General features: G+C 42.5%; 4 protein-coding genes across 6 annotated transcripts; 3 read left to right on the plus strand and 1 right to left on the minus strand.

The window, feature by feature from the left end:
- The first annotated feature begins 33,902 nt into the window (after positions 1 to 33,902).
- On the plus strand, positions 33,903 to 64,837 carry LOC130877087 (EF-hand calcium-binding domain-containing protein 13-like). The gene is made up of 17 exons (XM_057773993.1): positions 33,903 to 33,924; positions 36,227 to 36,331; positions 36,784 to 36,837; positions 37,500 to 37,604; positions 41,496 to 41,549; positions 43,501 to 43,605; positions 44,701 to 44,754; positions 47,185 to 47,289; positions 49,134 to 49,187; positions 50,800 to 50,904; positions 51,167 to 51,220; positions 52,759 to 52,863; positions 55,245 to 55,298; positions 59,097 to 59,201; positions 60,508 to 60,561; positions 62,281 to 62,385; positions 64,713 to 64,837. Exons 1-17 carry the CDS (start codon positions 33,903 to 33,905, stop codon positions 64,835 to 64,837), a joined length of 1,365 nt encoding a protein of 454 aa, XP_057629976.1.
- An 80-nt stretch (positions 64,838 to 64,917) lies between these two features.
- Positions 64,918 to 65,925, minus strand: LOC130876763 (histone H3.3A). The gene has a single exon (XM_057773349.1). It carries the CDS (start codon positions 65,837 to 65,839, stop codon positions 65,429 to 65,431), a length of 411 nt encoding a protein of 136 aa, XP_057629332.1. The 5' UTR covers positions 65,840 to 65,925; the 3' UTR covers positions 64,918 to 65,428.
- Positions 65,926 to 71,517: 5,592 nt separating this feature from the next.
- On the plus strand, positions 71,518 to 113,707 carry Efcab3 (EF-hand calcium binding domain 3). The gene is made up of 16 exons (XM_057773339.1): positions 71,518 to 71,600; positions 72,349 to 72,402; positions 74,326 to 74,430; positions 76,164 to 76,217; positions 78,692 to 78,796; positions 81,534 to 81,587; positions 81,738 to 81,791; positions 90,425 to 90,509; positions 93,043 to 93,119; positions 96,206 to 96,349; positions 98,375 to 98,446; positions 99,613 to 99,733; positions 103,951 to 104,132; positions 104,451 to 104,635; positions 110,928 to 111,050; positions 113,381 to 113,707. The coding sequence occupies exons 2-16, from the start codon at positions 72,360 to 72,362 to the stop codon at positions 113,705 to 113,707; spliced, it is 1,731 nt and encodes a 576-aa protein (XP_057629322.1). The 5' UTR covers positions 71,518 to 71,600; positions 72,349 to 72,359.
- A 10,007-nt stretch (positions 113,708 to 123,714) lies between these two features.
- Mettl2a (methyltransferase 2A, tRNA N3-cytidine) lies at positions 123,715 to 142,335 on the plus strand. Of its 3 annotated transcripts, XM_057773340.1 has the most exons (9): positions 123,715 to 123,828; positions 123,995 to 124,086; positions 125,939 to 126,288; positions 127,465 to 127,514; positions 130,081 to 130,141; positions 130,831 to 130,970; positions 133,483 to 133,589; positions 137,372 to 137,437; positions 139,026 to 142,335. In XM_057773340.1, the coding sequence occupies exons 1-9, from the start codon at positions 123,719 to 123,721 to the stop codon at positions 139,205 to 139,207; spliced, it is 1,158 nt and encodes a 385-aa protein (XP_057629323.1). In that variant the 5' UTR covers positions 123,715 to 123,718; the 3' UTR covers positions 139,208 to 142,335. The 3 variants fall into 3 exon arrangements, with proteins under 3 accessions (XP_057629323.1, XP_057629324.1, XP_057629325.1); XM_057773341.1 differs by lacking the exon at positions 137,372 to 137,437; XM_057773342.1 differs by lacking the exons at positions 127,465 to 127,514; positions 130,081 to 130,141.
- Positions 142,336 to 144,179: the final 1,844 nt, after the last annotated feature.

Below are 144,179 nucleotides of genomic sequence, written 5' to 3' on the forward strand. Positions count from 1 at the left end.
CTCATTGTTATTTGAATTTCATCGTGTGCCACGAAGACACCGAGCATTTTGTTCATGTATTATCTGTATGTATTTAAAATGCTTCTTAGGTGCAGAGTTTTGAATTCCCTTTTCTCTGAGGTAGGAGTTGTGTACCATCTTTCCCCAAAACACCTTTTTTATTATTATTATTTTATAGATGCTGGAAGAGTTTTTCAGAAAAGGCTGGCAAAGGGTGTGGAGTCTCTTGAAGGTAAGACCATTCTTTGGATGTGAGAAGAGGCACCCTGCTTTCTTGTACCACTGTATCCTCACTTAATGCCAGTGTAGTCTGCACCTACCAAGTACTTTCCCGCACTAGAAGTCTTTGGCTTCCATGGATTTTCCCTCTTTGGGGCCCTAAGCGGGAATTGTTGTTTTAACTAGAAAACAAAAAGAAATGAAGGGCGTGGTCTCTCGCCTAAAGACTTGGGTCAAAACTAGAGAGCAATCATTTGCAGGCATGTGTAACAAAAATTATTCTTGTTCTACGTAATGTCAGTCAGCTTTACCTCTGACTTTTCATAGATTCTTTAAGGTGGTTTTGCTCTGTAGGCTCATGCCCAGCAGGAGAATTGGGAGAATTTTACCCTCCCACTTAATGAGCAACACTGAAAGTTTGGTGTTTAACTTGAAATCATAACAATAATATCAGAAATGAGTGGGTTTTTTTTAATTATAATAAAATGGGTGAGCATCGTTAAAGAGAAGATACACTAGAACAGCATAGCTGAATAGTCCAGTTAGAATTGTTCTCTTTTACTGCATTTGCTTCCTGTCCCCAACTCAGAAGGCAGTGTTGATGTCAACAACCTGGATACGTTTTTAGAAAACATGGGGATCGAGATCACAGAGGAAGAATTCAACGAGCTAACAAAACGACTACCAGAGAACAGTGAGTGCTACTGGCCTCTGGGGGAGGGGAGAGTATGCATTCCCTAGTCTAGAAAACAAGAATTTCTCCAGCCAGACTTTAACTTTATTGCCAGTAATCTAAAATCCAGTTTCCTCTGCATGGATACCAAACGCTGCAGAAGACAAATGGAGACTTTAAGGCAGAGAACGATCAGGGAGTAGAAACCAGAATAAAGGGTTTGCAAGAGCATCATTCCGGCTGCTTCTCCCAACATGTCCCAACAACCAACCACTTCTGCTCCCTAGCACACTGCAGTGTCCCCGTAGCCAAATCCAAATGCACGACTCTGGCACCTTTAATGCTTCTTCCTTTTATTGCCACCCTGTATTCCCAGGTGTGTAAACTCCCAGAATGGTCTCCCTTTCTGCCTTTGCCGAGGTTCAGCTGTTCCTTCCCCCAAACCAGTGGGTTAAGTGTTCTTAACGGAATTGTATAGAACGGAATAGAAAATTTCAGAGCTGTACCGCAGAGGGTTACATAAATTGGTATGTTCAGAGTTCTTAGTGTTGCTTATCATAAAGACAATTTCAACACTGTCATAAGTTACAGTAATGAACGGTTCTAAGCCTAGTCTACTTCTTTTCCAGAACCTTGTTTCTCCTGGATGAAGTCACTTACTTATTGCATTAGGCTTAAAATGTCACCTCTTTTACCTCAACCTGGCTTTCAGACTTATGGGTTTCAGTCTAGGAGAGTAAAGTTTTTATTACTGACTGAGACAAATAGTTGATCTGATAATCTCATAAAATTTTATTTCAGTGAAAATAAGTGGACCCAAGGTCACATTAATTTAATGCAGACATATTCTTTGGAGGGCTTCTTACATAGATATAATTAGTTATCTTTCCAAATTTCCCTTACTTTTAAGAACAATGTATTTTTTTTAACATTTGCCAGAAATTTGCAATCAGTATCTGCCTGGGTTTTCCTTCTCCCGTTTCCTTAGAATTATCCATCCCAAATTCAATACAACTTTTTAGCAATTTACCTTTAACCAAACTTTATAAACCTTCAATTTTTCCATAGGAAAGAAATCCCTTTTCCATTTTTCAGTTTGTCAGTTTATATAATGGTTAAAAATGTCAATTTAGTAACGTGTAGAACTACTGACCAGCGAGTCTAGAAATGAACTCAACAGTTCAATTTGTACGAATATGTATTAGTCAGGGTTCTCTAAAGAAACAGAACTGAGAGAATGAATATACGTGCGTGTAGACATATATATATATATATATATATATATATATATATATATATATATATATATATAAATGGTGCCCAGACTGTGGAGTTGGTCCAAGCTGTCTACCAATGAATCCAGTAGTTGTTCAGTGCATGAGGCTGGATGTCTCAGCTGGTCCTCGGTATATGCTAGAATCTTGAAGAAGTAGACTCTAAAGTTAGTGAAGGAAAGGATTGGTTAGAGAGAGCAAGCAAGCAAAGAAAGCAAGTTTCCTTCTTCCATGTTCTTTATATGGGTGTCAGCAGAAGGTGTGACCCAGATTAAAGATACATCTTCCCACCTCAAAGATCCAGATTAGAAGTGGGTCTTCCCACTTTAATTAAGGAAAAGCATTCCTCACAAGTGTGCCCAGTCATTTGGGTTCATTCCAGATGCAGTCGAGTTGACCGTCGAGGATGGCCATCACACACACAAAGGCACTAGTTTATTATAAGTGCAGCATTTATTCCTGAACTCACAGCGAGATGAAAACAGTCAACTCCAGTTTACTCCAAGGGGATGGGCTTGGAGCTAAGGATCTGTTGATAGTGGATGGAGTCTAGGGAAAGAGGAGTCAGTTGTAAGGGTGCGGCCCAACCATGCTGGGCCAACCATTCATGTATGGGCAGCACAGATTAGCCTCAGTGAGTTATTTTTTTTAGGGTATGAACTTGGAAGGGGTAGGGATGAATTCAGAGAAGTTGGAAGAACAAGTAAGGGGTTAATATGATCTTCATGTATTGTATCAATATGAAATCCTCAAAGAATTTATAAAAATATTGTATTAGAAAACTGTAGCTTACAAGCCATGAGAGTTCACCATGCAGTGAGCAACAATCTGACTGTAAGAATTAAAAATAAATGGGGATAAATAGATAGTTGAGTCATTACTTTCTTCCCATATAAGAATGAGGATCTAAATTCAATCTCCATAATACACATTTAAAAAAAACCCAAATAAGCACTGTGGTACACAAGCGGCAGAGAGACGGACAGGTAGGGTGTCTGGGACTCTCTGGTCAACCACCCTATCCTAATATGCAAGCCTTGTGTTCAGTGAAAGACCCTGTCCATAAAAGAGCAAGGTAAGCATCTTCTAAGGAACGCCACTGGAGGGTGACCTCTGACCTCTACTTATGCACACATGCATGTCACTTGCACATACACAAGCAACTATGTGAATTCACGCACACACACACACACACACACACGGAAGTGAAAATAAAGGTGAGATCATCAGGCTGATAAGAGACCTTCTGTATAAACAAATCCCGTTAATGCAGAGTTTTAATTAGCAACCTAAAGAGCAATGTGAAAAGTAAACTTATTCACCCCTAATTCTTGATTCTTTTTTCTACTTTCATGCCACCATAACCTCCCACAACCACCCAGTAATCAACATGTTTAGTTGTTCTTGCCCCTTCGTGTTGCCCACAAGAGCAAATTTCTGTCTTTATTATTCTACCCTTAATCCAGACCCTTGTCATTTGACTGAAACTATGAGCACAGCCTCCAGAATGGTCTAATAACTACACTATTGCCATAAATTCAGCCTGCATAAAATAACCAGGACAATTTAATTTAGACATAAATATGGCCTTTTCATTCCTCAGAACCTCCTCAAGGAACTGGAAAGGACCCAGGTTCTATTCCCACATCGACCTGTTGATTGACAGTTACTTGTAACTCCAGTTCCAGGCAATGCTGTGCCCTCTTCTGGCCTCTGCAGGCCCCAGGCATGCAGTGTGGTGCACAGACATGCATGCAGGCAAAACACCCATACTTGTAATTTTTTTAAAAAAAAAATTAAGCTCCTTTTAAATAAGAGAGTAATAGAGGGATAAATATGATCAAAGTATATTATATACATATAAAATGTCAAAATGAATCCTGTTGTTTTGTAAAGTTAATATATACTCATTTAAAGTTTAAAACCTTCAAAGACCCCCCTCATAACTTAGTTTAGCAGTATTCCAGGCACAGTGCAAAACATTTTTTATGAATTATTCAATTAATTTATTCATGTTATGCATGAATGCATATATTTATTGATACAGGTTTCTTTGTCTCAAGTGTCTATTGAATGCCAGAATGTATCCCAGTCTGAATTTCTGTCTTAGTGGTAAAGCCATGAAGAAAACAAATTAATGTAAGCTTCATGGACTCAGGATCCCCTCTAATTATAAAAAGTGACATCATGCTACTAGCAGTGGTTTTCAGTGTATCTCAGAATGTATGATCATCATTTCCAAAAGAAATGTGGAATTAGAAACCGAATGCATCCAAAAAAACTTGAGAGATCTCATCTACAAGAGAATACGGTCCCAACAATCTTAGTTCTTACTCCTGTGAGTGGAACTATCCAGTAAGTCCACAGTTGCACGTTATAAAGGGACAGCTCCATTAAAGACTTCATTGAGGCTCTACTTCATAATTTAAGGACTGGATGTTTTTACCTTTTTCTCAGTTTGGTTTTATCAATAGCTGAACTTTTCCTGTCTTATAGCTGAAGGGAAAGTGAAACTGAATAATTTAATGGAAGAGCTGAGAACTGTTTTAGGTAAGTGTGAACGTGCTTAATTTTTTACGCTGCTCCTACTGTGTATTCCTCTTCTTGCTAATTTTACCACCTTAGCCTTTTGTTAATTAAACGTTTTTCATCTACTTCCTTTGAGTCGCCTATGCTTTTACCACAGACATATGTCAACCCTTCAGATAGTTCAAAAATTAAACAGTGACTATTTACAGATGGAATTTTGGGGGTGGGTCATCAACAACATTAAAATTTTCCGAGAAATTGTATGAGCATTGGGTTATTCGAAGTATGTTCCTTAATAAGTACATAACCTTTGTTATAGATAAGATTATGTTTTAATTTTTATATTTCTAAATCTGTTGCTTATTCTACATGACAACACGTGTCCTCACATGCTGATTGAAGATGCTAGCCATGTTTAGTTTTTCATAATTCAGAATCATTTGATGGTGTTCTGCAGCAGTGTCAGCACGTTTTTGTAACAGTATGAGAACTTTTGAGTCCTAATTCTACCTTTTGGTTCCTCTCCAACCAAAATCACAGACGATGCTATCAGGATTGCCCTGATCACTAGTGCTGATCCTTGTGGAGGGCCGGGGATCCGAACTCAGGTCCTCATCTTGTACAGCAAGCACTTTTACACACTGAGCCGTATTTCCAGCCCCTTCCTACCAGAATTCTAAGGAAATTCCTCACATATTTGGGGACTCTGTCGTCTCACTCATGATCCCATCTAGTCTTGCATACTAAAATCTTCTTCTGTAGGTACCATTAACATCAGAATTTTCTGAATTATATTTCTGATATAGGAACTTTTGCAAGACACATTCAAACTATCACACGAATTCTAGATTGCTTTTCCTAATTTTGTGCATAGCTCATGTCTGTTTTAATATGAAAAGTCATTGAACTCACTGATTGTTCGGCACTTATTAAATGAGCATATCTTTCATTCTCATATGGCATAATTTATGTATTGCTTTTGTGTGTTGAACCATCATCACCTTATTATCGTGAAAATTTGTTTTTTAAGCTTAAATTTGGTGTGTTAATATTTAGTTAAAATTTGGTTTGTTAAATTCTGTATCTGTGTTTGTCAGAGGTAGTGACTTGTAGTTTTCTTTCTTGATGTGTGTTTTTCTAGCTTTACTATTAGGATAACAGAACCCAAGTCCACTTCTGAAACACTTTCTCACGAGCATTTACCAAATGCATTTTTGATACATTCTATTACTTAATAACTAACTAATTAATATAGGATTGTACTATGTGTGCCTTTCTATATGGAATTTATGTGCATCATAATTTATAGTTCCAAATATGATCATTTCAAACTCCTGGAGTAAATATTTAAATTTTACTTCATACAAGAATGCACTCAGTTATTACTCATTTTATGTTCATCTGTAGACATAGTTAAGATTCATGAATTTCATAACTTTACAGGGTCAAGAATCACCGCTTTTAGTTCTCAAATTCATTTCATGTCACCATTTCTGTCTTCTTTAGGAGAGCCAGTAGATATTAATGACCTCCAGGATACTGTGAAAGACATGAAGATTGAGTTCACAGACAAAGAGTATTTGCGTCTGATGAGAGATCTTCCACTTGATGGTGAGCATATGGATGTGTATTGATATGTATTGGTAAGGATTGACGTATATAAATTCTTCAGAAGGTTTTTGAGTACTTGATTGTGAAATTTTTCTAAGATGGTAGAAAATTGTTACCGTGATTTTTCTATTTCTTATTGTTTTATTTAATATTCATACATGCACATAATATGTGTTTATCAACTCCATCCCCATTCCCTTCCCTCCAACTCCTCTCTTAAATACCCTTCTACTTTTCCCTCCCATCTTCACATGACCAGGACTTTAAAATCATTTCTTAGAACTTCCAGAATATTTTTTGCCAAAAGAATATCTGAATCATTTACTTCTCAATATGGTAAACGAAAGCTCTTTCACTCATTTTCCTCTCAGCGTGGCCCATGTGTTGACCTTGTTTGTGCTAACATGCCAGAAAGTACAAAGAAAAGCACAAAAAGGAAAAAAAGTGAGGCTAATCAGAAATTTAAAACCAAATCAAATGGGTTATGTATTTCTGAGTTTACAGCCAATGGTCAGTGGTTTTCGTGCACCAGTAAATAGATTTTCTTCATGAAAGTCTTTCTCCAGAGACTGGAGAGATGGCTCAGGGGTTAAGAGAACTTGCCTCTTTTGTAGAGGACCCAAGTCCAATTTCCAACGCCTACATGATGGCTCACAACTACCTGTAACTCCAGTCCGAGGGGCTCCAATGCCTTCTTCTGACTTGCCCAGTCACAGGCATACAAATAGTATACATACGTGCCCCCAAAACACCCACATACATAAAATGCAAGGGTGTTTTCAAATTAAAAAGAAATAAAGTCTTTCTCCAAACAAACTCCATTACAATGAGAGAATATAAATAAATCTAGAAGGAAACCATTAGAAACTGATCTTTTTGAATCATGGAATTTTAAAAAGTATAGTTCATTGGTCGTTGATTTAAGCAAATCCTCCTTATTAATGTTTTCTGACCTTGTTTGTGCTTTCTTCTTACAGCTTCAGGAAAAGTATATAAGAAAAGGATATTGGATGGTATAAAGCATCTTAAAAGTGAGTGCAAAGCATCATGGGAGGATAAATATATATGATTCCAATACTGTCCATGTACACAAGTTCATCTCTATTAAACAGAAATATCGTGAATGTATTTTCTCAGGATTATATTTTGGATTATATTTCCCAACATAACATGTTGGGTTATTATGCTACAATTCCCTGGGAATTTATCTAGACCCATTTAGAATTGCATAGTATTCAATATAAACAAAAGATGCCGCCATCAGGGAAAGAGATACTACATCTAGTTTCAATGTTGTTTTACAACTGTGACTAAGTCTTCCTGAATCTTAGGTCCTCGTGTATAGTGATATTTTATTTATATTTTAATAAATAAAGCTTGCCTGAAGTTCAGAGGGTAAAACTAAGCTGATAGAGGCCAGGTAGGGATGTCACACACCTTTAATCCCAGAATCTGGGAGACAGAGGCTGATGGATCTCTGTGAGTTCAAGGTCACCCTTGGGCTACACAAGATCAATGCAGAAACAGATCCAGGTGGTGGTGGCTCACAACCTTTAATGCCAGTACTAGGGAGTCTCATGCCTTTAAGCCCAGAACTAAAAGGGAATGTAAAATTGGAGGAAACAAAGGCTCACGGCTCAGTCTGCAGCTGCCCAGCCTTGGTAGAGGTAAGACTTCTTTAGTAGCTTGAATGTTTTGCCTTTCTGATCTTCAGCTTGAACCCCAATATCTGTCTCTGGGTTTTTATTATTTCTACTACACTCATGAATAAAAATGATGACCATAGCCCACCTAAATTAATTAATAAGGGCTTTCCACATTTTGATATCTTTTTAATGCTTTGTCTCTCCTAAGGAGGAAAAGTTGATGTGAATAACTTGAGCCCATTTCTGGAAACCATGGGACTCGATCTCTCACAGAACGAATATGAAGACTTTGTAGAAAACCTGCCAGTTGATGGTAAGCTTATAGGCTAAAGCATGTCCCTTTGGGGACACCGTAGGTTTAACAGCATCTTTAGAGGGCATTGATTTGATGTCAAGAGGATGTTTTGAAAGGTTTGCAACAGAATCCAGATAAAAACATATACTGTCTTCATTAGCTCAAGTCTAATATCCAGTGGCCACACTGGATATTGTGTGATTGCAAAGGAACTTACCTACTAGGAATGTTTAAAGAAAATGCCTGCTGTGAATGCTTTACCTGACCAAAATCAGAAAAGCAATGGCTAGAGATGCACGGGGATTTTAAAATATATATAACTGTGGACACTGAGAATAATTATACCACTACAATGAGGTATTGTGTGTATTATAAGCTTTGGATTTTAAATACAATAATAAATGAGAATTTTTCCCATGGAAAATAATTTGTCAATATGGATTGAAGATATGAAAAATATAACTAGACAGATAATGGTAATTGGAAAAAATAGTCAATTCTCTACCACTAGTCATCATTCCAACAAGGAACAGAGGCTGAAACAGTTCTTCCATTTTGTTTTCATGTTTTGTGGTGCTAGAGATTGGACCTAGGGCCTGACACATGCTGGTTGGGTTCTCTTTACCACTGGTTTGTGTCACCAGTACCAGATAATTTTCAGAATAACTTCTTTAAAATCTTCCAGTAACTTTGTTCTAATGCTATCTAAATGGATCCAGAAAGCACTCTGGAAATGGTTGCAGTCTCTTGAAACCTCGACGCCTACCTCCAGTGACATATCTCCTCCAACAGGGCCACACCTCCAAATCCTTCCCAGACAGTTTCACCAACTGCGGACCAAGCATTCACACATATGAACCAATGGGAGCCAATCTCATTCAAACCACCACCATGTACAAAACTAAATAGAATAAAAGGGGTGGGGGGATGTTACATCAACTTGGTGCCAAATACCTAAAAATATAATGTAAGCATCTAGGATTAAATTTTAGATGATGCCAGTGTCCTAGTTGGGAAAGGTGGAAAGATCCTCACTGTTGCTCTGTGATTTTCTTGCAGATAATGGAAAGGTTAATCTGAAAAATATTGTGCCGAAATTGAAAGATTTCGAGGGTGAGTTTCTCTAATACTATAAATGTGTATCTTATATATTCCCCCTATATATTGTTGATATCAGCACAGTCACTTTACTCAATTATTTGTCAGAGCAAATTTATTCAATAATTTATGTATTCAAAATAAGTCACAAGACTTACTCTTTTTTATTGCTGTTTTTGTTTGTTTTGTGAGAAAGGGTCTCTCTGTGTCATTCTAGCTCTCCTGGAATTCACTGTGTAGACCAGGCTGGCCCGGAGCTTACAGAGATCTGCCTTTCTCTGCCTCCTGCATGCTGGGGCTAAAGGTGTGAGCCACCATGACTAGAGCAAGTCCTTTCTTGTTTATAAGTATTTCTTTGCTACATGTAAATAGCTAAATTTGAAATAAGCATGTTAATAAAATAGATAAAGTTTTGGAAAGCTCAAGATGTTTTTCTGTGTACTCAGTTTTATAAGTCAGTATTGCTGCTGGCAACTCAGTATCCCATTGGTAGCCTAGATTGCCTTCTGCATGCCACCCCCTAACACTGAGAATGCCTTTGTTATGTTTACTATTGCAAGGGAAGGTTTGCTTCGACTTCTGTTGTCACTTTGTCACTTTGTATTTGCGTGTCCCGTCTTGTCTCTTCTCCTTAACTCCAAGCTGAAATTACAACCATATGACTACTATTTTTAAAAGACATATCATAGGTCATATTGGTTAATAACATGTTCTTGGCTGGGCGGTGGTGGCGCACACCTTTAATCCCAGCATTCGGGAGACAGAGGCAGGCGGATCTCTGGGAGTTCGAGGCCAGCCTGGTCTACAAGAGCTAGTTCCAGGACAGGAACCAAAAAGCTATGGAGAAACCCTGTCTCAAAAATCAAAATAAATAAATAAATAAATAACATGTTCTTACGAATACCTTTTTTAAAATAAAATTATCAGACCAGCCCAGTGGGGACAGCTATGTGCCAAGCAAGCCTGGTGACCTTAGTTCAATCCCAAGGACCTAGTGTTGAAGGAAAGAACTGACATACAGAGCTATCTTCAGACCTCCATATGTATGAGTACACAGGCCCATGCATGCACACACACACGCACGCACACACACACAGAATAAATATTTTTAAATAAGTTAACCAGTTCCTTTATTTTCGCCTGTAAACATTCTGTCTTCTCAAAGGAGAGAAGATCAGTGTGGGTGGCCTGAAGAGCACTGTTGGAGAAATGGGGATTGAACTCAACGACAGAGAGTATGTGAACCTGCTGGAGACGCTGCCATTTGACGGTGAGTTAGTGTTGCTGTGACCTCCAGAAGCTAACTGGTCTGATGGTTCTGCTCTTTGGAGCTTAACGTTATTTTTTTCCTTTTTCCGTTTGCGTGTGTGTATGTCGGACATTGGTTTATCGGTGTGTGTAGGCACAGTGTGAGGGTGTGTGTGCATGTGTATATGTGTGTGTGTGTGGCAGGCATTGGTTTTTCAGTGTGTGTAAGCACAGTGTGTGTGTGTGCATGTGTAGAGGGCATTGACTTTTTTTCAGTGTGTGTAAGCATGGTGTGTGGGTGTGTGTGTGTGTGTGGCGGGCATTGGTTTTTTTCAGTGTGTATAGGCACGATGTGTGGTGTGTATTTGTGTGCATGTGGAGCCCTGGTTGATGCTGTGAGTCCCCCTCAATCCCATTCCTTGAGGTAGGCTCTCCAGCAAACCCAGGGCTCACAGGCCTAACTGGCTCACTGTAAGCTTGCTGGGAGACCTGTCTCTGCTTTCCAAGGCTGGAATTACAAGTGGGCTGCCACCCACACCTGCATTGTGTGAGCTCTGGGGACCCTAAATTCTGTTCTTGCTGCACAGGGCAAGCGCTTAACCACTGAGCCCTCTCCCCAGCCTCTGAAGTGTGTATTTTGAAATGATGTGTGTTGAAATGTCGCCTGTGCCCACCCTCCAGCCCTCCTCATAAACAGTCTCCATTGCTCCTGTGATGCTTTGGGTACAGACCTTAGTTCTCAAAAAACTCTTCCACTGTCGAGAAAAAAGAAAAACATCCCTGCTGACTTTTCTGTGCAGGGAGGGGAGGAGGCATCTTTGACCCCAGTGCACTAGAGGTCCTGGAGGAATCCCTGACCTCTCTGAGGCTCTTTCCTAAATCCTGCTACTAAAACTTGCCTCTTCCTCACCTTTTACCCCTCCCCCATGCTAAATCTTCAAAGTTCTTGTTTTTATTCTCACTGTTTGAGAGTACGCCAAATTTCTCTCCCTTTTCCATCAATATTGCCCTTGCAGAGAACCTGTGTTCCATTCTCAGCACCCACATGGTGGCTTATAGTCATCTGTAGCTCTAGTTCCAGGGGATCTAGTAACCTCTTGAGGCCTCTACAGAGGCTAGGCACACAGGCACATGCTTGATACATGGCATATGCAAGCAAATACTCATACACATAAAATTAAAAAACAAATGTCTTTTTTATTTACTTTTTTATTTTTCCATTCAGTTATTTACACTTTCTTCCCTCCTCCCAATCCCCTCCTGCTCCCACACACTCCCTCCTCCCTCTCCCACCCTGCTTGAGAGAGGGCAGGGAACCCTGCCCTGTGGGAAGTCCAAGGCCCTCCCCCGTACATCTAGGCCTAGGGAGCTGTGCATCCATATAGACTAGGGTCCCCAAAAGCCAGAACATGCCGTAAAAACAAGTCCCAGTGCCTTTATCAATGGCTTCTCAGTCAGCCCCCATTGTCAGCCACAATCAGAGAGTCTGGTTTGATCTCATGCTCATTCAGACCCGGTCCAGCTGGATTTGGTGAGCTCCCATTAGAACAGGTACACTGCCTCAGTTGGTGGACCAACCCCTCGTGGTCCTGAATCGTCTTCTCCCTCCTTTTCCATCAAGGAAGGAAGCAGGGATGGAAAGATTGTGTGAGCCAGAGGTTGGGGAGGCTGCAGTGAACACATCAGGACCATTGCACTCAGAGCCCACAGCAGCTGTGGTTACCTGCGTGAGAGCAAAGTTCCAGCATGGATAGGGAAGGAACACAGCAGTCCCCGTGCCCTCCCCCCCCTCCCCCGGCTGAGAAGCTATGGACACTTGGTGGCTGCTAAGGGAGATTCTGTTTTCTTTAGGAATGTGGTCCCTGGTAGATTGCTCCAGAGGGGACCCTGTGTCCATTCTTATAGGGGAAGCACTAATTGGAGTCAGTGGACAATTTTAAAGGGGGGGGGGGTGGGATTGGGAACTAGCTTGGCAGTTAAGAGTAATGGCTGTTCTGTCAGAAGACTTGAAATTGGTTCCCAGCATCTACATCAGACAACCCACAGCTCCTGTAACTCCAAGTCCAAAGGAATTTGCCCCATCTTCTGGCCTTTAGGGGCACCCACAGAGCATGTGCATGCACACATGTATGTATGTGTGTTCATGCAAATGTGTATTTGTGTGCTCGTGCACACATAAAAATTAAATATCTTTTAAGAAAACATGAAGTTGGGAAGAAAACATAGGGGAAACCTGGGAGATAATTATAATTGAAACACTATATATATATTAAATTCTCAAAGAATAAATAAATATATTTTAAAACTAATTTAAGGGGCTGGAGAGATGACTCTGTGGTTAAGAACACTTTCTGCTCTTGCAGAGGACCCAGGTATGGTTCTCAGCACCCACATCAGGGAGCTCACAGCCATCTGTCATTCTAACTCCAGGGAGTCTTGATACCCTTCCTGACCCCCCAGGACACCAACAAGCAAGTGGCCCACAGATATACATGCAGTCCAACACTCATACACATAAAAGGTAAAGTTAAATAAATCTTTTTAAGAATAATATTTGAAGATGGAAAAGAAAACAGGTAAGAACAATGAGTGTGTGAATCCCAGCTCTCATGTATTAGCCGGTATTTGTCTTGGAGGTGGATGTGTCGATAGACCAGTCAACAACACATGGAGTTTGCTTAGTCCTAATGGTGTTCAGGACCCATCCTCACCACACATAGCAATGGCACCTGACCCCGGTGTTACAGCAAAGGAAACAGAGGCCTAGATCTGCTTAAAGCCCCAAAGCCAGAGTGTAGCAAAGCCCGGGCATTTGCGCTCGCGCTCCCACCCCTACCCCAGACACTCGCTCTGTGCCAGCACCTCATCGTGACTTGACGGTGGAAGAAGATCCACTCCCTAAGGTCAGTCACAGAACAAAAAGTCTAGCCCTGTATTCACCGAGGCATTCTCGGTCCTGAACTGTAACTTCTTTTCTTTACTACAGAAAATAACAAAGTTTTCCGAAATCGACTCCTGTCCAGCCTGAGGGGTTTCAGGGGTGAGTAGCAAATGTGAGGAAGCAGTATAAAGGCCGGTTTGAGATTTCCTCCTAGATTATGGTCACGATTCTTCGAGAACCTGTTCTATGTATCAATCACTTTGGTCTTTGTTTCATAGATGGTGTGTTAGTTAGGTCAGCGGCAAGCTCAGAGGTACCTTGGACGGATCTCATGAGAGCTTGACCATCACCGTGCTGGGATACAGCCACCACAGTGCTCAGCATCTGAGCTGCCGTTTATTTAGATGACCAGTTTAGAAACTGCTACAACTCAGATTCCAGTTATCTGGTCATAACCACTCCATGTTTGCAAGCCATATCTAATTAAAATACCAACATTGCGTAGGTCACAATGATCCCATTGGAAGGTTGCATTAATGACACCAGAGTCCTGATCGTCTTATCTAATAGTCACTTTCTTCCAGTGCTGGAAGAAATGATTGTGTCTGTAGATGAAGGAACTGGCTTGCATCATAGTTACAATTTTAAAAAGATGTTTAATACTGAATTACATGGAATTAAGATATCCCCAGTGTGATGGGCATCCGAAATACCCATCCACCTGACCAAGGAATGAACGTGTCTGTTTGAGACTCACTGCTTCTTGCGCACTTGCTGTCTGTGGAATGGCAGTGATAATCCCAGGACCACTCTTGCTGCTCATGATATGACTATTTCACTAGGACAACAATCTTAACTTCTCTAAGGTAAATGATGTCACAACTTCACCCAATTCAAAAGCAGCTTTTCTTACTGTGATCATCTTTAATAATGATTACATGTAGCTAAATCTTTCTGGGGAACAAAAGTTTGCTCAATAGCACCCACTTAAGTAGATGTTTAAGCTCCGGAGATGCTGTGTGGTGTTTGGGTTTATCGATTATAATAAAAACTATGATGTACATTTACACTTCTCCCATTGACATGAGCCTTTTCTGTGAGAAGTGGGATTCATAGCCCAACAGTTATGAAAACTTCACAAGAGCATGATTGCTAAACCACTTTCAAATAACTTTCTGGTTCTTTTTTGTATGTTTATTTGCCTTTGTTTCTTGAGACAGAGTCTCACCATGAAGTGCTGGCTGGCCTGGAACATTCTATGAAGACCAGGCTGGCTTCAAACGCATAGAGCTCCACCTGCCTCTGCCTCCAAAATGCTGGGAGTAAAGACGCTTGTCATCATGACCAGACTAATTAACTCTTAACAGCAGCCAGGCCTGTTGAAGGTTACTCTAATTTAGCAAGTCTTTCTGTTTGGATGGGGTTTTTCTCACATTTCTGACATTTTTTTCAGGTGGAAGGGTTGATCCCAACAAGCTGAAGACACTCCTCCTAAACATAGGGCTCAAACTCAAAAGCAAGGAATTGAAAAGCGTGATGCAGAAGCAGACTGCTAATGGTAAGCATGTGGACCGTGCTGCCTTTGGCTGTCGGGGGCAGAATCTTGAGATTAGGTATAAGAACTTCTAAGATTAAACGGGCTTGCTGATGTGCACCTCAGCACTTGGGAGACAGAGGCAAGAGAATCACTGGAAGTCCAAGACCTCTCTGTGCAGTAAGCTCCAGGGCCCCCACACCCATACACACTCTCTCTGACTTCTACAATTAGATTGATCTGAGAATTTTAGATACTATTTATGGAGAAAATTTTGGTCTGAAAATAAGAAATACTGTCTTTGGTCATTTTTTTAGTAATCTGGAGTCATCATGCCGTTCCCCCAGTGCTAAGAGCACCCTGATAGGCCAGGGACTTGTAGGGAAAAAAGAAAATGGGAGCAGGGATAAAAGAGAATGAACTGCAAAGATAGCCAGAAATAATCAGGAGAGAAAAATCTACAATGGGAAGTAGTGGAACCCCATTAATATTTCCTAAGGTGTCCATGCATTAGATAAATACAGACATTGGAAACGTTAGGGGACAGCAGATCAGGAATAGATGGGGTATAGGAAGCATCTAGCTCAACATCTACATTAAATGTGAGGTATAAACACACATCCACACACATGGGAAGGGGGAGCACACCTCTTGAATGGTATCATTACCATTCTTAGAAGGCACTTAAAGTCCAAGAACTGAAGACATGCTACATAAGTACCATGAAGACGCGATACTGATCATAGCCAGACCCTGTGCTCAAGAGAATGGACACAGTCCCAAGGTCTTTCTTACTAATGAGGGCTCCAGCATTCAAAGCAGGAAATATAAATTTAAGGTAAACACAAATAGATTAGTAAAATTTATAGGCTTTTATCAAATCCTAATTTATAATCTTTCTAAGTTGTATGTCATCATCTTAATTGTTTATGTTCTGTATTACAGCTAATCGAAGTATCCCTCTGAAAAAAGTATTAGCGGATGTGAACTCGGTTGTAGGCAAGTTAACAGTTATGTGAAGTTTAAAACCCTACATCTTAATGCTATCTGCATATCTTTTCATTACTACATAAATAAACTCACAAACAGAACGCTGGAGACTTGTCGGTGTTCTGCTTCCTCATCCAGATGTCCCAAGGGTGCTGTTGACACACAAGCATGAGGACCTGAGTTCAATCCCCAGCACCTACATAAATAACAAATTGTGCTGGCATGCCCTTTTAATCCCAGCACTGGGGAGGTGAAGATGGGTGGATCCCTGGGGCTTGCTGCTCAGCCAGCCTCGCATAATGAATGAGCTCCAAACCACTGAGAGGCACTGTCTCAAAACACAAGGTGTCTGACCCCACAGCTGAGGCTGACCTCTGGCCTCCATGCCCACATGCACCTGCATATATGCATGTGCCCATGAACACACCCACACAGGCATGTACAACAGATAAATTATTTGTTTAAGTGTAATAAAAGGGCTTCCCTCCCCAGAATGAAAGGAACATGTTCTGATTGTCTCCGGTCATTTATTCTGAGTTCTCACAGTTACATGATGTGATAGAAGAACACGGACAGTTTCCTTCCCTCCTCTTCTGCTATTTTGATACCTGTCAATGCTGCAGACTATACTTACTGTTTCTGCTTTCTTAAGGAGAGAAGGTTGGTATCAAAGATGTGAAAAATTTTGTAGAAGCCACTGGAATAACACTGACACCCAGAGAACACTTAGAACTGATGTGCAGTCTGCCAATTGAAGGTGAGTTTTTCAAACCCTGTTAGAATATTAGGAAAAGTCAGATCGGGTATCGAGACACTTTAAAACAAACTTTTATCTGCTGGGATAATTGACTGCGTCCTGGTTGTTGTTGCTGTTGTTTGTAAGAGCTGTCAACAGTTTTTAATATGACCTTGTTCTTGCCCTAGAAAGAATAATTTTGTCCTTTCGTTGAGAGTCAGCAACTCTAATTTTCTCGATTTCCTAGGATTGGAGACAGAAGCCATTATTATGTTCCCTTCTCCCTTCCAATGAAAGTTAACTTTGTAGGTGTAAGGAGGAAGTGAGGCTGGCGGGAGCAGGGAAGTGGGCAAGAGGAAAGTAAGAGAAGCGGAGGAAAGATGTGTTTGTATTCCTGTACCATGTGGCAACAGGTTATTAGACAGTTGTTTCCACCCAGTGACATGTATGCTCTGAAATTTTTCTCGATTCCTTGTTTTTGAACTCTTGGAATGCAAAATATCAAACTATTTATAAGGCAAATCACTGGAAAGCACCCGGCTGAGACGGCAGCTTTGTACTGTCCCTCTGACGGCTGTGATGTGTGTGCCCCTGTTTTACAGATGATGAAACTATATATGAAAGCAGATTGATAGACTGTCTGAAATCCTTCCAAGGTAAGGGCCATGGTGAGAAGAAAGATGAATAAAGGCCCTTGACTCACACTTGTATCTGGCTGTGTCCTCTCGTGGGGCCCACCCTCTCCCATATTCACTCCCCTATCTTCATGTCTGAATTTTCCAAACATTTTTTTCATTTTGTTGCTAAGATTAGCTTTTGATTAAAAAAAATCAAATTGAAAACTGGTTGCACATAAAAATATGAAATAAAGAACCGCTATTATTTTGTGGGGAGTTTCACTAAGCCCTACCCTGTACATGGTAGGACAGTGAGTTTGTACTCTCTACCAGCAAGAACATTTTCAGTTCCCTTTCCGTTTGTCCCCTTCTGTGAAGATGAACGTCGGGGCTACTGACACTCTTGATGACAGCCGTGATTTAAGGGGGATAAATGAAAATTTTCTTTTTCAGAGGAAGTTATTAAATCTCTTCTGTATTCCTGATTTTTGTCCTTAGGTGGGACAGTTGATGTCAATAACTTAGAAAATGTTTTGGAAAACTTGAAAATCAAGCTCTCAGATGAGAAACTAAAAGATCTGTCAGAAAACCTTCCAGTTGACGGTAAGCGTGCGGCTGGAATCAGACCTTCCAGGGACTCTTGCTCCAGGTGCTCAGGCCTGAGGCCTCTGCGAGCAGCATCTGTTTTGAGACTGATATATTTTTTATCTCTGTTTGTTTGTTTGTTTGTTTGTTTGGTTGGTTGGTTGGTTGGTTTTTGGAGAGAGGATTTCTCTGTGTAACCCTGGCTGTCCTGGAACACTCACTCTGTAGACCAGGCTGGTCTTGAACTCACAGAGATTCGCCTGCCTCTGCCTCCCAAGTGCTGGGATTAAAGGTATGATCCACCACCACCTGGCTGATATTTTTTAGTCTTAAAGAAGAATTCCGTCCATGTGAGAGCACATTTTGCTTTAGTATATTTTCATTAATTTTGATGTATACGATATATATGCTAGAGTGAGCTATGAATGTTTGTCTTTACTTGAGGGACACTGAAGGAAGATAGCTTATTACAGTGAAGGGTCGCTCTTCATATCAGTCTCACCATCCCAGTGTCCTCCAAAGGATGTGTCATCAAACTGTCCTGGACCTTGTAACATATGCTTCCTTGTCTGCTCTTCCTCTATTTTGACACTGCCCACAGGATTCCTTCCTAACCTCAACTCTTTGATAGAGCAGCAGTTTTAAGCTACAATATTTTATCTTCTCTTTGAAAGGAACAGACAGGAGAGAAAGACTCCCACAAGTTGTCCTCTGACATCTGCATAGGTATTGTTGTATGGAGAGGAGGTGCCCGGCTAGCTTAGCCCCAAAATAATTACACAGAAGCTGTATTCATTTAAACACCGCCTGGCCCATTAGTTCTAGCCTCTTATTGGCTAACTCTCACATCTTGATTAACCCATTTCTAATAATCTGCATGTCACCATGAGGCCGTGGCTTACCAGGAAAGATTCAGCATGTCTGACCTGGCAGCTTCATGGCGGACAACTCTCTGCCTGCCTTCTTCTGTTCTGTCTACTCCACCCACTTAAGGGCTGCTCTATCAAAAGGCCAAGGCAGCTTCTTTATTCAACCAATGAAATCAACACAAATGCAGAAGGACCTTCTACACCAAGGTATTGTGACCTGTGTGTACCTGTACACATACACACTGTGGTAGTCTGAATGAAAAAGGCCCCCCAAGGGTGCTTATGTTTGAATGTTTGGTTCTCAGTTAGTGGAACTGTCTGGGAAGGTTTGGGAGGTGTGGCCTTCTTGGAAGAGGTGTGGCCTTCTTGGAAGGGGTATGCCTTGTTGTAGTGGGTTTGGCCTTGTTGGAAGAGGTGTGTCACTGGGCCTCGGCTTTGAGGTTTTGAGAGCCCATGACAGGCCCAGTCCCATTTGCTCTGCCTGCAGCTTATGGTTAGATTTGATCTCTCAGGTACAGCTACAGCACTGTGTCAGTTGCCACACTCCCTGCCATGAAGGTCATAACTCACCCTCTGAAACTGTAAGCAAACTCCCAGTTAAATGCGTCCTTCTATAAACTGCCTTGGTCGTGGGATTTTAGCATAGCAATAGAATAGTAGCTAAGACACACAAACACAAACAAATAAAACATAATAAAATAGAATTCTAGTCCTCTTACTCTCACTACCAAGTCATGTAGCTCTCTTACTCGTTACAGTTGCCGGCCCTGGGTGTCTCTTTGCTTTGTATACATGACCATCTCCTGATTTCTCTCACTATCCAACGCTCTTCTGTCCTTCCTGCTCCGCGATGACCTCAGCGTTTGATCCGCCATCCCTGAAGTCTCCCACCTGGCACTGAGCTGTGTACTGATGTGAACCTGTCTCTCCAGATATTTCCTCTTGGATAACAGAAGGACCAAAGAACATTTTCCCCCCGTTTCCCTCCTTCTCTGTGTCGATGCTCTGATCTCTGTGGTGAGCACGACAAAAGCAGCTGCAGGGAGGAGGTTTGCTTTGGTTTAGGCTTTAGGGGGTGCAGTGTTTTGTGGCGGGAAAGGTATGGTAGAGGCACAGGCAATCACATCCCCTGTCGGGAAGGAGAGAGCAATGGATGACTGTGCTCAGCTTCCTTCTGACTCGGTCCAGGACCCCAGGCAAAGGAAGGATATAACGCCCATTTGGGGTGGATCTTCCCACCTTAACCTAAGTAGATAACCCCTCGTAGACATGCCTAGAGATTTGTTTCCATGGTGATTTTATATCTCATCAAGTTGGCAGTCAAAATTGACCAAGTAGTAGTGTAATAATTTTATAAGTCCACTGTTCATTAAGATTTACTCAAGTGTGCACATATTCTTAGCTTTTTGTTCTTTCTTGTATCACCAACTTTGCCTTTGGGATCATTTTTCTTCTACCAGAAGCAAATATCATTAAGAAATCCTCTCTTTTTCTGGTATACAATTATCTGTTTAGTCAGTTTAGCATGTGGCACATGCTTATATGTTTGTAGTCCTATTCAAGAGGCTGAGGCAGGGGGATTGCAAGTTTGAGATTACCCTAAGGTATGTATCAAGAGCTTGTCTGAGTAAAACACACACAAACACACATACACAAATACATCACAAGTACACATACACACATATACACATATATATACACAAACATACATACATACAACATACAAATGCACATACACACAAACACACATACACATATACATGCATACACACATACACACACAAATGCACATACTGACACATATACACATACACACACACACATAGTTTACTATAGTTCCTGATAGATATGTTCTCTGAGCATAGAGTTCTAGTTAGTCTTTTTCTTTCAGCACACTTAAAATATCATCCTACAGTCATGCTTTCTAATGTTGCTGGACGTGATGGGAAGTCGGCTATAAACCTTACTTTTCTTGGAGAGTAATCATTTCGCTCTTGTTGCTTTGAGTACATTGATCACTAGTTCTGAAGCTTTGCTGTGATGTGGAAATTTGAAATGGATTAATTTTCATGTATCTGTCTTAGGATTCATTGGACTTTTGAATATAACAATCGAAATCCTTTACTGGATGTAGAAAACCATCAGATATCTTCCTTATAATCCTGTCCTTATCCTCTAGGTTTTTTTTAATTTCTTCCATAACTCTGGTTAAAGAGAGGCAAACTGTCTTCATTGGCCTTGATTCCTCTTCTCCTTTGTCTGCATGTTTCCTTCCTGTGATCCACAGAAGTTTAAAATATATACATTCTGTAAGTGGTAAGGATTCTCAGAGCTCCGTCTGCCGTATTGACTGTAAGGAGTATGTGGAATAGAAATAACTGACTGTGAGGAGTATCTGGAATAGAAATAACCCCCAAGGAGGAGTGGGATTACATACAAGTGGCAATGTCCTTTATTGTAAGAAATACCAATAGTGTGCATAGTTCCCAGTTTCCTTCTTGTCCTAAAACATTCTACATCTTTGGGCTGGGACGGTGGCTCAGCAGTTAAGAGCACTGGTTGTTCTTACAGAGGACTTGGGTTTGATTCCCAGTACCCGCGTGGTTCCTCACAACCATCTGTAACTCCAGACAAAACATACAGGCAAAACATCTGTATGCATAATTTTTAGTGAAAAATTAAATGCACTAATCTTCAATTCTAACAAGTTACACTGATTCAAGGGTCTGCTGGTAGAATGTGTAAACAGAACAAGCCTGGAGAGGGGGTGAGCATAAGATGCTTATGCTGAGCTTGAGACCTTTTTTCTTCTTCCTTTAGGAGTGTGTGTGTGTGTGTGTGTGTGTGTGGTGAATTCTAATTTGTCTTAATAATAAAAACACAGAGTCGGATATCAGGTAAATGCTGAAAGAGAGACAAGGGACCAAGCCACAGCTACCTCTTACCTCGCCAAATTCTCAGCAAAAAAAAAGGGGCCAAGCTCCTGTCTCTGCCCTGCCTCATCACTTCCTCTCTCCGCCCAGCCATATTGTTTCCTGTTTCCTCCTCCCCAGTGCTGGGACAGAAGGTGTGTGCCACCACTGGTTAACTAACGGCTAGCTCAGCACTCTGATCACCAGCCAATCTTTATTTATTAGTACACAAACAAAATATCACCACTGGGGGGGAGGTGCGCGCGCACACATGCGTGTATAATGGGCGATGCGTGCCATGGTGAGTGTGTAGGTCGGTGGACAACCTTCTGGAGTCAGTTCTGCCCTCCTACCATGTGTCCAGGGGTGGAACTCAGGTCATCAGGTTGGCAGCAAGTGCTTTGTCTACTGAACAGTCTTGCCAGCCCAAAGTTGAGTTCTTGAAGAAGAAAAATAGATAGTAGATAATGAGATTAATAGTTAACATATTTCAAGAGTAATTTTCCTTATTTCATGTTCATCTATGTATGTGATAACTCAAAACAAATTATAACAAAACATCCTACTTAACATCACATTTATCTTTGAATCAGTGCACAGTTATTCATGTGTATGTGAATTGTGGCCTTTTTACAGATTCTGGGAAGACTGATCTACAGACACTACTAAGAGAAGTGAGAAAATTCACAGGTAAGCAAGGCATCTTGTGAATGATACAAGACTGTTACATAAAAGCTTCACATTTGCATGCAGCTTTGAAACTAGGAGAAAGTGCCTGCTCATGATCTCAGCATTATGGCAGCTTAGGAAGCTGAGGCAGAAGAGCTGCTGTGAGCTTAGTGAGCACCAAGCCAACCAGCACCATGCAGTAAGATGGCTCACCACACTTGTCCCTGCACTCAAGGGGACTACAGGAGTTCACGGCCAACTTGCCCTACAGTAGGGAGTCCCAGACCAGCAAAGCTAGACAGAGGACCCTTCACACAAGACAGGGTCATTCTTGTCTTGTCACTGGCTTCAAATGTTTTAACTGGCATGAAGATTACGTTTATTTAGCTTTTAGCAAAATTTTGCATTGATCTATGTCTATAGTGAGTTCTACATTTGTCCTGAAACCTCTGGGTGTTTTGTGCTTCATTTCATGATAGCACAAATATTATCATTCATTCAAAATACTTCGTGACCCCTCTGACTCAGGGAATGTGAAGACACAACTGTGACTGTATGCCAATCATGTGGCCTTGCTGAGGTGGTCCATCTCATAATCCAGGTAGAACACAGGGTAGTGCAGATTTGAGGTGTTGGCGGTACACCTGAGATTCGGTACAGCCAACCAGGGGCTTCCTGTGCAGGATTAGTGCCTCTGAGGCCATTTAGAGTGTTACAAACCCATAGTTTCTTCAGATTTGAACACATTTCCGTGCATCTGTACCAACTTCGTTCTGTCATCTAAAGTCAGCAAGCAATTCTCACCCTTATGATTTTCATTTTTTTTTCCCAAAGGAGGAAAAATTGATACTAAAGTCACAAAAAAAGTGCTGGGGGACATGGGCATAGAGCTCACAAACAGGGAAGTCAATGCGCTGATGAAAAGGCTGCCTATCGCTGGTAGGTACTCTGAACTACAGAACGGATCTCTGTCCTTGTATGAACCTCAATGTGAAACCTCACAAAAGCTGGCACCTCTTGTGCCCTACAACACAAAGATATCAAGCTGTAATTGGAGCGATGTTAGGGCATTTAAATTTGTTTTGAGAGCTTCTCCCCCCACTATCTTTTAACCGAATCTTGGCGTTAATAGTGTTCCTGGCTGTGGGGGTGACTCAATAGGTGAAAGCAATTGCTGTGTAAATCTTTGAGCTGAGCTCATATCCCTAGGATGTGTATAAAGATCGCAGTGCTCCGGTCTACAACCCTGGCCCTTCCACAGTGAGATGGGAGGCAGAGACAGGAGAGTCCCCTGAAAGTTCCCAGACCAGCTAGCCTGGAATATACAGTGTAAGAGCAAACAAGACAGACCCTGTCTCAAACAAAATGGCTGATAAGTACTGACATCCAAGGTTGTACTCCGGCCTACACACACACACACACACATACACACTGTGGCAACTGCCTGTGCACGTGTGTGCACACACACAGTCATGTAAATGAATAAATAAATGTTTTTAAAATATCCCATTACCTTGTGATAAACAAGGTTTAAATAGAGCGATGAGAAAAGAGGACGAACTAACGGTGAGAAGAAAGGGGAAAGCTCCATTGGAGGAAAGGTGTCTGTCAGCTTCACACTCAGAGTTCCGCCCGGGGCGAGGAAGGCTGGGGGGTGGGGGGGGTAGGGCACTTGGTTTGGTGCCCAGAGCCCTGGGTTCATTAGCATACGTAAAGAAGAAAGAGAAGCAGGAAGAAAGTGGAAGATAAAGGGGGGACCTTGGGGAATTAGATCAGTGGAAAGCCCCTAGGTTCAGTCCCCAGTTCCAAAAAAGACAAGAGGCAAAAGTCGCAAGAGAAGAAGAGGCAGAAGGAGAAAAAAATTTTACTTTGTACGTCTTTATAAAGAAGTGTGTGAAGTGTGTGTAGATATGGGAACTGTAGAAGTATAAATTTGACAGTTTTCATATTTGTGGTTGAGAGCCTAGCCTTTGATGGCTGAGTCATCTGGCTCTGTAATGAGATCTGGCGCCCTCTTCTGGCATGCAGGTGTACATGCAGGCAGAACACTGCATACGTAATAAATAAATAAATCTTTAAAAAAGAAAGAAAACCTCTGTGAGTTCGAGACCAGCCTGGTCTACAGAGCTAGTTCCAGGACAGGCTCCAAAGCCACAGAGAAACCCTGTCTCGAAAAAAAAAAAAAAAAACAAAAAGAAAACTTTTTCAAAAAGCTAAATTTTTATAGTCTGCACTGAAAGTCATATCCTTCCGTACCTTTTGTTTTTACTGTGTCATCATTTTTCTCTAATTTTAAATGTTTCCTATTTTACAGATGATGGGAAAATACTTAAAAACATATTACTTGACCAAATGAAGTGGTTTTCTGGTAAGTGATAATTTCAGTAAAGCAATTCAGAATATTATCTGTGCTTTACTTTAAATTTAATAAAACTCATGTCATCACTACATAGTAATCAGGTGATTTATTTTTCTAAGTTTATAGATCTTTCGGATGCAACTATAACTAATGTAGTTTATAATTTTCTGGTGATGAAAATGTTTCAAATTCTGTTTGCTAATCAAGAGAACTAGTTGTTTTTTGATATAATTCACAGTTCATCTGAAAGATACAATTTATAGTATATAGAATCAGTACATACAATCAATATATAAGTGCAAATTTACATAATTCATCTGATACATAATGAACATCTAAATGCACCCCTGCTGCAAACTGTAGGAAGCACCCCTGAAGCAGGACTGGTGAAAACATTGCACTCCCAGCTTCCACAGTGGCTCTGCAGCCTTCAGAGCCATCTGATTTTACTATGTTGTGGATTGCTTCATTTATGGTGACTTAACCTACAGCTCCCTCCTTCTTTCTTAAGGGGGAAAGTGCTATGTCTCCAAACTGGATTCCATCCTAGAAGAACTGGGCTATGAGCTGGAGGAGGAGGAAATTGAAGACCTGAAGGACCGTCTGCCAATTGAAGGTGAGTATGTCATTGTGTCTTCAGAGAAACCCTCAGCTCTTGTAATCAGCTTCCAGATACACTCACAGGGAAAGCTGTTGTCCTGGACTGTCATGCTTCAGTCAGAGACGACTTGTTTGGTAAGCAAGGAGTCCCACTTGCAAGGCTAAACCCTAACGCCACTGAGAACATTTAAAGGCTAAGAAGCCAGAGAAATGAAACAAAGGATCCTTTCAACAGGAAAAGAATACGTCGGGAGCCAAGAATCAGAGCTCGGGAGAGCCTACCGCTGTTCCAGAGGACCTAAGGTCCATCTCCAGCACCGCCTTGGATAGCTCACGATTGCCTAAGACTCCAGCTCCTGGGGATCTGACTCAATGTTCTAGCCTCCAAATAATAATAATGATGATGATAATATGATAATGATAAGTTCATCAAATCACCAGGAAACTCAGGAAAGAAAACATGCCTAGCCATTCTAGATTTTCTTAATTGGCAGTTGTGTGTGTAGTGTGTTGTTTTAAAGTTTACTTATTGAATGGTTAAATCTAGCTAATTAACAAATTCATCACCCCACAGAGTTACCATTTTCCTGATGATAGCAAACACCATGCTTATTTATACTTTGAAGGAACTCAGTCAACAAGCTGACATGGACCGCGTCACTCAACCGTGCAGCGGGCTTCTTGGTCATGCATCCTCTGACCTGTACCCCGCTTCCAGCTGCTGGAGGTCAATGTGTTCATAGTCGACAGTGAGAGAGAACAGTGTCTGCTGTACCTCTCCTGTCTTTGCTCATACAGTTACTCCAGGTCATCAGGGGACTCCCACACTGACTGTATCTTAGCTGGTGAGCACAGTGTTCAACATACACGGTTGGTCCCTTCCTTGGATCTACAGAGTTGTGGGATAGAGGCTCAGGCAACAATTCCGTTTTTTGTGTCTGAGGAACTTCCATGTTGTTTTCCGTACCCTCAACACTTGCTCTTTTTGCCTCTTTTATAACCATCCTGATTCCAGTTAGGTGATGTCTCATTGTGATTTTGATTTGCATTCCCTTGGTGGCTAAACAATGCCCAGGGTTGGATTTTTTGTTTGTTTGTTTGGGGGACGGGGTGTTGTTTTCATATACTTATGCTGGAACTCTTTAACACTGTTCTCATAACCATTGAGCAGTTGTACTGCTTCATAAGGTGCCAAATCCTAGACTGAGTCTGTCTACAGGAAACAACTTTACTTTAATTCTAAATCCCAGTCTTTTTCATTCAGGCCTGATAAGAAGGGGGGTGAACTGCCAGCAGTTAAAGCCACTTTCAAGAAAATCTGATGCAAACAGTCCCCTTTGTGTGGTTCATACTTTATAAGCCGTAACCATAACCTCTAACTAGCCCCAACACTAAGGAAAACGGCACTTCTCCAACTTATTCTTAAAAAAGAAAAACAACCAACTAGGAAAAAAAAAAAAAAACTCTCTCTGTGTGTATAGCATTAGGGCCTGCTAATTGGGGTTTATGTCCTGCCCAATTCCCACAGCTGGTAAGTCCCCAAAGAAAATCACTCAGAGAGTCTACATTAGGTTATAAACTGATTGGCCCATTAGCTCAGGCTTCGTGTTAGCTCTTATAATGTATACCAGCCCATTATTCTAGTATTTGTTAGCCACATGGCTTGGTACTTTTTTTGGCAGGGCAGGTCATATCCTGCTTCTAACGTGGTCTGGGCAGGACTGGGGAGGAATGGGCTTCCTCCTTCCCAGCATTCTCCTGTTCTCATTGCCCCATCTTTACTTCCTGTCTGGTTGTCCCACCTATACTTCCTGCCTGGCCAATCAGCGTTTATTTAAAACATGATTGTCAGAATACAGACAATTCTCCCACACCATGTGTGTATGTTTGGAGAGCTTTTGTTTTGGGGGATTTTTACTTTGTTTTTTTATAGATGGAGTCTTATTATGTAGCCCTGGCTGGCCTGTAAACCAGGCTGGTCTCTAACTCACAGAGATCTGCCTGATGCTGCCTCCAGAGTGTTGGAATCAAATACATGCATCACAACGCCCAGCCAGCAGTTTTTCACAGTGGAAAAAAAAAAAATCACATCCTCGGGTTCTGGTTAGCTTAAGCACCAGAGAGAACTGTGAAGGCCACGGAGTAAATCCTAGAACCAAATATTTGGAAGCCCAGGACTGGGAAGACCAAGGCCAAGGCTGCAGCGATGGGATCAAGTGACCACAGAACTGATTGACAGAGTCATCAGGTGGTGCAGCTGGAGGATCACCAGTGTCGCGTTCTCAGTATTCAGAGTCAGCAAGTCAGTCAGGCTCACTGTGAGTCACATGCCCAGATGACCAGGCGAGGGCAGGACACACCATCCCAAGTGACACAGAAATGTGTGTTACTCAGCTGATTGGGGTCGGGTGCTCTTACAATCAGGCTCACTGTGAGTCACATGCCCAGATGACCAGGCGAGGGCAGGACACACCATCCAAGCGACACAGAAATATGTGTTACTCAGCTGATTGGGGTCGGGTGCTCTTAGTTACATTATCCTCAGAGCTCGGCTAGGGGTAACAATATAGATTTAACTTTTTAAAGTATATTAATTGGGCCCGACAGTGACGGCACATGCCTTTGTACTAGCACTTGAAAGACAAAGGCGGATGGATCTCTGAGTTCAAAGCCAGTCTGGTCTACAAAGGGAATTCCAGGACATCCAGGGCTGCACAAAGAAGCCCTATCCCCCCCCCCAAAAAAAAACCCACAAAAACAAACCAAAAAAGTATATTATTTGGTTGTATAGTTAGGCCAATTTCTGCAATCCTATAAGGAAAACAGAGAGGTTATAACCTTCTGTCTGGAAGCAGCATTGCAACTTCCATAGACATTATAATGCATTGTGTATTGTTCGGAGTTAAAGTATGAATAATGTCTTATTTAGGAGCCAGTCTTCTATGATTCTTACTGCACCAGGAAATTTTATTATGTCTGACTTACTTTTTTTGTGCTGATACTACAGAATACATGAGACTAGGTAAATTATAATGAACAGAAATTAATTTCTCATAGTCGTAGAAGCTGGGAAGTTCAATGTCCAGGAATTAACATGGTAGGGCCTCTGTGGCGCATCACCCATGGCAGGAGACAGAAAGGTGAAAGGCGTGTGCTCGTGTGAGAGAGAAACACAGAGATAGTGCACTCGAGTGCCGTCAACCAGGAGAGGACCCAAGGGAGAGTGGGTGAGACTCACATTCATAACCAAACAGTTCTCAGCAATAAACCCGCCCATGAACCATTTATTCATCAGGACCCTGCCCACATGACCGGGTCACCTCCTACACCTCTCAGCACCGTTACCATGGGGTTTGTCTCTGACACACGTAGTTTGGGGGCCACATTCAAACCATCAGAACCGCTTAATCACCCAGGGGCTCCTGATTAGCCCACCTTCGCTTGTCTTGCCACTGAAACATCTGCTTTACCATAAGTGAGATCTGACCTACCCACTATTTGTACCAAGTTACGAGAAGAACATTTTGTTAACGAGAACTCAGAATTGTATGCTAATTTTTCAGTAGTTAATGTGGGAAACTAGCAGATTCCTCCCACCACTGTTCTCATGCTGCCGCACCTCCCGCCAGATAAACTAGCCGGCTCTATGATGTAACCACAGCTAATACTTATCAACTATTAACTGCCTACTACGTGTGTGGCACCAGATCTATGTTATCAATAGTCCTGAAGCAACCCTGTGAGGTAGGTTATTATCTAAATTTCTCTGATGTGAAAATGGGGGATACATCACAGAGGTTGGGTAATAGGACCGGAACCCAGATGTACATAACTTGAAAGGATTTTTCTTCTCTACCAAATAATACTGCTTCTTAGAAAAAAATACAGAGTTGTAGATATTATGATTGAATGATACCTTCAAGGGACGATGTGACCTAAAAGATCTTCAACAAGTCGGCTCATAATTTAAACAAATGTCGGAGGCCTTGGAATCAGAAGCATGAACGGAGTGTTCAGTAATGGTTGCATACATAGCAAGAGGGAAGCTACGGCAGGGAATTGCGGGTTCAGGCGTGTCCTGGAATACCTATTTAGAAAGTGCCAGGTCAGTCCAGGCTTCATAGCAATGCCACATAGTGCTTTTTAAATCTGCAATACTAAGGTGATCTTGAATTCCAAAGAACAGACCAAATGGAAAGACTAAGCAATGCCTTTTAAATGTCTTAGCACTGCTGTGTATAGAATTGACACATTCTGTATTTTCTCCTCTTGGTGCTATGTATGTATGTGTGTATGTGTGTGTGTATGCATGCCTGTGTGTGTGTGTGTGTGTATCACACTTAGACCTTTGGTTTTCAATTCTATATTCATCTGTGGATGAAAATTAATGCATTTATGGAACAAATCAGGTTGACCATTTGAATGTCATTATCTATCTCACACTGTAAGGTCTTAAGTTTCCTGGGTCTGAGTGACTGCCTGTGTCTTATTTGTATTTTGTCTAACAGATGGGAAGGTTAAACTGAGTAAGATGATGGAAAATGTAGAGTCACTCACGGGTGAGTAAAAGGCCATGGAGGAAAACAGTCTTAGATGACAAGATTCAGAAGACTTTTACATCTATACTTGTAAATATCCAAGCCCCATCACGGGGGCTTTGTTAGTACCTTAACTTGTTGGCCTCGCTGGTGAATAAATGATACATTTTATGGGTCTTTGTGATGTGGCTCAACAGGTTAAGGCACTTGGTGACTTGGTGCCAGGCCTGATGACTTGACTTTGATCTCTGAGACCCACATAGTGGAGAGAACTGATTCCTGCCAATTATCCTCTGACCTCCAGAAGGGTACCCCAATACATGAAAATAAATAAATAAATAGTGAAAAATAAAAACAGTTTATCCAGTAGTCCAGATTAGTTTTGAGTTATATGCTTTTTGACAAAACTGTTAAACTTTTCTATTGTCATAGTATCCCAGATTTTTTTGCATAATTCAAATTTGTTGCACTGTTCAAACAATCATAATAAACTTGGGTAACTATGATCACTAGTAAAATAATGCATTAGAACTAATCTTTTTAGCAATAAAACACCTTCTCATATTATCATTTAGCATAAAAATAGGGAGATATCATATAGCAGAAAATTGCAGAGGGAGGAGCTCATGAAGCTCCACCCCTAGTAAGAGCTAGTAACAGTTGTTAGCCAATGGTTGAGAGGTGTGGCCGCTGGTAGGCTGCTCATGCTCCAGTAGATGGCACCCTGCATTCGTGTGCATATGGGCAGCAGGAATCAAACTCGGGGGTATTTTTAAAAATTTAAAAAGTAGAAAAGTGGGGCTGGAGAGATGGCTCAGCGGTTAAGCACATTGCCTGCTCTTCCCAAGGTCCTGAGTTCAATTCCCAGCAACCACATGGTGACTCAACAACCATCTGTAATGAGGTCTGGTGCCTTCTTCTGGCCTTCAGGCATACACGCAGAAAGAATATTGTATACATAATAAATAAATATTTAAAAAAAAAGTAGAAAAGTGCATGAAGATGGGCAGGGTATGTGGAGGGGTCTAAGTTGGAGGTAGAGGTATATATGTTCTCAATAAATTCTATTCATATATGTAATTACCAGAGAACAAATTTTTAATTGGCATATTTATCTATAAAAATATGTATATAGTCATTTATATCATAGCCATACTGTTCTCTGACCTCCATTTCAGAATATTGGTTTGTACTGTTGTTCTTAGTGAGATGATCTACGTGAGATAGTCACTGACAGCCACACTGATTGAGCCAGTAAAAAGTTTGAAGTCTTTTTTTTTTTGGGGGGGGGGGGCTGGCCTGTCCAAGAGTGAGCTTGTGCCTCTGAAAAGTCTCATGGTGCCCAAGCTCAGGGATACATAGTTTTTAAAGGCAAAAACCCCAAAGATCATAATTTACATCAAAGTCATATAAGGGTCAGAGGCACCTTGAAAAATTCATTCCTGGCAAAGCATAGTAATCATTTTAGACATAACATGTCAATTGCTTTTCACTTATGTTTTTTCAAGTTATTTTAGATTTTTTTATTATTTTGGTTAATACTTCTGGATCATGGTCAAGGCCATGGATACCTCAAATATGTTGCCAAAGCAGACACAACTCTTGGGGAGGGGAGTAGAGGACTGAGAACTGTCTAAACAAGCACAACATGGAGTCAGAACAAGATGAGATTGCCTCAGGCATTTCATTAGAACTTATAAAATTATGTTTCTGTCTAGAATTAAGCAACTGATGTCTTTTTCTGATATCTTCTCAGACTCTCAGAGACTTTTGACTGTCCCACCCTTCAGGTGAACACAGATGACACAGTTTAAATTCAATGGTTGCTCTCATTTTCATTTTTTCCCAAAGGAAGCAAAGTGAATGTCTATGGAGTAGACAATATCTTGAAGAACATAGGGATAGCACTCACGCCGAAGGAACGTTGGGAGCTGCTGAAGACTCTGCCTGTCACCTGTGAGCATTTCTGATTCCACCTTGGCTCCAAGAGGACTTTTTTTGGGGGGGGGGTGTCATGGGGGCTGAGAGGGAATCACTGAGCATGCAATTCCACATTTGTTTGCATTCAACATACTGAAGACTTTTCAAATGGTAAGATTAAAATCAAAAGCCTGCGCTCGTGGAGACTCTTTGACATGGAGGCTCTGTTAGAACTGGGTTTGAGAACTTCTTAAAAAAGAAATTAATTTATGAATCAAGATCTGATTTGTGAGTTGAGATATTACTTCTAGAATGTCTGATAATCCTAAAGCACAAAGAAAAGTAAGGACAGGAGGGAAGGCAAGACAAAAAAAAAAAAAAAAAAAAAAAAGAACACGTTAGCATCAGTCCCAGCCTGGCAAAGTGACTCATACAGAAGATCCCATGCCTCACTTTATTGATAAAGCCAAAATGAAGAAAGTTGTATGGATATCAGACTGGATAGGCAGATCCTATAAGGTTACTGTATTCGTGTTGGTAGTCCACGGTCATGTTATGGATGTCAGCCCTTATTTGCCTGTGACCTTGACTATGCCTTTCTTTACAGCTGCTGGTACCGTGTATCGCAACCGACTCTTGGATGGTGTAAAAACTTTTCACAGTGAGTACAAATACAAGGTCAAGTGAGACAGACCTTGAAGTTTGCCTTTCTTTCTGGAAAGTCTGCTTACTACTCAGTGGTAACAGTAGCTTGTTTCTGTTGAGGGTTGTCCCAAGGCCCTACTCTGTCCCACACAAATGCTACAGTGGATAACTTTCTTTTTGCCACTTCCCACGGGATTTACGCTGACCCGCGTGCCTTATGCCTCACAGCTTGAATGTGGAAACAGCTATTTGAGGCCTCATTCTCGCCCATGGTGCGGTACTCAATGGCTTGTCCGTCTTTTCATTCCCCTTTGTGACTTTTAGTTTAAATTTATAGAGATAATTTACTGTCGCGACAGGTTTCAAACCTGGCAGTCACAATTAGGGTTGTTTCCAACATCTCTGCTATGAATATATGAAGAGCAACCAACACAAGTTAGTCACTTCCATTGCTTCAGGTATCTATTGAAGATCTTAGCCGCATAACCTGTGGCATGTACAGGGGATACTCCTTTCATCCCCTCCCATCTATCCCTGCTACCTTTTCATTCTTTTTTCAAACGTTTACAGCCTTGCTTTCTTCCAGCCTTTTACTACCCAGTCCCAGAGCTAAGTAAATTTTTAAATGTTAAAACCTAATTTTACATTTTTTTCTTATTGCATCTCTTCTTTTCTCAAGGAGGGAAAGGTTTTATAAATAAACTAGAAACCATTATGGAAAACCTGAACTACAATGTTGGGGGAAAAGACATGAAAGGTCTACAGAGCTTCCTGATATCTGATGGTATTTTCTTTACTACTTCTGATTTGCTTTAGGAAGAATCACTGAGCCCTTCTTATAGACTCTCGGGGGGGGGGGTGTGCTCAGTTATACTGAGGAAAGAAGAACTACTCATGGAGTTATAATCCTCAAGAGAATAAAATAGAGCTGCTGCCAGGTGTGGTAAACACCTTTAGTCCCAGCTCTTGGGGTGGGGGTGAGGAGCAGAGGCAGGCAGCGCTCTGTGAGTTTGAAGCCAGTCTAATATGTATAGTGAGGCCAGCTAGGGTTACATAGTGAATCTCTGTCTCAAAAAAAATAGATGATAGATAGATGATATATATATATATATAGAGAGAGAGAGAGATGATAAATAGATAGATGATAGATAGATAGATAGATAGATAGATAGATAGATAGATAGAGATGATAGATAGATAGATAGATAGATAGATAGATAGATAGATAGATAGATAGATAGATAGATAGATAGATAGATGATTGATAGATGATTGATAGATAGATGATAGATAGAAAGATAGATAGATAGATAGATAGATAGATAGATAGATAGATAGATAGATAGATAATATATTCTATTCATCCATTATCTGCATTGACAGAGATAAAGGCATGGGTAAACATATTAAACATCACAGGGACTTTTTAGAAGCTATTGGAATAGCTGGTAGAAATGTCAGAAAGCACCAAGTCAAGTGAGGAGGGATAGGTCTGGACTTGCTTGACACATAATCTACAGTAAAAGGCCACTGTCTTCATCCAGCAAATAGAAGGAGAATGTCAGATGGGGTAGAGATAGAGTGCCAGGGATTTCTGCCTGGAAAAATTTATCTGTCATCAAAAGAAGTATCTTTTATGTCCAAATAGCCATCATGCACATTTACCTTCTATAAAAATCCTATTGCATGATTGGATATATTCAGAAAATAACAAATTTCCCCTGTGAATATGATGACGTATTCACAGAATATTAGAAAATCTCACAGACGAACAAGAAAAGTGTGGTGTGTGTCTCACTTATGCTTTGTGTTTCAGGTACTGGGAGGTTCTCACTGAGCTCCTTGATGAATGCAGCCAATTTGTTTTCTGGTGAGAAGTAATGATGGAAAGATTCAAGATCCTTTGATGTGTGTGTGTGAGAGAGTGTGTATGTGTGTACATGTGTGTGAGTGTGCATGTGTGTGCAAGCATGTGTGTGTGCATTGTGCATGTGCATGCATGTGTGTGCCTGTGTGTGCTTGTGTTTGTGTGCCTGTGTATGCATGCATATGTGTGTGCCTGTGTATGCATGCTTCTGTGTGTGTGTGCCTGTGTAGGTGTCCCTATATGTGTGCATGTGTGTATGCCTGTGTGTATGTGTGCTTCTGTGTGTGTGCATGCATGTGTGCGTGTGCATGTGTACATGCAATCTCCATTTCCCACATCACTGTAGGGTGCTAGGATTATGGATGCACAACTGCATCTGGCTTTATCACACGGATTCTGGGAACTGAACTCAGGTCATCAGGTGTTGTATGCAGTAGAGGCCTTTGCCCATCTCCCTGGCCCCCTGCTTTCATTTCCTTGAGTAGGATTTCTATTCTTTAATTTTTATCTCTGCTGCTTCTTGACCCTATGGATTTTTAGGTTTGGTCCCTGAGCATGTCCCATAAGTTCTTACAAGCTGTAATCATTATTTTTTCTTTATTGCTATCTAGTTGTGATGTTTCCTCAGTCTTGTCCTCAGTCCCTAATATTCTTTCTTCTTTTGCTCTAGTTCATTTGTGATTTTTCTGAGTTTTTTTTTATTCATTTAGGATTTTTTACATTTCTAGTATTTTTTGTTTTGTTTTGTTTTTTTATTAAAATCTTAATTTCCTTGCTGAGTTTTCTCCTCCTTGTTACTAACTTCCTTATCTATATTGCTAAATTTTTTTCTAGATCTTGAATTTCTTGAGTCATTCATCTGCTTGTTTGTATACTATTTGTGGTCATTTATTTTTTTCAGGACAGAAGCCTAAAGACCACCCAGTTGAATGCCCCCTTTCACAAGACACACCCTACCAGCACTGCCGGGAGTAGGGGATGCCCATGTAGCTGCTGAGTCCCCACCAAGTATCCCTGGGGCTATTGAAAGTGTAGAAATTAATCAAACTAAAACAATTAGGGCACAGACACTGAGCGACTCCAGGTACCTGGCTCCGCTCATCTCGGTTCCAGCTCCCACACTCCCTCGGGGAGTCTGTGCCTGGTCTTGCAGTCTTTCCAGGCGTTGAGGCCTCAGTTCCCACTATGAGCAGCCTCTGCAGCATGGCTCACACTGCCCACAAAGAACACCTGTGTTCATGGATCTGTTTCCAAGCTGCAGCCAGTTTCCTGGGCCCAAGCTGATTCCCAAAAAACGGTCACTAGATTAACCAGAGAGGTGAGGAAGACCTTTAGGACTTGGGGCCATAAAACTGCAGGGGCTTCAGCCCTGACAACTTCAAGGAACCCACCCCTCCCAGTTTCCGGTGTCTGTCTTCTACATGGATGGTAGATCTGTCTTTTCTTTTTCATTCTTTGGAGAATAACTGACTGGGTACCCATAGAGCTCACAGTGGCTTTCCTTTTCCCTTTTGCTTAAAGCCCAGTGTGAGGGGTTCCTTCATTACCAAACTGTGTTATTTATGATTATTATCCATTGCTTATTTTTATAATCTTAATTTTAATACGTCCCAACTTTGCCTGGTCTCTGTTACTACTGTGCTCCCGTGCCTTCCCATGTCACCATCCCTTTTCTTCCACCCCGCACTGAAGTCTCCCTCCTCTTCACTCATTCCTCCCTCATTTCACTGTTAGAGGAAACATGCTTGGCTTTAGCTCTTTCTTGTGATGCCGCCCAAAGAAATAAGCCTCATTGTATCATCAGCTCTCTGCCACTGTAGTCCTGACAACTGCATCCTTATCATCATTCCCTTAATGAAGAATCATTCTATATGAAAATGCTCATTTATTATGTCTCTCATCTTTTTAAAGGTGGTAAAATAGAAGTTGAGGATATACAGCCATATCTGGAAAACTTAGGCATTGAATTAACAGACAGTGAAAGCCAGATGATAAAGAGCATAATTCCAGTCGATGGTAAGTAGCTCAGACCCCACCGCTAGTTCCGGCACTCCTGGTCTCGGGCTGGATGTATAGGGTTATATGTGCATAGTCACTTAGCAGCTCACTGAAAATGGAAAGTCAGAGTCAATTTTGACGAAAGTGTAATTTCCTCACTATTCACATGCTAAATTGAGAGGTAATATTGTTTGGGAATTCTGGTAATTATGATAAACAGTTTTAAATATCAGACTGTAACATGCCTAAAACTAAAGTCAGAAAAGATGATGACCAAAAGATTTATGGAATGAGGAGGGTCCTCGGAGAACAGTACGACAACCCGGGTTTCAATGTTTACGCTCCACTTGCAGCACATCAGATACTACAAAAGAAGAGTTAGCCTTGTGAGTGCCAGCAGATTCCTTGAACATGACTAGTGACATCTGTAAACAGGGCTTCCTCTAATTAATGTGACCTTTACCTTACAGATGACAACATGGTGTATCAAAATGTGGTAATGGACGTACTGCGGACTCACAGAAGTGAGTGCAAAGTGTTCTGACAGAGGAAGATCTACAGACCCCTTCCTTCTCTGGTCACATTACTAATTACAGTACCATATTCGGTGATGTAAGCACTACAGCAGTTGTCTGTCAACAGCTGGCACAATCACCCATCTGACTGTAGCAATCTTACATCTCTCTGTACTGGCAGGAATTGTTGGCTGAGCAGACTGCTGCTGTAACAGGAAGTCTTGCCTACTCTTCTCTCCTGGGTAACTCCTCCTAGACAGCTCTCACAGTGTTCCCTAGAGCACAGAGAAGAAAGACCTTCCCTCTCCCAAATTTCCAACTAATTTATTTATTTATTTATTGAAAAAAAAAATTTCCGCCGCCTCCCAGCCTCCCATTTCCCTCCCCCTCCTCCCCCTTCTCTCTCCCTCCCCCCCCCCCCGCTCCTCTCCCCCTCCCTCTCCAGTCCGAAGAGCAGTCAGGGTTCCCTGCCCTGTGGAAAGTCCAAGGTCCTCCCCCCTCCATCCAGGTCTAGGTAGGTGAGCATCCAACTAATTTATTTTATCACCTCAAGGACTTTCTGGTGCTGGGACTTTTCATTTCCTGGTTGTATGGACTGATGGTTATGGGTAATTATCTTTTTTTTCCTTTTGGAATAAAACCAAATTTCCTTTATTCTTTCTTTCTTTAAGGTGGAAAAGTCAGTCTTGATAAAATTGATGATGCTCTTGAACAACTGGGATATCCTCTTGAGGAAGAAGAAATAGAGGAATTGTCTAAACATCTGCCCGTTAATCGTGAGTATTTCAAACACACTATGCTCTACAAAAAGAATTTCAGTTCTTTTTGTATAGCATTCCTAGGCAGTGGGCTACATCAAAATGAAGCTGAATTATCTCCCTCCCAGCCACTGGCTCATAAATTCACTGAAGCAGATGAACTCAAGTTTCGTACTTTCTGTGAGAAGCATATGGCCACAGGAGTTGCCGCTGCTGCTCCGGGTGAAAAGTGGAAGGGTTGTGTGGTCTGCATCAGTTGTGGGGATGACAGCCAAGGTTTCCCCTTGAAGCCAACGTCTTGACCCCATGGCACAGTGCATCTGCTGTTCAGTAAGGGACGTCCCTGTCACAGACCAAGGAGAGCCGAGAGAGGAAACCAGGTCTTTCATGGATGTTTCATGGGAGCCAATTTGAGTGTTCTCAACTTGGTTATCATTTTTTTAAAAAGGAGAGAAGGCTATTCCTGGATTGACAAATACTATAGTGTCTGCACAGTTGGGGCCAAAAAGAACTAGCAGAACCTAAAAGCTTTTCGATCTCTCTAAAGAAGATGACGTCCACCAATAATGCAGTCAGAAAGCCCTTAATCAAAGAAGGTAGGAAGTCTAGGACCAAAGTGCCCGAGACTCAGCGTCTTGCGACTCCATGTGTCCTGAAACACAGATGCCAATGTAGTGTTCTAAAGAACTGGGGGTCCTCTTTCCCCCTGGGTCTGTTGCCATCAAGTGAAAGGGGAGGGGGAAAGAGGCAGATGGGGCGACAGAAAGCTTTGGCGGTCTATGAGCACAAACAGAGACAGCCCCCACCCCCAGGAGACTGATAGGAAAACTAGGATTGAGGAGCCTGGGGACAAACCCTAATTTGCATTAAGTGACACTTTCCTATCACAAGGCTTAGTAAGTGGCAGAGCCCCTAGCACAAGCCTTCTCAGCAGAAAACTGTGCCAAAGGTCAAGCTAAAGATGAATCAGGCCTCAGGTTAGAGACGGTTTTTAGATAAGGTCAGGCCTCCTGGCCTGGGGATGTCCTCCAGACATGGGCAGGTAGACAGCAGGAAGTTTTGCTGGAGGGAGGGAGCTCCACGCTTCATATCTATTGAGATAGCTACTAGGCCAAGGGGAGGCTACATGACCTCTGACCAGCCAGCAATGTCTGGTTTCCAAGAAAAAAACAACACACACACACACAAAGAGGAGGCTGCAGAATACAATATATGGTAAACTTTTGACCAAAAGAATGAAGGAAGCCCAAAAAAACAAAAAACAAACAAACAAACAAAAAAACCCACCAGGAACAGACTACCAAGAAATGTAGACTGTCCTGGCTGAGGAATCCTGCTTCTGATTCCAGTGAAAGTCCGTGGTGAGTCCGAGTATACAGGGATGCTTGCGGGACTTGGGTGAGGCATTACTGTAGGAGCATAGATGAGCAGCTGAATCATCGCCAAGTCCGGCTTCGCCACGGATGACAACTCCCAGGAACTGCACTGTGGAGCTTGGCTTCAGTCAACCTTCTGCTTCCTGTGTGCTCCAGCATCTCCCGAGGTCACTTGCAGTGCAGCATGGGAAGGAGACAGCAGGGAGTTGTCTTAGTCAGGGTTCTATTGCTATGAAGAGACACCTGACCATACAATTCTTATAAAAGAAAGCATTTAATTGGGGACTTGCTTTCAGTGTCAGGGGACAGGATGAGTTCAGAATATCAGAGTTGGGGGGCGCGGTGGCAGGCAGGCAACAGGCAGGCATGGCCCTGGGGCTGAGAGCTTTACTTCCTGCTACACAGGCAGCAGGAAGGGAGAGTGGGTCCAGCATAGGCTTTTGAAGCCTCAAAGCCCACCCCAGTGATGCACTTCCTCCAGCATGACCACGCCTCCTAGTCCTCCTAATCCCATCAGTACTGAGCCCACTGGGCTATTCTTATTCAGACCACCACAGGAATGTGGTGTCACTTGGTTGGAATTCCAAGTGACACCATGTGATCCTCTCCCGTTACCACAGACCTAGCTGTTGTGGTATTATTTTGGTCAGTTAATTGCCATAGCTATTCAACCAAGAAAATATCTACTCTAGGATAGCAAAGAGAAGTAAGCCACACTGCAACAATACTATATGCCTAACAATTACATTTAGTAGATTCCTAGATATCAAACTTTAGGTACAAAGAAATCACCCTCTCAGAATTGTGTTCAGGTGGATCTGGGGTAGAGCACATGAGTTTTTGTTAAAATAAGTAATCTTTTTACACTTCTATTAAAAAAAAAACTTAAAAAAGAAAGGCATTCTGATACGGTTATCGGGGCTTAGTTTTTTTCATTGTCTTTAGCACAAGACTTCAGTTGAAACATTGTTAACTCTAAGCATGGTGAGCATCTTCTGCATAGTGAGTTAATGCTGAGGACTGACAGCGGTTGGGTGAGCATCCTCAAAGTGCTCACCTTCCAACTTTTTCTAATGCAGTCGAATCACGCTTCAAACCATAAGACCTCATTTTCTTGACCAATCTCTAATCCTTCTTTCTGTTCAAGACTCTGTGTAACACGGGAGCCAAGCAAAATTGTGTAAAGTTATGCTGGAATAATGCCTTACTCTGAGATCTAGAAAGCAAGCCAACTACACCTTACGACATAAATATCAGTGAATTTTGCTCATGCTCTACAAAAAGTGATAGAAGCCTCGTTTCAAAACTGTAATCAAAGAGAGAGCTCTTAAGCAAAGGGGTCTAAAGAACAGCTACGGAGATACTTAAACTTATTTTTAATTAGGAGGAAATATATACATTTCTGTGTCTCATGGAGTACTTTCTTCTGGGTCTTTTAAATTCTTTGTAACCCTGTGGCTGCTTTGTGGAGCATGCACATCATGGTACCTGCAGAGGCCAGAAGAGGGGTCGGATCCCTTGGGACTGGAGTTAAAAATGGTTCTGGGCATTAGTTTCTGCCACCACAGGAACAGACATTTTGTTGACTGATGTACCCTCAGCACTGAAAAGGGGACCTAGATACAGTAGACACCCAACAAATACTCGATGCATTAAAAACTTAAAAATATAATTTCCCGTCTGCGGCGGGTGTTGACGCGATGTGATTTCTGCCCAGTGCTCTGAATGTCAAAGTGAAGAAATTCAATGAAGCGCGGGTAAATGGCGGGAGTAACTATGACTCTCTTAAGGTAGCCAAATGCCTCGTCATCTAATTAGTGACGCTCAAGAATGGATGAACGAGATTCCCACTGTCCCTACCTTCTATCCAGCGAAACCACAGCCAAGGGAACGGGCTTGGCAGAATCAGCGGGGAAAGAAGAAAATATAATTTCCCCCATTGTCCTAACTAATGAGTGAGGAACAGAAATCAGGAAGCATGACTGAATGTAATGAAAGTGTTTATCATATTTAAATTCTTTTGCTTTTCCTCAACATTATGCTTATATAGACAATAAAAATAAAATGTCTAGTTAGAAAAAATTCTAGGCCATTGTTAAATCACTGAACCTTCACAGTTAAGAATTTTATTTGACTGGAGCCTGTATGAGTCTGTTCCAATATGGCCGGGGGAGGGGAGAGCTTAAAGAACAAAACTTATTCTGTCATCGTCTGGAGTCTGGAAACGCCAAGACTAAGGCTAGAAAGTGTGCTTTCTTGGAGGCCGTGCTCCTAGCCTGCAGGTGCTTGCCATCCACAATGTTCTCACTTAACCAAGAGAGCCAGCCTCTTTCCGGCTGGCTCTCACTCCTCACGAGCCATGGCTTCCTCTGACCAAGCTTCACCTTATGACTTTATTCAAACTTTCATTCTCTTCCAAAGTCCACATTTTCAAATACTGCCACATGAGGGATTAGGGCTCCAGTGTACACGTTTTGAGAGACCATGGCTCAACTCGCGGCAAAGTTCGTCTAAGGGCTGTCTTGTATTACAGATGAGAGGACAGTCCGCATGGACCTGCTTCTGGAAGAGGTCCGTACGGTGTTAGGTGAGTTGAGAAGATGGGAAAACAAGGTCCACATGATCTCTTATCTGGTGTGGTAGCACATGCCAATAATTCCGGGGCTCAGGAAGGAGGATCCTTGTGACTTTGAGACCAACCTGAGTTATATAGTGAAATACTATTAAAAAACAAACAGGGCAGTGAGATGGTTTATCAAGTAACAGCACTGCCGCACAAGTCTGACAACATGAGCCCATGGTGGAAGGAGAGAATCACCTCCACAGAGTTGTCCTCTGACCTCCACACCCATGCTGCGGCATGCACGCATGTGCACACCATAACTAATAAGAAAATAAAACTAATCTAAAACGGGTCTCTTAACAAGTCTTTTTTTGGTTTTGTTTTTCAAGACAGGGTTTCTCTGTGTAATAGCCATGGCTGTCCTGGAACTCATTTTTGTAGGTCAGGCTTGTCTCAAACTCACAGAGATCTGCCTGCCTCTGTCTCCCAAATGCTGGGATTAAAGTATACATAGCTACCATTCCCAGCTATATATAAAACAAGTTTTTAAAAGTATTTTCTGTTATCTTGTATAAGTCATTGTATAATCCTAAGTATTTGTGCCGGTAATCACAAGTGGCCTGCTTTATAAACTGACATCTTTGCTAGAGTCATTTATTTATAACAACTTGGTTTTGTTTTATTTTGAGATAGATTCTTACTCTATAGCTGTGGCTGGCCAGAAACTCACTATGTAGACCAAGCTAGCAGTTCTCAAGATCATAGAGATCCACCTGCTTCTGTCTCCCTAGTGCTGGGATTAAAGGCCACCAGGCCTGACCTATATCTTATTTTAAAGTCAACAGAAGAATTCCCCAACAGCAAGCCCATATTCTTTGAAGTTTCTCGGTAACATAATTTTTCTTTATTTTTATGTGTATGTGTTTAAGTAAAACAAAATATTTTGTTTGGACTTTTTGTTTTATAAGATAGAGTCTTACTGGGACCTAAGCAGTCTCAAACTCCCTACACAGCTCAAGCTAGCATCAAACTTACTACACAGCCCAGGCTAACCTCAAACTCACTACACAGCCCAGGCTAGCCTCAAACTCACTACACACCCCAGGCTAGCCTCAAACTCACTACATAGCCCAAAGTAGTCTCAAACACACTACACTGTCTAGGCTAACCTCAAACTCACTACATAATCCAGGCTAGCCTCAAACTTACTACACGGCCCAGGCTAGGATCAAACTCACTACACAGCCCAGGCTAGCCTCAAACTCACTAGACAGCCCAAGCTAGCCCAGAGCTCATAGCCTGCTTCCTACCTCAGCCTCCTACACGCAAAGGTTAAAGGTATAAGCCACCACATGTGACTAGCAACATGCCCCTTTTTTCTACTGTTTAAAGAGTAAAATGGCATGACAGATTTACACCTCTGACTTCTGTGAACAAGGCACAAATGAGAATAAAGTGAATATTAAATATTAGGTACAGGCAGAATGACTGCCGCCAGCTCATTTAGTGGTCTATGACAGAAACACCAACTTCTTGTGTGTTTGTTTCTTAGTTCCCAAACCCAAGAGTTTCCTTGACCAGAAAGAAGTTACATTTCTGTCACCCTCCTGAAACAGCCCTTCTGTGTTTGTGTTGTTGGTTTTTAAAATATTTTTGATATTTTTTTATTTTTATTTTATGCATATGGGTATTCTGCCTATATGTATATCTGTGCACCATGTGTGTGTCCCAGTGGAGGCCAGAGGAGGGTGTTGGCTCCCTTGGAACTGGAGTTACAGATGTTTGTGAACTGCCGTGTAGGTACTAGGACTTGAACATGGGTCCTCTGGAAGAGCAGCCAGTATTCTTAACTGCTGAGCCTTCTCTCCGGCCCTTTTTATTGCTTTTTAAATTTATATTTTATAACACTAGACACTGTGATTTTGTTATTACTTAAATTTGTAATTACAATTTTACTATTATTTTCTTTCTGTAGGGGAAGAAATTGACTTTAATGACATGGACAATGTTCTTAAAAACATTGGGTTAAGACTCCACTTAAAGGAGAACAATGTATTGATGAAAGGCTTGCCAATTGATGGTAAGGACTAACTCAGCAAGTATGTAATTTACCAGTGGCCCAGTGAAAACTGATAGTTACCATTAGGTACTAGTGTCGCAAAAATGAATTAAAAAAAAAGTCTATAATGTATAGTTTATGGATAACAGTGAGGATTAAACAATGAACATGAAAAATATATGTTTTAAGCATAAAATATTAATATAAATTTTAAAATGTTATATACTATGTGTTGATGAATAAGCATTTGATTATGACTATTAAATAATTTGTTTTCTTATTAGAATATAAGCATATAAGGTTTCATCTTATATTTAAACATACATTTATTGCCAGGCGGTGGTGGTGCACGCCTTTAATCCCAGCACTTGGGAGGCAGAGGCAGGCGGATCTCTGTGAGTTCGAGACCAGCCTGGTCTACAAGAGCTAGTTCCAGGACAGGCTCCAAAAAAGCACAGAGAAACCATGTCTTGAAAAAGCAAAAAAAAAAAAAACAAAAACAAAAACATACATTTATTGTATTTGATCCTCAGTCCTCCTTCATCCTCTGCTATTCCCCCACAACAAGTAGGATCCTTTATTTTCATGTCTTCTTTTTGTTTTTAATCTAGATTCTGTACCATTAATCAGTGGTATTGTGTTTGCCTAGGATAGCCAAGGCCCTAGCTTTGATCCCCGGCAACACACACACACACACACACGATTCTGCAAAAAAGAAAAAACTTGGTATTTGTCCTTACAAATATGACTCATTTATCACTTAGCGTCATGACATGCAATAAGGTTCATTATCTGCAAATGACAGACACTTAAGATTTTGATCTTCGTTATGGCTAAAGAATACAAACATTTTTCTTCCTCTATACATCTGCTGATGAGCACCAACTAGTAGGATTGGTACAATAAACATGGGTGTTTAGGCACCCCTACTGAGTGCTGAGGGCTGGAGGAGGCAGGGAGATCCATCTAGCCACTGTTTTTCAAGTGGATAGATTTACTTTCTTAAAAACTCATACATACAAGGGAATCCCTGGAGCTGTTTCCTGAGACTTCAGACCGTGCTGTGTCGTGGGCGTCCTCGGCTCTAACTCTGCGGCTGTGTGCCTTGTTTCACAGCTGCTGGGAAGGTGTATAAGCACAAACTGATGGACGGCGTCTTGTCCCTCGAAGGTAAGTGAGAAACTGGGTAGAACTGGACTTCTCGTGCTTTGCTTTGCTTTGTGGGTGATGATCAATCAGAGTTGTTACGTCGTTGGCTGGCTGCGTTGGCTGTCGTTGGCTGCGTTAACCGCCACGCCCTGTGAAGACGCAACATTCCACTCTCACGCACTTGGAGTCTGTTTGCTGAGAGTTCTGAGTGGTTTCTGGCTATAATTTGGCAGACTTATTCCTTATGAATGTCTCTACAGGGGTTATGGGAAGAACAAGGAGAGGTGACAATCCTTTTCTCACCAACTTCACCCCTTTGGCTGCACACCCTTTAATTAATGCATTGTTGTTGGAGGCCACTGGTTTGGTTTTAGCTGCCCAGACTCCCAAAATAATTACACAGACGCTCTATTATTTGTAATATTGTTTGGACAATAGCTTAAGTGTGTTGTTATCTAGCTCTTACATTTAGAGGCTCATGGTCTACTGGCAAGGTTTTAGTTGGCAGCTGGCATTTGTCTGGCTCTGCCTTACTTTTTTTTAACATTGAGTTTAGTTTTTTGCCTAGCTCTACTCTGCTAAGTCACTGGGCAAATCAGAATCTTTATTAACTAATGATATTCACAGCATACAGAGAGGAATCTCATATCACCTTCCCTTTTATGTCTAAATAAAAAGGAAGGTTTTAACCTTAAATTAGTAAAATTACATATAATCAAAAAGGTGTCAAGCAAGAATTATAGATACAACATTTATATCTACTTTGTCTTTTATTATGACTAAGGAAAACTATACTTATAATTATCTATTCTTCAACTCCATCATAGACTCCAGAAGGATATAGTATTACCTAAGTAAACGAGAAGTGCATTGTAAGAAACTTCCAAAACTCTAGAATTGACAGAGACATCTCCCTGCCTGGAGAGGCACATTAGAGCATCCATCTTCAGCCTACAGGACCATAGTATCTAGCAGACTTTTCCATGAAGCCGGAAATTTCAGACAGTTCTGCCTGTATTGGCAGTTTATCAGTCACTTTCTTCTGTGTCCTGCAGAATGTCTGGCAGTCTCTTTCACAGAGCAGGAACCCCAAAGGACTGTCTCACCTTCTTTAGGCAACTTCAGCAGTCATTTTTCTGTGGGTCCTGTATGTAAACAGCATAAAATCAAGCAGTCCAGGCAAGAGCAGTCTCTTACCCAAATGGCTAACAAATTCTATAAGGAACCTCTTTGATGCCCATCAATTCCTCTTGAAGTTATTGGTGCTGCCAGAAGCAGATGTGCCTTATTGTCATGAAAAGTTTTAAGTTTTTAAAACATTTTAAATGCCGTATATGTAAACAAAAATTTGTAAACAATATTTGGGAATAAGCAGTAAAGTGTTTTTACTAAGACTGAGCCTACTTTGTCTTTTGGCTCTGCCCAGTCCAACATGGTGGGGCAGAGGTCCGTTTAGTGTGAGCCATGCTCACAGCCCCATTTTCAGGCACACAGTGAGTCTATGTTGTCTTTAAGCAAGTTGTAGTACTCTGCTTACAAACCCCATTTAAGTGTTTGGCCTCTTGAAAGAGCCAGAGTTTGTGCTGGTAGCACAGCCCAGGAAGCCACTGTTTTGAAACTCCATGTGTGTGCTTTGTTTTTGGTTGTTGTTATTGTTGCTGTTGTTAATACCACTGAATTAGAAAGACCTCTCTGAAAGGAGCTGCGGCACGCTGCCAGCAAGTAGAGTCTATTTTTTAAAAAAAATTGTAGTTAAACTTTGCTTTTTAGTGTCTAGAATTTTTTTAAGTCCTCTCAGGTTTTATGTGGATTTAGTCAGCCCCATGTTGGGCACCAATCTGTTGTTGGAGGCTGCTTGTTTGTTTTTTGGCCACCCAGACTCCCAAAATAATTACACAAAAACTATATTATTTGTAATATTGTTTGGCCAAAAACTGAAGTGTATATTGTTAGCTAGCTCTTACATTTAGAATTAATCCATTTTTATTATTTTATATTTTACCACAAGGCTTGTGGTCTACCAGCAGAGTTTTAGTTGGCAGCTGGTGTCTTTTTTCTTTGGCAGCTACATGGCGTCTCTCTGACTCCACCTTCCTTTTGTTAACATTGAGTTTAGTTTTATTGCCTAGCTCTACTCTACTAAGTCACTGTGAAAAACAGATTCTTTATTAACCAATGGTATTCACAATATACAGAGAAAAATCCCACATCAATGCATAACCAGCTGGGTGGTGGTGGTGTGCACCTTTAATTCCTGCACTCAGGAGGCAGAAGCAGGTGGATCTTTGTGAGTTCAAGGCCAGCCTGGTCTACAGAGTGAGTTCCAGGACAGCCAGAGCTAAACATTGAAACCCTATCGCAAAAGAAAATAATAATAATAATAATAATAATAAATGCATGGTCATGACTAGGGATTTTATTGCTTTTCTCCTTCCTGTGCTATTTCCTAAGGAGCTAAGCTTGATTTGAAAAAGTTAAAGAATTTCATGGAAAATATGGGTTATGATCTTGAGAAGAATGAATACGAAGACCTGAAAAGTTACCTGCCCATTAATGGTAAGTTGCTCCTAATTTTGGATTTCAGAAAGCAAATCTAGATTTGTGCAAAATATTTAAAAGAAGAAACAACAGCAACAAACAAACAAACAAACAAAAACTAAAAGATAGAAAGTCTTGTCCTCAAGACTGAAGAGTTAGCTAAATTATAAACACATTCTTAATTCCTCTGCCAGCACACTCAAGTTTGTTCATAGCACCCATGATGGCATCTTACCACCACGTGTAATTCCTGCTGCAGAGGATCTCTTCTGGCCTCCAGGACCCCCCCCCCAAACACACACACACAATTTAAAGTAAAAACAAATCTTTTTTTAAGCCTGTGGCTGGAGAGATGGCCCAGTGGTTAAGAACAGGTGCTGCTATTGCAGAGGACCTGGGTTCAGTTCCCAGCACCCACATCAAGCAGCTCACAACTACCTATAACCCCATTTCCAGGGGATATAGTGTCCTCTTCTGGATTCTGTGGGCACCAGGCATGCTGGTGCTGCACATACAAACATGCAGCCAGAACACTCATGCACATAAAAATAAAACTTTGAAAAAAGGTTAAGTCTAATCCTCAAGAATTTATTAGTTCATTGAATGCCAATATATGTAACTATTAGGAATATAACAACCTAACCCTAACCCTCCAAAGACTAGTAAAGAGACCTAGAGGCCAAGGCATCATCATAATGTTATCTAATTGTAGTTTGTTACTAAAAATTCCTTCACTGAGATTCTGGAAAAAAAAAAAAAAAAAAACTAAGGGCCAGGAAAAGGTCAGAGAAAGCTGTCAGATATGCAGAAATTCTCTACTAATAAAAGTGTTACAGCTGAGAAAAACAGTGCATACCTAAGTATAAGTGCAACAAGATCGTGGAATATTAGGAAAATAGCAAGTATACTTACCTTCAAGGCTAGAATTTCTGCTCCGAGTGTCCACGATGGGGAGGACAGACAGGGAAGTCTCCAGAAGGGCTTTACCCCAAGTGGCAAAGTTTAGTCTTCCTCCTTGGTTAGATTTCGGTAGTTTCTGCCTTTCTAGAAATGTTTCTATTTCCTCTGAATTGTCTGAGTGTCGGTATAAAGTCACTTGTATTCCTATATAATTTCTATAGCTGGTGTCAATGGTCTCTCTGGTTTTGACCTTTTTTTTTTTTTTTTTTTTATCTAGTCATGAAGGACATAATTTTTCTTAGCTCGTTTTCCAGCTGTCTGGAAACATTAGTGAAATATCACAAGTATTTTACTTCTAGAAGTAGCAATTCTCTCCCTGAGACATACATTCCAGATTGGTGGCACCATACGAGAGGCATTAGAGCCCGCCTCTAGCTTGTCAGTAGCCTGCTGCAGTAAATGAGACAGATAAGACACCGTCCCAGAAGAAGGGTTTTGCCTGTTGTTAAAGCTCAGCTAGGTTCATCAAAGCCCTTTCACTCACATTGAGCATGGCTGGTGGAGGAAGGGCTGGGGAGCCAAGTCTGGCCTGAGGACAGAACATGGAAACAGAAGCAGAGCACTGCTAATGTCTCAAGTTGGATCTTGTCTTTCTAGTACTCATCCATTGGGTTGCTTGTCATCTTTGCAGTCAGTACCATGGAATTCCTCCAAAGAGGCTGACCTCAGCCCAGGGGCCTCCTAGCTGTGGTCTGCTGTCCTGACAGAACAAACAGTGACATTAGCAATGTGAAGCCGGTATCGTTTTCATGATCAGAGTTCTGTCTTTCCCCATTTTCAATTGAATGAAAGCAGAGCAGAATTCTAAATCAAATATTAAAAATTGGCTAGACCTCTGTGTTTTACTTTATCTCTTTTTCTATGTGTATTATCATTTTTATACCTAAACTCTTGTTTTACAGATGATGGAATGGTTAATATGAATGAGGTCATAGACAAAGGGAGTCTTTTTACAGGTGAGTTACCAATCATTCCTGAGTGTCTATTAAGGATCCTAAGTATGATTTGTACAAATTAACCATCCAGAAGCTGCAAGTAGTGGAATCTCCTGCAGTTGAGGGAAAATATGTATAAACAAATGCAATAATATCATAGGTGTTACATTAAAAGTCTCATAAATAGGAAAGGATTTGCCAGGCGGTGGCAGTGCACACCTTAATCCCTGCACATGGATCTCTATGAGTTTGAGGTCAACCTGGTTCTACAGAGTGAGTTCCAGGACAGGCAGGACTATGCAGAGAAATCCTGTCTCGGAAAAAATGAAAAAGAAAAAATCCCAAGGGTTTCTCAAGGGAGAGAACATAGGAACTGACTCTTAAAAGAGGCGTCAGTGTTTTCCAGATGCAACAGAATGGGTGTCTCTGACATAAGAAGTAAAAGGGTTAGACAAGTCATTTGATGCAGGCTATTCAATCACACTGTCTGAAAGGTGCCTTCTGATTGGTTTAATAAACAGTTGAATGACCAATAGCTAGGCAGGAGAGGTTAGGCAGGACTTCCAGGGAGAGAGAGGAACTCAGGGGTTAGAATCTAGGTGTGGGGAGATGCCAGCAAAACACAGAGCAAGTCAGCCATGCAGATTGGAGGAGAGGTTAAAAAGCTTTGTGGCAAGCCGGGCGGTGGTGGCGCACGCCTTTAATCCCAGCACTCAGGAGGCAGAGGCAGGCAGATCTCTGTGAGTTTGAGACCAGCCTGGTCTACAAGAGCTAGTTCCAGGACAGGCTCCAAAGCCACAGAGAAACCCTGTCTTGAAAAACAAAAACAAAAACAAAACAAAAAACAAAAAAGAAAGAAAAAAGAAAAAAAAGCTATGTGGCAGAATGTAGATTAATAGAAATAGGTTAATTTCAGTTATAAGAGCTAGTTGGGAACAAGTCTAAGCTAAGGCCAAGCTTTCATAGCTAATAATAAGTCTCTGTGTCATTATTTGGGGCTAGTAGAAACTACAGTAATGGAAACAATTTAGCATAAACCATAAGACGGGGGCATATTGGAAAGTTCGTATCTCGTCAAAAGCAGCAGACGAGGAAGTGGTTCCGCTATGGCTGTAATCCCTAGAGCTGCTGACAGGCAAGCCTTAGGGACCCCAGTGGCCCAGCTTCACAGGTAAGGTCTTGAAAGTTCTTGGAGGAAACAGCCCTTGTGCCTCTTTCCCCCAGTCCTTTGTGCAGATGAGCTGCCAACCCCCCAGGCATTCCTCGCCAGACAGAAGCTTTGCATGGGGCTGCAGGGACTGAAAACAGGAGTTGGCTTATGCTGCACACATGCACACAGTCCATACACTGCATGCACACACACAAAAAAAAAACTTGAAAAAAATTAGATTCTAATTTTTTCTTTTTTTTTTTTTTTTTTTTTTTTTTTTTTTTGGTTTTTCGAGACAGGGTTTCTCTGTGGTTTGGAACCTGTCCTGGAACTAGCTCTGTAGACCAGGCTGGTCTCGAACTCACAGAGATCCGCCTGCCCCTGCCTCCCAAGTGCTGGGGTTAAAGGCATGCGCCACCACCGCCCGGCTTAGAATCATCATTCTTGAACTTTTCAACTATTAGTACTTTTGATTTTTTAAAGGTGAGAAGATTGACCTTGTTGAGCTGGACGATTACCTGGAAAGCATAGGGATAAAGCTCACAGAAGACAAGATGATGAAACTGCTGGGCAAACTGCCAACTGACGGTGAGCATGAAAAGACACCACAGTAGCCTTGGAGAAGTAGTGAGCATATGAACCTGTGTGACGAACAAAGATGTCGCATGCTACCCATCACCAGCATATCACCGAACAGATTTGTTTCCATTCCTGACTTTTACTATTAGAGTGAAAATATGAATTACTAGAATAAAGCATTTTCAAAGTTTTTGTTTCTTCAGCTATAGACATTTATTCCACTTCTGAATAACTGCATTATTGCCTGAGACTTGAAATTTCTCTCTTGCAGCTGGTGGAAAATTGTACAAGAAAAGGTTGATAAAAGAATTGGAGAATATTGAAGGTAAGACTGTGGCGGTTTAGTCCTCTGAAGGTGACATTGAGGTCCTTGAACCATGCTGTTGTTCGCACTTTTCAGATTATTTATCTTGCCATCCCTACTGTTGGATTTTTTAGACAGATGCTGGACACCAAAATAGTTACCCTGTAGTCGACCTATAAACAGTGGCTCCTCTATAAACTCAGATATTAGAAACATCAGGAAGTAATAACACATAGAGCACTAGGCACTTTTCCAACAATATTGATCTTGAATTTTCAGATGATAGTGTTTAGGGGAAAAGTTATTAAAAAGTTTCCCATGATATTATAATAGATAAGAAATGTAAACAGTGAATAAAGAAAAATTATTGCCTATATACAATAGAGTAATGATTGGTCATTAAAAAAACTAAACAAAATCTAATCAGTGGCAACCACGTGAATGGAAGTGGAGACGACTGTACGAAGTGAAATAAGCCTGGCACAGCCCCGCACACAACACGGACACCAGTGATCTCACTTACATACGTCATCTAAAAGCATTGATCTCGCAGGAGTTTAGAGTAGAATGGTGGTTCAGAGAAAGTACAGAACAGAAGGGGACATTTAGTTGAGATCAAGAAGCCCTGCAGGCTACTGCACAGTAGGTGGCTACAGACAGTGGCACCATTTCGGAAAGTTAGAAAAAAGAAAAGGATTTGGAAGGTTTCAGCCATGAAGAAATAACAAATGTTTAGAAAAATAGATAGTTTCAACCTGATTTGAACATGTATGGATGTGTTGGAATAGCACATCCATATGGATATTTTTGTTTGTTTTCATGTATTACTTTGGGCCAGCAGAATGGTTCATCGGATAAAGGTGCTTGCCACCAAGACCGAGGGTATGAGTTTTATTCCTGGAACCTAGTAGGAAGGAGAGAATTGACTCCTGGGAGTCATCCTCTGGCCTCCACATACACACTGTAGCACAGGAGCGTTCTACACACACACACACACACTAATTAATTTAAAATAAATAAATTTAACTTTTAAACAAATTTCCTAGAGAATTGTGATGTAATAAATCCATAGACTTTATTTTTCTCCATTAATTTCAAGTTTTGAATCCTATTATACAGGTACATTGACAAACACTGATTTTGGGTCTTTAATAGAAATTCCAAACTCCTCACTTCCTTCTCTTAAAATTTCTTCTAAAAGCTAAGATCGAGGTATTACTCAAGGGTAGTGTTTGAGTAGCATGCACGCGCCCTGAATTCAGTCATCAGCACATGCAACACACTCACACACACTAATAGAGGTACTACTCAAGAGGGTGTTTGAGTAGCGTGCGCACGCCCTGAAGTCAGTCATCAGTACATGCAACACACTCACACACAGCTCTAATAGAATCTCAAGAACAAGTGTGAAGAGTTCACAATTACGATATCAAACACATTGTTACTGGAGTAGTTTAAATGCCCTTTGTCCCCGTTGTCTGAACAAAGCCAGTACATAGGCATGACCTTGAATGACCTACTGAGGCCTCATTATATTTCTCAAATCCTTCTTTTCTAAGGGATAAAGATACCTTCAAATAAGGTGAAAGATTTCATTAAAAATGCAGAAATTAATCTCGATGATGAAGACATCCAGATACTGATGGATCATCTGCCAGTTGATCGTGAGTTTTCCTCTTAATATAACTTGCAACATGAGCCTAGAGGTGGATCTGGGATGAGGAGAGGATGCACATGAAAAGAATGGAGATAAAATGTAGTCTTCACACATAGCTACCAAAGTGAGCCCAGTGGCCACTACTCGGGAAGAGACACCAAGAGCACCAACACAGATAACAAGCATCTCGTCTCTACTTAACATCATAAGCAATGCCAAGCTCAAACGAAAGTACTGAGAATATTTTTTGGTTTAGAGTGCTGATCCAATATGAAATAGCATCGAGTAGCACTAAGTAATTCTGACAGGTGGGAGGAATTGTGCTAAGTGCTGTGTAGATAATTAGCTTATTGCATCTTCCAAGTAATTCTACAAGTTAGGTTCTAGCTGTACCTCTGTTTTACATCCAGTGAGATGAAGATGCCGAGAATACTAGTTGCTTGTCAAAAATTAGGGAGCTAGAAAAGTGGTGGAGCCAAGAAAACTCAGGTAGTCTTGATCCCAGAATTTTTTCTTTCTTTTTGGATTTTTGAGACAAGATCTCTTTATGTAGCCCAGGCTCGCCTCAAACTTGTAATCCTCCTGCCTTGGCTTCGCACATGCAAAGATTGTAGGTGTAAGCCACCACACATGGCCTCTAGAAATTAACCATTATGCTGTGCTGCCCTGAGGTCTTAGAATTTCCATAGAAAAAGTGCTGACAAAAAAAAAAAAAGTGCTGACATAACATAGCAGCAGTGAGAACAAAATTAAGCAGAGTTGGGTGTGATGAAAGGCCTGCAATCCCAGAACCTGGGAGGTTGAGGCAAGAGGACAGAAAGTTCAAAGCCAATCTGAGCTACATAATGAGAGTTTATCTCAAAAAAGAAAAGGGGGGGGGGCAACAAGGTTTAGCTGGTAAAAGCATTTGTCACTCAAGCCTGATGACCTAAATCGACCTCCAGAGCCCACATAGGGCAGGAAGAGGTAACGGACTCCACAGAGTCGTCACGTCACTGCCACACACACGTCAGACACGTGACAATTAGAAATAACTTTTGAAAAGAAGAAAATAGAATTAGTTAGCTGTGGCGTACATTTGGTAGTCTCACGTTAATAGACCTGAGGAAAATTCAGGAAATCTGGGAGGATGCCAGACCCAAAAGATGTAGTAAAAACAGTCAGATTCACTCAAGTCCACTGATAATGTGTTTTTCTAAATCAGTGAAAAATATCAGCCCTTCATTCAGTTGGCTATAGTGTTTCTAATGGATTAGGCAGCTGGCCTTTTAATAAGAGGTAAACAGTTTTTCAAAAACTATTTTGTTTTTTAAACTACTACTTGATAGCTATTTTAATCTACCACTGCAATAAATGTCCTACAGACCCTGACTATTGCTCTGTTTTCTTGGTATTGAGGAACACGGTCATCACAGTGATGTAAAATATGATGATATTCATGTAATAACTTATACATCTGTTTAATCATCTAAGAAAGGGTGATAATTCTAGGCCCAGTGGGCCTCAGGAGGGGACATACAGTTAAGAAAGGTTCTTATACTTATCACATTAATAAGACGCTAACAAAAGATTGTCATAACTGAAAAAGTATTTTTAAAAGCAAGAATAAATTTTGCATCTAAGGTAAATACGTATTGGTTTTAAAGTCAGTTCATTAGCTGCAGTGTGTTTGCATTTTTATATAACTGTTGTTTAGTAAACATTTGTGCAGCATTGGTCATGCAAACCACTACACTAATGATTATCCGTGAATAGTAAGACTATAGACTTCAGCCCTCAGAGTCACATACAGCGTTGAAGTATTACAAGTAACACAACAGTACAAACAAAGTATGTCCCCTTGACCCAGTCCCATTGGAAGAGACTATCCGTGGCAGCCTTGTCTTGGCTATCTCAGAAGCCACACCTCCCATCCAGTGCTTTCAAACTTGCAATTTTACAAATGCTTTAAATGTATCCAGTGGCTTTCCACTTTAATATGAGAAATACTAAGTCAAGTAACTCTATGGTGTCTGAGAATGATCATTGTGAGACAGAGACCTGTCCTTGTAAGTGAGCAATACTGAACACATCAATACAGCAGTTATCATGGTGGCGTTCCAAGAGCAGTCAGCATAGACCAATGCTCTCAGTTAGCAGAAAAGACTATCGACAGATCTGAGGCTAAATTGAAGGGGAGTGTTTTGTCTTGTGTTGTGCTATGTGGATGCCTGTAGTGGAAATAGAAGTAGTTATATTAATTAAATTGATGAGGATCAGACATGAAAGATATAAATTTCATGAAATGTTTTCAAATGAGTGAATATTGGCTTCTGTTTTATAATTCACAATTTGATGATTTCATATCATTTTCCTATAAATCTATTTTATGCTTTTTTTGTCCTAAAGATAACAGGAAGGCTGATTTCTGTGTGTTGATGAATGGAATTAAAAGGATTACAGGTGAGTGAGCTATTAACATGAGTATTATATTGTATGGTCTTTACATTTTGTATTCATGTAGGTTTTAACATAACATAAAAATCAAAGAAATTTCAGGATTAAACTGTACCATAGAGTAAACAGACTTGACATCTATCTCCAGGATATTCCATGTAGCAGGTACAGAAAGCCCATTCTCTTCTCAGCAGCCCAGTGTCCTCTCCAAAACAGAGAAGTTCATAGAACAAATCTTATACAGAAGAACTGAAAATGATGTCTTGGGACTCATTAGATCATAGCAGAATAATACCAGCAGAATAATACTGAGAAAGACAAAAACACGCAAATGCTTGTGACTGACAGTGTGTTTTTAATGACCAGTGAGTCCATGAAGAAACCAAGAAGTGAAATTTTAAATTCCTAGAATCAGATGAAAATGAAAGCACAGCTTACCAGAACCTTTGGAATACAACCAAGGCAGTTCCCAGAGGGAAGCTTATAGCCACCAACGTTTCTATTGAAAAAAGTCAGTGATCCACCTCACCGTCATACAAAAGCTAGGATAAGCACAAGCCAAGAGCGGTGGATGTCAATAAAGACTGGGGTAGAAATGAATGAAGTGAAAACTAAAAGTATACCACAGAATCTAGTGCACAAATAGGTCTTTGAAAAGGCAAGCTCTTTGCCAAACTGACTAAAAGAAAGACCCAAACTAGTAAAATTAGAGGGAAAAATGTCTGTTACAACAGATTCCAGTAAAATCCAGAGCATCATTAGGGAAGGCTTTGAAAACTCACATTCAAAAAAAAAAATTGAAAACCTGTTTTTCTAAGTGATACATAGAGATGACATGCCAAAATCAAATCAAAAGAATGTAAACAATTTAAACGATGCATAACAAGAAACAAGATGGAGAGGGCTGGAGAAGTGCCTCATCAATAAGGTGCCTGCATGAATGCCTGAGTTCAGAGCCCCAGAACATATATGTATGTATGTACGTACATACGTACGTACATATGTATGTATGTATGTACATGTATGTCTGTGACCCAGGAGTGAGGACAGGCAGATCCCTGGAGCACACTGACCAGTAAGTCTAGCCAGTCAGTGAGTCCCAGGTTCAGTTAGAGACTGCCTCAGAAACAAAGGTCAAAACAGTAGAGGAAGACACCGGAAGCCAACCTCTGGCCTACACACACACACACACACACACACACACACACACACACACACGCTCACACACCTAAACAAGCATGTACATACACCACACACACATACTCAAAAATTTAAAAATAAAAATGAGATTGAAGAAGCAGTAGAAATTCTCCCCACAGCTGGGTGGTAGTGGCACACACCTTTAATCCCAGCACTTGGGAGGCAGAGACAGGCGGATCTCTGTGAGTTGGAGGTTAGCCTGGCATATAGAGTGAGTTAAAAGACAGTCAGTGCTGTTATACAGAGAAACCCTGCCTCAGAAAAAAAAAAAACAAACCCACTCCCCACAAAGTAAAGATGGCTTCTCTGCTGACTTTTTGCTAACACTAAAACCACCACTCCTCAAACTGTTCTACAAAGGGTACAGGGAAGGTGCTCACTGTACAGACTCACTACAAAGCCAGTGTTTCTCCGATTCCAAAGCAGGATAAGGACTCAACAACAAAGAAACTTAGACAATTTCCCTGTTGAGCATAGATGCAAAACTCTCAACAAAATACCTACAAATCAAATTCAAGAACATACTAAGATGATCAACTTGGTCTAAGCTCAGGGATACAAGACTTGTCCTGCATATGCAAATCAGTAGGTGTACTACACTTTACACTGAAGAGCAGAAATCACGTGATCAGCTCAGTAGCTGCAGATAAAAGCCTTTAACGGGGAGCTTTTTATTCTTCAGGACAAAAGCCCTGAATAAAGTAGGAATGGCCGGAGCAGGCGTCAGACAATGAAGGCTGTGCATGGCAAACCTGGACTCGACATCACACCAAATAGAATGAGAGCGACTCCTCTAAAATCAGGAGCAAGACAGGGCATCCACGCTCACATGTCTTAATCAATATGGAGCTTGAGTCTGGTAATTAAGATGAGAGAAAATGAATGTGATAAGAAAGCAAGAATTCAAAACATCCTTGCTTCCAGATCACATAGTCCTATACTTAAAGTACTAAAGTCTCTTCCAGAAGCCCTTGGAGCTGATAAGACATTTTCAGTAAGGTAGTATAATACAAAATCAGCAGACAAAATAAGTAGCCTTTCCATATACTAATAACAAACTTGCCAAGAAAGAAACCGGGGTGTGGAGGGAGCTCATTTATGACAGCTTTTAAATATATAGATTAATGCAAAGGAACAAACCTAACCAAGGAGGCGAAAGTCCTCCACATTAAAGACTTTAGGGGACTGAAGGAGACACAGGCCTGAAATCCCAGCACTTGGGAAGATGCGGGGCTCAAGGTCATCCACTATACAGCAAGTTTAAAGCCAGCTTGGGCTACTTAGAAAGAAAGGAAGATAAGGGAAGGGGAAATGGAGGAGGAAAGGGGGGGAGGAGGAAATGCTGTAATGATTCCTATTACTTTGTACGCTAACATAAAAATTTGAAATTTGTATTTGGGGGAGATACGATTCTTGTCCATTCAAACTTAACGTAATTGTATACTATAAACTCTTTTATGTTGTCATTTTACAACCATGATATAACAGAGACAGAAGAAGAAGACAGTGAAGGCAGTAGAGAGGCTAGAGGAAAAGCGTATAAAACAAACAAACAAGCAAGAGGAAGCTAGGAAGAGAACTTGTGACAGCTGAGAGAGGGCGCGGCAGCTGACGGTGCCTGTGCTCTTGCAGAGGACCTGAGTTTGGCTCCCAACACCCAGCCAGGCTGATCACAGCCACAGCAACTCCAGCTCCAGGGGATCAGGTGGCCTCTGCAGGCTCTTTCGTCTTTGGACTCGGGTGCACAAACCACACACATAATTTAAAAATTACATTTTCTTAAATCTTATTTAAAATACAATTTTTTTTAAAAACGAATAGAGTTGTTATTTTAAAGGCTGAATTTTTTTTCTTCTTACTTTTATTTTATTTTTGAAAACAATCTTTTTTTATTTTACATGCCAATCCCAGTTTCCTTTCCCTCCCCTCCTTCCGTTCCCCCCACCAAATCCATTCCTCAGAGAGGGCAAGGCCTCTCCCATCTTATATTAATCATGACAAACATTACTAAACTACTGAGAAGTTATATGATCCCTGTTGTACTTGTTATATAACAGTGTAGTCTTCAAAAGAGTCCCCTTTTACTTGTTAAAATTTCTTGTGTTTTTTTTTTTATTGTATGTATATATGTTTGTTTGGAGACAATATATATATGTAGATATACACAAATATCTACACACACATATCCCACATTGACCAGACTTCCCATCCTCCTGCCAAAGCCTCCCAAGTACTAGGATTTCTGGCGTGTGCTACCACACCCAGCTAACTGAAAAACTCTTCCTCCCCATCTTTTTGTTTTGGTTAGTTTTTTGAGGCAAGGTTTCTCTGTGTAGCCCTGGCTGTCCTGGAACTCACTTTGTAGAGCAGGCTGGCCTCGAACTCACAGAGATCCGCACGTGCTGCCGCCCACCACCGCCCCATCCTTCCTCCCCTTCTTGACCCTGAAGGGCTGACACACCCTCCCTGGGTCACTTGCTCTTTCCTGTAAAGTCAACAAGGATGCGTCTCTCATGTGTGTTATATGTACACATTTTATTTATATAATGTTATAAAATACATAATTCTATAGTCTCACCTATAGCTGTTTTCTTTTTCCTAAAGGAGAAAAGATTCATGCAAAAGACATCAAAAGTATTCTGGAGAACATGGGGATAGAAATGACAAATAAAGAAAACAGAAAGCTGCTCAAAACTCTGCCCGTCTCTAGTAAGCTTTACCCATACCTAACAATGACACGTAAAAATGTGCTCCTTCAACAAGCATTGACCAATATCTGCACACTCTATCCCGAAACACAGAAGAAATGGGGACTGTTTCCATTGCCCCAGGTTCCGGCTGTCAAAAAGAATGTCAGATTGTTTTAAAATTTGTTATTTTTGAAGGTTTCATATTAATTTTAATATTTGAAATATTCCACATTAGTTTAAATATTTATTTTTTTGTAAAAAGACCCAATTCTGTACTAGACATGTAAAACCTGAACTTCTTTGCTCGTTTTACGTTTTGTTGTGTCTGTGTGCACATGTGGGCAAGCATGTGCTCACGTACACACGTGGAAGTCAAAGGGCAGCTAGTGTGGGATGGGTTCTCTTCCACGGTGTTTGTCCTGGGTGGGGGCAAGTTCATTGACCTGCTGAGCCAGTTCTTCAGAGGTAGAGGTAGGATGATCACTGCAAGTTCAAAGCCATCCTGGTGTACACGTGAGTTCCTGGCAAAAAAGACCCAACCCTACCTAAGCGTTTCTCCTATTTTTTAATACCTTATTACTTATTTTGGTTGGAATATATGATCCTGCATTTCATCATGACATTTTCATGTATATATATGCTACCTTGCTTATATTTGCCTTCTCAGTGCCCTCCTCATCCCATTTTCCCCGTTCTCTCTGACCCCCTTTTTTCTCCCAAGTAATTCCCTTCTGCTTTCATACCTCATGTGTGTATGATATATAAATATGTGTGTGCACATATATTTTAAAATAGATTCTACATGTGAGAGAAAACAGCCTTTTTTTTCAAAGTCTTTCACTATGTAGCCAGAATTGATCTGGAACTCTGAATTCCTATGGCTGTTGAGATTACAGGCAGGACCCTAGCCAAGCTTCCAGCTAACACTTCTAAAGCTCCTGTGCTCATTTTAATTAGGTTTAGGAAAAGGTCCCCTAAGGCAGAAGTCCTATCTTAAGACCTGTTCTTGTTGTTCCTTTGGGAGACATAAAAGACTTATGAATCAGAAAGAAAATGAAATAACCGAATGATAGGTAAAAGAAAAAGATGAAGCCACATTTAAAAAGAAAAAAAGTTTTGTGCTTCAGTGCACCTAGGTACAGCTAACTGCTTTTGTACTCAGCCCCTATGGATTCAGTCCCCTGTGCTGAGGCTTCTCCCAGAGCTGGAGTCTAACCTCTCATCTCATTGAGAATGAAATGTGATGTGTCTAAGTCTTTCCTTTCTGTATGTATGAACGTAGACTTTATCATCCTTCAAAAACACCATTGTGTTTTATCCTACAGCCGACAAAACTCTGTTTAAGAAAGAATTGCTGTCTGGTGTGAAGTCATTCAAAGGTGAGTGAGAAAAAGACAAGAACAATAAAATTTGAGACTTTCCTTAAAGTATAAAATAACAAAACTATGAGTTTCATTCAGTAATTGTTTGCTGCCTACTAGGTATTCAAGAATCATCTGGAATATAAAATAATATATAGGAAAAATGGACTCGTGCATTGTTACTACACTTACATACATTGTTACACTACTTTTTTCTTGTACAGGTCTATTTTTAATTCAACTCTTACTTGGTATTTTGTTCATTTTACATTTAGTACTCAGATATCATTTTCAGAGTTTTAGATTCTTGCTAATTTGATTCAATGAAAATGAATATTTTCATTCATTATTAAAAATTAAAATGTTATTTTTATTTTTTCTTATCCTGAAAAATGAAAGGTTATTATACTGTGCTGACTGGTTTTATGTCAACTTGACACAAACTGAAATCATCTGAAAGAAGGGACCTCAGTTAAGGAACCGCCTCCCTAAGATCACTGGGGGCAAGCCTGTAGGGCATGTTCTCAATTAATGACTGATGAGGAGAGCCCAGCCCACTGTGGGAGGGGCCATCCCTGGGCTGGTGGTCCTGAGTTCTATAAGAAAACAGGTTGAGCAAGCCATGGGGAGCAAGCCAGTAAGCAGCACTGATCCATGGCTTCTCCATCAGCTCCTGCCCTGCTTGAGTCCCTCCCTGACTTCCTTCAGTGATGAACAGTGATGGGGAGGTGTAAATCGAATAAACCCTCTCCTCCCCAGCTTGCTTTTGGTCATGGTGTTTCATCATAGCAATAGAAACCCTAAAATAGACATACATCATTATTGCTTCCAAATTTTGAGTTTCTTATCGGGGCCATTTGTCCATTATCCTACTGTAATATAAACATGTATTGCTAATAATTAAAATGACCCCTTTCTATATCAACTATAAGCACATTGTCATATACATAGTGAATGTTTTCCTGGTTGATTATTTGCATTTTATTTTCATATACTGTATTGAAATGAAAGGGGGAGACAGCTCACATGCTCTCTAGTTCATCCACTTAAAGTTTAAAACTTTAGTAGACTAACAGAGTTGTGCAATATCACCACAATCAGTCAGACAACACTTTATCACCCCGAAACGCAGCTCTGCCCACCCTTAGCAGTGACTCACATACCCATAGTCCTTCAGCCCTTGGGAACTATGATCAACTTTGATATATGGGTATTTTTCATTTTGTGTACTCAACCACTTCTTTTCTGGCTTCCCCTTATTTTCCTGTGGTTTCAGTTTTTTAACATTTAATTTTTAACTCATCTAAAATGCAATATATTATATTATTATACGTATATTACACATACAATGTATACATACATATTGACACTTCATAAATAAGTCAGATTTCAGATTGCATCAATAAAAACCATGCCAGTAGTTTTAAATAATTCTTTCTCATTAGTTGTAGTTTTCCTTTTATGAAAAAGTATCTTTGAAAGGCTATTTTTTGTTACTGTAGTAAGTCTCAAACCTTATTTCTTTACCCAGAATTCTATTATTCTCTTCGCCTAGCTCACCAGAACTGCCTAAGTGCGCTGCTCTCGCTCACGTGCTTCTCTCAGAAGTGTAATTATGGACTCCTGTTCCTGCCTGCCATGTGACTTGATTAGCACCTTTGTGCTGTCACTTCTGGGTAGGAGTTAACGGTTCAAATTTTTCATTTTGTAACAACTTTACTGTTTGTTTTCTTTAAGGAGGGAGAGTTAATGTGCATGATGTGAAAAGTGTTCTTCATAACACTGGTTTCAAGCTGGAAGCGAAAGAACTGAAGGACCTGCAGGCTCACCTGCCAGTGACTGGTGAGCGCTCTCAACTTCTTTATCCCAGAGACCCTGTCCTGTCAAGCCTGAGAGCAGCAAGGAAAGAAACAAGATGAAAAGAAAAACTGAGGACAGATTGGATTTCAGGCTTTTCCTGCAGAACCATGCGGGTGGCAAATGCAGGAGACGGGTTAATTGGAACACTATGCAGAATGTGGAGACTTCAGAGGGGAGGGGGCAATGGTACAAAACAAAGGGGAAAAATACTGTTCCGCAGTTGAAAATGTGCGGGCCATAGTGACACAGCACTCAGGAGGATCTCTGTGTGTTTTATAATGGTCTCCATAATGAGATCTGGGTTAGCAAGAACTACGTGATGAGGCCCTATTTTAAAAAAAAATTGAAAATGCATTTCCTGATTATTAATGCTATTAAACCTTTAAGAAATGTATCTAAAAACTTTTAAACCAGCCGGGTGGTGGTGGCGCACGCCTTTAATCCCAGCACTCGGGAGGCAGAGGCAGGCAGATCTCTGTGAGTTCGAGACCAGCCTGGTCTACAGAGCTAGTTCCAGGACAGGCTCCAAAACCACAGAGAAACCCTGTCTCGAAAAACCAAAAAAAAAAAAAAAAAAAAAAAAACAAAAAAAACTTTTAAACCAACCAGCAAAGATGTCAGTGCCTCACTAGGGGCTCTTTTTTGACTCAGAACTCCTTTATGCTGTTTTGTAAATTAATAGTTATCAATATTTATTGTGTTAAAACTGAAACACATTTTAATAATGTTTGTCTATTAATTCTTTAAACTTATTGTTGCTATCTTTTGAGACCAGGTCTCATTGCATAGCCTGATGAGGAAATTTCTATGAAGCCCCAGGCTGGCTTCAAATTCCTGATTCTCCCGCCTCAGTCCTCAGTGCTGGGGGGTTACAAGTGTGTGCCACAAAGCCTGACTCATATTTAAAAAAAAAAAAACAATAAATTTATTACTTGATAAAATACATCTTATGGAAATATTTTCCCAGAGAACAATTGTCTTAACATTTTTATTAATCATTTTAATGCATAACTAGATGCCCATATATGCTTTCTCTTGCAATCTGCTGGAATATTTTGGTTGTTTTATTTTATTCTGGTTTGAAGTAATACTGGGGATTGAACATAGGGCCTCACACATGGTAGGTATGCACTCAGCCACTGAGTTGCAGCCCCGGCCCTTGTTGGACTAATTTAGTTTTGGTAAAAATCTATAAAGATAACCTGACTTCATACGCATGCAAATCATTGGCAGGAGAAGCGTCTGATAGCCTTTCCATACTTTCTCTCAAAACTGAGCAAGTAGCTTCTTAAAATGTAGCTACCTTCTATATACTTGGTTACAGCAAAGTGTAGTAGTCTGCCTGAGCCTTTCATTTTTACCCATGCATGGCTTCATAACATTCAATATTTTTTCAAATCAGATTTATGGCTGAGGGGATGGCTCATTCTGTAAAGTATGAGGATCGGAATTCAATCTCAGAACCCACATAAAAAGCTGGACATCACGCACACACTTGTAAGCATGGAGGAAGTGGAAAAGAGACCTGCTGGCCAGCAATCCTGACATATTTGGTCCCAGGTCTCAGTGAGAGACCTTGTCTCAAAAAATATGGTAGAGGACTCCTGAGGAATGACACCCAAGGTTGAACTCTGGCTACATACACACACACACACACACACACGCATGCACGCACACACAAAAAATACAAAAACCTTGTTAAGGCCATTCTTAAGTGAAACTGACATCTTACTGCAAGCACACATAGTGCAGGACAGAATGACGGCTAGTGCCTTCAGATGTCCTTATTTCAAAGATGGAAGTAGTTTTCCCAGTCGCCAGTGCAAACGGAGATGCTGTGGGAAAAGTCCAGGGTGTAGGAGACTCGGGAGGCGGGTGGACCACTCTTTGAGAAGCGCTCTTTCTCCGTGTCATCCACACAGCATGAGAGGACCGGTTCTGCTGACACCAGCAAAACCCCTCCCCCAGAATGCAGTGAGGCAGAAAAGAGAAAGAGTAGTCACTGAATGGACACGCACAGCTTGAGTCTTTTCTCTATTATGTTTTCGTTGGTTTAAAAGATAAAAATTCTGAGCCAGTGTGGTGGCACACACCTTTAATTCCAGCAGAGGCAGGCAGATCTCTGTGAGTTCAAGGCCAGCCTGGTTGGCAAAGAGAGTTCTAGGACAGCCAGAGCTGTTACACAGAAAAACCCTGTCTCAAAAAGCCAATAAAATAAAAATTCTGAACAAAAGCAAGGACTTTATATGATTTTTTTTAAAAAAAAATCTGTCTTAATCTTGGAATCTAAATTTTGAATTTTCTTGCAGAACATGAAAAGGTAGATCTGGATGTGCTGATGGATGCAGCAAAGTCTTTCACAGGTGAGAGTTCATGTAAGATGCAGTCCCTGGAGCCTGAGACCCTGCTCTGGGTGGGAACTGCCTTTCTTTAGAGCGTCTGCCCTCCAGTGCTCACTGACATCACTCGGCTTCTTACCCAAGCAGAGATAATTTTGTCTCTTTTTTTTTTTATAGTTTAATGTATTTTAATAGCAAACTTACAGGAACAGCACAGAAGACAGACAACATTAAAAACATGTACTTGCATGTAGGACAACTCAGTTAGAAAAGTATAGTGAATGATGGTATCTACTGTATGATAAAAATGCTACAAACACCATTTAGTTGCCGTCAATAAGAAATTTACTTATTTTAAAAAAAATCCAAATGCTGGCATTGTCCAGAAAATTTTAACAGGTTTATTTATAATTGTTATAAAGTTGAACTGTTGAAATGTGTTCACTGAAACATTTTGCTTGCATTAATGCTTTACATCTTGCATTTATATTAAAAATTCACACACAAATGAAAATGGAAAAACTGCCAATACCTGATTTCTGTCCCCTATTTTTCCACTCGCAATCATATACTTAGGTACCTTTTGACCCCATGGAAAAAATATCTAACATTCAGAACTACTGATAACAGGAAGAAGAGGAAAAAAATTTTTTTGAGAATGAAATGTTTCCCCTCATAGTGGACTCTTAAGCACGTTCTCCGCGTATGCGGCGTGCTAGCTGGATATCTTTTGGCATAATTGTTACACGTTTGGCATGGATAGCACACAGGTTGGTATCTTCAAAAAGGCCAACCAGATAGGCCTCACTTGCCTCCTGCAAAGCACCAATAGCTGCACTCTGGAAGCGCAGATCTGTTTTGAAGTCCTGAGCAATTTCTCGCACCAGACGCTGGAAGGGGAGTTTGCGGATCAGAAGTTCAGTGGATTTCTGATAGCGTCTGATTTCACGGAGTGCCACAGTACCAGGCCTGTAACGATGAGGTTTCTTCACCCCTCCAGTAGAGGGAGCACTCTTGCGAGCGGCTTTTGTAGCCAGTTGTTTCCTGGGTGCTTTACCACCGGTGGATTTACGGGCAGTCTGCTTTGTACGAGCCATGGTATGGGCACCTCCTTACTTACCCCCCTTCTCCTTCGGCTGGAGCTCGGCAAGCGAGAGGCGGCGCTGGCGTTAGAGAGCGGCGGCGGCGCCTAATTTTGTCTCTTTGACAACAGTTTTGAACATTAGAAATTTAGAAGCATAGACCCCCCCTCAGAGAGAGATATTAACTTCAACATGTGTACCAGTACAGTATTCATTTCACTGGTGTTAGAAGAAACAAAATATAGATTACCATAATGAATTTGAATGCAAAATTTTTGCATCAGGAATATGATCAGTATGAACAGCCAGTACCATAATTCGGGCCATTAAGTAGAAATGAGAGATTTTGCATACAAGTACAATTATGTAAGTCCTATGCCATCTGTTCTTAATGTTCTCATGCTTATATAACAAAATACCATGGTCTGAGTAATTATAATTTATAAATTTATGTTTGTTTTTCATCACTGTGGGGACTGGAAAATCCAACACCAACACGCATGCCTACCCAGCATCTGCTGAGTTTTGGGCCACTTCCTGCTTTAGGCAGTGCCTTGGACACTGTGTCCTCACACTGTGGAGGATGGAAAGGGAAAACAAAGGGCCTCCTGCTCCTGAGGCCCCTTGATAGCGCCACAGTCCCATGCAGGAAGAGCACCGTGACCTCCTGCTCTGGTTGCACTATACTGAAGATGAAGTTCCAGAGGGAATTTTGGAGAGAATTCAAGTGGTCGTGCTGCCGCCATCACCGGCTGTTACACAGGGCTGCTCCATGCTGCACTGACCCCAGCACAGGAGACAAGTGCTGTCCTCTTACCTGACTTAAAACACACTTTCAGATAACTCCAAATTAGTCACGTCGGCTCACATCCTGTACTGGCTTGCCTTGCTGTTAAAGGGAATGCTGGATTTCATTATATTGGTCTTAACTTAAAATTATTATCTCTTAACCTGAAATAATTCCCATTTACTTAAAGGAGAAAAAGTTGACGCCAAAGACATAAGAAACTTTCTGGGAAGCATGGGAATTGCACTCACTGAAAGAGAAGAGTTGAAGCTGTTAAAATCTCTGCCCATCGCTAGTGAGTACTTAGCATGCCGCTGGGGTTCAGAGAGATGAATGGGGTACTGTGGGGCATCCTGGGTGAGAATGGCCATGAATAAGAAGCCCTTGTCTTGTTTGTGTTTTAATTTGACAGTGAGAAACTTCTCCCTTATATTCAGCCAGTGAGCCCTGGGTAATTTCTGTAGCCCCGCCCCTAACTCCCACAATGTACCTCACGTCTGTCTGTCCCCTGGGAAACCTCCCCTCTCCCCACAATGCAACTAAAAAATAAATTCCTGTGAGCAGGGTCCCTTCAGCATCACTCGCCTGTGCAGACAGTACCCCTCTGTCAGTGGATAACCCGCAAGACTCTCAAAAGTTCTGCCTCCGGATCACCTGTAAGGCTCATGGGGTGGGGAGTGAGGAGACCTAGAGGCTGACCTTTTACCTCTGCATCCCGCCCATTTCCAAGAACCTCAACAGAGCCCTTCTTTCCTGCCCCGTTGTTTCTATCCCAGTTGTCCCCCAAAGGAGGGCAAGCTTGCACATTGGCTGGGTACTAGTGCCCCCTGGAGGGAGTAGCAGCGTCCTGAGCAGCCAAGGCTCAGTACCCATTGAATTCTCGCCACAGGTACATTAGACTGCCCATTCCCTGGGTTTGCCACCTCCCTCATCTGAATTCCGCTTGCACCTAAGACTGCCTATTTACTGTCTGCCATTTCCCCCCTCTGAATTCTCACCTCATGCACCTAAGGCTCCTAAGGCTGCCCCTTCCCTGTGTCTGCCACCTCCCCTACTCGCCTCATTGTTCTTCCAAGGAACAATCTGAAAATTGCCTTCTCCTTCCCTCCCTTAAGCCCTGCCTTCTTGTCTTCCCTGCCTCCCTCCTTCCCTTTGGTATCACTGGTGATCTTCAGAGTGCTAAGCCAGCCCTCTACCACCCAGCAGCTGTCCTAGCACTTTGGCTGTGGGGAGAGGGATAGCAAGGAGAGGTAGATGTCCTCTACTGGAGAGCGCATCAGACACGTGCCAGACGTGGAGGGTCCACAGTCTGGAGCTCTCTGGGGACAGATAGAGCCCATGAGGATATGTTGTGTCAATAAATACTATCTGTCCCATTTTTCCTTCACCTTCACTTATGGAGTTAATCTAGCAAGTAATTTAAAATATTTGTTTTTATTACTGCTCAAATTGACAACTTTTTTTGAGAGAGACTTATTACATAGCTCAGACTGGCCTTGAACTCACTATGTAGCCCAAGCTTGCCTCAAATTGTAATTCTCCTGTCTCAGCTTCTCAAATGCTGAGAGGAGGCATGTGGTAACATCCCTGGCAGGTAACTATTTTTAATATTATCCTTTTATATGGCCTGCCATTTGGTTAAACATATAGGTCTGCCTCATGGGCAGAAAAAGGGGGGTTGATAGTGCAATAATAAAAGAAAACAAGAAGAAAACCAAAGAGAAAAATGTGTGTAGAACACACCTTACCAGTTGCCGTGTGTGCCAACTAAAGTTCCAGACTTAGCACGTTGAGAGCAGTCCTTCTGCTGTTATTTGAGGGTGAAACAGATTTCTAGGTAAGTCATATGTTCATGGCCAGAGATGTAGCTTAGTGGTAAACTGCTCTCCTCGCTTGTACAAGGCAGAGAGAGAAAATATTACAGTTTCTCATCCCTTTCCTGTGTCTCACCGTGTCTTACAGAGGATGGAACCATCTATAAGAAAAGATTACTGAGCAGTGTGGTGCCCATGAAAGGTACGAGTCCCGAGAACGAGACCTGCAGTTCCTGCCTTCGCATTTACTTTGTTTAAAGGTCTCACTGACTGGAGTCTTGCTGTTCCATGATCCCGCGAGTTTGCTGATTCTGACTCCAGCCTCAGAACTCGCCTGCGGCTTACAGCATGGCATCCCTCTTGTGGTTTGCCGTAGCTGAGGAAGGCGTTGTTAATCCTGTGTCACTGTAGCAGACCTGAGGATCTTTCAGTTACAAGGTTCTCTCTATTACAGTTCATCTTCAGCTGTGATCACGTCAACTGAGAGTTGGACCTTAGTGAGGATCCTTTTCTCTCCCCAGCTCCAATGGTGATCAATCTGGGTTGTAAAACAGCCAGCATCTCACTGTCCCCCTGGGGTTGAATCCATGGTCTTTAAGATCCATAGCCTTTTTTAAGGATTTATTTTTTTTAATTATGTGCCGTGTATGTGGGTATATGCACATGTGTGCAGGAGCCCATAGAGTCCAGAAGAGAGTCACCTCCCCTGGAACTGGAGTTACAAGTGACTGTGAGCTGCATGATGTGTGTGCTGGGAACCAAACTGCAGTCTTCTGGGAGAACAGAATGTGCTATGAACCATGGAACCCCACTCTCAATATCCTTAAAGCTGCCATCTTCCACTCAGGGAATCCCTTGCATTGACTTCCCTCTCCTTATTTCTTAAGGGAAAAAAGTCCACTACTCTAAGCTGCCACTCATTTTGAAGGCTGCAGAATTTGAACTTGAGAAGGAAGACTGTGAGGACCTGATGAATCATCTGCCTTTGGATGGTGAGTATTTCACACACCACTGTGTTGGAGGAAATGCTGCTTGTTGGTTCCGGCCGCCCAGCTAGCTTAGACCCGAAATAATCACACAGAAACTGTATTTATTAAATCACTGCTTGGCCCATGAGCTCTAGCTTCTTATTGGCTAACTCTTATATTAATTTAAACCATTTCTATTAATCTGTGTATCGCCACATGGCAGTGGCTTACTGGCAAAGTTTTGGCAGTCTGACTCTGGCAGCAGCTCCGTGGAGACTCTCTGACACCGCCCTTCTTTCTCCCAGCATACAGCCTAGCTTTCACCGCCTAGTTCCATTCTTCTTTGCCATAGGCTCAAAGCAGTTCTTTATTCACTAACCAATAAAAACAACACACATACAGAAGGACCTCCCACACCACCACTGTCACCAGGGCTTCTGTGTAAGGCCTTATAAGCATTTAAAAAGAAAGGAAAAAAGAAAGGAAAGAAAGAAAGAAAGAAAGAAAGAAAGAAAGAAAGAAAGAAAGAAAGAAAGAAAGAAAGGAGAAAGAGAAAACAAAGGCAGTCTCTTCAGAAAGTTTACGAAACATTTGGCTGTGTTCATGTACTCTATGCAGCCAGTTAACAAGCACGCTTCACCCCTACTTCATCTCTTCCTTCGCATGTTTACCTATTTCTCTTTGTTTTGTCCGATGCTGTAGCCCACATGCTTTAAGTGCATGGCCGTCCTCCTGAATGCTGGGATTACTGGCCTAAATGTATAGACCTACTTCTAATGAAATAGTTCGTTAATGCTTTTATAAGATCAATTCTGCTAGACAGGAATATCAAAGAGGCAAAACCAGTGTTATCCATCAGGAAGGAAATGAGAGGTGAGCCCAGGGTCTTCATGGGTCTGTTCTGTAATTCAGACCCAGAGCCAGTGTCTAGAGGGACAGAATGGCAGCCTAGCTCAGAATGGTGTACAGTGATGGCTGATGTCTTAAAGGCCCAGCTTCTCCTTTTTTGCTTCTTCTTCAGCTAAAATAGTTAACAATGGAAATCATGAAAGATGGCTGAATCCAGCTCTTTACAACAAGTATGCATTGTAATTTTTCCAACCGGATTGTCTTTTCTTACAGAAAATGAAATGGTTGATTTAAATGTGTTAATAAATGAAGCAAAAACTTTTACTGGTAAGTAGTTCTAGTTAAAAGGCATTCATTATTAACTAAGGCCTTAAGATTTTATAGAAAAAATACTGTCTTCAAGCATTAGTTTTCTCTTGAGGCTACTACTGACATGCTAAATTAACTCTTCTACAAAATTAAGAGTTGAATATTTGTTTCACAATCTTATATTTGATTTGGGCTTTGTGTGTATAGGATCTCTCTCTCTCTCTCTCTCTCTCTCTCTCTCGTGGGGGGTGATTCGGGAAACATTACTTGGAAATTAGACCTGCTGTCTAAACAACCAAAACATAAAGGAGTACTATTCAGTCTCAAGGTGGGTTTTGATTTGTATCTGGAATGTGAACTTTCCCTTCTCTTGAATTAAAGGATAAGTTCTCCTTCTTAATAAACGACACATTCGCATGCCCCTTGAACTTATGTAGCTTAATGACTTCCCTTGAGATGTCATTCCTATAACAGAACTATGCCACATAAGTAATTTAAATAATTTTTCCATGATCTAAAACCATCCAAGCTTGGGGCATAGCTTAGTCCAGAGAAAATTTACAGGGGGACCTAAGAGTTAATCCCAGAACCCACAGAAAAAAACTGGACATGGTGGCATCAACTTATAATCCAAGTGCTAAGAATGCAGAGCCAGGCAAATCCCTGGAGTCACTGACAGTCAGCATCGCCTACTCAGCAAGCCCCACCTCCCAATGAGAAACCCATCTCAAAATAAACAAACAAACAAACAAACAAACAAACAAATAAATAAATAAATAAATAAATAAATAAAGGTGGACACCTCCTGAGGATCAAAGGCTGACCTCTGGCCTCCACACACACGTGTGCAGAAGTACTTGCATAGCCATACGCACAATAAGTAAATAAAGTCGTTCATTCATTGCTAAAATTCTTACCTGTTAACAATCCGCATCTTTCTAAAGGGAAGAAGGTTGGAGTCGATAATCTAAAGCATGAGCTGAGGAAAGTGGGGCTGGTGCTCTCCGACAAAGCATACAAGGATCTGCAGAGATTCCTGGCAGTTTATGGTGCGTACCGAGGTCACTCCTTCAGACTTGGGTTAGGGGTGTAGAGGGTGAGCTCATCTGGAATTACACATTGCTCTCCAGGAAAACCCTTTAACAAAACACAATACTGATGGTAGGGAAAGTCTTGTTGCCTGTTCTAGAAGGCTGACAATATCTCCCACAAACCTCTACCACCAAACTTAAATGTTCCTGCTGCCCTGGGCACATTGCCAACTCTAAATCATGACCAAGAAGAGGAGTGGAGAGATGGCTCAGTGATTCTGAGCACTTGTTGCTCTTGCAGAGGACCAGGGTTTGGTTTCAGTACCCACAAAACAGTTCAAACTCATCCGTAATTCCAATCCCAGTGGATCTGATGCCCCCTTCTGGACTCTCCAATCCCAGTGGATCTGACGCCCCCTTCTGGACTCTGCAGGCTCTACACACATGTAGTGCACAAAACATCCACAGTTTCCAAAACGAAGAGGAAAATAAGAGAAAGGAAAAGGGAGAAAGAGGAAGTTAAGACTTTTTAATTCAACCAACATATATACTTATAACTCACGTCTTCATATCTGGGTTCATTCTTACATTATGGTAAAAGTAAACCTCCAAACAGATCAGAGGGTTAGTTGAGGAATTTTCCTAGAATCAAGAATGTCGTCTTGCGTTTGTGCTGTCTTTGTCAGTCTTCCCAGCAATTTACTCTATTATGTAGTTATCCTATAACTATACCCTGTTATATTCTGAATGCTCTCTTACCTTCCAGATGGTGGGAAGATGTATAAGAAACGACTGCTCAATTGTGTAAAGAATCTCAAAGGTCAGTGAGACGCAGGGTGGACAAGCAAGTAATAAGTCCTTGGCGGGGTGTAGTGGCGCATGCCTATAATCCTCCTTGGGAAGCTGAGGCAGGAGGATTGTGATTCAAATCCTGCGTGTACTATGTAGGAAGTCCCTGTATCAAGGGGAGTAAAGTTCATGTATAGTATTAGCTCTTCAAATGGCCCAGCTTTGCTTCCTGCCAATTTATTGATCCATCAACATGACTTGTAACTTGTTTCTCATGTTCGAATGCTTTAACTTTGAGAGACGTGAGTTAAGTATCCTACCGCTGTAGAAAATCCTACCAGTTTTCTGGTTAGGTTTCAACCCTAAGACATTAGACTGGCCTTCTCCTCTGTTGATTACTCAGGGAGACTGGAGACCCCTGGATCAGTTGAAAGGGAACATCCTGTTTCTATTTTATATACACTATGCAAACCACTGTCCTTTTAATTTTATGTGTGTTGTTGTTTGTTTTTTCTTTTTGTTTTTGGGAGATAGGACCTTATTCTGTAGCCGGGGCTGGCCTGAAATTCGTTTTGTAGTCCAGGCTGGCCTCCATTTGCAACAATCCTCTTATGTCAGACAATTAACGGGGTACAAGCACACCCTGCCACACCCGGGTGCTCTTTTTCTTTTAATTAGGAGACTATACTTTAAAATACCACCAGAGGCTGAAATAGGACGATTTCAAGTTTGAAGCCATCCTGTACAACTTAGCCTTACTCTATCTGAAAAAAAAAAAGTTTTTAAGGACATGATGGGGATATAATTTAGTGGTAGAGTGCTTGCCTAGCATATACAAGTCCCAGATTCAATTCTGAAAGAAAAAGAAAAACTACCAGAAAATTCTCCAACTTTAGAAGTGACCACTTCACAAGAAAAATAACTACTTGGGAAGTAAAGATGGGACTGGAGACACGGATCAGAGACTAAAGAGCACTTGCTGCCCTTGCAGAGGACCTAGGTTCAGTTCCCAGCACCCACATGTTGGTCACAACCATCCTTACCTCCAGTTTCAGGGGATCCGATGTCCTCCTCTGACCTCTGTGGGCACTACGCATGCACATGGTGTACATAAATACAAGCAGGAAAAATTCTCATATACCTAAAATAAATCAATCTAATTGACATGCCAGTGTGGTTGAGGGAAATCTGATGGGGTCCTAACCTGAGGTGAAAAGCTACATATAATTAATGACTACTGGAAGAGACTTTGTCTTTCCTAGGAATGAGTCCCCTAACTAGTTACCCAATACCAAGTGGTCAGTCCTTCAAAACTCTGTGTGTGTGTACAATACTAAATGAACTCAGTAGTTTGTATTTATATATTTATTCATATATATGTAAAAATAGTTAAAGAATAAATGACAATGAATTTGAGAGGGAAATATGGAAAGGGTTGTAAGGAGAAAAAGGATAGAGGAATTTATATAACTATATTTTCATTTTTTAATATTCTTTTTTTTTTTTTTTTTTTGATTTTCGAGACAGAGTTTCTCCGTAGCTTTTGGTTCCTGTCCTGGAACTAGCTCTTGTAGACCAGGCTAGCCTTGAACTCACAGAGATCCACCTGCCTCTGCCTCCCGAGTGCTGGGATTAAAGGCGTGTGCCACCACCGCCTGGCCATTTTTTAATATTCGTAAAGTTTGTAAAATGTCAGGCAGTGCCTGTTTGATTCCCAGCACTCACACTAAAAAAAAAAAAAAAAAAAAAAAAAAAAAAAAATGAACGCTTGTTTCCCTGCTTTTTCTACTGTGAGCAGGTGTATCTGACTCTTGGACATGTATACAGTAACAGTTTCCTTGGGCTCTAGTGTTTAACTTCCCCGTAGGAGTTTTTTGATGGGTGAGCACGATCAGTTTTTTTCACCCATAAGAATCAATTCCCGCAATCTCATCCCATACCCTTCTTTCTTAAGGGACACGGATCAAAATAAAAAAAGTGGAATCTTTCTTGGAAAACCTGGGAATTAAGATCAAAGATGAGGAACTTGAAGAGCTAATGGCCCAGCTACCATCTGAGGGTGAGTATTGCAGACATCACCCTGTTCGTCAGAGAAATACAGCCCTTCAGTGAACACTGATTCTCTGCTCCTGTTCCTCCTCTTGGCCATTTCAGGGTCTTCATATAGATCAGGGGTTTTGACCTTACTGTGCCATGACCTGTTTCTACATCTGCTATAACAGTACCCTTCTAAGTAAACAAAAAGAAGCAGGGGATTACAAAGAAACAAGTTATACTAAAATACAGTTTATCAAAACATTCAAATTACAAATTGGTTAATACTTTTTAAAGCAGGTCAAATTGTTGTCACTTTAGGATAGAGATGGGCATAAACAACATTTCAACATATTTGCAACAGTAACGCTGGCATGAGCCCTGGGTGACTTACATTAGTGACAAAGTTACAGATTTCTGTTCTTTGTGGTTTTCTGCGCAAAGTAACAATCAAATGCTAAGTTTCAGTTAGTAGGTAGTGGAAATACGTATATATTTTTTTCTCATTCAAGTTCAAGAAATCCCTAAATTCTATCAGTACATGAACACCAAGCCAAGAACCCCTGATAGCCATCCTGCCCTCCTGCTCCCTGACTTCTCTGTAAGCAGAGCTCTGACAGAGCAACAACAAAGGCTGTGTGGAGCAAGTTAAACAGGGAAATAGTTCAGTGGCTGGAGAAGGGGGTGAGCAGTTAATGCCTGCTGCTCTTGTGGGGGATCCGAGTTTGATTCCCAGCACCTATGAAGGGCAGCTCACGACTGTCCAGAATCCCAACTCCGAGGGCACCAAACACCTCTGATGTCTGTGAACACCTGCTCATGTGTACATATCCACACAGAGACACATCACACACAATCAAAACCTGTATACACATGCAGACCCATATGCAATGAGATAAAAATCTGCCTGCTTCCCTGAAATGATGCAGATGGAAGCAGAGCTCTGAGCTGGAGTGCGACACTATTAATTAGGAAAAAGCATCATGCAGTCCAAACCCAACGGACTCTCCGCAGAGAGCCTTTCCTGCCCTCCTTGCCTAAAGCATTCCTAGCTTCCATAAATTTTTATTCCAGGGTCCTGTTTCTTTTTTTTTTTTCTTTTTTCTTTTTTTTTTTTTTTTTTTTTTTTTTTGGTTTTTCGAGACAGGGTTTCTCTGTGGCTTTGGAGCCTGTCCTGGAACTAGCTCTGTAGACCAGGCTGGTCTTGAACTCACAGAGATCCGCCTGCCTCTGCCTCCCGAGTGCTGGGATTAAAGGCGTGCGCCACCACCGCCCGGCCTGTTTCATTTTTGATAGTGAAAATTATCCCTTTTGTTTGTATGTTCATTGTTTGTCTTCCTCACTAGATTGTACACTAGGAACTCATCCTCTTCCTTGAGGATGCTTCCTTTAACACCCACAAATCCTCACAAAGTACCCAGCACAAGGAAGGTACTCTGTATTTGCTGAGTGACCGACAAAATGAAAATCTGTTAAGGTCATATTCTCCTTATACATAACTATGCTAAGTCATTTCTCAGCTGAGATGTTTCTGGTGGTCTCTAAAGTAAAGAAAAAAAGAAGATACTATAATTATTCATTTCACAGTATAAACTGTCTGTGTTCCAAGATAGCACTATCTTGGATAAATCCATAAAATTCTAAAGAAAACTAGAAAAAAAAGTCACTGAATTCTTAGGTTCTTCATAATTTCAGAAGGTAATGGAGTGTAACTTTTATGAATATTAGAAACATGGAATCATCTTCCCTAATTTACAGGTAACAGAACGGTGGATCTAAATGAACTGATCAATGTCATCAGTTACATCAAGGGTAAGTGTCAAGCCATGATAGAAAACACTTATAAATAACATGTTAAGTACTTAGCAATTAATGCTGGGCAAGTATCTTTCCCATTCACAAAGGTTGCTGCACCACTGCCTGGTAAGTTTACAGTCTTTTATATGGCATCTTTTCACTTCTGTGGATTCACTGAATTCAGGTAAACCATAACATGTATTTATACGATACTTACAGTATTGTGTGAAATTTTCACTGAAAATTCCCAATGTAGAATCAGATGTTCATCATCAAAGGAAATCAGAGCAGGAACCTGGAGGCAGGAACTGATGCAGAGGCTATGGAGGGGTGCTGCTTACTGGCTTGCTCCTCATAACTTGCTCACGAGCCCAGGGATGGCACCACCCACAATGGGCCAGCCCCACCCCCTATCAATTACTAATTTAAAAAATGCCTTGCAGCTGGATCTTATGTAGGTATTTTCTCAATTTATATTCCCTTCCTTCAGATAAATCTAGTTGTGTGTCATGTTGACATAAGACTAGCAAGCTCAGATATCGAAACACAAAGAACCAGTCACACCCTTTACCCCAGAGAACCCCCTCCTAGAAAAGCATCCTACAGGAGTACTTTACTGGATAAAATTTAAAATCCTATTTCAAGATTTTTGTTCTCATGTAGTAAGGGAACTATAATAAGTTAGAAATATCTAAGTGTATATAAGAGAAGCACTATACAAACCATTATGTAGTAAGAGAACTACAAACTTGAGATCAGCCTGAGCTTCATCAAGACTTTTTCTAAAAAAAAGAAAAAAATACATTAGTTAAGTGGGATAGCATGAATTAAAACACTAACTATAAAGATTATATAGAGTACTCTCTTTACTGCATTTATACTAAAACTGGAAGACTACACAGGTTAGTGTGGTCTCTACACAATGATGATACACAAATTCATGAAGTAGTCCATACTTTTCAAGATATATAAAGAACTGCAAAAAAACAAACACATAAGCTAGGTATGGTGATGCATGCCTTTGGCCCCAGCACAGGGGAGGCCAAGGCAGGTGGATCTCTGAGTTCAAGGCCAGCCTGGTCTTCAGAGCGAGTTCCAGGACAACCAGAGCCACACAGAGAAACCCCGCTCAAATAACCAAAACAGTAAATAAACACCTAAAATACAATTTACCCAGTTAATAAATAATACATTGAATAAACAGTTCTCAAAAAGGAAATGCAAACAGCCAATACATGCTTTAAAAGGTCCCCAGCATCCTTAACTAGGATAGCTATGCAGAGAGTTTGGGTATAGAGTTTATTTAGTGGATTATGGAGAAGGAAAGGAGGGGGAGAAGGTGGGAAGAGGAGGGAGGGAGAACAGAGAGGGGCAGAAGCTGCCTCTCCAGAAGAAGGGGAGAGAAATAGAAATGGGGAGGGGACCGGAGAGGATGTGGAAGGGGGAGTTGGGAGTGGGACAAGGTACACAGGAGGGAGAGAGAGAGAGAGAGAGAGAGAGAGAGAGAGAGAGAGAGAGAGAGAGAGAGAGAGAACCTGAGAGGAGGTAGGGCTGTGGAAGGGGGAGTTGGGAATGGGGCTTGTCTCTTAAAGGGACAGGATACCAAGGTGAAAGACCAGGCCAGCAGATTACAACAGTACCTTAAAAAGTATTTATAAGGAAATTATTTTAGGTTGAAAAAGCAAACACAAGCCAAGCATGGTGACACACATCTATAATTTCAGCACTCAGGAAACTGAGGCAGGAGAATCACAAATTTGAAATCAGCCTGGTCTTCATAGTAAGATAAAGTACAAAATTATATTTACATTAGATTTTCACATCAAATAAATAGTCATTATCAAAGACTAGAAAGAAAAACTGAGAAATGTTTTCTCGTAGGGTAATGGGATTTTTGCCCCTCCCACCCCTTTATAATAGCCTTTAGTGTAATGAAATCTCTTACAGTTGATAAGAAAAGCTTTATTCCTTCTGCTGAAATGAGATGAGTTGTTGGAATGCATAGCAACCAAAGAAGTAAATCACGGGCAAATATACTTACTAAATAAAAATTTAAGTTTCCACTGGTGTGTATTCCCAGGTACAACGATATATACCGCTAGTCCCAATCCACTTAGGAAACTGCAGGAAGACTGCATGTTTGACGCCAGCCTGGGCAACATAGGCAGCATGAGCAACACAGGGAGGCCTTGTCAAGAAGAAGGGAGGCTGGTGTATAGAGAAAGCCATATTGAAGTGAGGCAGAAGAGAAAGGAAATGTTACTAAAGCCTTGCTTATAGCTGGTCTGGTGCAGGTTCTGCACAGCCCTCGGGGTTTCCAGTCCTGGAGTCTGTCCTTCGTCTCCTCCTGCAAAGCAGAACTATAGATGCAGGATTTCCCAGTGCTCCTTGTCACTCCAGGTGTGCAGGGCAACATTCCACGGACAGCACTTACCATCCTCTGTAAGAATTGTTTCTATAACTGCACCCCATCTCTCCTCCTTCCTAAGGAGAAACCATTGACAGCCAGAACTTGGAAAAGTTCCTGGCAAACGAGGGGATTGAGCTCACCGAGGACGAGATGAAGGACCTGATGCCTTACCTGGAATTTGACGGTGAGGTTTCTGCCTGGGAGGTGGTGTCTCCTTGAAAGTGCCTGTTCGCGGCCAGTATAGATGGGCCTCAGAAATGATCTTTTCTGTATCACCTAAAGCACTTGAGCGTGTGTGTGAACGACCTTCTGTCTTAGTTAGGATTGCTCCTGCTGTGACAAAACACCATGACCGCAAGGCAAGTTGGGAGGAAGTGGTTTATTCAGCTCACACTTCCACATCACTGTTCATCGTTGAAGGAAGTCAGAACAGGAGCTCAAACAGGGTGGGAACCTGGAGGCAGGAACTGATACAGCAGCCATGGAGGCATGCTGCTTACTGGCTTGCTCCTGTGATTGCTCAGTCTGCTTTCTTATAGCAGGACCAGAAGCCCAGGGATGGCATCACCCAGTGGTCCGGGCCCTCCCTCATCATCCACTAATTAAGAAAATGCCCTACAGCCAGATCTTATGGAGGCATTTTCTCAATTAAGATTCCCTCTTTTCAGATAACTCTAGCTTGCGTGTCAAGTTGACATGAAACCAGCCAGCACATCTTGTTGAAATGCAGGCTTGGTTTCAGGTCTAGGGTGAAGCCTTGCATGTCTAACAAGCTCCAATGTGGCACCAGTGTTCCTTGTCCATGGGCCACATCTTGACTGCCGAAGATCTAAAAAGGAAAGAGAAGAGACTATGCCTGTGCTTTCCTTTTGAAATCCCCAAGTAAAACCAATAAGTCCGGGGGGGGGGGCACAATTCTGACCCAAAAGGGAAGTACAAAAATATGAGTGAGGCTCTGGAGAAGCCGGGCTTGGGCTGGTTAATGATTTACTTTCTGAGACGCAGGCCAGTGATGGGGCACTTGCCTAGTGTCATGCGTAAGGCCCTGGGTTCGAATTCTAGCACCATCAAAATAAACAAATAAAAGCCAGGTGTGGTGGTGTGCATCTTTAATCCTAGTACTCAGGAAGCAGAAGCAGGTGGATTTCTGTGAGTTCAAGGCTAGCCTGACTACAGAATGAGCTCCAGGACACCCAGGGCTACACAGAGAAAACCCTGTCTCCGAAAAACAAAATGACTATATATATTTATTTATATTTATATAAAGCTACAGCAAAGCCGACGTGTGCTCCTCAGCCTTCTCCTTCAAGCTTCCATCCTGTTATACTGCAAACCACTGAGCCATGATTCTCTAAAGCCGCTTTGTTCCTGCTTTTGTCCTTTAGCTTAACCACCACTTTGTCTGGAATGTTTCCCCTCTACTCCATCCCCACCCACAATGCACTCCCAAAATCCTGCTTGACTGACCCATGCTCCCTTTTGTGTTCTCTGATTCCTAGTTCACCATTCACCCCTCAATCAAACAGCACTGTTTCCTCTCTAAATTCTGATAGGATTCTGTTAGAGACAGAATATATCCCTTTTTATACTTTATATACACTTCTGGCATCTCCCAACAGATTTTAAAGTTCTTAAAAGAAAAAGTCCAATGTCAAATGCTCAGAACACAAAAAGGAATGAATCACAGACTTGTCCTCAAAGAGCTTTGGGTCCAGTAGAGGAGGAAGCACATAAAATAATGTGATATATAATGTGATAAATATATGCAGAAGAACATATGGCCAAGATTGAAGTTTTCTAGGGGAAAGACTGGCTTACCAAGTTGCAGGGCACCTTTCCAGTCAGAGACAGACTGTATCCTCACTATTGCAAAGCACATTTGTGATGGTTCTCAAAAAAGACTTCCAGGTCACTAAAAATGAATAAGATGTGGAGGTTGAAGAGCTAATTGGGGAAAGGAAAGAATTAGCAGAAGTTAGATGGGGAGAAAAGATTATAAGGGGTGACTAGAGCCATACATGGAAGACGATGATATGATGGAACCCACTGTCGGGTTTTAACATATGTAGCTAATATATGCTAATATATGCTGGTAAAGGTTGGGTGGTGGTGGCGCACACCTTTAATCCCAGCCCTCGGGAAGCAGATCTCTGTGAGTTCGAGGCCAACCTGGTCTTTTTAAAAAGACTTGTCAGAACAAAGAGCAGGTCCTTCCCTCCTTATTGTAACATTTGAGCATATGCCAACGTATTTTTCTTTATGTCTACACTTTTACCTATCTCATAGGTAACATATATATATTATATACATATTATATCTATATCTATGCTTTCCAGTGAGATGGCTCCGCCATAAGGGCGCTTGCTGCCAAGCCTGACAACCTGAGTTTGATCCCCAGAACACACATGGTGGAAGGAGAGAACCAGCTCCTACAAGTTGTCCTCTGATATCCATGTGCATGCTATGGTACTCATGCATGCATATGGGCATGCATGAATGCGTGCATGTGCACACACACAAATGTTATAAAAATTAAATATATATCTATTATCATCTGTTGGGAAAAGATACTTGTAGATTTGAGGCCAGACTCTGTGGACAGTGCTGCTTCCCCACTTATGACCTGTAATTTTGAACCCCATTCCTTCGACTGTGAAAGAGGCGTGGCACTGAGGAAGGAGAACTGCGTGTCTCCTGCAGAAGTCATTATCCGTCTCACCAGCCTCAGCTGAGAGAAAGGCTAACCCAGATTCCAAAGCAAATGCATACAAGTTCAGCCTAGTACTTTCTGTGGGAAGCCAGGGGCGCTTGAGGTGACAGGAAATCATGTAATAGGTTGTTTTAAATAATTTCACAAATTTTGATTAACCTTACTAAGTTTTGATGTGGCTGCCTCTGTGTCTGAATCAAATGTTTTACAGGAAACGGGAAGGTTACCATCCGATCCATAATGGAGGGCCTGAGGAAGTTTAAACGTGAGTGAAAACTTACTTAAGTGCAATTTGAAATTGATAATTTGATGGCATATATTAATTTTCATATGTGTTTTCTTGGTTGTAAAAGTTCCCCTCTGCTAGTCACCTTCAGGGCTGTACATAGCGTTGACTTTTAACCTTGTCTTCCAGCCAAAGGAATGATGAATCTGCACAAGCTGTTAAGAACCACCAGCAGCATGAACGGTAGGTTACAGCTTTAGCTCTGCCGGATTTTCCATTCCTGTCTTGTCAGCTTGTTTCCATCCGCTAGTCAGTAAGATGCCTCTGCGTTATCCTTCCAACTATTTCTCTAAGTTCATTTGGCCGCGGTAGTCCATATTACACTGTGATCACACTGCGAATCAGACATCTCAAATTGTTTTCTCATGTATTCAGTGATATTTTAATTATATTATGACTTCTTCAGTATCACGGTATAGTTTATAATGTAGCTGGTTCTGACTCTAGTCTTAAGGGAAGCAATTCAGTTGTTTGTTGGGCTTTTGTGTCCGTACCAGTACAGCAAAAAAGGTGAATTTAGATAATGATCTTTTTGTTCTCTTTTGGCTTCCAAATTCTAGTTTTAACTGGTAAGGGCGAGAGGACACTATTAAGGTGGAAAAGAAGGGTCCAGAATAAGAGAAAATATTTGTAAATGACATACTAATAAGGGTTGGATATCTAAAATCTATAAAGAAACCTTACAATTCAATAATGGAAAGTGTAAATATAGGGCTTGAACTATAGCTTAGTGGTAGAGCTCTTGTCTGGCAGGTGTGAGACCCTAGGTTCACTTCCCAGTTTGCAAGCAGGACAAGCAGATACAGTCATTCTCTCTGGTAGAGAGTTTCTCTCGTTCTGCTTACAGTCACCTGCTGGCCAAATACATTCAATGGAAAGTTCCAGAAACAAACAGTTCATACAGTTTAAACTGTATGCTGTTCTTAGTAATGTGATAACATTTAGCGCTGCCCCTGCCCCCACCGTGCTAAGGACAAGAACCAACCCTTTGTCCAGAATACGGACTTTATACACATCACCCCATTAGTTGCTAATAAACCATCTTGTGTAGTCTTCAATTTTCTTAATAATGACTCCAAAACACAAGAATAGTGACGGGGACCATCCGGCTTTGCCAAGAGAAACCAGAAAGTACTTCAGGCAAATGAGAAGATGAAAGACTTCATCCATCTCAGGGCAAGAAAACATTAGCTCCTCATGTTAACCTCTTACTGTGCTTATTTTACAAAGTAGTATGTTGCCATTGCCATGTATGCGTAGAAAAAAAGATACTGTATAAGGTTCAGTATCCTTCATAGTTTTAGGCATCCACTGTGGATCTTTAAATATATATCCTAAAGATGAGACTGCTGTACCCAGTGTTTTTGAATGGCCAAAGTATATGAATAGACCTTGCTTCAAAGATTATATTAAAATGACAAAGAAACAGGTGGAAAGATGTTAAACATTCTTATTTACTGAGGAAACACAAAACAACAATGAATTATAACTTTACACCCTCTAATGTAGATGCCTTCAATAAAAAGAAGAAAGCCGGTCAGGGTAGCACCCCAGCACTCAAGACACAGCAGCAGGAGGAGCTCTAAGTTAAAGGCTAACCTGGTCTACAAAATGAGTTCCAGGATGGCCAGGGCTACACAGAGAAAACCCTATCGTGAGAGAAAAAAAAGAGAAAGAAAAGGAAGGAAGGAAGGAAGGAAGGAAGGAAGGAAGGAAGGAAGAAAGAAAGAAAGAAAGAAAGAAAGAAAGAAAGAAAGAAAGAAAGACGAGCAGCAAGATGGTTCAATGGGTGATGGAGGAAGGTCACTGGTTAATTAATAAAGAAACTGCTTGGCCTGATAGGTTAGAACATAGGTGGGTGGAGTAAACAGAACAGAATTCTGGGAAGAAGGGAAGTGAGCTGAGACGCCATGCAGCTGCTCCCCAGGGCAGACGCGATGAAGCAAGCTGCCGGGTCAGACATGCTGAATCTTTCCCGATAAGACTGGTGCTACACAGATTATTAGATATGGGTTGATCGGGATATGAGAATTAGCCAGTAAGGGCTAGAGCTAATGGGCCAAGCAGTGTTTAAAAGAATACAGTTTGTGTGTTGTTATTTTGGGGCATAAGCTAGCCAGGCGGCCAGGAGCTGGGTGGCAGGAAGCGGCCTGCAGCTCTTTTCAACAAGTGGGTAAAGGCACTTGCCACCAAGCCTGTGTCTATCCCCAGAACCCACGTGCTGGAGCAATGGCTCAGCAGTTAAGAGCACTGGCTGCTCTTCCGCAGGGCCGGGTTCACTCCCAGCACCCTCATGGCACAACTGTTTGTAACTCCAGTGTAGGGGCTCTGAAGCCTCTTCTGGCCTCCAAGGGCCTCCATGTGGTGCGCAGACATACATGCAGTCAAAACACTCATCTACTTAAAATTAAATTAAACAAACAAAATGAAGTTTGTCCTCTACCTTCCACATACCCGCTGTGGCACATGCAAGCACATATACACACACAACAAACGTAACAAAATTTTAAAGCTTTTTAAATGATAACGTGATGAAGATGCAGATAGAATAAAGAGAATGAGGCCCTCACTAAACTGGTGAGATAATTGAGAAATTGGGCAGCTGGATTGTTACCTTTGTTGAACTAATTGAAGTATACATGCTCAAATATTACCAAAAGAAAAGTATTATAATCACATATGCATGTATGCATATAACAGTAGTGGATGGAAAAGGAGGTCATGAATTTGAAAGAGAACAAGGAGGGGAAATGATGTGATTATATTATACTCTGAAAAATAAAAAAAAAATCAAAAATCACAATACTTAGTAGGTTGGAGAACATAGGCTACATTATTTAATATTATAATTTGCTATAAAATTGATGCTAGAAACATTTTCTTTGTTTTAAAGAACTATTTCGTGTGTAAAGATGTTTTCCTGCATGTGCACCACGAGTGTGCAGTGCTCCCAGAGGCCAGAAGAGGGTGTCAGATCTCCCGTAGGACTGGAGTTACAGATGATTGTAAGTCAGCATGTGGGTGCTGGGAATCAAACCTGGATCATCTGGGAGAGCAGCCAGCGCTCTTAACCACTGAGCCATCTTTCCAGCCCCCTGGCATGTTTTTTGATCATTTTTCAAGAATAAATCAAGCACTTGGGAGGCAGAGACAGGCAAAGCTCTCTTTGAGGTCAGCCTGGTCTACAGAGTAAGTTCCAGGGCAGCCAGGGTTAAATTTAGATAGGACCCTATTAAAAATCGGTGAGTAAAAGTTGATACATGAGGAGTGGGTGGTGGTCCATGCATCCATAGCAGTCAGAAGGGAAGGCAGTGCAAGTGGCCATCAGTGGATGAATGGGGGAAACGAACTGTGGTGCTCACAGGGGTTACCATTCAGCTTCTTAGAAGAAGGAAATGGCAAGCCACACCACGACACAGATGAACCTCAAGAATATTATGAATGAAATAAGCCAATCACTCACACACACACACACACACACACACACACTACTATATTATTCTACATATAGGAGATGTCTAGAGTGGTCAGGTTCACAGATGTAGAATGTAGGGTGGTCATGAGGAGTTGGAAGGAGGGGAGAGAGAGCTGTTATGTAATAAACACAGTGTTGGCTGTGTAAGATGAAAACATTCAGTAGCTGGTATAGTTAACAGCACTGAACCATATACTTAAGAACTGTTGATCTGGAGCAGGGGCGTGGCTCTGTGATAGAGCACTTGCCAGCCTACAGGAGACCCTGGTGTTGGTCCCCAGCACACACAAAAATAGAAGTGAGGGAGTTGCTTCTATACAATACAGATCTTACCACTATTGATAAATAACAATCAGGAGCTTTTACTTCTATTAGGCATTGGCCCACACCTGCAGTCCTACGCACTTGTGAGGCTGGGGCAGGAGAAATTTGAGCTCAGGAATTTGAAGCCAGCCTAGGAAAACATAATGAGGTTCTCTCTCTGAAAAAAAAAAAAAAACAAACCACAGTTTAGGGCTGGGGTGATGGCTCAGCGGATAAAAGCTCACGCTGTTCTTCTGGAAGGTACTGTCTGATTCCCAGAACCCACATGGTGGCCCACAGCCATCTATAAATCCAGTTCCAGGGAGTCCGGTGCCCCCTTCTGGCCTCTCTGAGCACTAAGCACACACACATGTATACAGACACACAGGCAGGCAAAACACCTAGACACATAAAATAATTTCTTAAGTTATTTTCAAAATAATAAAAAAGGGGATGGAGAGTTGACTCTGTTAGGAGCACTCATTTGTTGCAAAGGACCCAGGTTCAATTCCCAGCACCCACATGGAGGCTCACCACCTTCTTAGATATCAAGTATGTGTGTAACTGGAGACTGCTCATGCATTTCCCAGCCACCCAGACACAGAAACTTTATTAATTACAACACTGCTCAGCCTATTAGCTCAGGCTTATTATTAACTAACTCTTACATCTTAAATTAACCCATTTCTATTAATCTGTGTATTACCACGAGGCTGTGGCCTACTGGTAAGGATCCAGCGTGTCCTTCTCCTTCAGCAGCTACATGGCATCTCCTTGACTCCACCTACTCTCTCTATATATCTCTTCCAGCCTGGCTATATTCTGCCATGGCATAGGCTGAAGCAGCTTCTTTATTAGCCAATGGTAATAAAACATATCCATAGCATGCAGAGAGGAAAACCCACATCATATGTAGTACACAGATATACATGCAGACAAAACACTCATTCACATAAAGTAGTAAAAATAAATCTTAAAAATTAATAAAATAAATCTTTTAAAAGAAACCAGGCCAGGCAATGATGGTGTATGCCTTTAATCCCAGCACTTGAAAGGCAGAGGCAGGCGGATCTCTGTGAGTTCAAAGCCAACCTGGTCTATAGAGCAAGTTCCAGGACAGGCTCCAAAGCTACAGAAAAACCCTGTCTCAAAATAAATAAATAGATAAATAGAAACCAAAGTTTTACTTCTCGCCAGCTCCACCTAATAGGAACTGACATTATCCCCCCATTTTAAAATAGGAAGCTAATATATATATATATATATATATATATATATATATATATATATAATTTAGAAATTAAACCTTCCTTCTCTTTCTCTGTGTTCCTGACCAGAATAGGAGACAAGTTTGAGAAACTTGGTGAAGCTGTTATCCTCATACTGAAGCATTCAGAACTAGAACAGGGAACTAGACTCACTGCCGCTGAGTAAACCTGAAACCTTTGGAGCAGTCTGCCCTGTGTTTATCCACAGTGGATTGCAGGTCCTCCTGGTCCTGTGCTGGAGTGCTTGTTGTTGTTGGCTTGTTTTGGGGGGGCGGGGTTTGGTTTGGTTTTGGTTTTTGGAGAGGAGGTCTTACTTTGTAGCCCTGGCTGTGCTCGAACTTTCTAGGTAAACCAGACAGGCTTTGAACTAACAGAGATCTTCCTGACTCCGCCTCCCAAGTGCTGGAATTAAAGGCTTGTGCCACCACTGACTTTGAGGGTCTAAGGCTATGAGAAAAGCCAGAACATGGATATTATGATTCCTGCCGAACTGTCGATTGGTTTTCCTTCTATTTTCTCAAACAGAGTCTGAAACTTACAGTCCTGCTGCCTCACCCTCCAAGTACTAAGACCACAGGCGCACACCATGCCCGGCCATGTTAATTGCTCTGTTTAGCTCGCTTTTCCCACTGTTAAAAAATGCAAGTGGGCTGGAGAGATGGCTCAGCAGTTAAGAGCATTCAGTGCTCTTGCAGAGAACCCAAGTTCAAGTCCCAACATCCACATCAGATGGTTCTCAACTGCCTGTAACTCCAGCTCCAGATAACCCCATACCTCTGGCCTCTGTGGATACCAGGACTCATATGCATAGACACATACATATACACATAGGTCTAAATAATTAAATTTAAAATTATAAGCATGAGAATTTTTCCTCCCTTTCTAAACTTAAAAAAAATGAAATTATTTTTAATTACTCTTCAATCAAGGGACCTGGGTAAAATACTTTTCTTAAGTAAGTTTCAACACTAAAGAAAATATACCATATAATTTGAGGCCAAAAAAATCCTCTTCTCTAAGGTCTCAACAGGCTTAAATTGCTATAATTTTGTAATTCGTTTCCTCATGTGCCACTGGGGTACCGAGTGAACCCCACTGAGCACACATTTGCTCTAACCCTGGGAGGAGCCCCCAGGCCATCTTCCCCCTGATCCCAGGCCTGAGCAGTGAATGAGGTCACAGCTGTATGAGGGAACAAACCCTTTATTGGATTCTTGATCTGAAGGCTTAGATGGTTGTTGGTTGCTAATGGTTGGTTAGTAGCACAGCTCAAAAGTAGGTAAACGTCAGATTTTGTCTGATTCTAGGCTGAGTTCTTTAAAAAAATATATCTGTCAACTATATAAGAGATTGGAAGTATTTTTAAGTAATGATTATTTTGCGCCGTGGGGACAATTTCCCAGCACCTTTCAAGAGCCTAAATTGTTGAGCGTCTCTGAGGCTCCCAGCTTCCTGGTAGGTTCTAGATCCTGAACACGGTGGAATGGAGTTGTTTAGAAACAGCTGCCCTCTGGGTTCTGAGGCAGTGACCTGGGAGGAAGAAATTCTAACCAAACATTCTGAGACTTTTTTTCCTGATTTAACAGTACTTGCTGATTCATCATTCCCAAGCTAGCAAGCAGCCCTGTCTGCTTGTCAGCGAGCTTCCTGATATACACTAGAGTTGGGAAAGCTAACTGGAGTGATAAAAACCCAAAGGGGACGACTGCCTCCCAGCCCCTGGTCTACAGGCCTTTTCGCCAGCGATGCAGAAGAAAGGGAGGACTAGGAGAGCCATAGTACCCAAAGAGTCTGTGCAAGAGGCTTTCGTCTCTGCTCTTATAAGAAAGCAGTGGACAGGGATGTGGGTCGTAGAAGGAAAGCCTCAGAAAATGTATTCACTGCGTGGTAGGTGCTCTAAGACTGAAATAAGCAGGAAGGCTTTAACGCTTTCTTCTTTGCCAGTTGTGGCAGGAAATATTTCAGATTAAATTTTGTCCTTAATTTTTCCTATATATTTCTACGTGCTTTGTATCATATACTATTTTTTAATTAGTTAAGGTATATAATTTGATGATTTGTTATGTGTATACAATGTAAAATAATTTCTTCAATCAAACGAACATACGAGTCACCATAGTTATTATGGAGCAGAAGCACCCAGGCAAATTTCGAAACTCTGTAAACTGGTTCTACCTAGTCACGGTGTTATCTGTTGGGGTTGTTTTTGCTCTTTGAGCTTTTTGGAAAGCCAGCCACACAGCTCCCAGATAAATCACACATGGAGGCGTGTTCTTACTTATGAATGCTCTGCCTTAGCGTGGCTTGTTTCTAGCCAGCTTTTCTTATCTAATTGTCCTGACTACCTTTGCCTCTGGGCTTTTATCTTTCTCTATTTCTGTGTACTTCTCTTTACTTCTTATTCCGTGACTGGCTGGGTGGCCAGCTAGCTGGGGGTTGGGGGGCTGGGAGGCTGACCCCTAATGTCCTCCTCTCCCTATTCTCTCATTGCTCCTCATTCTCATTCTCAATTCTCCTTCTATTTACACTCTGCCTGCCAGTCCTGCCTGTCCTTGCTCCTGCCTCGCTGTTGGCCGTTCATCTCTTTATTAGACCATCAAGTGTTTTAGGCAAAAAACAAATCACAGCTTCACTGAGTTAAGCAAATGCAGTGTTAACAAAAGTCACGCCAGGAGGTGGTGGCACACGCCTATAATCCCAGCACTTGGAGGCAGAGGCAGACACAGGCGGATCTCTGGGAGTTCAAGGCCAGCCTGGTCTATGACACCTGAAAATAATATTGCCCGGCAGATAGCGTTAGGTCTTTACAAGATACTCATCTGTCACCACTGAGGATCTGTGCTACTTACCCAGCCTCTTCCTACACGCCTCCTTCCCACCATTCTGTGCTTCTATGGGTTTGACTATTTTGGATTCTACGTGCAAGTGAGAAAATATTTCTCTTTGTGTGCCTGATTTATTTTGCTTAGCATTTATTTAGATTTTTTAAGACTTACGATTTTTACTTTTGTGTATACATACGTACAGATGCCCGTGCAGGCCAGAAGAGGGTTCTGAATCCTTTGGAACTGGACTATACAGATGGTTGTGAGCAGCCCTGTGGGTGTAGGGAATCTGAGTCCTCTGGCAAGAGCAGTAAAAGCTCTTAACCACAGAGCCATCTCTCTAGCCCTAGTGTTTATTTTTATATAAGATCAAAGAGACATTATTTGAAAGGAAGAACTGTGACAAATTTTGCTTATAGATCTTACCACAGACCTCTCCACACAGCCCTCCAATTTCTCATGCAATGCTAGCTTGGATTTATATACGATGCCATGCTTTGAAATCCTAGACTTTTTTTAAAAAAAATATTTATTTATTTATTATGTATACAATAGTCTGTCTGTGTGTATGCCTGAAGGCCAGAAGAGGGCGCCAGACCTCATTACAGATGGTTGTGAGCCACCATGTGGCTGCTGGGAATTGAAATCAGGACCTCTGGAAGAGCAGTCAGTGCTCTTAACCTCTGAGCCATTTCTCCAGACCCCAAAATCCTAGACTTTTTAACCCCAGGCTTTGCTCAGGAAAGCTGGGAAAGAATACAAAGAAACAATTGTATTAATAGAGATGGTGGCACCTGCCTGCAGATCTAGTGCTGGGAAGGTTCAGGCAGGAAGGGGGAAAAAGGGATGGATGGATGGATGGATGGATGGATGGATGGATGGATGGATGGATGGATGGATGGATATTCTGTGGATTCATCCTTTCCTGTATCTTCTGAATTCCAGAAAGAGTCTCTGGCCCCATGGCAGTTTCAGGAATTAAATCAACACTGAAGCTGAAGCCCCTCAAAGCACCCGCCTTTCACAAAAGGTAGGTAATAAAATATGAGGAGATTACGCAAAGTCTTCAGGTAATGACTATACATATCACATACAGAGACTATGCTAAGAAAAATTAGAATATTGTATTCTGTGGTGAAGTTCCTTAGAACATCTAAATTAAGGAGATGTTTCTATTGTATTTATTTTGTATGTGTGCTCACATGCACACACCACAGCATGTATACAGAGATCAGAGGGCAGCTTGCAGGAGTCAGCTCTCCCCATCCACTCCATGGGTCCCAGGAATCGAACTCAGATCCTTGGACTTGGCAGCAAGCACCTTCCCGCTGAACCATTCTGTTGGCTTATGGGAAGATTTTTTAATAAAAAGAAAAAAATGAACATTCTTTTTGTCTAGAAAAGCAGAATTCTCCTTCCTGTTCTCCCAAAGGAAGTCCAGTGAATTAGCCATGCACAGCCCCACTAGGATACGAGGGAGATTCTCCTGCCAGTAGCAATGCTTTTTCTCAGTCAGCTGCCAACAGAGTCTAGCAAACAGCCCCTGATGGCTGAAAGTGAGAACCCAAGATACACTCTGTCACGCAGCAGAAGGTGGAACACCCCTCTGACTCTTGGCCACTTGGAGGGTGTTCTCGGCTTTACCACTGCTAAAGCAATATACTTCTGACATTTTTAAAGAAAGAAGTAGGAAAGCAACCTCATAGCAGTCAAACCCCTGTCTTCACTAAGACCACAGGCCATGGTAATCCCCACACTAGGTAAGAGGCAGGGGTGGGTTTGTTTCAAATATGAAGTTACCATGCTCCTTTGAAACATTATAAAATAGACTATTTGAAATGGTTCCTTTGGGGTTTTTTTCTTTTTCTTTTTTTTTTCCCCCCATTTTTCTTCCTCGTTTTCAAGACAAGGTTTCTCTGTAGACCAGGCTGGTCTTGAACTCACAGAGATCTGCCTGCATCTGCCTCCTGAGTGCCGGGATTAAAGCCGTGTGACACTACCACCTGGGTCCACGGGTAATTTTTACTTGTAATTAACAAAAGCCTTTGTCTCCCTTGCCTTCTGCTTTACTTGGGGTTTTGAGGACATCATGTTTCTGTGTCTGCTTACATCTTTTACTTCATACAAAAATAAGCTGTTTTTCTTTGGAAATGCAACACATACGTAGTAACCAGGATGGGAGCAGACCTTAGTAGATAAACAGGGAACACAAAAGGAAGAAATCATGTTAGTAAAGGCTGGGAAAATACAAGTTAGGTACAATTTCATGCCTAAAAGTTGAGAACAGGACATCTGAAGACCCCATCACATCCTTCTATCCCAGGCTACTCTGACATCAGTGAGATCTAGTGCCCTGGAAGTTAGAAAAGTAAACCACAAGAACTGGGGCTGGAGAGATGGCTAAGTTAAGAGCACTGGCTGCTCTTCCTGAGGACCTGGGTTCAATCCCAGCAGCCACATGGAGGCTTGATGCCCCTTCTGGCCTCTCTGGGTACCAAGCATGCATATGGTGCACACACACACCTGCAGGCAAGCAAGACACTCATATATAAGAGATTTGTAGAATAAATCTTTGTCAGTATTTAAAAAAAAATAAAACCACAAAAGTAAGAGATTCCATATTCTTAAAACCTTTGTTAGCTGGGCGGTGGTGGCGCATGCCTTTATTCCTAGCACTCAGGAGGCAGAGGCAGGTGAATTCTAAAATTATTCTAAAGTAAATTTATAGGAGCTAGATGTAACGGCACAAGCCTATCATCCCAGTATGGCAAAAGATGGAGGCAGGAGAATCAAGAGTTCAAAGGCATCCTTGGCAACACAGTGAGTTTGAGATCCTCCTAGGCTACATGGGCTCCTTTCTCAAAAAGTTTATGATTATTTAATTTGCTATTAAATTATACTTAATTAAAAATAATTACATTTCACTTGTCATAGTATAAGCAAACCTAGGTGTGTGTGTATTCATAAATTATTGCAGATTTACACAAAGCATTTTGGAATATTAGTATTTTCCCTCCTTTTCAGATTCTACTTTCCTGAGAATGTAAAATGTTACCCAGAGTTCCAAACTTTCCAGAAGCATCCTGTCTCTGCTTTATCATTCCTTAATGTCTCTCAGTATATAAGCATACATGTTGGCAATTAAAGTTATAATGGTAGATGCAGAAGTTTCTCTACAAAGGTAGCCAGCACATTATTTTCCAAATTAACCTTTGAAACAAGTTTCTAGCAATGTTGATAGCTTAAGGTTACAGCCTTGGACTTTGCCATCAGAATCTCATCTCTCTTACCTGTGTAACTTTGGACAAGCCAGATGCCTTTTTTGTACAATGAGGGAAATCAAGTAGCTTTGTTTTGTTTTTAAGAGAGGTAAGAGCAGCTGGAAAGCTCGGGTGGGCTGCAATTGTCCCCAGCTTTCCTGCCTTTCTGACAGATTAGCCAGTGACAGTCTGCTTCAGCACTGTGAGTCTGGGCAAACAGTAATGCTCGTCACCATTAGCGTCAGCAAAACTCGAAGGCTTCACTCCTGTGTTAAATTTGCTGTTTCTCTTGTTTCTTCTCAGAGATAAAGATTTACGAGGATCTCTTCCAAGTCATTTACAGCATAAAGATACGAAGCTGAGCTCTTCACAACTGGAAGGTAATGAAAATCATCCTAAATGTTAGAACCCAACAACAGCCAGGGCTGTGGTGGCGCCTATAAAATCATCCTAAATGTTAGAACCTAACAACGAACAGGGCAGTGGTGGCACCTTTAATCCCAGCACTCAGGAGGCAGAGGCAGGCGGATCTCTGTGAGCTTAAGGCCAGCCTGGTCTACAGAGTGAGTTCCAGGACAGAGGATCTTACTCAAATAGCTAAGACTAGCCTGCTCAATATGTAGCCTTGGCTGGTCTAGAACTCATAGCAGTCCTGCCTCAGCCTCCCAAGTGCTAGGATAGAAGGGAAGCGCTATTGCATCCAGCTAGCTCCCACACTGATCATTCTCTGATGCACACGTGAGATTTCAAGGAGAATCTGTATTCCTGTCATTCAAGAAAGGGGAAGTAGAGGGGAGAAATAAGATTTTAACCAGGCGTGAAGGTGCACACAGATGACTTGGGAAGCTGGTACTTAGTTCAAAGTCAGCCTACTCTACCTGACAAGATCCTATCTAAAAATAAAAAATGAACTATTTGCTAGATTGAAGGATAACTTTCAAATTGACATCTTTCAAGAATTGAAACAGGCTTGGTCAAATATTATTTAATTAATTTATTTTTTGGTTTTTCAAGACAGGGTTTCTCTGTGTATTGTTCTAGCCGTCCTGGAACTCACTCTATAGACCAGGCTGACCTTGCACTCACAGAGATCCACCTGCCTCTGCCTCCTGGATTCTGGGATCAAAGGCATGGGCCACCACCATTCAGCTAAATCAAATATTCTTATCCAGATAACTTGGAAGTGTGGTAAACAGCAAATTCAAGGTCACATATTAGCTACTTGAAGAGTATAAATACAACGTGCCAGGACTGGCCAGTGTGGTGACAAGTGTCTGTAATCCCAGCATTAGGGAGGCCTCTAGAGGCAAGAAGACCACAAGTTTAAGGACAGCCTGGTCTACATAGTGTACAAGCCAGTTTTGTTCTCGAAGGACCAAATTAAATTAAAATGGAAATAAAATACCAGGATTTCTTTGAGGCAGAAAAATAATGATGAAGTTTGATGCACTGTCTATAGATCATTGATCCAAACAGAAGACAGATATTTAAGCCAACAGTGTTCCAGGCATAAGAACATTAGACATGTCCCTGCCCTGAATGACTCAAGGCATGAGAGAAGTACGGAGTGCTAGGGGATTTGGTCTTCTGAGGTGAAGAAGGGAGCCTAGCGAGAGCGGAATGACGAATAAGCTAGGGAAGGATCAGATGGTGAGGGTGTCTGCTATGGAAGCCTGAGGAATGTATTCAGATGGCAGGGCCGATGGGCAGAGAGAAGAGGAGCCGGCCAGCCCCAGGGGCCGGCCAGTCAGACATGGAGGAAGCAGGAAAGTAGGATGGACGACAAACACGGCAACACGTACATTAGTAGAAATGGGTTAGTTTGTTAAAGGAAAAAAATAGCTAGAAACAAGCCAAGCTAAGGCTGAGCATTCATAATTATTAATAAGTCCCAGGTCATGATTTGGAGGCTGGTGGTCCAGGAAAGCCTGCTATAGCCTGTCTCAAAGGATAAGGTGGAGTGTGATAGAGCAGGACGCCTGGGCTCCACGCTCAGAGTGAGCATACCCACACATACACGTGCGCATACACCATACACACACAAGAAGAGGAGGAAGAGGAAACGGAGAGAAGAGAAGAGAAGCACCTTTGCCTACTGAAGACCTGAGTTCCATCTCCAGGTCCCACATAGTAGAAGAGGAGAAATTACTCCTGCAAGATGTCCTGGGGCCTCCATGTGCATGCAATGTCGCATACATACATACACACACATGCATGCATACACACTCCCTCTCTTCCACTACTGCCTGTGAGAGGGCCTAGGTTCAACCCCCAGTATTATAAAAAGAGTGGAAATTAAAAAATAATTAACACAAATGACCAAGAAATGGCAATAAAAGGGAAAATAGATTATATATTTATATATGAATATTTATATTTATATATACTTATATATTTGCTTTGTTTTCTTGATGTACAGGGTCTGATGTAGCACAGTCTAGTCTCAAACTCACTGTGCAGTCAAGACTAGCCTTGAACACCTAATCTTCCTGCCCCCGCCCTTGAGTGCTTGGGTTACAGGCAGGCACCACTATGCCTGGCTCTGCCCTTCAGTGCTTGGGTTATAGGCAGGCACCACTATGCCTGGCTCTGCCCTTGAGTGCTTGGGTTACAGGCAGGCACCCCTATGCCTGGCCCTGCCCTTCAGTGCTTGGGTTATAGACAGGCACCACTATGCCTGGCTCTGCCCTTGAGTGCTTGGGTTACAGGCAGGCACCCCTATGCCTGGCCCTGCCCTTGAGTGCTTGGGTTATAGGCAGGCACCACTATGCCTGGCTCTGCCCTTGAGTGCTTGGGTTACAGGCAGGCACCACTATGCCTGGCCCTGCCCTTGAGTGCTTGGGTTATAGGCAGGCACCACTATGCCTGGCTCTGCATTTGTTTTTTCTACCAGTTAATACTCATTCCACTTGGTTCTACCATTTCTGTTTGATGCTCGTTCAAATCCCAAGAAAAGACAGCATTCTGTCTCTTTAAAAATCTATTATTCATCTTCTTTTCTCTCTCCACGTGTTACAGATCACAATCTTCACCTGGCTATACGACATCTCCTGTCCTGTTAGCACACACATTTCTCCCTCCCCTTCCCCACTCCTATAGCCCGGGCTGACCTAGACATCACTATTTAGCCTTAAGCGGGCCTTGAATCATCTATCTTCCCACCACAGCTTCCAAGTACTGGGGTTAGAGACAGAAGTTACCATACCTGACCGTGTCTCTTCTTAAATAATTGTCCTAGAGGGGCTGAAGAGATGGCTCAGAGGTTAAGAGCATTGCCTGCTCTTCCAAAGGTCCTGAGTTCAATTCCCAGCAACCACATGGTGGCTCACAACCATCTTTAATGAGGTCGGGTGCCCTCTTCTGGCCTTCAGGCATACACACAGACAGAAATTGTATACATAATAAATAAATAAATAAATAAATATTTTAAAAAATTAATTGTCCTAATATATACCCATTTTCTCAGCCTTCCAAAATGCTTACAACTTCTTCACCAAGGATAAGACTGGCTGTATTGATTCACATGGATTGATGAGCACCTTAGCTAAACTCGGGATGAATCTAAACACGTATGATATCTACAATGAATTAAAATGTGCTGATCTTGACAGTGAGTATTTTGACCTATTATTTTCCTATAATATACTTTTTGTGTATATCTGTGTTATCATTTATCCTATAAGTGCAAGGAATACCTCTTCCTTATCTATCAAAAGTATACTTCTAAACAAAGGTAAGGTTATCTTCCATGACCTACATCTCACTTCCTGTGGTTTCAATTAACTGGGTCAACTGTAGTCCAAAAATATTAGTAGTTTTCTAAACGCTTTCAAGATAAAAAGACCACAGTAATGTAACTTTTTACAATAGTATACTATCAACCAAATCAACCAAAACAAAACCAAAAAGCTCTCTCTGTTACATCAAGACATCCTCTAAAGTGAGTATCATAACAAAGACTTGAACTTGGTATTGAGATGGGATGGTCACTCAGTTTCCACACAGGAATTTTCTTAAAAAAATAGGGTTTTTCCTAGCTCATACATACACCCCATTGATATATTTTAAGAGAAACACAAACTTACTACCTATTGTCCTGCCAAAGGTTAGGATTGTAGGCATGAGCAGCCACACTCAGGTCTAACCAAGGCTTTAAGACTTGGAGGCTTTGAAATGTAACTTCTATGTCCCCCATGGACAAGGAACTTCCACTATATTTGTATGTGTTTCTCTTTAAGGATATCAGTGGGGCACATGTATGAGCTTAAAAAAAAAATGAAAAGTGCCTGTGTGGAATCTAAGAGTGACTGACTGTCCCTTAGCCTTCTCTTTCCCAAATTGAAGTCTTTGTCATGATGCTCACTTTAGAGAATGTCTTGAAGTAACTGAGAGATGCGAAGTCATAAAATCCAAGCCCACCATTTTCATCTGAACCATAACAATATGAATCTCTCTTCTGTCCTGAGAGCCCACTGATGTTTAAATGCCAGAAAAATTTTGATAGTATTTTAAAGTATACAAGTCATGGAATTTGTTTTCCTCTTTGGGACTTTTTATTGTTAGTATTTGGTTTGGTTTTTTGAAGCAGGTTCTTTATATATTCCAAGCTGACCTCTAACTTGCTATGTAGCTGAGGGTGGCTTTGAACCACTGATGCTTCTGCCTCTCCCTCTCAAGTGCTACGGCCTGTACCTCGAGTCCAGCCTAACATATTGTGTGGAAAATGTTTGCAGCATACTATTTTCTCTGGCCCCTCATCAGCCAGGGGCCAAGGAATCCAGGTCACCGGATAATTAGAGCTATCACTTCTTTCCACCAACTCTGCCCAGTTGTTCTAGTCCTTCAAGTGCCTACACATCCTCTAATCGTACTTCCCGTCTTTTTATGTTTGGTTTTCATTTTTGCTTTTTGTTTCTTCGAGATAGGGTTTCTCTGTGTAGCCCTGACTGTCCTAGAACTCACTTTGTAGACCAGGCTGGCCTTAAACTAGCAGAGATCCGCCTGCCTCTGCCTCCTGGGTGCTGGGACTAAAGGCGTGCTCTGTCTCTGCTTGGCAACTGTCTTAACTTTAGAGGCAATGGGGTGCGAGAGGGACATTAGAGATTCCTCATGAAGTGACACTCTCTGGCAAAGGACAGCAGTAGCTAACAGCTTTTACTGGATGCTTACACCTTGCCCTTGTTTCTGTTGGCTGCAGAAGACTGGTGTAAATATAGATCAGGTCGTAAAGACTGATGTAAATACAAGGGTTTTAAGTTCAAGACCAGCATGGGCTACATAGGGAGGCACTACCAAAAATAATCTCTTTGAGGAGGAGGGAAAGGAAACCAAGGTTTACCTGAGCCTCTTTTCAGCCCTGAAAATGCTGATTTTAAGTGTAAAGTGGCTCAGACTACTTTAGCTTTTATACTTCACATTGAATAAATAATTAAAATACATCCCAGCTGGGTGTGGTAGCAGACACCTGTAATCTCAGCAAACTGGAGGCTGAGGCCGAGGGATTGCAAATGTGAAGCCAGTCCTAGGTAAAACCAGTGTGTGTGCTTTCTCGCTCTCTCTCTCTCTCCTTTATATACAAATTGTGCATTTATATAAGCTTTTAGCAATATGTTCTGAGCTGAGATTCCTGTTGCAGGAGACGGCAAGATCAACTTCTCAGATTTTGTAGGGGTGCTGACAGATAAGAAACTCTTCCTCAAGGCTGTGGGTGAGTAGATGTCTCTGGGCAACCCCGCCCACTGCACAGAAAACATGACCCCTTAGGTCTCCAGTTAGGAGACATCTAGGATGCACTTCTAGGATCTAGGATCTAGGGAGAGTCTAGAATGTGATTCTTCTTTTCCCTACAAAATAATGTCAAACAGACTGATACCATCAGAATTGCAACTTACATACATCAAGCAGCTACTGACCTCCTGCAGGAGAGACGTTGCTTTTGTCTCTAATGAGAACACTAAGGAAGTAGCAGATGCAGAAAGTTTAGCCTTCCTTTTATTTTAATTTATTTTTGTTTTTATGTGTGTGGGTATCTTGCCTTGTATGTCTGTATCAGATTGCCTGGAACTAGAATTGCAGACGGTGGTTAACAGCCAGGTGGGTGCTAGAAATCGAACCCAGGTCCTTTGGAAGAGTAGTCAGTGTTCTTAACCACTGAGTCATCTCTCCAGACCCTTATTTTCCCTTTATAGTATTTTAGTTCTTACCCAAGCACATGCACTACTTCCAAAAGCATTCCTTTTAAAAAAATAATAATAATAATTTTTTAGAGCTTGGGTAGCTTACTGTCTCTACACCCTGATGAAGCCTCCGCTCTCAGTGAGAGGCCAAGGTTAGAGAGCATGTGCTCACCTGTGGCCATGGATCTGCTCAGACTGGAAGCTGCCCTCAGTCTCTCATGCTCTGTTTCCTGACCTAACAAGCTGCCTTGGAAAAGCCAACCACTCTTCATATTGCATGCTCTAGGATTCCAGATTCCAAACCCCACAATTAGTTTGAAAACATACCCAAACTTAAGCCACAGCCTGTCCCTAAGATAAAGAAAAATTGGTGCTCTCAAAAACTGTGACAAATGAGAGTTCCTCTGCAAACTAGAGATATTTATGAATTCCCTTTCATAGAAGAACAAGACAATTCTATTTAACATATTACACATGCAGATGTTAAAAGTACTACTGTATTTACTTAGACGTCATTGAACTATGATTGTTCTGTCTACTCAGTAATCAAAATGACCTTTCTCTAAATAGAACATTTTTAATGTTTTGCCATATTTCTAGTCTCTGATTTAATATTGCCACAAATTCTCAGTAAATTTTTAATAGCTGGTTTTCTCAGAAGACATTTTGAAATTTCTCTTTTCTGTTTCCTCTATAGTTCCCGAAAAGAAACTGTGTTTAGATTTAGCTAACAACCCCGGGATCTTATTATTTGAAATCCTATCAAAACTTGTAGAGACTTCATCCCTGCACAGAAAGGATGTAATAGAGCTAGTAAGGTAAGTGGCCACAGGACAGGTGAAGGCAGCTTACCGAGGATGCGTCACCAGCGTCCTACTCCACAGAGCTCAATCTGAAACCGGAGAAAGGGTCGGGGCAAAAGGCTGATAATGTCACAACACTCTCTCCTGGTTCTGAAATCATAAGACTGCACTTACACTATGCTGAAGCTCCACATGGGCATAAAACATACGAAAATAAGCTTCAGCCGCCCCAAGACAGAGCTGCTGGTGGTGCACAAGCTAGCCTTTGTCTTTCCTTCTCCTACCTTTCCTCACCTACAAAGTGCAGGCACTAACAACACCCGTGTGAAGGGCACCTGTGGGACGCAGAGTGGCACAGGCGCAGCACTCAGCGCATCATCCAGCACAGCGCTACTCCTTACACTGTGGAACAAGTAGAATAAAGAGGACATGCATATTACTTGATAGAGTCCTCACTGAAAGAGTGCACACAAGCACCCGCATTTTGCAAACCAAAAATCCGGAAAACAGATCAAACGCTTGCCCAAGAGTAGTGTGCTGATGTTAGCACAGTGTCGTGTGCTCATGGCCTCTTGTACTGTGTCTCACTCCTACTAAGTGGACGGGGCACCTTCGCTGCTGTTGTTACTGAAAGTGAATTGTGGTTTTTGTTTATTTGGTTATCTTTTGAGGTTGTTCTTTACCTGCTGAAAAATTTCCAAATTCTGGGAAATAGAGACCCAAGGTCCGGGAAGCTGTTAAGACCCTTCTTAGATACAGTGGGGGAAACAATAATCTCCAGGGCATGAAAATACAAGATGACTAGGCAAGGTGGCACACGTCTTTAGCCTAGCACACAGGAGGCAGAGGCAGGTAGATCTCCGAGTTCAAAACTAGCCTGGTCTACATAGCAAGTTCCAGGACAGCCAGGCCGACACAGTGAGACCCCGTCTCCAAAATAAATAAATAAACATATCAAAAAAATAAGTATAAGACAAAGAAAAATTCTAAAGAAAAACAAAAACAAAAGAATCAAGCTATGAAGAAAGTCCTATTACAGTAGTGGCAGACTTCTCTCCAGAAATCTTACAAGCCAAGAGAGAATGGAATGATTTGTTCAAAACATTGAAAGAGAATACTCAGCAATCAGGAATTCTACACCTAGCAAAGCTGTCCTTCAGAAATTAAACAGAAAGAAAGGCTTCCCAATACAAACACTGCAAGAATGCATTGGCACCCAGCCTGGCAACTGTGTCCAATCCCTGGGACCCACATGGTAGAAGGAAATAGCTCCTGCAAGTTGACCTTTGACCTACACACATAAGCACACTAGAGTACATGAATGCGCATGTATACAAATGCATGCACACACATTAAATCAATAAATGTGCCAGGTGGTGGTGGTACACACCTTTAATCCCAGCACTTGGAAGGCAGAGGTCAGCAGATCTCTTAAATTCGAGGCCAGCCTAATCTACAGAGTGTACCAGGACAGCCAGTGCTGTTACACAGAGAAACTCCGTCTCAAAAAACAAACAAACAAAAATAACAAATGTAGCAATGTCAAAAATTATGAAAAGGAGACCAAGATGGTCCTTATAGAAATGATGAAGGAATAAGTTTAGCCAAAGGAAATAACAGCTGAGACTGAAGCTCATCGTATAGAGTACTTGGCTGGCATGTGGAAAGTCACAAGTTCAGTCCCTGCACTGGAAAAGCTAGTCATTAACATTCTAAAAAAAAACTTATAAGAATAGAGATAGCTGTGTAGCTGAGTAGTAGAATGCTAACCTAACGTGCACAGCCACCTGGGTTTGATCCCAGACCATAGGCAGGCATAGTGCTCATGCTGTGATCCCATCACACTGGAATCTGAAGCAGAAGGGACACCATGAGTTCAATGCCAGCCTGGGCTACAAAGTGAGATCCTGCCTCAAAAAAGAAGAAAACTGCATTTCAAAACCCAATACAGAGCTGGAGAGATGGCTCAGAGGTTAAGAGCACTGGCTGCTCTTCCAGAGGTCCTGAGTTCCCAGCAACCACATGGTGGCTCACAACTATCTATGATGAGATCTGGTGCCCTCTTCTGGTATGCAGGCACACATGCAGGCAGAACACTGTATACATAATAAGTAAATAAATCTTTTTTTTTCTTTCAGAAATCTTGTCCTTTATTTTAGATAATGCAACCATTACAAACAGTTTTGTTTTGTTTAAATTTATTTATTGATTTATTAAAGATTTCTGCCTCCTCCCCGCCACCACCTCCCATTTCCCTCCCCCTCCCCCAATCAAGTCCCCCTCCATCGTCAGCCCAAAGAGCAATCAGGGTTCCCTGCCCTGTGGGAAGTCCCAGGACCACCCACCTCCATTCCGGTCTAGTAAGGTGAGCATCCAAACTGCCTAGGCTCCCACAAAGCCAGTACGTGCAGTAGGATCAAAAACCCATTGCCATTGTTCTTGAGTTCTCAGTAGTTCTCATTGTCTGCTATGTTCAGCGAGTCCGGTTTTATCCCATGCTTTTTCAGACCCCGGCCAGCTGGCCTTGGTGAGTTCCCGATAGAACATCCCCATTGTCTCAGTGTGTGGGTGCACCCCTCGCGGTCCTGAGTTTCTTGCTCGTGCTCTCTCTCCTTCTGCTCCTGATTTGGACCTTGGGATTTCAGTCCGGTGCTCCAATGTGGGTCTCTGTCTCTGTCTCCTTTCATCACCTGATGAAGTTTAATATTCAGGAGGATACCTATATGTTTTTCTTTGGGTTCACCTTCTTATTTAGCTTCTCTAGGATCACGAATTATATGCTCAATGTCCTTTATTTATGGCTAGAAACCAAATATGAGTGAGTACATCCCATGTTCCTCTTTTTGGGTCTGGCTTACCTCACTCAGGATAGTGTTTTCTATTTCCATCCATTTGCCTGCAAAATTCAAGAAGTCATTGTTTTTTACTGCTGAGTAGTACTCTAATATGTATATATTCCATACTTTCTTCATCCATTCTTCCACTGAAGGGCATCTAGGTTGTTTCCAGGTTCTGGCTATTACAAACAATGCTGCTATGAACATAGTTGAGCATATACTTTTGTTGTATGATAAGGCTTCTCTTGGGTATATTCCCAAGAGTGGTATTGCTGGGTCCAGAGGTAGGTTGATCCCGAATTTCTTGAGAAACCGCCACACTGCTTTCCAAAGTGGTTGCACAAGTTTGCATTCCCACCAGCAATGGATGAGTGTGCCCCTTTCTCCACAACCTCTCCAGCAAAGGCTATCATTGGTGTTTTTATTTTAGCCATTCTGACAGGTGTAAGATGGTATCTTAAAGTTGTCTTGATTTGCATTTCCCTGATCGCTAAGGAAGTTGAGCATGACCTTAAGTGTCTTTTGGCAATTTGAACTTCTTCTGTTGAGAATTCTCTGTTCATCTCAGTGCCCCATTTTTTAATTGGGTTGATTAGCCTTTTACGGTCTAGTTTCTTGAGTTCTTTATATATTTTGGAGATCAGACCTTTGTCAGTTGCGGGGTTGGTGAAGATCTTCTCCCAGTCAGTGGGTTCCCTTTTTGTCTTAGTGACAGTGTCCTTTGCTTTACAGAAGCTTCTCAGTCTCAGGAGGTCCCATTTATTCAATGATGCCCTTAATGTCTGTGCTGCTGGGGTTGTACGTAGGAAGTGTTCTCCTGTGCCCATGTGTTGTAGGGTACTTCCCACTTTCTCTTCTATCTTTAAAAAATAAAACCCAGTACAGAGTCCTACAGTATATGGCACCTTCTTCAGCGGTGTGGCTACTAGTAAGGAGCCCATGCTCTTGTAAATAATCTTTCACCCAGGACCCTGTAAGCAGCCCCCAAAATACACATTGAGTTTTCAAGACAGAAAGAAAGAAGAAGGTAAGAATGAGGGGAGGGAAGAGAGGAGAGAGAGAAAATGAGAATACAAAGAAAGATAAAGAGGAAGGGAAGGAGTGGGGGGAGAGAGCAAGAATGAGAATACAAAGCATGACAAGAGAGACTGAAGTGGAAAGAGAGAGTAGCTGGGGGACAGGAGAGGATAATGAAGTGGATGTAAGAGAAATATGTCTAATGTACAAAAATGCCATGATGAAACCATTACTATTATGTATGATAAACACATGCTAATAAGCCTTAAACAGATTTAAAATAAATATTAATCAACATCTGTAACTTGTAGTTTGATTTTTTTTTTGTCCTAACAATTCTTTATTCCATTTCTGAGTTACCTGTGTTTTCTCTTTAAGCTATTTCCGAAAAAAATTCCAGGAAAGCCACTCGGAAATGCCATGGAGTCCGTATGGGAGAAGGGGCTTTAGGCCAGATATATGCACTCCTCCGCGCTCAAGCACTGCTGCCTTTGCCAATTCTGCCAAGATTTCGATAATGAAGGAAAAGGATTTGTATAAGTTTCTTGAAGCACTCAAGCGTAAGAGCCATTTTCCCTCTCCACTGTGATAGATTGACTTCCAGGCAGCTGGTCAGAAATAGACACCAGAGGCCAAGAACAGGGCCCGGGGCTCTTGGAGTAGCTGCTCTCTGTCACACAGGCTTGGAAGCAGAAGTCCTGAGCCCTCAGACACCTGAGTGAAGTCTGTAAGATGGGTGTGCGGTGGGAACATGAGACTCAGGCAGAGGAGCCGGGGCCACAAGGGGAGCAGACGGAAGTGCATTGGGCTCTGCATGCTTGTCATTCCGGGAACTTTTTACATCATCTATAATGCCATTTTTGGTTTTGTCTTTTTAGGGTGTGATCTCCCTACAGGTAGCCCATACTCAAAAATACCTGTCTTTCCGTTGTTCCCTGATGTGGACGGGGTGGTAATGGGAAAGCCATTCAAAGACATACAGAAGCTAGAGATGCTGAGGAAAAAGGAACCTCTGAGTTTCTTCGAGGACTATTTTTTCCATAAAAGAGATTGGAAAGCACAGGTGGGTTTAGTCTGTCATACTAGCTAATTTAAATACTCCATCTCTAAGAACCTAACTCAAGGCTAAAACCATGTTATCTTTACAGATAATGTGCAGTGTCTTGGGAGGTGTTGTAGCTATTGTTTTGAGATGTTTGTTTGGTTTTGGGTTGAGATTTTTAGAGACAAGGTCCATTGTACCCTGACTGACTCAAATTTCTAAGGAGCCAACAGTAAATTATCTATTGAATATATACTTTAGAGGCTGGAGAGGTGATTCCGTGGTTAAGAGCACTTACTGTTCTGCCATACTCTTTGTTTGTTTGTTTGGTTGGTTGGTTTGGTTTTTTGACACCAGGTTTCTATGTATAACAGACCTGGTTGTCCTGGAACTCACTCTGTAGACCAGGCTGGCCTCGAACTCACAGAGATCTGCCTGCCTCTGCCTCCTGAGTGCTGTAATTAAAGGTCATACTCATTTCTTTTTTTTTTATTTGTTTATTATGTATACAGTATTCTTCCTGCAGGCCTCATTTCAGATGGTTGTGAGCCACCATGTGGTTGCTGGGAATTGAACTCAGGACCTTTGGAAGAGCAGGCAATGCTCTTAACCACTGAGCCATCTCTCCAGCCCCATACTCATTTCTTAATACTACTCTTACAAAGGACCTTTGGTTCCCAGCACCTACATACATCAAGTGACTCATAGCTGTAATTCCAGCTCCAGAGGATCTGATGCCTCTGAACTCCACAGACATCTGCACTCAAGTGTACATAACCACACACACACAATTAAACATAATCTTAAAAATATATCTTAATAACATACCAACCAGTACCCTGTCCCCCTCCCTAATTTTTCCATAACATATATTGGTAACTATTTTTATACCTCAGGTATCATATTTACATTTATTATTTATAAAGAGAGATATATTACATTATCATTTATGCATACAACATCATATGTACATTTATAAATATGATAATGTATCATATTTAATGTTGATCTATATTAATATATAATGTGTATATAGCTGTGGAGATGGCTCAGCGACCCAAGGGCCACACAAGCATGAGGACCTGAGTCCAGATCCCCGACACCCATGTGAAAGCTGTCCTGGGGCACATTCCTATAACCACGTGCTGAGACAAGCAGACCCTGGGACCAGGCTGTCTAGCTGAAAACTCTAGTGAGAGAGCCTGTGTTAAAACATACAGTGATATTCAAAAATGTCCTCAAAAGCAGGCAAAATGCCCATGCTTCAAAAAGCAAGACAGCCAGACAGATCTTTACAAGTTCAAGACCAATCTGTTCTACCTAGTGAGACCCTCTCTTTCTCAAGAGAGAACTTAAAGCCATAACACCAAGCTTATAAAATGACAGACAGGAAGGTCACATGGAGGTGCTTAGACCTGATGGCTAGGGACAGGGTTTAGCCTGACAATTCAGGATGAGATTTGGATGCCTAGACCTAATCTAAAATAATAACATTTAGATTTTAATTTTAAATTTAAAACCTCTGGAAAAAAATCAGAATCTGTGAGAGGAAAGGTACTGCTTGGTACAAGGCCCAAGTTCACTTGCTGGGAGCCCTCAGTGGAGAAAAAGGTCTCCCTTGGGAATGTGAAACCTGAGATTTGAGAAAACCTGGGTACACAGCTGAGACTCACAGTTCCCATACTGGATACAGTCTCCAAACTGTGCACTTACCCTAAAAATCAGTTTCAAGCTTAGAAAAATCTACAAGACACAAATATAAACACATTCAAATCCTGAGCCACTCATTTCACACCATAAAAACAAAACAAAACCCCTTTGAGAGCTGGCAAGACCGCCTCTCAAACTTGCACAAACTTACCACCCTGAGCTTGGTTCCCAGAACCTATGTAAAGATGGAGAGAACTATCAATATAGAGTCCTCTGCCTCTGCATGAGTGCCATGCACAGACACACAGACATACAGATGTTGGTGTTTCTGTCCTGTCCACCATCTCCTGAGTAACTGATATGGAGACTTAATATTAATTAGAAATGCTCAACCTATAGCTCAGGCTTATTACTGACTAGCTCTTACAATTTAACCCACTTCTATTCATCTATGCGCTGCCCTGAGGCTTGTGGCTTTTACCTCTATCCCATTTTGTGTATCTGACTTGTTCTTCTTCAGACTCTTCCTCATCCCATCATTCTTATTTCGCTTTTTCTCCTAACTTTATCCTGTTCAGCTTGTTTATTAAACCAATCATAGTGACATATATTCACACAGTGTACAGAAGGATTATTCCACAACATACAGACATCACACAATCAGTCAATTAATATTAATTAATGTAGAGAGATCCCAGAACAGACTATATAAAGAATACAGGGAGACTTTTGGCCTGTATTCAGAAAAGACTCACACAGGAAAAAAGAATGGGTTGAAGGATGGAGGGGAAAAAAAGGGATGAAGAAATCTCTAAATGGGGGGAAGAGTTAAGAAAATTCATACTAGATAGCTTTAGAGAGACCAGATCAGTACTGATGGAGTTTGGAGTCTGACTTTTCAGCAGCCACTGGAATGGGTTTGTTTGTTGTGTTTTTATTTTTTTATTAATTTTTTTACTTTTTTATTATTTTTTAAAAAGAAAACAAACTATCTTTTTTTCATTTTACACACCAATCCCAGCTCCCACTCCCTCCCATCCTCCCATTTCCTCCACCTACCCCTCATGCCCCCCACATCCACTCTACAGAGAGGGTAAGACACATTGCTTTGGAGAAGGTCCAATGCCCTTCCTACTATATTCAGACTGAGCAAGGTATCCATCCAAAGAGAATAGGTTCCCAAAAAGCCAGTACAAGCAGTAGAGATAAATCCTGGTGTCACTGCCAGTGGCCTCACAATCCGCCCCAGCCACAGAACTGTCACCCACATTCAGAGGAACTAGCTTGGACTTAGCTGTTTCCTTCCCTGTCCAACTGGAGTTGGTGAGCTCCCCTAAGCTCAGGTAGACTGTTTCAGTAGGTGAACCCATCATGGTCTTGACCTCTTTGCTCATGTTCTCACTCTTTCCACTCTTCAACTGGACTTTGGGAGCTCAGTCCAGTGCTCCGATGCAAGTCTCTACCTCTGTTTCCATCAGTTGCTGGATGAAGGTTCTATGGTAACATTTAAGATATTCATCAGTCTGACTACAGGGCAAGGCCAGTTCAGGCACCCTGGCTTCTATTGCTTAGGGTCTTAACTGGGGTCATCCTTATGGATTCCTGGGAATTTTTCTAGTGCCAGGTTTCTTGCTAGCCCCATAATGGCTCCCTCAATCAAAATATCTCTTTCCTTGTTCTCATCTCTGTTTTTCCTCCTTCTCAACTATCCTGTTCCTTCAAGTTCTCCTCCCCTCTCTCCTTCTCCCCTCATCTTCCTCTTCCACCCTCCCTACTCCCTCCACCCCCATGCTCCCAATTTTGTCAGGTGATCTTGTCTATTTCCCCTTTCCAGCTGGATCTATGTATGTTTTTCTTAGGGTTCACCTTGTTACTAAGCTTCTCCAGGATCATGAACTATAAGGTTCAATATCCTTTACTTTACAACTAGTATCCACTTATGAGTTGAGTATATACCATGTTCATTTTCTGGGTCTGGGTTACCTCACTCCGGATTGTTTTTTTTTTTTTTTCTAGTTCCATCCATTTTCATGCAAATTTCAAGGTGTCATTGTTTTTTACCACTGTGTAAAATTGTTTTTTCCATTGTGTAAATGAGCCACATTTTCTTTATCCATTCTTCGGTTGACCAGCATCTAGGTTGTTTCCAGGTCCTGGCTATTATAAATAATGCTTCATGCTGCTATGAACATAGTTGAACAAATGTCCTTGTATTATGATTGAGCATCTTTTGGGTATATGCCCAAGAGTGGTATTGCTGGGTCCTGAGCTAGGTTGATTCCCAATTTTCTGAGAAACCGCCATACTGATTTCCAAAATAGTTTTCCAACAGTGCAGAAGTGTTCCTTTTAGCTCACATCCTCTCTACCATAAGTTGTCATCAGTGTTTTTTAACTTGGCCATTCTGACAGGTGGATGGAATCTCAGCGTTGTTTTGATTTGCATTTCTCTGATGGCTAAGGATGTTGAACATTACCTTAAGTGTCTTTTGGCCATTTGAGATTCTTCTGTTGAGAATTCTCTGTTTAGTTCCATTTTTAAAATTGGGTTATTTGGAATTTTGATGTCTAATTTCTTGAGTTCTTTATATATTTGGATATATATTTTTTCTGTTGTGGGGTTGGTGAAGATCTTTTCCCATTCAGTAGGCTGCCTTTCTGTCTTGTTGACCGTGTCCTTTGCTTTACAGAAGCTTCTCAGTTTCAGGAGGTCCCATTTATTTATTGATTGCTCTCAGCATCTGTGCTGCAGGGGTTATATGTAGGAGGTGGTCTCCTGTGCCAATGTGTTGAAGGCTACTTCCTATTTTCTCTTCTATCAGGTTCAGTGTGGTTGGATTTATATTGAAGTGTTTAATCCTTTTGGACTTGAATTTTGTGCAGGGGATAGATAGTTGAAGATGCTTTCTTTTTTTCCATTATATAATTTTAGCTTCTTTGTCAAAAATCAGATGTTTATAGGTGTGTGGATTAATATCTGGGTCTCTGATTCAATTCCATTGGTCAGCCTCTCTGTTTTTATGCCAATACCAAACTGTTTTCTTTTTATTGTTATTGTTATTATTTTATTACTTTAAAAAAATACCAATCCAAATTCCCACTCCTTCCCCTCCTCCCACTCCTTCCACAAACCTTACCCCCATCCCCTCCAATTCTAAGAGGGGGCAAGGCACCCTGCCCTGTGGAAAGTCCAAGGCCCTCCCTACTACATCTAGGGTTGAGCAAGCTCTATAATAGAATTTCACGTCAGGGATGGTGATGCCTCTGGAAGTTCCTTTATTGTACTGGATTGTTTTGGTTATCCTAGGTTTTTTGTTTTTCCATATAAAGTTGATTATTCTTCTTTCAAAGGTCTGTGAAGAATTGTATTGGGATTTTGATGGGTATTGCATTGAATCTATAGATTTCTTTTGGCAGGATTGCCATTTTTATTATGTTGATCCTACCTATCCAAAAGCATAGGAGATCTTTCCATTTTCTGGTATCTTCTTCAATTTCTTTCTTCAAAGGCTTAAAGTTCTTGTCGAATAGGTCTTTCACTTCTCTGGTTAGTGCTACCCCAAGATATTTTATGTTATTTGTGGCTAATGTAAAGGATGATGTTTCTCTGATTTCTTTCTCAGCTTCTTTATCATGTGTATATAGGAGGGCTACTGATTTTTTTTTTTTTTGAGTTGATCTTGTATCCTGCCACATCACTGAAGGTATTTTCCGCTGTAGGAGTTCCCTAGTAGAGTTTTTGGGGTTGCTTATGTATACTATCGTATCATCTGCAAATACAAAAGTGCCACTTGGAGTGTTAACAGTGAAGAAAGAGCTGAAGAGACAGAATGTCAATTAGCAGTGAGTCTGGAGATCGGGCAATAAGCATGTCCAAGCAAGCAGTATGGTTACCAGACTTCCACGAGCATTGTTCAACAGCCCGGCAACCAGAGGAACAAATGCTGCTTCTGGAAACAAGAAAGGCTACACTCTTTGGAGGGCACCTTGCTCTGATAGCTTGGGAACTCTAGGTCAGGATGGAGTTGGCTTCTCTCCACCCCCCTCACCCACTCCTCCCATCAGTGTTTGTTTTATGAGCAGATTTCTTTGTTATGATTACAGTGGATTTGCTAAATGCCTGTTGACACATGCACCCTGCTGGGTGCTCCAGTGCAGCCAACAGTTTAGCGACAACCTTACAAATCATATACAAATCCTCTTGCAACAAATTTCTGACCAAGTGGTGGTGGCGCACACCTTTAATCCCAGCTCTGGAGAGGCAGAGGCAGATGGATCTCCATGAGTTCCAGCCCTGTCTTATCTACAGAGCAAGTTCCAGGACAGCCAGCGTGGTTACACAGAGAAACTCTGTCTTGAGAAACTAGAAAAAAAAATCTTGTTTTGTTTTTGTGAAACACTCACACTGTAGCCCAGGCTAGACTGGAACTCTTTTCAATTTTCTTGCTTTCTTGCTGTAGTTTCCCAAGGACTGGCATTACAAGTATGAACCATTATGCCCAACTTCATACTGATACTTTCCCCCTCGTTATTATGTCTTTTTATAATTAATGTCTAAAGTTAGCATACCAAGTAATGGGTTTCACTATGGCATTTTCACATTTATGTCTTTGTTATCTAATTCAAGCTAAAATGTTTCACTGATCCTTTTTGTACATATAAAGGCCGCGGCTATGAAGCCCGTCAGGTCCGCCTCAGGCTATTCAGATGACATCCTAGCCATTGACCACCTCTTCAAGAAGAAGCAGCACTGGACCGTGTCCGATGCGGCAACCCTCAAACAGCACGTGAGTATCAGGTGCCTCCCCAGACTGTGCTGTCAAAGGTCTCCAGAAATAAACGAAAATCTCCCCTCTATGGTGAGAAAGGATGAGCTGCGCCACTCCCAGAACTCCTGGGAGCTAGCGTTCTTTGAGGGTTCAGGAAAGAGGAGAGGAGAAGACACAGAATACAAGGGCTGAAGGTGTGGTCTCTACAAAGGAATGGAAGCACCGAGAGCATGCTGACTAGCGTCCAATGCAGACACGGGGAGTGGTGTGGAGTAAATGCATTCTGTCCTCCTCTGTGGAGGTGTTAGCTGCTAACCAGGTAGAAGGGTGCGTTCTGGATCCTCTTTGCCTACGCCTTAACGTGTGTGTGCCAGTGTGTGAGCATGTGTGTGCTGGAGATCAACCTCAGCTGTTCTATTCCTTCGGTATCTTTTTCTTTTTTTTTTTTTTTTTTGACAATAACCGTCTTGCTCCCAATGCCCCTCCCCCCAGGTTTCTACCCACACAGTCTATCTTCCCACAGTGCCCACTCATACCCTCATTCATCCACATTCTACCCTGTATATCCGTGAGTTCTGAGATTCGGAGACACCACAGAGAGAAAAGCACAGCTCCTACTCTGAGAAAGCTTGGGGTGAGGGTAAGGTCGCGGAGAAGGAAGGGTTCAGTGGCAGTGTGCTGGGATGTGTGGATCATCAGAACACAAAGCCGTGACCAGCTGACTCCTGTCTCTAATACATCAACACACAAACAGATGGAGGCTGCCTGTGGCCAGAGACCTCCAGCACCAACACCAGCTGCTCCATAGTCCAAGAAGCTCGAAAAGATCATGAGTTTAGCCTCCCTATAACTCAGCCATAAGAGAACAGCAACGATCTCTGTGTCAGAGGAAGGACGCTCGGGTGGCCATGTGGGCTGCTTCAGTCTACCTTCTTTGTTTAGCAGTAACTGCCTATGTACTAATGGCTGATTTGCCCCAGCCTAAACTTCTTACTAATAGCTGATTTGCCCCAGCCTAGACTTCTTTCTTGAATACTGACCTTACCTCGGTCACCATCTGACAAAAACCCCCACCCCCGGTATGCTAGGTCTCATAACACACCACACTCAACATGCCCCATGCTCACTCATATCTCCTACATCAGCCTGGCTCTCCCCTGAGGATGCTGTGTCTCAGCTGTTGACGCCACCATTTCCTCAGTCACTGAAGTCAGAAGCCAGGAGCACTCTTAACATTGTTTGTTTGTTTTGTTTTTTTCTTACTCCTTACCTCCACCAGTCACCAAATCTAGTCCAACTCATTCTGGGGTGTTTTCCAAGTCTGTTCCCTTCTCTCTACCCCTGTTCTCTCGGTCTGAGTTGAGTCCTTCCGTAAGACTTGCCTGGACAACAGGCTCCAGTCTGGAATCCTCAGTTCTGCAGCCTTCCCTGCCCTCAGCCACTTTCCACACAGCCGCTAACGATCAAACATGAAGATCAAACATGCCGCTGTCCTGCTCAGAGGTAAATGTTTGAGCTGAAGGTAGACCTCAGGGGTAGCACTCCTGCCTAGCACGGACAAAGCCCTAGGTTTCACTCCCAGGAAGGATGCGTGCAGGACATTCTTCCAGGTAGTATCCCAGGGATGAAAGCAAGAGAATTACAATGGAAGAGCAGCCTGTGCTACATAGGAAGTCCCAGGCCAACCTGGCCTACTGAGACCTCTCCTCCAGAGTGGTAGAGTCTTCTGCTCTGCACAACTGAGGGGCTCATCTCACTTCCCTCAGAAACAGCCCCACCCCATGAAGGGCTCTGCTGCATCCTCTAACCGTCTCTGCTCTGACTTTCACCCCGACACTCTGCCAACACCACGATCGTCCAGCTCTCCTACCAAGTCCAGGGTGCTTACTGTCTTCCAGCATTTGTTGATGTGGCCTCTTCATCCTGGGACTTCTTCCCATCACCTCTCGATGCCTTAATCTTAAAACCCTTACGGATTTGCTCAGCTCAGCATCTTCTCCCAGCTGACTCTTGCTGTCTTAGGTTGAATCTGGTACTTATATCACCTAAGTTAACCCCACGCTTCTCTCCTGGGAAGTCACTTTGTAGACCAGGCTGGCATCAAATTCACAGAGATCCGCCTGCCTCTGCCTCCTGAGTGCTGGGATTAAAGGTGTGTGCCACCACTACCTGGCTTTCAAGTGACACATTTTGATTCCCACCAACTCCTAGCTCCTAAGTCCCATGCTGCCCCATCTGTAGTCTCTGATTTTTACATGTATGACTCTCAAGCCACCAATAACTATGGTTTATAAATCAAAGATAGTTAAAGTAACTCCACTCAATTGATGTCTGCCCTCTCAATGCAGGTAAAGAGAGCCACAGACGCCTATAACTTAGGAATTGCCCTCGAGCACCGGAAAGAAATGCTGAATCTTTGGAGAAAGATCCGAGGGGATTTGATTGGGATTGAGACAAACAACGAGTCCTTCTACAACACCTTCTCCACGTACACATGGTCCTGGAATGTCTGCCAAGAGCTGCTTACCGCTAAGGACTTGCGGCTGCATGACAGCTACGCGAACAAAAACTCCTCCAGCAATTCTGGGTTTTCTTCCCCATCAGACCTCAGCGAGTATGACCTGGAGACAGGACGGAAAAGGAAACGGAAAGGTTTCAGAGGGTTTCGGCAATGAAATGTCTAACATTTTCTAAACAACGCTTAGAAAACTGCTTTCCATACTTATCAAAATTATGGTTTCTTGCTTTTATCTACTACATTCTTAGCAGGTGGAAATTTTGACATCTTTTGGATTCTGGCCAGTAAAAACCTTTAAATCATAGGATGGCTTCTTTCCCCATGGTTTCTCTGCCCCAAATCTTTGCTACTTAAAAGTAGTTACTCTATTATTAGAGCCAGTTCCCCTCTGCCACTCCCACTCAGCTCAAAACAGCCAAGACAGCATCAGGAAGGGGGAAAAGGTGGTCTGGGTTCCTAAGGTCCCTCCATGCAATAAGCATCTGAGTTTGGGGTGACTGTAAAGGAGATGGGGTTTTTGAATGTTTGTGAAAGACTCCAGATTCAGAGGACAGCAACTGTGGGTATAGAACCAGCACACCCTCTGCCCCCAACAAAAGAACCCCCGTGACATTTAGGAATTCCTAAGGCACACCTTTCACTTGGATTGCTCCTGCAAATAACTGAGCTCATACATTACATTAAAGATGCACATAGCTGGGCATGGTGGCGCACGCCTTTAATCCCAGCACTCAGGAGGCAGGGGCAGTTGGATCTCTGAGTTCGAGGCCAGCCTGATCTACAGAGTGAGTTCCAGGACAGTCAAGGCTACACAGAGAAACCCTGTCTCAAGAAAAAAAAAATAACTATATTGCAAATTTGTGGCGGTATCATGATATTTTGTATTGTGCATGTGTGTGAGCTGTACATGCACATGTGTGAGCTGACCAGGTAATGTTAACCACGCTGGTGTGTGCAGAGCCTAGTGGGGGATGTCAAGGCATCTTCTGAAATCACTTCTCCATTTTGCTTTCTGAGTCAGGGTCTCTCACTGAACCTGGAGCTCAACATTTCTGCTAGACTCCAGAATCTACCTGTCACTATCTCTGCCTCCATGCTAAAAGCCACCGCACTCAAATGTGTGCGCGATGCCAAGGGTTGGAAGTCAAGTCCTCATGCTTATACAGCAAACATTTTACCTGCTGAGCCATCTCTTCATGACTTTTATTGTAATAAAACTTAACTGTATAGAATTTATTTAAAATTTATTTAAAAATATTTAAGTGGGGAGGCTGGAGAAATGGCTCAATGGTTAACAGCACTGGATGTTCTTCAGAGGACCTGGGTTCAATTCCCAGCACCCACATGGCAGCTCACAACTGTCTGTAACTCCCAAGATCTGACACCCTCATATAGACATACATGCAGGCAAAACACCAATGCACATAAAATAAAAATTTAAAAATTATTAAAAATATTTGTGTATCCTTATTCTTCTTAGTTCCATTTTTGTAGTTCTTCCAGCGTTCTGTGGGTTTTGACAGTTTATCCAAGGAGGCACATAACTTTGGGATTCTGCAAACACTAAATCTGCATTAACCTTTTGATTTATTATCAGGATGGAAAAAATGTTTTATTTGCTCTGCAGATTCTCCCTGCCCCCTGGGGTGAGAGTTACCCGCAGGCTTGATAAATAGGCAACCTTGGATTTCCTGATCCTCTTGTCTTTAGTTCCTGAATGCCCGGAGTGTGGAGATTACAAGCGTACTCCACCATGCCCGGTTTATGTGGCGTTGGGTATCAAAACCAGGGTGTCATGCATGCTGAGCAAGCACTCTGCCAACTGAGCACCATCTGAAATCTTGTTCATTCATATTGATCCTCTTTCTCTCCCCATGCCCCCTGTCCCTCTGTAGCCCTGGCTGATCTGGAACTAACTTTCTTGATCACACTAGAGAAGAATTTGCAGCAGTCCTCATGTGTCTGACCCCCAAGAACTTGTGGACCCTTTATTAACTATGACTGTGGTGCCTACTGACTTGTCAAGGTCAGCGCTGGCCTCTAGGTTCCCTCAGTCCCTGCTTTCAAGCCCCCTTTTTTCTCCTTCCCATTTAACTCTGAAACTCTTTCCCCTTGGCAGTTTGGAATAAACTTTTCCCTTTTCACCCATGAAACAGCTCCTTTGGTTTCTTTACTGAGCCTATTTTCATTCATAGTGTACTGTAAAAGGATGGGCAAAGTTACCAGCCTCTCTATGGACTGTATCTATGATTAAAAATTTTATTTTGACACTAGAAGAGATTCAAGTAAAAAGGGGGGTTTAAGACTGGGTTTCTCTGTGTAACCCAGGCTGTTCTGGAACTTGCTCTATAAAACAGGCTGGTCTTAAACTCAGAGATCTGCCTACCTCTGCCTCCCAAGATCTGTAATTAAAGGTGTATGCACCATTGCCTGGTCAAAATCATTATTTTTAAATTAAATCTAACAGGGATGTAACATAAAATCCTAGTCTTATGAAAGCTACTAACTTACTGTGAATTGTTAAGACTAATTATGAAATACAAACTAATGGTTAGTCACCTTATAAATGATCAAATTCTTCATTGTCTTCAGAACTATACTTGAAGTCATGATAAGTATAAAGGTAATTACAAAATAAGCCTTACTTAGTCCCATGTATGTGTTTTCAAATTAAGCGTAAAACAAGTAAGTAGAAACAAGCAAAGTTGATCTATTTAGATATACTTAATAGAGTTCCTCAAATACTTCAGAGATCTGCAGAATATAACATTTAAAATGTTTAATTTTCCCATAATAGACAGGACTGCCCCCTCCTAGTGGAAACCCTTAAGGTATTCAAAAAAGATAGCTAGGGCACAAGAACCCCACATGGATTGTGGTAATGCTAACCACTGGGCAAAACTGCCCCATACCTCGCCTGCTGCCAGGGCTCTGCTTGTGGATACTTTGGGGTGGACTGTCCTACTTTACCTGGTCAAAGTAAGGTCAATCCTCCAAGTTCTGCTGTTACTGGATCCTAACAGCTTCACTGGGGAAGGGGGTGAGAAGGCACGGCATCAATGACATAGATATCAGAAGTCAAGTGAAAGGGAAACACCAGACTCGTTTATTTAGCAATGGGAGGAACCTTATATGCCCTCCAAGCACCCAGGTGTTCCCGTCTGTTGACATGGAGTGGTAATCCCTCATTGGCTAGACATGATCAGGACCTCTAAGAGCACCAGGCAGACTCCAGGTTGGCTCACCTCTTGGCCTGGTAGGCCTTAACTTCCTACATTACTCCACTAAACAGAAAAATCTCAGACCTGGGTCTAGCAGCCAAAGGCCTATTCTGCTCTGTACGACAGCTAAAGGTCTACAACTACCGTCCCCAGTGAAACTGTGGAGACCACCAAAGCCTCGGGAAACCTGTCTAAGCAGTGGGTCTCTGTCATAGATCATTTAGATTATATCACTAATAGGTTTCCTGCACTGCCCCCCATAATAAATTTCTCCTCTGACTCAGTAAGCCAGATAAAGCAAATTGAAAAAGTATAACAACAGGTATATTAAAGACAAAGCAACTTCCAGGTGGGTTCACTGGTCTCTAAAATGGAAGCCAGAGAAGTCACATGCCTGAGCTAAATCAGAGAAGTTTTAGAGATTGTAGGTGAGTGTTGATAACCTGTCTGCAGCAAGCTGGGTTTGTGCCCAAGTAAGATCAAAAGCTGAGCGATTATGTGGGGACTTGGGCAGCTGGTGGGATCAAAGGGAAAATTTCAGTGGCTGCCATGAATGTGGAACTAGGGTTTTGGCATCTTTCCTTTGTTCAGAGACTCTCTGAGTGGGCAGGGTTTGCAGAGAGAGAGAGACAGGAATAGGGCATCCCATGCAGGGGAGAGTCGGAGACTCCAACCGAACAATTTCCAGTTATTATCTATCCTCAGTTCTCTAAGGATATTGGTTGACTGTGGCTTTAACTACAACCTGAATTCAACCCCCAGAATCCATACGGTAGGACAAAACCAACTCCTGCAAGTGGTCTTCTGGTCTCCTGCATGCCCAGTAAGTAAATTAAAAGTAATTATGTAAATAAACACAATTTTTTAAAATATTTATTTATGATGTATACTACATTCTGCCTCCATGTATGCCCTCAGGCCAGAAGAGGGCGCCAGATCTCATTACAAATGGCTGTGAGCCACCACGTGGGTGCTGGGAATTAAACTCAGGACCTCTGGAAGAGCAGCCACTGCTCTTAACCACTGAGCCATCCCTCCAGTCCAATAAACACAATTTTAAAATTAAAAATAAATTTAGCTATTCCTTATAGTTATAATTTGGGGGAAGACATCAATAAGGAACCATATTTTCTAACCAGAGGGTAAGATTAGTAGCTTTGAGAAAATATTTTTATATAACTGTGTCTAGGAATATAGAATGTGGATGCCAAGTTAGAAGCTAGGCATAGTGGTGCAGTCCCGTAATCCCCACACTTTGGAAGTGGAGACAAAAAGATAGAATTGAGGATCATGCTACAATGTGACAAATCCAGGACTAACCTAGGCTACATAAGGTCCTGTCTGCAGAGATAGCACCCAGAATATTACAATTACTGCAGTGTTTCTTTGGATCAGTGAGATAACAAGATACTTTTAAATACTTCAGATGGGGAAATGTAAACTGCACAGGAATTCCATCTCCCGGTTACAGTGTTGCACACTACTCTGCTGTGATACTTACAGGGACAGACATCTCATTCACTCACCAACTTGCTGAATTGCATGCGTTCTATGATCTAGATCTGTAGCAGATAGAATTCCTGACTTCCACGGGCTTAGAAACAGATCTAACTATAGCCAGTGGCTCAGCAATGCCTGGTAGTTACTTTTTCAGGACAGATGAGAACAAACCTCTGTTCAGCCCAGACGGGAAAATGACCAAAGGTATCCAAATCTAGTCTAATGAATCAGTGAATTTACTAGAGCTACTTACAGGAGTGTGAGAGAGGAATTGCAGACGCATGCTGACTAAGCAATTGCATCCCTGAATAGCCCACCCAGCATGGGTAAGGACATACAAAAGCTACATCCTAGAGCTCCCCGCCCAACTTTCAGGCAGCCTTACCAGAGATGACTCCTCTCTCCCAGGGGCTGTTTGGGGTTATAACCCACGAGAAGTGGTGTTTTCTGTTTCCTAAGCTTCCTGTGTCTTAGCAGCTTCCTTCCTCCCTCCAGGAAGGAAACTTCCACTTCAGAGAAAATAATTACATCAGTGCCATTTCTAGAAATTAATACTAAAGAAATAATCATGAATATACAAAATTAAATTACAAAGATTTTATTATGTTGAATTAGGGTCTCACTGTGTTGCCCAGGCTAGCCTTTCATTCCAGGTTCAAGCAATCATCCTACTTTGGTATCTTGAGCAGATGTACTAATAGTACCATAGCCAGACTTTTTTTTTTTTTTTGAGACAGGGTTTCTCTGCGTGTAGTCCTGGCCGTACTGGAATTCACTATGTAGACCAGGCTGGCCTTAAACTCCTGGTTTTTATTGATAAAATTAATTAGATTTTGCTTTAGGCTAGCCTTGAACTCACAGATCTGTAGTGGCACTTCATTTGTATTTTAATAAATAAAATTTGCCTGAAGACCAGAAAGTAAAACAGCCCCAATGGTCAGCCTTACAGACCAGGCAGTGGTAACACACACCTTTAATTCCAGTAGCCACACTAGTTGCCATAGAAACCATGCCTTTAATTCCAGTTCTAGAAAGGATTATAAAACGGGAGGAGACAAACTCTCAGACAGTTTCATTCTGAGATTCCTGGAGGCAGGATCACCATTTCAGACTGAGGCAGAGGTAAGAGCCAGTGGCTGCCTATTTTGTGTCTCTGACCTTCAGGTTGAACCCCAATTTCTCTCTGGGTTTTTATTACTTGTGCTTCACAGATCCACCTGCCTCTGCCTCCCAAGAATAGGGATTAAAGGCCACCACATGTGCCATCACGCCCGGCTATACTTGTTTTTTAATAAGGAAAAATGAAGGTGAATCCAGGAATTGTAACACATGCCCAACACTTAGGAGACAAATGACAGAAATCTCAAGTCTGTGGTGGAGGAGTGGGAGGAAAGGAGGGAGAGGGAACTGTGGTTGGTATGTAAAGTGAATAAAAAATTTAAAATTAAAAAAAAAATCTCAAGTCTCAGGTCACACAGTGTAGTAAGAAGGCTGCTTGTTTGTCCCAGAACCGAAATAACCACACAGAAACCATATTAATTAAATTACTGCCTGGCCCATTAGCTCTAGCTTCTTACTGGCTGACTCGTACATATTAATTTAACCCATTTCTATTAATCTGTGTATTGCCACATGACTGTGGTTTACTGACTAAAGTTCCGTCCAACTCCGGCGGGGCTACATGGCTTCTCTCTGACTCTATCTCCTTTCTCCCAGCATTCAGCTTAGCTTTCTCCACCTAGCTCTGTTCCCCTATAGCTCTGCTATAGGCCCAAAGAAGTTCCTTTATTTATCTACGGTATTCAAGCATATAGAGGGAAATCCCACATCAACACAGGGCTATAGCAAGGCTTGTTTTAAAAAGGCACTATTTAAATAAAGGGTGTGATGGTTTGAATAAGAATGGTCCCCTTAGGCTCATATTTGAACACTTGGTCTTCAGGAAGTGTCACTACTTGAGAGAAATTAGGATATATGACCTCGTAGGTGTGGTCTTGTTGGAGGAAGGTTGTCACTAGGGGTGGGTCTTGGGGTTTCAAATGCTCAAGCTTTTAAAAACTCTTCCTGCTACCTGCCAATCGGGATGTAGAATTCAACAACTTCTTCTCCAGCACCACGTCTGCCTGTATGCCACCATCTTCCCCGTCATGATGAGAATGAACTAAACCTCTGAAACTGTAAGCAAGCCCCAGTTAAATGCTTTCTCTTATAAGAGTTACCATGGCATAGTTTCTCTTCACAGCAATGGAACATTGACTAAGACAAAGGGCCTGGCAAGATGGCTCAGCAGGTAAAGGCACTTGCTGCCAAGCCTGGCAGTCTGAATTCAATCCCCAGAGCCTACACAGTGGAAAGAGAAAAGCAGCTCCTATAGGGTGTCCTCTGCACTCCACACAAGCGTTGTGGTGCACTGGCACCCACACCAATGTGCATCATACACATGCACAAACAAACATGTATGGCTGGAGAGACAGCTCAGAGGTTAAGAGCACTGACTGCTCTTCCAGAGGTCTTGAGTTCAATTCCCAGCAATCATGTGGTGGCTCACAAGCATCTGTAATGAAATCTGGTGCCATCTTCTGGCCTGCAGTAACACATGCAGGCATAATACTGTATACATAATAAATATAAATCTTTAAAATAATAATTTTTTAAAAAAATTAGAGTGCCAAAACAAACAAAAACAAACAGGGCTGGGGCAGTAACTCAGTGGAAAACACTTGCTAGCATACAAGAAACCTTAAAAAAAAAAAGCCAGTTGTGGTGGCACACACCTTTAATCTCAGCGCCCAGGAGGCTGGCAGCAGAGGCAGGTGGATTTCTGGGAGTTCAAGAAATTACTGGTCTACACAATCAGTTCCAAGACAGTCAGAGTTACATGGTGTTTGGATTAAGGCTTTACCCCAGCCCCTGACATCCATATACCCAAAGAGTCTGGGATGTTTGGTTGAAAGCATCACCCCTGCCCCTGGCATCCTTATATCCAAAGAGTTTGGAAGGTTTGGGTGGAAGCTCCATCCTGAGCAAACCTCCCCGAGAGTTGCCTCAGTCCAGACTCCACCTCCAAAAAAGCCAGCCAAACGGTGACCCCTCCCCAGAGATGCTCAAGACCACTCCCACAGGGTATTTAAACTGCCTTCCAGAGAATAAACATGATTTTCTGGTCTTCCTTCTCTGTCTCCTCTCTGGGTTCTGGAATGCCACTGGGGAGTGCTGATATCCATTAAACCTGGGCTTTTTTAAATTTGCTTTGATTTGGTCTGATTCAGATTATTGCGTCAGCAGAGAGGTTTATGGGGTGCAGAAACTTTTCACATAGTAACACTCAAAAAAAAAACAAAACTAGAAAAAACGAAAAAGAAAACAGGAAAAACAAAAAGTTGTTAAATCTTCAGCAGCTCAAAGGCTGTTGATGGTCTATGAGACACCAAGACCATTTCCTGGAAGCTCTTATTGCACAGGTCATGCCCCAGTGGCCCAGAATTCACACTGCCTGAAGCTGGGGGCAGAGGAAGCATGGAATGATTGACTGCCCTGTCCAGGGTAACTCAGGGCGGTCTCCTTTAGTCCTCCATCTTTACAAGCATTGGATGCATCCACTGAGTAAGAGTATTCTTTGCTCTCCACTCAGAAGAGTTGGTGAGATGGCTCGGTGGGTAAAGGTACTTCCACCAAGCCTGACGAGTTTAATCCCCAGAACTCACATGGTGGTAGGAGAAAGAACAACCCCCACCTAACTGTTCTCTGATCTCTCTCTCTCTCTCTCTCTCTCTCTCTCTCTCACACACACACACACACACACATACTAAATAAATATAATATGAAGTACATGTTCTTGGCTGTCTTTTGTATTCTCATATCTTTGTCTTCATGAGTAGAGAGGGCTTGGAGCTTGTTCCTATGTCTGTGATGGGAAGATGCAGTCTAGAAACCACTATGGAATACCAGTGGGCTATGTCTACACTTCACTGACTACACTCTCCTTCCTTTACTCCAAGTAGTCAGCCCTTGAAGACTTCTTGACCAACTTTATGTTGACAGCATACTTTCTAGTAGATTCTTTTAAGAGTCAATTTGCTCCTGTCTGCATGTACGACATGAAGTGCAAGTAAGGCTACCTAGGAAAACAAAGGAGACTAATGGGAGTGACGAGGACCAAGAAAAGGGAGGGGGGAAGAATATGGGGAAATATGTCCAATCTACAACACATACTTATACCAAACTTTAAGATAAATTACTTATAAGAACCAGTTTCCTTGCATATAGTGGCTCGCTCCTGTAATCATAGCACTTGAGAAACTAAAGATCATCATGACTTAAAGACCAGCCTGAGCTACAAAGTAAATTCTAGATTATCCTGGGGTAGAAAAAAAAAATGTAGCTTGGTACAGTAACGCACGCCTTTAATCCCAGCACTGGGGAGGCAGAGGCAGGAAGACCTGAGCTTGAAGTCAGCTTGGTCCACAAAGTTTCAAGAAAAACAAAAACAAAACAAAACACCAAAAAAATCAAATTGTAATAATTTAGGAATAAAAATTATAGAGGCTGGAGAGATGACTCAGCGGTTACGGCCACTTGCTGCTCTTCCAGAGGACCTGGGTTTTGATTCCCAGCACCCACACGGTGGCTCACAAGCATCTGTAACTCAGTTCCAGGGGATCCAGTGCGGCCTTCTGGCCTCCACGGGCATTTCACGCACATAGCACACTGTCATTGCGTGCACGTGGTGCGCAGACATACATGCAGGCAAAACACCCACACACATAAGTGAAGGGAGAAAAAATTTAAATAGAAAATATAAAGCTGAAAATGCACATTTATTGACTATATGCCATGATCTACCATTATATTAAAACTATTGATACGTATAATATGTAAATGTACATTATACATTAAAACAGACTATTTTATACATATTACAAACTATGTGTATGCATGAATTACGATCTTTATGGTACCAATTAAACCTGCCGTTTATAAAAGGTGTGGCCATGTCGATATATGCCTTTTAAACGTGGCCATGTCATTTTACTCGGAAGCTTCGTGCTCTCGGAACCCACTGTGCACGCACGCGCTGCCTCGCGGCCGACGGTGGCCTTGCTGGCTGTCAGCACCGGTGGTCTGGTACCGTCTCTTCAGTCCAAGCTCTCCAGGAAGGAAACGGGAGACCTGCTGGGCTTGCAGCCCAGCCTGAACCGGGCTCAAGGGGGCGGCCTCTCACTTGCTCCCGGCCCTGCACGTTCATCACCGCCTCCACGGAGTGATGACTCCTCAGAATGCCACAACCGGGCTCGCCCGCTCCCCAGCTCCGCAGCGAGCCTCACGTCAAACACGATCGACCCGCCCCCCGCCCGCTTTTCCCGCGCAGACACCGCTGCTTCCGGAAGGGGCGTGGCCCACAGGAAGAGCTGGAGTTTTGGAAAACAGACGCTTCCGTCTCCGGTGTCATGGCTGCCTCCTCCCCTGAAGGCGTGCTGGAGACCCAGGACGGGAAAAGACGGCAATTCGGGAACCGGTTCCTGAGCGACCCGGCGCGCGTCTTCCACTACAATGCATGGTAACTGCCCTGCCCTCGGAGGCCCGGCCCTCGCCACCCCGGAGGGCTTCTCTCTCCCCTCACCCGCGGGGGCAGCCGAGGTCGCCGCCTCCCGGGGAGGGACAGCCACTCTCCCTGCCCGCAGCCGGCACACGAGGACCCTAAGCTGCTCGTTTGGTTTTCACAGGGACAATGTGGAGTGGTCAGAGGAGCAGGCCGCGGCGGCGGAGAGGAAAGTGCAGGAGAACAGTTCCCAGCGGGTGTGCCCGGAGAAGCAAGGTGCGCTGGGTTCTTCCCTCGTTTGTATCCATAGCCTGTAGTGCAGGGCGCGTCTCCTGGAGAGGACAAAAGAACTGCAGCCACCAGGATCCTTTCACATTGGCATAGAACGGGACCGGGAGGGAACGAGCTAGGAGACAAAGGGGCTGCCTTCTAACAAAACCTTGGCGAACCCTTGGGCTTGAGTTTTCTACGTCTTTGCAGTTTGTTTTCGGAGGTGAGCCGTTCTTATTTTATTTAATAGTGGCCACCGCTTTAGATCATGTTGGCTAGTGTCTCGTTGCTGTGGCTGACTATGACAGCCATGCAGTAGTTCGTTCCGTTTAGTGTAGCGTCCGCAATTCACGTTCTGCTCGAGAGCTTCTGTCAGAGCTAGACTGGTGTGGTCAGATCGCAAATACTGTGGGAGGAGAGGATTATTGGATGATGTATATGTTCCTGAGGTGACACGTTTGGAGATTTAGGACTTCTACCAAAGAAAGATGGGGGTGGCAGGGTGGAAATGAGTGGTCAAAAAGAGACCCTTCCTGAAGACAAGAATAATTGCATTACAAAATATCCCTAAAACTAAAGCTGGTCGACCCTATTTCTAAGAGGCATTTGAAAGTCAAACTAGAAATGTAAGGTAAAAGGCACCGAAGGAGTTTCTGTATAGTAGTAAGGTCCTGGTACAGACCAGGTGGGTACCTCCTAGGATGTAGAGGTGCCGTCTCTAAGCAAGGTCAAGGCAGGAGGACCAGTTGGGTCAGGATCATCCTTGCTACTTAGAGTTCCAATCCGATCTGGGCTATGTGAGACCTTGCCTCAAAACTAAATATGTTTGTATGTATTCTGGTTGCAAAACAGGCACTCTGCATTGTTTGACAAAGTCTAGATAAAGCAACATAGCGTTGAGAGGGATTTTGAAAATCATGTAGCCCAATATCCTCTTTTTACAGTTAAAGAACCGGTTAGCCAAGTACAGTGATGAGTCTCTATAGGCTCAGCTGCGTGGGAGGCTGAGGCAGAAGGATCACTGAATTGGAGGCCATCCTGGGCAACATAGGGTGATCTTGTCTTCAAAAAAATTAATCTTGGACCACAGGGCATTAAATGCTTTGCCTTGAGGTAAGCAGTGAGGCAGAATCCCATTTCTTAGAGTTTTATTCTTTCATTAATTCAGGTCAGGGTTTTCATGTTGGCAAAAAGCAGACTATACCCACACTTGCTGCTCTCTCCTCCAGCTCATCAAAACGCTGACTTCAGGAAGGGAGTTGCGCACTGCCTAGTTTCCTTTTAGCCATATTTCCATCTTTGGTGTTCACTAATAATCTTGATTTGTGCCTGGCCTCCACATTCTAAAGAAGCAAGCACATACCTTCTGAAGAGCCGCATGGATGGCAGTCATTGAATTTATACAAAGGTCAAATAACCTGAGACATATAGGTTGTAAATTAAAGATATACTAGGGAAAATAATTACCACAGATACCAAAGGATCTGTCTGTCCCTGACAAAGAGAACCTTGCAATTAAGAGTAATTAGATTTTTGTGTAGTATGTGTGCTTAATTTTACAATTTTCCTATAGTTAAGGGCCATCGAGAGATGTAGAAGGAAAATGACTGGTAGCTAAACTCCCTGTGTGGTGGTTCTGGCAGAGGCTGGGGGGCTCTGGGGATGAAAAGCAGGTGACATTAATGTGTGATAGCTAAGTAGCAAGACGACACCCGAGAAGGCATTCGACTCTAAGACTGAGTCTTAAAGGATATTTTTAGGACAAAGTGACATTTGGTGAAGCAGGACAATTGACATTAGATGTAAATAAAATATTTGAGACTGATTCTTAAAATTTTTTCTTAAATAACATTTACAGTTGATTATGAAGTCAATGCCCATAAATACTGGAATGACTTCTACAAAATTCATGAAAATGGATTTTTCAAGGATCGACACTGGCTTTTTACCGAATTCCCTGAACTGGCACCCAGTCACAATCCCCTGACGGACTTACCCTTGGACAGTGAGAAGAGTGAGGTCTCTAAAGACAGAAGCGGTGAGGACAGACCTGGCTTAACAACAGAGCGGCACGGGTGTTCTTGGACCAGCCGTGGATGTGACACTCAGGGGCCTCCTGTGGAAGAGACTGTGACTCGGGAGCTCAGTCACCTAGAAATCTGTGCTGATGAATTTCCTGGATCCTCGGCCACCTACCGAATCCTTGAGGTAACTTTTATTTTCCTAATAATGGAATTAGTAAAGATGGCTCGTTTAAACACAAGGTAGGACTAGAAGGCTAACCCAGAGTGTCCTGTCTGATGACACTAGATTTGATCCTCAAAACAGCCTGGGTCATCTCCCTGTTCCTTCTCTTTCTTTCTTTCTTTCTTTCTTTCTTTCTTTCTTTCTTTCTTTCTTTCTTTCTTTCTTTAAAAAAAAAAAAACAAAAAAAAACTAGGAAATTGTCTAGGTGGCTACTATAAGGGAAATTCACAAATAGGGTCTACCAACTTCACTGGAAGTTGATTCTACAGCTGGTAAAACTTGGAATTAAGTTTAATGCCGTGGGGCTTGAAGGGGGTGGCAATGCTGGCAATTGAACCCAAGTCCTGAGACAGATTAGACAAGCTCTTTACCCCTTAGCTAATCTTATTACTGCCTGTGAGATATTCTATCAACCCATGTCCCATCTAGAGGATTGGGAGCCTCTTGTGTATGAGGACCTTTGAGGTGGTATATGTAAAATGGCTAAGTTGTTGCGTATATTTTACGAAGAGTTTCGGGGTACTCATGTTGGATCTTTATTTAGCTTACTTTGTTCCTCGGAGAGATTCATGTATGCATTGTTGTGCGGTGGGGTTGTCAGCAGAAAAGGTTCCACCACATTGTGTGGTGCTTAGCCTCTCAGGGTCAGACTCCCAGAGTTTGAAACAGCACCAACTATTTGGTTGTGTTGAACTGCTCAGCCTTCTTGTCCCCAAGGTTGTCTCTGCTGGTCACGGAGGTCACCGATCTACCTTTCTAATAATGGTATAGGAAGTTATAGGAAGATAGTTTATCTATATGGCCGTCTGCTGGTACGCAGAAAGTAAAACTAGCCTCTGCCCACACACCAGCTTTCTTCAGCCAGTGAGAGCCCAGGCTCTTGGCTTTTGCTATCCTCTTTAGTTATAGTCCATGAAGAATAAGGAAATGCCGTGGGTCCTATTTAGTTCTGGTCACTAGACTTCTCCTAGTACAGTTCTTAAAGCTGGTGTGGCAGTGCCTGCAATCCCAGTACTTGGGAGGCTGAGGCAGAAAAACCGTAAGTTATAGACCAGTCTGGACTCTGTTTTAAAAAGAAGGTGGGAAGGGGGGGTTAATTAACAACTTCTGGGACTGAGGGTTCATTTCTGTCTGCAGGTTGGGTGTGGTGTAGGAAACACAGTCTTCCCAATTCTACAGACTAACAAGTAAGTATGTTGTCAGGTTTACCGGACAGCAAAGAGGAAAAGTGAGAGTTTGCTCCTAGAAGCATGAGTTGTTTGGGGTGTGGATGGCTAAGCCACCCTCTCAGGGTGGCGTTAGTTTAGCGTTAGTGAAATTAGACTGAACACCAGTTGCTGTGTAAAAGATGTTCTGTGAGCTGTGGGCTGTGCAGAGCAGGTGTTAGGTTGTCACTTCCTGCCCAAGGTCAAGGTGGGATGGCTGGCCTACGTGTAGTTACCTGCTTCTGCACACTCACACACACAGCACTGTGACACCAGGAATATGGGGTTTTCCCAAAGTAACAAGACCTGCACCTGAAATCGAGGTGTCCTGTGATTCCGTTCCAATACTGTCACCCGCCTTGGGGTTAGCATCAAATCCCATAGGTTAAAGGCTCACTCAGTCTTACAAGACTGTTCCCCACTTCAGATTCTAGCTGCTAATATAGGCTCACACTTCCAGTATGCTGTGAGCCAGGACAGTCCACAGTGCCCTCCTAGGTTTGGCTGGCTTTACCGTTCATTATCAGGGGTATTGTAAGGGTACAGGGAACAGCCAGATGAAGAGACATAAAGGGTGAGGACTAAATCCTTTGGAACTCTCTTATCATGGCATCTGTAAGTGCTGGCCCTCCTGAGGTTACCTAGGCCCTAGACACTTCTGCCATTCAGGAAATCCCTTGTGTTTAAAGCCTTGCCTGGAAAGTGTGTGTGTGTGTGTGTGTGTGTGTGTGTGTGTGTGTGTGTGTGTGTGTCTGTGTGGTGTTTCTTACCACATTTCTCTTAAGCTGCGACCTGGCGGGGCCTCTGGTCCTAGGGAGGTTTAAATTAAGTCTCTGTCATTCTACTTATCAATAATATTTGGGAGTCAAAGGCTGGGGTGAAAACCTGCTAGCTCAGAGAGATTGAGTAGCAACTAGCTGACCTTGATTTTTGGCCCAGAGATACTGCAAAGACAGAATTCTTCTCTCACCCCAGAACCCAAAAGAGAAGTTCAGATTCTAGTCCTGCCCTTTCCTTCCTGTGTGTCTTCTCTATCCAAATAGTTGGCTTCTCTGTGACTAATTCTGGGTCAGTTAAATGCTGGCTCTGCTCCCTGATTCAAAGTTTAGCATTCTTGGCAAGTCTCGGAAGTGTCTGTACAGTCAAAATAGCACACAACGCAAATATTCTAAAGAACCCACTATTTCTCAAAAGTTTCATCTAAATAGTTTTGCCACTTTAGTTCACAATATTTAATTGCAGCAGAGACAAGCAGATCTCTGAGCCAACCTGGTTTACCTAGTAAGTTCTGGACCAGGAGGATGGCCTGGGAGTGCTTGCTGCCAAGCCTAACAACATGAGTTCAATTCCCAGAGCATAGTGGAAGGAGAGAACTGACCCCTCAAGTTATCACCTGACCTCCGTGCATACAGACACACACACACATAGTTAGATATAATTTCTTTTTTTTAAATATTTATTTATTTGTTATGTATACAATAGTCTATCTGTGTGTATGCCTGCAGGTCAGATGAGGGCACCAGACCTTATTACAGATGGTTTTGAGCCACCATGTGGTTGCTGGGAATTGAACTCAGGACCTTTGGAAGAGCAGGCAATGCTCTTAACCACTGAGCCATCTCTCCAGCCCCTAGATGTAATTTCTTTCTTTTTTTTTTTTTTAAATATTTATTTATTATGCATACAATATTCTGTCTGTGTGTATGTCTGCAGGTCAGAAGAGGGCACCAGACCTCATTACAGATGGTTGTGAGCCACCATGTGGTTGCCGGGAATTGAACTCAGGTCCTTTGGAAGAGCAGGCAATGCTCTTAACCACTGAGCCATCTCTCCAGCCCCTAGATGTAATTTCTTATGCCATTTTATTGGCCAATGGATGTCACTCAACTGAAGGAGTGCTTGCCTAGCATTTAGGAAGCTCTGGGTTCATAAATTGAACATGGTGGCACATACCTGTAACCCCAGTACTCAAGAGGCTGAAGTGGGAGGATCATTAAGTTCAAGGTCATCCTTGGCTGAACAACAAGTTCAAGGCCAATCAGAAACAAAAGGCCCAAGATTATTGCCAGAAGCTAACAAAGAATGTGAAAGTCTTGGAGCTTTGAGTATAGAAAGACATTTTCTTGTTCTTGATGGCTCGTTCACATTCTCAGTAATTCAAACGAGAGTGTGTCTTAACCTCTCCAGAATTATGTGGGTGCTGGGATCTGAGTCCTGATCTTCATGATGGTGCAGCAAGTACCTATAACCACTGTGGCTATGTCATTTAAGTAAGATTACTGGAACCCGCTTGTTAATGTGATATTTGCTTAGAGGTGACAAGATTTCTTACTTTCTTACTGACAGTTTGATAAACTTGGTATTAGTCATATCCACGTGACCTAAAAAAGGACAAGGATCACAGAATTTTAGCCAGGATGCGGGATGTTGTGACTGATAGGTACAGTTGATTTGAATGAGTGATATCCTTTGCTACTCTACATAGAGAAGAGACATAATGCAGTTTGTGTCCTAATTGTTGTGTTGGTTTTTTTCCTGCCCATTTCAGCAACCCAAACCTCTTTGTTTACTGTTGTGATTTTTCTACCACGGCTATTGAACTGGTCAAGGTAAGTAAGTGACTCTTGCAGTGAGCTCCACTGACTAAAGGGAAAGGGAGTCTCTTAAAACTCAGAACATTAATTTGGTGAATGTGGCCTGAAAGTGTAGAAAGTTCGTGAAGCACCTAGACCTCAGAGCCATGGAAGAAAGCCTGATCTGTGTTTAACTAGAACTCGGGCAGCTAGAGCTGTGCAGACTTTTTAAATTATATATATAAATTATATGTGTGTGTATGTATATGTATGAATGAATATATACTTAGGAGTGTCAGCAGGATCAGAGGCATTGGAGTCTCTAGAGATACAGGCAGTTATGAACTGCCTGGTGTGAGTGCTGGGAATCAAACTCAGGTCCTCTGCAATAGCAGTAAGCTGTGCTCTTAACTGAACCTTCTTTCCAGCCCTGTCACCAAACATTTTTGTCCTTTCTTTTTGAGACAGGGTCTCATGTACCTCATGATGACCCTGAACTTGCTATGTAAACCTTGATCCTTCTGCCTCCACCTCCCAAGTGTTAGAATTGCAGGTGCACCCTGACTCATTCTGACTCTCACATTCTGGGTGCCCCGAGAACCTCGTCTTGGTGACTCAGAGTCAATTCTTGTGCCGGAAGCAACAGTAGTGGCGTCTAAAGCAAGGTCAGCTTCTCTCTATGTTGTGTTCGCATTTCTGACCCATTTGTCTCTCCACCCCTGCAGACAAACTCAGAATATGATCCTTCTCGATGTTTTGCCTTTGTACATGATCTGTGTGATGAAGATCAAAGTTACCCAGTGCCCGAGGGCAGTCTTGATGTCATCGTCCTTATATTTGTCCTCTCAGCGATCGTTCCAGACAAGTAAGTGTTAGGTCCCTTAGCCTAAAAAGCTTTAATGAAGACCTTAAACTTCGATTATAAATAAAACCCATGTAACTGTAGTGTTGATCCACCTTCTGTTTCAGCCTTTAACGCTCTGCCTTGGCTGTGGGCTGCCTGCTGCTCACCGTTGAGCTAAGTCTGTGAACAGCATCTGGGCAGATTCCCACTTCGTCCACTTAGCACATGTTGCTTTGCTGCTGAAATAACACAAAGTTGTTAAATTTACACAGCTAGACTACTGTGTTCTCTGGTGCTTGCTTTTCTTGTTTTTGATTTTTGTCTTTTGCTTTTTTTGAGACGGTTTCTCTTTGTAGCCCCGGATGTCCTGGAACTTGCTCTGTAGACCAGGCTGGACTCGAACTCCCAGAGATCTGCCTGCCTCTTGCCTCCTAAGTACTGGGATTAAAATCATGTGCCACCACTGCCCAGCTTTGGTGCTTACATTTTTAGGAAAGCTGAAATACAGCTTTCCATAAAGTAAACTGGAAAGATACCCTTTAAAGGGTCTGGCGAGGTGGCTCAGTGGTTAAGAGCACTGGCTGCTCTGCAGATGACTCAAGTTTCTTTCCTACACCCACACAGTGCTTCACAGTCTTCCAGAACTCCAGGTCCAAGGATACAGCATCTACTTTTGACTTCCATGGGCGCTGTATATAGAAGGTGTACATGTGTGTAAATATCTGTGTATATAAAAGAATGAATTTTTGTTTGTTTTTTTGAAAATACTATTTTAAAACTTCATGTAGGGTCAGTAAGATGGCTCAGCAGGCCACCTTACTTGCCACCAACATGAGTTCAGTCCCCAGGGCTCAGTGGAAGGAGAGCACTGACTATCCCACATTCTTCTCTGATTTCTACATGTGATATGTGCTTATGCACACACATGCTGGGGGGCAACAGAAAATGAATGTAATGCATCTTTGTAAATTCATATGCAGGTACCTGGTGGTACCGTTCGGTACAAAGCACATGTTTAACATGGGTCCTGAGGATGTGTGCTCAGTGGTAGAGTCTGTTCTTCCCATGCACAGCCTGGGTTCAGTCCCTAAACCAAGAAAACAAAAGAACAGAGCATAGCAGCCTGTGCCTGTGTTCTGGGTGATGATACAGGAGGCTGAGGCAGGAGTTAGCCCTGGAGTTCAGCGGCTACCTGGGCAACATAGCAAGAGCCCAAGGCTAAAACAAAAAAACCTGTGCATCAGGCAGCCAGTGACCCTGTGTCCACGGGAGGAGGTGGGGTCGGTTATAAAGATGATGGCTGTGATGGGGGCACCATTGACTAAGAGCAGAGAAGCTTTGACGTTGCCTGAGCTAGCCCAGTTTTCCTCTAGGTTAGCAATAAAGTTCTCTGGCTCACAGGAGCAGGATGAGGCTTTGAAATGTTCATATAGTGGTGTGCTTCAGATGCTGTAAATGCTTAATCCTGCGCTGGGCTTCTGGAGATGCGAGGTGAGCTTTCCACATATTTATAAAAGAAGGCCCAGCTATGATGATGCACACCCTTAATCCAGCTCTTGTGAGGCAGAGGCAGGCTGATCTCTGTGAGTTAGAGACCAGCCTATTCTATAATAGAGTGAGTTCCAGGACAGCCAGGACTACAGAGAAAACTTGTCTTCAAAAACAAGATCTCCTGAGTAAATTGGGAGCATGGGGACCTTGGGGGAAGGTGGGAGGGGAGAGGCAGGGAGGGGAGCAGAGAAAAATGTAGAGCTCAATAAAATCAATAATAAACAATGAAGAGAAGAAGCTTATTTTGGCTTCTGTTTTGGAGGTTGGTGGACTTTCAGGCCCTCAGCAAGGTGGCACAACATCACCCATGAAAAATCTCTCACCCCATGGTCGGGTAAGAATAGAGGAGGAGGAAGGGGACAGAACCCCTTGGTCCTTCCAGAGCACCCACACATGCTTCCTGGTGACCTACAGGTGCCACCCTTCTGAGTATCTGCCACCTAGCAGTTCAGAGAAGAGGCCGTACTTTTAGAGTGTGGGCCCCTGGGGAGAAGCACGGTAACAAATGAGAAGCCCTCCTGCACACTCATTTGCCGGCTGCTTACAGCACCATGGCAGTTGGAAGGCTTTCTATGTGTATAGTTTTTAGGACATTTTTCTAAAACAGGTCTTACTAAGTGGCCTGAGCTTTGCTCTGACTCGGTCCTCCTGCCTCAGCCTCCCAAGAGCTGAGACTGCAAGCATGCAACTTTAAACTCTAAAGGGGAGTTTTTCATGTAACAGGAAGAGGCAGTTGATAAGAGTTTGAGACAGATGAGTCATGGGTATTCCCTCTGCGATATGGTCAGGCTCCCGGAGAACTGCAGGAGCACATGGGAGGGGGGATTGCAGGGCCAGGAAGAAGTAAGCCCGTTTAGTATTGACACATAGGGACTGGCTTTTGTGTTGTCAGAGTTAGGAAGTGTGTTAGTTTGGGGTTTGTGCTATAGGAGGGGGATCCCTGTCCCTAGGGGACTTATACTTCGCTCCCTCCGCCCTGCAGGATGCAGAAGGCTATCAGCAGGCTCAGCCGGCTCCTGAAGCCTGGAGGGGTGATGCTTCTTCGAGACTATGGCCGCTATGACATGGCTCAGCTTCGATTTAAAAAAGGTATGTGGGGATCTGGAGAGCTGGGTCAGGGGTTGAGAGCACTGACTGTTCTTTGAGAAATCTCAGGTTCAATTCCTAGCACCCCATGGCATGTCTCAACTAACTCCAGTTCCAAGGGATCTGATGCTTTCTTCTGTCCTCAGCAGACACCAGGCATGCATGTGATGCAGAGACATACATGTAAGCAAAATACACAAAAGTAAACTTTTTTAAAATATGTAAAAAGTGCTGGGCAGTGATGACAAATGCCTTTAATCCCAACACTAAGGAGGCAGAGCCAGGTGGATCTCTGTGAATTCGAGGCCAGGCTGGTCTACAAAGCAAGTTCTAGGACAGCCAGAGCTGTTACACAGAGAAACCCTGTCTCCAAAAACCCATCAGTATACACATATGACTAGGTGTGGTGGCCGAGCATTCAGGAAGTATTGGCAGGAAGATCCTCTGAGTTCAAGTTCAGCCTGATGGTTTATCTAGTAAGTTCCAAGTCAGCCAGGACTACATGGTCCCATATTCTGTACAAGAGTATAAGTGTATGTATATAAAGATAATTTGGGGCTAAGGCATAGTAGCTCATTTGGTTGGGTGCTGTCTTAGTTAGGGTCTCCATTGCTGCGGCTAAACACCAACACTTCAGCATTGCTGTTCATCATGGCAGTCAGGGCAGGAACCTGGAAGCTGAGCTGATGCAGAGGCCATGGCGAGGTGCTGCTAGAACCCAGGACCACAAGTCCAAGGACAGCCCCACCTACAATGGGCTGGCCCCTTCCCCATCGATCACTAATTAAGAAAATCCCTGCAATCAAAGGCGTGTACCACCTCAGCCAGTTTACAGCCTGATCCTGAGGGTTTTCTCTGTTGACATTCCCTCCTTTCAAATGTGTATAGCATGTGTCAAATTGACATAAAACTAGACAGCCCAGTGCCTACTTAGATATATAAAGCCCTGGTTTTGATCCCTCAAATGACATTAAACCAGGTGTGTATACACTTGTTCACCCCAGGACTTAGGTGGTAGAGGAAGGAGGGTCAGTAGTTCAAGGTCGTTTTCAGCTACAGGACCCTGTCTCAAATAAAAAGTTTTATTTTTCCAAACATATTTTGCCACTTAAGTGAAAAATGGGTTTGCCAGTCAAACTAGACGTGCTATAGAAAGGTGGGTATTTTGTTTGTTTGTTTGAGGGTGTGTGTGTCTTTTGGTTGGTTGGTTGGTTGATTTTTCGAGACAGGGTTTCTTACTGGCCTTGAACACACAGGGATCCACCTACCTCTTCCTGGAGAGTGTTGGGATTAAAAAGGCTTGCATCACCACCGCCTGGCAGAAAGGTAGTGGTTTTTGTTTAAGAAAGAATCAGGGGCCGGGCGGTGGTGGCGCTCGCCTTTAATCCCAGTACTCCGGAGGCAGAGGCAGGTGGATCTCTGTGAGTGGTCCAAGCTCTTAATCCCAGAAGGCAGGCAGATCTCTGAGTTCAAGGTTAGCGAGGTGTACAGCACTAGTTCCAGGATAACCAGGGCTATACAAAGAAAGACTGTGTCAGGGAGAGGGAGAGGTGTGGTTTCTGAGAAATGCTATTAGTAGTATTCCTAAAAAGTAAGAATTGTATAAAATATATTTAGAAATGATTTCATATCCTATTTGTTTGAGAGATTAACAAGGCACTTGTATGGTTCTTTTTTTTTTTTTTTTTTTTTTTGAAAAAAAATTCCGCCTCCTCCCAGCCTCCCATTTCCCTCCCCCTTCCCCCACTCCTCTCCCCCTCCCTCTCCAGTCCAAAGAGCAGTCAGGGTTCCCTGCCCTGTGGGAAGTCCAAGGTCCTCCCCCTCCATCCAGGTCTAGGAAGGTGAGCATCCAAACTGATTAGGCTCCCACAAAGCCAGTACGTGCAGTAGGATCAAAACCCAGTGCCATTGTCCTTGGCTTCTCATCAGCCCTCATTGTCCGCCATGTTCAGAGAGTCCAGTTTTATCCCATGCTTTTTCAGTCCCAGTCCAGCTGGCCTTGGTGAGCTCCCAATAGATCAGCCCCACTGTCTCAGTGGGTGCACCCCTCGAGGTCCTGACTTCCTTGCTCATGTTCTCCCTCCTGCTTCTCATTTGGACCTTGGGAGCTGATTCCGGTGCTCCAATGTGGGTCTCTGTCTCCATCCATTGCCAGATGAAGGTTCCCACTGCTGGCTCTTCTGGCACCAAGATCAGGTCTCCTTGCTGGCCAGGTAGCTCGCAAACAAAGGGCCTACCTTGCTTGCTGCAGGCAGGCTATTGAGACAAAGGGACTCCCACCCGCCTGGTTGCCCTCACGACTCGGTCCCAGCGCCCCTGCTGGACCTTTTTTAAGCGTCCTAATATTTATTCAGTTCATCAGTCTTTGAAGAAACTCTGCCAGCGTAAAGTAGGTATAAACAAAACTTTGGAAACTGAATGTCTGTGGATAGGGGATACTGAATCTAAGGTGGTTCCCACAATTGGTTTTGGAGAGGTTCCCTATTCTGTATTTCTAGGTGATAAGATCAATGTATAGATGATGATTTTAAGCCTGATTGTTAGAATAAAAGTTCACCAGGAGGAAATAAATGTTGTTATATGTAAACAGTTAAGAATGTGTAGCAAGGTCGGGCAGTGGTGGCGCACACCTTTATTCCCAGCACTTGAGAGGCAGAGGCAGAGGCAGGAGGATCTCTGTGAGTTCGAGGCCAGCCTCGTCTACAGAGCTAATTCCAGGTGGGTTCCAAAGCTACACAGAGGAAACCCTGTCTTTACAAACCAAAACAAAAAACAAAAAAACAAAAAGAGTGTGCAGGGAGGGGGAATGGCTCCAATGTTAAGAGCATTGGCTGCTGTCCCAGAGGTCCTGAGTTCAATTCCCAGCAACCACCTGGTGGCTCACAATCATGTGTAATGAGATCTGGTGCCCTCTTCTGGCATGCAGGCATACATGGAGGCAGAATATTGTATACATAATAAATAAATCTTCAATTTAAAAAAAAAAACATGTAGGAAATTACATGCAGGTTGTAAGACTAAAGGGATGAGCAGAAAGAAGGGAAGGGTTGTCCACATGAAAACAGTGAGTTCTCACAAGTGTGTGTTTGTGGACACAAGAGCAGAGCCCAGGCAAGTTTAGTAAAGAGTCAGTTACATTGATTGATGTTTTTCTTGTAACAGGATTTCTAGGCCGAGCTTGGGGTGGTGGGAGTGGTGGTGGCGGTGGCACAGTCTAGAGCCCAGCTAGGAATCACATTATTATCTGGTCCGGAAGTTTTGTTTTTTCCCATGTGCTGCTCTTTGCTGAAGCTCTGTGCCTTTGTAGGGAATTGCAAGTTTGGTGGCGTGTCATGTGTCACCAGAATGCACCTCTGCTTTCTCAATGCCTGTTGTTGGCAGGAAGGTGCTGGGAGTTGAGGTGGCCTGGGACTCTGTGCCAGTCGTCCTGCCTGAGCCTCCTAAGTACTGCGGTTCTAAGCACGAACCACCACACTTAGCCTGTTGTATATTTCTGAGCGATGAGATTCAAAGTGCTTTAGAGACTGAAGAGAGGTCTCAGCCGTTAAGAGCACTTCCTGCTCTTGCATAGGGCCTGGGTTCAGTTCCCAGCACCCACATCAGACATCTCACAGCCTCCCATCACTCACAATTCCAGGGAATCTGACACCCCAGGCTCTCTCAGCTCCTGTCTGCGTACACTCTCATTCAGGCATAAGCCTGAGATAAGAAATCCTTTTCTTTCTTTCTTTTCTTTCTTTTTTTTTTTAAGTGTATTAATGTATCTGTTTTGTCATGTAATGCAGGTCAGTGTCTCTCTGGAAATTTCTATGTGAGAGGTGATGGCACCAGAGTTTACTTCTTCACACAAGGTATGACAAAGCTGTTCTTTATTAGTGCTAAAGGCAGTTGGTATGCCAGCACTGCCCTTCTCCTCCTGGGCTGTCGCTTTCCCCAGGCCCCTCCGGCTTGTGCTCACTCTCGGTCGGCTGTGCTGCTTTTCCCTCACTTCTGTTGTGTTCTCCAGAGTGGGAACCTGCCCTTTTTGCAGGTCTCCAGCCTGGTCAGCCTTGCCCTCTGCGCCAGGCTGTGCTTCGGTACAGCTGTGCCTGCCGGTGAGTCATTGGCCTTTGGCTCCAGGTGGGCGGGACCTGCTCTGTAGTCTGCCCGTCACAGACTTCACCCTCCACCAGCACGTTAGAGATATCCTTGGACCTTTTGTCAGGTCATATACTTTGAATGTGTGTCTGCATAGCGTTGAAGATTGTCCCCTAAAACATTGTCCTGGCATAAATATCTGTCGATTTTTGTGTATAGTTTTTGTTTTGGAGGTTATTGCTTTGTTTGAAAATAGGTCTCCCTGTGTAATCCAGGCTGGCCTTGAACTTCCAGTCCTCTTGTATTCCCTTACCAACTACTGATGTTACAGGCTTCCTTCACCCCCGTGTTTGTGTGTGTGTGTGTGTGTGTGTGTGTGTGTGTAACTTTTTGTTCGTCTTTTAACTTTGGTTTTGTTTTTACTTTTTTGTGGGGGTTAGTTTTTCGAGACAGGATTTCTCTGTGTACCTGGCTCTCCTGGAACTTGCTTTGTAGACTAGGATGGCTTTGAACTCACAGAGATCTGTCTGCTTCTGCCTCCCAAGTGCTGGGATTAGAGGTGTGCACCACCACCACCTGGCTGTATAATTTTTTTTTTTAAAGATTTATTTTTATTTCATGTGTTTGTTTTGCCTGCATGAGTATCTGTGTATCACATGCCTGCCTGGTGCCCTCAGAGGCCAGAAGAGGGTGTTGGAGGCCCTGGAACTAGAGTTGCAGATGGTTCTGAGCCATAGTGTGGGTGCTGCAAATTGAATTTGGGTTCTCTAGAAGAGCAGCCAGTGCTCTTAACTACTGAGCCATCTCTCCAGTCCCTCATGTAACTTAACATTGTTTGTAGAGCCCTTAGGGGCTTTTTAAGAACTGGACTGATAGGGAGGAACTGGGAAGAGACAAGGAAGGGAAAGGAAAATCGGGCTAGAAATTAATAAAAAATAAAAGGAAAAAAGCAGGTTTAGTGTCATGGAGCCATGTGCTCGTAATCCCAAAACTGGAAAAGGAGAGACAGGGATCCCTGGGGCTTGCTAACAAGCCACCTAACCTGCTTGGTAAGTTCCAGGTCAGAGAGGCCTAAAGAATGGCATCCAAGGGTGCCCTTTGACCTCCACATGCACATGCACCCCCATATACATGAACACTAAGAGCACATCCGTAGCGTTCACCTCAAAACTCCTCCTCCAGGGCTTGGCGCCAAACCTTGACCTGCCATTGCCAAATTGTTGGTCTGGAGTGAGTAGCCAGTGCTGTCGGACCTCTTTAAAGCAAACTGATTGTGTTGTCCCAGGGCTCCATTAGCATGGACAGCCATCAGCAAACCCCTTTCCCCAGAGGAAACCATGCACATCTGCTCTCTCCAAACAGATGAGCTGCATGCGCTCTTCACCGTCGCGGGTCTGGAAAAGGTGCAGAACCTGGTGGATCGCCGCTTGCAGGTGAACCGAGGCAAACAGCTGACCATGTACCGAGTCTGGATTCAGTGCAAATACAGCAAGCCTCTCCTGCCAGGTGTCAACAGAGAGGTGCCCGTGTCCCACACGGCATGACGTCATCATGTGTCAGGGCTTCTGTAAGGAGACATTTGTAAATTCTGGCGACCTGATGTTGGACAGTCTAGGAATCCAAGGAACTTGGAACCTTGAACCTGGGAACAACTACTTTCTAGTAACATTGACAATTGTGGTTTCTATTTGTGAAGTCCGTTAATATATATTTTCTCAAGTTCATTTTTGATTACTGTTGTTTAGTAGAGGCGATGCTGCGGTAAATGTGTGGGGTTCGGAGGATTGCTGCTGCCGTCGGTTCTCTCCTTTATGTTGGTCCTGGGGTTCAAACTCAGGCTTGGCTGCAAACACCCATGAGCTTTCTCACCAGCCCTCAATTTTATTTTATTTTATTTTTTTAAAATTATTCCATATACAATGTTCTGTCTGCACGTGTGCCTGCAGGCCGTAAGAGGGCGCCAGATCTCATTACAGATGGATGAGAGCCACCATGTGGTTGCTGGGAATTGAACTTAGGTACTCTGGAGGAGCAGCCAGAGCTGTTAACCTCTGAGCCATCTTTTTAGCCCTAGGCTCTCAGAATTTTAATACCTAGAATTTTACATAATTTTACACTCTGCAATCAAAAATGACCTTGAACTTTAGATCCTGAGTGCTAAGGTTAAAAGTGTTTGCCAGCATGTGTATTTTATGAGTTAAAAATAACCACCCCTCCCCCCAAAAAATAAGAGTAAAAACCAAGGGACTGGAGAGATGACCTGATGGTTAAGAACACTGGCTGCTCTTCCAGAAGACCTGAATTCAATTCCCAGCACCCTGGCAGCTCACAGCTGTCTGTGGCTCCAGTTCCAGGGGAACCGACACTCATGGCAAACACCAGTGCACATAAAATAAAAATAAATAAAATTTATTTATTTAATTTTTTTTTTTTCGGTTTTTCGAGACAGGGTTTCTCTGTAGCTTTGGAGCCTGTCCTAAAACTTACTCTGTAGACCATACTGACCCCCACAAACTCACAGATATCTGCCTGCCTCTGCCTCCCAAGTCCTGGGATAAAAATGAATGTTAAAAAAAAAAAAGAATAAAACCAAGGTCGGGCAAGTGTGATGGCTCACAGAGGTAATCCCGAAGGTGGGAAGCTTGCATGGGGCCCCCATAAGATAAGGCAGCTTGGACTGGAGTGTGAGACTGTGCCGCAGAAGGCTTGGGAGTATGGCTCACTGGTAAAACACGTGCTCGCCTGCACAGGCCCTGCTGATCCCAGAACCTGGGAGTCTGAGACAGGAGAATTGCCTTTAGTTCAAGGCCGACCCAGGCTACCTAGTGAAATCCTATCTCAGCACACACACCATGGGACGGTACTGTAGATTCACACACAAAAGTTGTGTTACTATAAAATGCATTTCAAGTTTTTGGGAATGCCAATGTCTTGGAGCAGCTGTAGTTGACATGTAAGGGTCTCTGCTGAGTCATAGGGAATAGACAACATGAGAAGTAACTGTTTTAGGAGGTTTTTCTTAGAATTCAAAGTGGTGGTGCACACCAGTACTCCTAGCGCTCAGAGAGCTGGTGCCGGAAGAGCTACTTAGTGCCGGCCTGGACTACGTGGCAAGACCCTGTCTCAAAAAAATACTATAACCTTGGTAAGTAATTACGTCTAGGCCCTTGAAGGCTTGCATCCCTTGGATTTATGCACTTTACCTTCCAGACTGTCTTAGTTGGGGTTTCCGTTGCTGTGAAGAGACACCATGACTGCGACAACTACTATTTGGGGTGACTCACACCCTCAGAGGTCCAGCCCATCATCGTGGTGGGTAGCATACGGACAGAATGGTACTGGAGCAGTAGCTGAGAGTCCTGCATCTTGCAGGCAATGTGGGCATATCCTGAAAATAGAAAACCTCAAAACCCGCCTCCACGGTGACGCACTTCCAACAAGGCCACACATCCTAATAGTGCCACTCCCGATGAGATTATGTGGGCCAAACCACCACACAGACGGCCTAAAGAATTAAGAAAGATACTTTGCTTTTAGCAAAATTGTCTCCTTTTCACTGTGCCCTTCAATGCTTGCTTCAGTAGCAGCTGAGAGAGCAGCTTTCTTGTACTATCTCCCTTGAATGTGTTTGTCATCCCTGTGGCTTCAGTGCTCACATTTTCTCTTTTGCTTGTGTGTGCATCGCTGGGATGTGTTTGTAATTTTAACAGGGAATTTTCTTCTCAGATTTTAAACTAAAATGTCCCCATAATTGCCTCACTGCTGTGTCTTTTCCCAAGAAAATATGGCAAGACAGGCATCTTTTCAGGAATCTAAATGTTTGGAAAATGGGGGTACTTTCCATAAGGTAGAACAGAAAGGTTGAAAGGCAGGAGAAGCTAGAGATGTCTTGTGTCCCTTCCGGCCCCCTGGACTGGTTTCTCTCCCGCCTGCCAGTACCCGCAGCTGCTTATGAAATAATCATTTGGGGCCTTAATATTAATTATAATTGCTTGGTCGATAGCTCGGGCTTCTTACTGGCTAGCTCTACATATAAATTAACCCATTTCTAATAATCTGTATAGCGCCTTGTGCCCCATGGGTTTCTGGTAATGCTCTGGCATCTCCCCAGCTCTGCCTTCTTTCTCCCTGTATCTCTGATTGGCTTTCCTGCCTAGCTGTATTCTGCCCTGCCATAGGCCAAAGCAGCTTTATTCATCAACCAATAAAAGCAAGACATACATACAGAAGTATATCCCACATCAGACAGGCTAAATGTGGTGGTGTATAGCTCAGAGAGCATTAAGTCCTTCCAAACGTGCAGGAAAGTATAGGGCAAGAACATTGGGCATGGTAGCACAGACTCATTCCAGCAACTCCCTCTAAAAGTTAAGGCAGGAGGATTGCTTCCTGGGTTACTGAGTGAGTGCAGAAGCCAGCTGAACAGCCTAGACCCTCCCTCAGATAAAAGCGATCTGATGATACAGTCAGTGCTAGTGCCGTATGAGCCTGGTCAAGAGCTGGTTCAGTTAACCCTGTGGGCAGGAAGTGATGTGTGTTCTGTTGCATTGTATTGGGTCATAAGTGTTTTCTAATATCTCTGTTCTTGGGGCTTAGCAGGTTAAGGCACTTCCACCAAGCATGGCAACCTGAGTTTAGTCCCTAGGACTCACATGTGCAAGGAGAGAACCGATGTATGGTATGGCATGTATGTGCCCTTGGATGTACACACCAAAGAAATAAATGTAATTTTAAAAATCTCCATTATTGGTGATGTTGTTTAATCGAAATGGTTTTGTTAGGTCCTTGTGCTGTTACTCTAAATAGGGTGTGAGGGAAGCCTGGCTGTGCCGTCTGCCACCCTGTTGACCACCAGGGCGTTCTGGGCTAATCTAGCCAGCTAAGCAAGTGTCCCCTTCCTCCTTCCCCGTCAAAGAGAACAGCCTTCCCCAAATAGAGGAGGACTGGTCTTCTGTTTCCTGCCGGAACCTCCAGACAAGCTCTCAGGTTATCACTAAGTATTGGGTAGGCGTGTTCCTTTACATGTCTATTCATACATGTTTCCCATGGTCTCTGGCTGTCGATAGGTTTTTAGCTGAATCATTCTAATAGATGCCGAGTGTGTGTGTTGTGCGTCTTTATCATCACCTTCCACATTTTTTATAGACAGTTTCTCTTTAAACCTGTGGCTTGCCATTTCGGCTAGACTAGCTGGCTGAAAGGCCCTAGGGGCCTTCCTGGCAGCTCTTCAAGCCCAGCGCTAGGACTGTACATGTGCCTGTTTTGATGTGTGTGGGTTTCAGACTTTGTCTGCACTGCGGCTGTGGGAAGCGCTTTACTCGTCAAGGTGTCTTCTCCCCGCCCTACAGTGCTCTCTGAGCTCATGCTTCCTTTCACGCTGGTGGGGAAAAGGCTTTTGTGTGTGATTCTGTTTGGTTGGTTGATTTGGTTTTGTCTTTTTGAGGCAAGGTCTTATTTATCTTTTTTTTTAAATTTTCTTTTAGTTGTGTATGCACTTCTGTGTGTCTGTCCTTGCGTGGTTGTGTACACAAGTGACTGTGGAAGCCATAGGGGCTGGATTCCCTTGGGGGCTGGAGTTAAGGTGGTTTATTCAGCCCCCAGTGTGGGTCCTCTAACAGCATGTATTCTTGATCCCTATGTCATCGCTCCAGTCCTGGGCACGGCTTTTTGTTTCCTTCACTTATGATTCATTTCTATTATTATTCGTTTGTTTTGACAAGAACTACATATAGTCCAGGCTCATAAATAGTGAACTCACAATATTTCTGTCTCAGCCTCCTGAGTGCTGAACTCACAGATGTGTACCACCAGACCCAGCTACAGCTGGCATTTGAAGCATTTGGTGGTGAGTCAGAAGTGAGACACCTGTAATCTGAGCACTGTAGACGCGGAGTTCAAGGCCACAAGTTCAAGGCCAGCATGAACAGTTTGCTGAGGCCTCGTCTCATAGTATAAAGAGGTGATGTGGAATTCCCTTCTGTATGCTGTGAATATGTTTTATTACCATTGGTTAATAAAGAAGCTGCTTTGGCCTATGGCGGGACAGAATATAGCTAGGCGGGAAAACTAAACTGAATGCAGGGAAAGAAGGCAGAATCAGGCACATGCCACGTAGCTGCCTAAGAAGCAAGATGTGAGTAACAGACCACAAGCCTCGTGGTAAAATATAAAATAATAGAAATAGGTTAATTTAAGGTGTAAGAGCCAGCTAGGAATACGCCTGAGCCATTGGTCAAACAGTGTTGTAATTAATATAGCTTTTGTGTGATTATTCAGATCTTGGTGGCTAAGAAACTAAAGCTCAGTCTCCATTGCCTCAATCCCCAATATATTAAAAAAAAAAAAAAAAATTAAGCCGAGCAGTGGTGGTGAATGCCTTTAATCCCAGCACAGAGGCAGGAGAATCTCTGAGTTAGAGGCCAGCCTGGTCTGTAAAGCAAGTTTCAGGACAGCCGGGGCTATACAGAGAAACTCTGTCTCAGAGAAAACAAAAATATCAAAAAATTAAAAATGACA

The sequence above is a fragment of the Chionomys nivalis genome, chromosome 7 (genome assembly GCF_950005125.1).
Source record: "Chionomys nivalis chromosome 7, mChiNiv1.1, whole genome shotgun sequence".
NCBI lineage: Eukaryota > Metazoa > Chordata > Mammalia > Rodentia > Cricetidae > Chionomys > Chionomys nivalis.

Excerpts from the sequence above, each read along its gene's own strand:
- LOC130877087 (XM_057773993.1), top strand. The coding sequence starts at position 33,903 with ATGTCAGAAAGCACCAAGTCAA. Across the intron at positions 41,550-43,500 it reads AGAGGTCCGTACGGTGTTAG|GGGAAGAAATTGACTTTAAT; the intron begins GTGAGTTGAGAA and ends TTCTTTCTGTAG. Across the intron at positions 55,299-59,096 it reads TGGAATTAAAAGGATTACAG|GAGAAAAGATTCATGCAAAA; the intron begins GTGAGTGAGCTA and ends TTTTTCCTAAAG.
- LOC130876763 (XM_057773349.1), bottom strand. The coding sequence starts at position 65,839 with ATGGCTCGTACAAAGCAGACTGCCCGTAAATCCACCGGTGGTAAAGCA.
- Efcab3 (XM_057773339.1), top strand. The coding sequence starts at position 72,360 with ATGTATAAGAAACGACTGCTCAATTGTGTAAAGAATCTCAAAG. Across the intron at positions 99,734-103,950 it reads GATGTAATAGAGCTAGTAAG|CTATTTCCGAAAAAAATTCC; the intron begins GTAAGTGGCCAC and ends TTTCTCTTTAAG. Across the intron at positions 104,636-110,927 it reads AAAGAGATTGGAAAGCACAG|GCCGCGGCTATGAAGCCCGT; the intron begins GTGGGTTTAGTC and ends GTACATATAAAG.
- Mettl2a (XM_057773340.1), top strand. The coding sequence starts at position 123,719 with ATGGCTGCCTCCTCCCCTGAAGGCGTGCTGGAGACCCAGGACGGGAAA. Across the intron at positions 123,829-123,994 it reads GTCTTCCACTACAATGCATG|GGACAATGTGGAGTGGTCAG; the intron begins GTAACTGCCCTG and ends TGGTTTTCACAG. Across the intron at positions 127,515-130,080 it reads CCAATTCTACAGACTAACAA|CAACCCAAACCTCTTTGTTT; the intron begins GTAAGTATGTTG and ends TGCCCATTTCAG.